The following is a 144,179-nucleotide window of genomic DNA, read 5'->3' as shown; positions in this document are numbered from 1 at the left end:
ATTGGTCCGAGAGCCAAAAGAGATGGAGGAGATATTGAACAATTTCTTTTCTTCGGTATTCACCAAGGAGAAGGATATTGAATTATGTGAGGTAATGGAAACGAGTAGAGTAGCTATGGAAACTATGAGATTCAAAGAAGAGGAAGTACTGACACTTTTGAAAGATATAAAAATGGATAAGTCTCCAGGTCCTGACAGGGTATTCCCTAGGACATTGAGGGAAGTTAGTATAGAAACAGCAGGGGCTATGACAAAAATATTTCAAATGTCATTAGAAACAGGAATAGTGCCGGAGGATTGGCGTACTGCGCATGTTGTTCCATTGTTTAAAAAGGGTTCTAAGAGTAAACCTAGCAATTATAGACCTGTTAGTTTGATGTCAGTGGTGGGAAAATTAATGGAAAGGATACTTAGAGATAATATATATAAGCATCTGGATAAACAGGGCCTGATTAGGAACAGTCAACATGGATTTGTGCTGGGAAGGTCATGTTTGACTAATCTTCTTGAATTTCTTTAAGAGGTTACTAGGGAAATTGATGAGGGTAAAGCAGTGGATGTTGGCTATATGGACTTCAGTAAGGCTTTTGACAAGGTTCCTCATGGAAGGTTGGTTAAGAAGGTTCAATTTTTGGGTATTAATGGTGGAGTAGCAAGATGGATTCAACAGTGGCCGAATGGGAGATGCCAGAAAGTGGTGGTGGATGGCTGTTTGTCAGGTTGGAGGCCGGTGACTAGTGGGGTGCCTCAGGGATCTGTGTTGGGTCCACTGTTGTTTGTCATGTACATCAATGATCTGGATCATGGTGTGGTAAATTGGATTAGTAAGTATGCAGATGATACTAAGATAGGTGGTGTTGTGGATAATGAAGTAGATTTTCAAAGTCTACAGAGAGAATTAAGCCATTTGGAAGAGTGGGCTGAAAGATGGCAGATGGAGTTTAATGCTGATAAGTGTGAGGTGCTACATCTTGGCAGGACAAATCAAAATAGGACGTACATGGTAAATGGTAGCAAATTGAGGAAAACAGTTGAAAAGAGGGAACTAGGAATAACTGTGCATAGTTTCCTGAAGGTGGAATCTCATGTAGATAGGGTGGTAAAGAAAGCTTTTGGTGTGCTGGCCTTTATAAATCAGAGCATTGAGTATAGAAGTTGGGATGTAATGTTAAAATTGTACAAGGCATTGGTGAGGCCAATTCTGGAGAATGGTGTACAATTTTGGTCGCCTAATTATAGGAAGGATGTCAACAAAATAGAGAGAGTACAGAGGAGATTTACTAGAATGTTGCCTGGGTTTCAGCAACTAAGTTACAGAGAAAGGTTGAACAAGTTAGGGCTTTATTCTTTGGAGCGCAGAAGGTTAAGGGGGGACTTGATAGAGGTTTTTAAAATGATGAGAGGGATAGACAGAGTTGACGTGGAAAAGCTTTTCCCACTGAGAGTAGGGAAGATTCAAACAAGGGGACATGACTTGAGAATTAAGGGACTGAAGTTTAGGGGTAACATGAGGGGGAACTTCTTTACTCAGAGAGTGGTAGCTGTGTGGAATGAGCTTCCAGTGAAGGTGGTGGAGGCAGGTTCGTTTTTATCATTTAAAAATAAATTGGATAGTTATATGGATGGGAAAGGAATGGAGGGTTATGGTCTGAGCGCAGGTATATGGGACTAGGGGAGATTATGTGTTCGGCACGGACTAGAAGGGTCGAGATGGCCTGTTTCCGTGCTGTAATTGTTATATGGTTATATGGTTATTCTTAAACTGTGGCCCCTGGTTCTGGACTCCCCCAAAATCGGGAACATGTTTCCTGCCTCTCGCGTATCCAAACCCTTAATAATCTTACGTTTCAATAAATCTTATCATTTAAAATTAAATTGGATAGGTACAGTATATGGACGGGAAAGGAATGGAGGGTTATGGTCTGAGTGCAGGTAGATGGGACTAGGGGTAAAATAAGTGTTCGGCACGGACATGAAGGGCCGAGATGGCCTGTTTTCCGTGCTGTAATTGTTATATGGTTATATGGTTATGTCTCCTACAAACCTTCGCTCCACAGCCCCGGCAGCTCGGAGACCCACCAGCTCGAGCAGCAGAGAGACAATGAGCTCCACCAAGAGTGCTCCGTGCCCCGCTACTGCTGCTAAGCAGCCCAGCCAGATGATCAGTGAGCAGGAGGCAGCAGAAATTGAGAGGGAGACCTGCGAGCAGTGGGATAAGCTCAATTGGTTCAAGTGGCGCAGAACCCGTATCACGGACACCATAGCCCACAAGATCTCCAACTGCATGTTTGTGAACGGAAAGAGCAACGAGGTGCCGCAGTCCTACCTCAAGTTCATCATGGGCCAGGAGCCCAAATTGCTGAACCGAGCCAGGAAATGGGGCATCGAACCCGTCACCCTCCAGCAGTACGAGGAGTGGAAGTCCGAGGAGATGAAGCGAGACATTGAGGTCTGTCCTTGCGGCCTCTTCATCGACCCGGTCAAGAACTGGTTGGCGGCGAGTCCCGACGGGATGGTGCAGGACAAGAAGACCAAGACCAGGGTGGGCCTGCTGGAGGTGGTACGCCCGTACAATCACCAGAACCACACCGTCACCGAGGCCTGCGAAGACCGAAATTTCTGCTTGGAGAACAAGGACCATCTTCAGCTGAAGAAGAACCACACTTATTTCACCCAAATGCAGTGTCAGATGGCTGTGGTGGGCATCCACAAAGCGGATCTAGTGGTTCGCACTAACCGTGATATTGCCATTGTCCCCGTGAAGTTCGACGCCGACTTCTGGCAGGAAACAGTGGAGAAGCTGGAAGACTTCTATACCAGAGCCGTCTTGCCAGAAATAAAGCGGCAAAACCTAGCCTTGGCACAGGAAGAATATCCGGAGAAACCTACTGGGGCCCACACTTAATAGAAACATAGAAAATAGATGCAGGAGTAGGCCATTTAGCCCTTCGAGCCAGCACTGCCATTCAATATGATCATGGCTCATCATCCAAAATCAGATCCCCGTTCCTGCTTTCTCCCTATATCCCTTGATTCCGTTAGCCCTAAGAGCTAAATGTAACTCTCTCTTGAATAGATGTCCTATGAATACATCTCCCAATACTCCTGCCATTAGGACTTTAGGAACGATGCTTCGAGATTCCTCTGGATGTAAAGTGGCTTTTGTGACAAATTGCCGAGAGTTTTATGAACCTTAAACGTTCACTCTGTTTCTCTCTCCACACATGTCACCTGACCTGTTGAGTGTTTCCAAGCTTCCTCAGGTTTATTTTACTATAAAATATTCCCAATGGTGTGCAAGGAATTTACATTCTCTGGATGACAGTAACATTTCTTTTGCTGTGGGAGCTGGTATATTAGCCAAAAATTGCAGCAGCTTCATGCTTGTGTCAAACGCAAGGGCAAGCGGCGTTCATAAGATATAGGAGTAGAATTAGGCCATTAGGCCCATCAAGTCTACTCCGTCATTCAATCATAGCTGATCTATCTTTCCCTCTCAGCCCCATTCTCCCCATAACCATGACACCCTTACCAATCAAGAATCTGTCAATCTGCATCTTAAAAATATCCAATGACGTTTCGCTTCCGGCGGTGCCATGGAATGCTAAGACGCGCGCCATTTAGCTCCGCTCCGAAAAACGCGCAAAAACACCTGAAAAAAAAACGGACTGAAGAAAACCACTTACCGGCAGATGCCTGTTGTTGCGTAAGTGACGTCATCAGAAATCGGCCTGACACCGGTATTTTAAATGAGAAAACGGGTCCACAAAAGGAACCTCCCACCCCACCTCCGAGAAGATCTAGAACTCGTGGGAAAACTCTACAAGAGGAAGGTGAGGAAACTTCTCAAGACTGAGGAAGAAAGCTCTACTTTTACTATGGAACAAGAGCATTAGCAAGCACTAAGACAGGCTATGGTGCAAGAAATTAAAGACTCGTTGGTTGAAAAGTGTAAAGTTAGACACAAAACTGGATGAGCAACTTAATTCTGTGAAAACAGAAATATGTGAAAAAATTGATACGGTACAAGTTCGTATAGAGGAGGTGAATTCCTCCCTGAAAGGAGAAATTATAAGGCTTGAAGCAGACATCAGCAACAAGCTAGAACCCATTATTGTCACTTCAAGAAAACATAGTGATGCCATCAGAGAACTGGAATATGCAACTACTGAGATCACCCAGACAACTCGAAAACTGAAGACAGAACTCAACCGTGTTTCTGGGCAATTGGCCAAAATGACCGAAAAATGCCGAGATCTCGAAGGCCGTTCTAAACGTCAAAATCTAAGGATTGTCGGGTTGAAGGAACGAAAAGAAGATGGTAAAGATACTCGTGACTTTTCTGTCGACTTACTTCAACAGGTACTTAATCTCGATGAGAGACCCAAACTGCCAGGCACATCGAGCCCTGAGAGTCCGACCGGTACCTGGAGCTCCACCAAGACAATTTATTTTGAAGATACATCATGCATCAGTTCTTGAAGACATCATGAAGAAAGTGGCAAACAAAAGAAATCTGATTTTTGAAGGTGACGGCATGAGAATTTTCAGAGATTATCCAGCCGAAGTCGTCAAGAAAAGAGCACTTTTCACCAAGTCAAGAGTTATCCTCGGAGACATACCAGATCTTGGATATGGACTAATGTATCCAGCCAAACTAAGGGTCACATACAGAGAGTCCGAACGCTTCTTCACTGACCCAGAAGATGCATTTAAGAATGCGCAAGACATTGCAAAGGACAAGTAGGATGTAACACTTTGCATAGCTTTGTCACGAAAATACATTGAGCTGACTTTACTAGATTACTTAGGAGGGCTATGTTTTATTTACCTTGAAGTTATACTGCTTGTTATATTGTGTGTTTAAATCACTCCTTCTGTATGCATTTATAACGGGGATATAAAAGTTGTAAGGGTTTATAAAGGGCTTATAAGTTTATAATGGGTTTTAAAATGTTCGTATAAGGTAGCCGACATGCTGCTAAGCCTAGGCTAAGATTGAGATAGAAATGGAATGTATGTGAAAATTGACCGAGGAGAGGGAGGGTATGGGGGAGAGATGGAGAGGGAGAGATTAATCTCTCCTTGTACATTCCAGAAGTTGAAATTCCTAACAACTTATCCAACATACTAACATATTAACAAAAAAAATCCACGTATTAAGCCGATTATTTTAATTTAGGTGAAGGTGGGGAGTAGGGTTAAGGTAATAAAGAACTAGGGGGTAGAGGACAGAAGAGTGAGATGGGGAGGATTACAGAGTGTTATCGGAAGGGAGATTTAGTGAGAATTAGTCAGGAAGTCCGGGAAAGTTAAGGGAGTCAAGTAGGGAAGCAAGAAAGTGGGATGCCCAGGGAGTGAGCAGAGGTCAATAGAGAAAGAGGGGTCAAGCAAGTGTAGACAGATATTGAGTAAGTTCGAGTAAGATGCACGGAAGGTTAGAGATGGTATTAGAATGATTGGGGAAGCTGGTGGGGTGTTGATGGGTGCTTGAGAAGGGAGGAGAGAGAGATCGCGCTCTGTCTGCTGAACTGCTGGAGGTACTAATAAATTCCTTTAAGTCTACCGATTTTAAATCGGCTATGTATTTGACATTTCAATTTCACGAAGATAGTTAATAAGTTTTATATACTAATCTAATTACCAAATATTCACTTAGTATGTATTATATAAAAAGATACTTAATTCTCCCAGAGGAAATTATTTACTGACCTTCCTCTGTTTTTTCTTTGTTATGCTCTATACTGCTCGGTCCCTTTTTTTAGTATTACTCTGCAAGGGGCAGAGCTAATTAAAACTAACATCTACGGAAGTTTACAAGAATTATCCCACCATGGGGTGGGTCACAACCACAGTATGTCTATATGCTGTGATTTTTGACGGGGTTTTTTATTTTTAGCCTATCTGTCACACTCTTTATCTATTCTTTTTAAGGCACTTTTTCTTGGGAGATACCTGCACGGCTTTGGAATTGGGCTTACCCACCCAGCAATCAAAAGTTTTATTTTAAATATTGTGTTACTCCATCTGAAACAAGGGAAACCATGTAAGCTTTAATGCAAGACGATCCTTCTAGAAAAACTGGAGGAATTACCTTTCGTTGTTGGAACGTTGGGAGCGTTAATCAGCCAATTAAAAGGGGTAAGGTCTTAGCCCATCTAAAATCAATAAATGCTGATATAACATTTTTACAGGAGACGCATCTCAAGGATGAAGCTTATTACAGGCTGAAGGCTAACTGGATTGGCCAACTATATCATTCTACTTTTCTTTCTAAAGCTAGAGGTACTGCAATCATAATTTGTAAAGGCATATCATTCAAACACAAAGCCACTATAGCCGATAAGGAGGGTAGGTACATTATAGTATCTGGGGAGTTATATTCAACCCCACTTACTATGGTGAATATCTAAGCCCCCAATTTTGACAACCCACAATTTTTTAATAAATAATTAATATAATCTCAGACTTCACCCAGCAAAATCTGATAATTGGAGGAGACTTCAATTGTGTTCTGGACCAATATCTGGATAAATCCTCACAGCAAAGGATATATAATACAAAATCAAAATCTAGCAAACTCCTAAACACTTGTATAAAAAATACAAATATAACCGATGTATGGAGGATTGTGAATCCACCTGGAAGAGAATATTGTTCAAGAAGGAACTGCAGATGCTGGAAGATCGAAGGTACACAAAATTGCTGGAGAAACTCAGCGGGTGCAGCAGCATCTATGGAGCGAAGGAAATAGGCGAAGTTTCGGGCCGAAACCCTTCTTCAGACTGAGGAAGGGCTTCGGCCCGAAACGTCACCTATTTCCTTCGCTCCATAGATGCTGCTGCTCCCGCTGAGTTTCTCCAGCAATTTTGTATACCTTGGAAGAGAATATTCTTTTTATTCAGCCGTGCACAAAAAGTATACACATATTGATTATTTTCTGGTGGACACAAAACTAATCCCTTTTACAATAAATCCCAAATATCATAATATTATTTCCGATCATTGTCCATTAACATTCACTTTAAAATTAGAAGGAATGAATAATAAAAAAATGTTCTGGAGATTTTATCCTCAAATATTAACCGATCCTGGTTGCTGTGAATATTTGAAGCAACAGATGGAATTATTTTATGAGGCAAATGACACACCAGGTATTTTGGCCTGTTTATTATGGGAATCCTTTAAGGGCTTTATTAGAGGTTCTATTATCTCATATCAAGCGTATACATTTTTTTTTAAAGGCCGGAACAATTGGAATTAGAAGAACAGATTAGACAGCTTGATTTAGAAAATGCTACCGATCCTTCTATTGACAAACACAATAAGATAGCAGTATTAGCATTTAAGTTGAATCAAATTCTTTCTTCAAGAGTTTACAAGTTATTTCAATATACTAAGTAAAAAAACTTTGAATTCGGTGACAAACTGCACAAACTTCTGGCATGTCAGTTGAGAAAAATGGAAAAAGATCATACCATTCAAAAAATTTGATCAGAAAAAGGTGAGCTACTTACAATCCCTAAAGATATCAATGAAAGATTTTTACAATTTATCAAAATTTATAGACATCTAAAACCAGTAGAAACAATAAAGATTAAAAATTTCCTTGACAATTGTAATCTTCCGTCACTTAACGCAGCAGAACGTGAAGAATTAGGAGCGCAGATTACAGTAAAAGATATTGAAGAGACTATTAAATCACTGAATAATGGTAAAACGCCAGGCCCAGATGGATTTAATAACAAAATTTATTGAAAAATGTCATGAATCTCTCCTCGTTTACAAGCTCTTTATATACACGCATTTAAAGAACAGACGTCACCACAAACTTTAACCAAATCAACTATTACACTGATACCCAAAAAAGATAAAGATCTTGATGAGCCAGGATCATATAGAGCAATAGCTCTTTTAAACACGGACCAGAAAATATTAGCCAAAATTCTGGCAAGAAGACTAAGTAAGTACGCTAGTAAACTAATATACCCTGATCAAACTGGGTTTATACCCAAGAGACACTCGTTCAATAACTTGTGACGCTTGTTTAATATAATGTACTCATACAGAACAATAAATGAACTCATCAATTATTTCCTTAGACACAGAAAAAGCATTTGACCAAGTAGAATTGGGAATATCTCGTCACAGTATTGCAAAAATTCCAACTAGGAGAAAACTTTATTTCATGGATAAAGTTGTTATATAACAATCCGACTGCCAGAATACTGACTAATCAAACACTCTCACCTAAATTTCAATTATCCAGGGGCAATAGACAAGGGTGTGCATTATCACCACTGTTATTTGCCCTTGCGATTGAACCCTTAGCTGAAAGTATAAGAGTACATCCGAACATTCATGGCTATAATACTAAATATTCTAATAATAAGATATCGTTGTATGCAGACGATGTACTATTATATATTACCAACTCCCAAGTCAGTATCCCAAATATACTAAATCTTATAGAACAATTTGGCTTCTTTTCAGGGTATAGAATAAACTGGAACAAAAGTGAAATTATGTCGATAAAACCTCAAGACCCGTCACACCTTCTAAAGTTTCCCTTTAGAGTTGCTACGGAAAAATTTAAATATCTTGGAGTTTACGTGACTAGAAAATATTCTTCCTTATTTCAAGCAAATTTTCCACCACCAATCACCAAATTAAATGCCCTTATTCAATTTTGGAAAACACTTCTGATTTCCCTCATAGGTAGAGTAAATGCCATAAAGATGATTTTCCTTCCACAATTCCTGTACTTATTTCAATCAATACCGATTTTTCTCCCTAAAAACTTTAAAAAAAAAACTTGACTCTGTGATTACAAACTTTATCTGAGATTTCAAAACTCACAAAATTCACTAACGAAATTTATACAAACCTAAAGAAACCGGCAGACTGGCTTTCCCTAATTTTCTTTTCTATTACTGGGCAACTAATATTAATAATTTAATTTATTGGATGGAAGATACATGCCAACAAGAAAACTGGTTAAAAATGGAGAGGGAAGATTGTTTGCCTTTCAATATAGGCGCGATTCTTCTCTCTCCAATAAATCTGAAGAAATCACCATATGAGAAAAATTTGATAATCCATATCACCTTACGAATCTGGAAACAGTTGAAATCAACCCTTAAATTGAGAAATGTATCTCTCTTCTTACCAATCGCCAATAATCCCTCCTTTAAATCGTCTACTTCAGACAAGGCGTTTGCACAATGGGAAAGCTTAGGAATTAAAAAGCTGGGAGATCTTTATGAGATGGGGACCCTCCTCTCGTTTCAAGAATTACAGTCGAAATATCATTTGAAAGGTAGTCAATACTTCAGATATCTTCATATACGAGACTATGTGAAAATACACATTCAAGATTGTCACTCTATGGGTCCAGATATACTAGATGAATGCATGCTCTATACCCATGACTGCGTAGCGAACCACAGTGCGAACTCCATCATCAAGTTCGCTGACGACACCACTATTGTGGGGCGTATCACTGATGGGGATGAGTCAGAGTACAGAAGAGAGATCGAGCAACTGTCCATATGGTGCCAGCGCAATAACCTGGCCCTCAACACCAGCAAAACCAAGGAACTGATTGTGGACTTTGGAAGGAGTAGGAGGGGGACCCACAGCCCCATTTATATCAACGGGTCGATGGTTGAAAGGGTCAAGAACTTCAAATTCCTGGGGGTGCACATCTCTGAAGATCTTTCCTGGTCCGAGAACACTAACGCAATTATCAAAAAAGCTCATCAGCGCCTCTACTTCCTGAGAAGATTACGGAGAGTCGGATTGTCCAGGAAGACTCTCTCTAACTTCTACAGGTGCACAGTCGAGAGCATGCTGACCGGTTGCATCGTGGCTTGGTTCGGAAATTTGAGCGCCCTGGAGAGGAAAAGACTACAAAAAGTCGTAAACACTGCCCAGTCCATCATCGGCTCTGACCTTCCTTCCATCGAGGGGATTTATCGCAGTCGCTGCCTCAAAAAGGCTGGCAGTATCATCAAAGACCCTCACCATCCTGGCCACACACTCATCTCCCTGCTACCTTCAGGTAGAAGGTACAGGAGCCTGAAGACTGCAACAACCAGGTTCAGGAATAGCTACTTCCCCTCAGCCGTCAGGCTATTAAACCTGGCTCGGACAAAACTCTGATTATTAGCAACCGCTTTCTGTTATTTGCACTACCAGTTTATTTATTCATGTGTGTATATATTTATATCATGGTATATGGACACATTTATCTGTTTTGTAGTAAATGCCTACTATTTTCTGTGTGCTTAAGCAAAGCAAGAATTTCATTGTCCTATACAGGGACACATGACAATAAACTCACTTGAACTTGAATAGAAAATCAGATTCAAATAAGTTAATATCGTACCTCTATAATGCCCTTTTTTTTTTTTTTTTTTTTTTTTTAAAAGATTAGAATAAGAAAAAGAAGTTAGATAGTAAAGGATAGAAAGATGTGAAATATATAGTGTGTGAAAAAAGAAAACGAGTAAATGAAGAAAGTTGAGAGAGAGAATAGAGAAAAGAAAAGAAAAGAAAAAAAGAGGAGATCATTATTTATAGTCTTGACTAACCCTCGTCCAGTCCTGAAACAGTTATTTTTTACAATTGTGTTGCACCATATGATTCCAAAAAAACGACGAATGGAGACCAACTCGTTATGAATTGGTCTGATTTATCCATTAGGAGGAATCGCATTTCCTCAAGATGAGCGGTGTCCAACATACTTGCAATCCACATTTTAAGCGCCAAAATTTAAGAATTAATTTTTTTGCTATTATTAAACCATAGTTAAGGAATAGATTTTGAGATGTGTTCAATTTATTCCCATCTTCCATTACGCCAAATATAATCATTTCAGTATTAGGTTCCATTCTTGTCTTGAATAATTTTGTAAATATTTCAAAAATATCATTCCAAAATCTATAAAGTTTTATGCAGGAGACTAAGGAGTGTGTTATAGTTGCCTTTTGGGCTAGACATTTATCACAAGTGGCGGATATATTTGGATAAAATTTGTTCAATCTTGTTTTTGAATAATATAATCTATGTACAATTTTAAATTGAATTAAATTATGTCTTACATTAATTGAACATTTGTGAATATATATCAGGTATTTTTCCCATTTAACCTTCGTAATTTTTATCATTAGTTCCCGTTCCCACTCTTCTCTAAGTACCTCTGTCGATGGTAGGTCTATATTTAGAATACTATTATATAAATATGATATTAATTTTTGTGAGTCAGCTTCAATATTCATTGCCTCTTCCAATAAGTCAGGAGTTACTTTTTGATATCCTTGTATATATTTTTTCACGAAATCGCAAATCTGAAGATATTTAAAATATTGGTTGTTTTTCAATTTAAATTTTAATTGTAATTGTTGGAATGATAGTAAGTTTCCCATTTCATACATATCCCCGATCCTTCTAATTCCGAGACTTTCCCATTGGTTATATGTCTTATCAATAAGAGATGGTTTAAATAAAGGGTTATTCGCTATTGGCATTAACAGTGATAGATTTCTTAATTTTAAAGATAATTTTATTTGTTTCCAAATTCTTATTGTACCATATATAATTGGGTTCTTCTTATATATTGTGTTATATAATGCCCTTTTAAATGTACATATCCCACTGTCGGAAATAATTAGGTGAGCTTGGGAAGACGAATTGGGTCTAACAATTTCAAAGGATAGTTGGGAGGAAAGTCTTCTATATATACACTACTGTTCTCTTAATGTTAGGCACTCGCTAATGCAATTTAAAATACTGCATAGACTTTATTATTCATTAAGTCTAAAATGAATATGACCTTCCCAAATGTCTCCCCTATTTGTGATAAATGTCTCCTCCAAGAAGCAACCATAACCCATTCCTTTGCTTCCTGTACAAAATGTTTGTGGATCACAAACATGTCCGAGACAGTACATTTGGAAAACATTAGGCTTGTCTTGGCGGGAAAACCAGATCAATTTCTCAAGACATGGACACCCTTCACCGAATTCTTACAAGAAAAGCATGGTGCAACACAAATTTAAATTTAAATCCAATGCCGGGTTGGGTGAGGTGGGCGGAGGGGGGGGGGGGGGGGGGGGGGGGGGGGGGAGACGAGACGAGGGGCAAGGTATATCTCCACCTTTCTTTTTCATTTTTCTTATTTCTATAACTTTCAGCCACATTACTTTGGTAGATTTAGAAATCTTTCTTTTGTGCTTTTTCGATCTATCTTTTCACTTTTAAACTTTTCCCTTTCTTGTTCTCTTTTTCTTTTCTTTTTTCATTTTCGGGTTATAAGGTTAAAAATGAAGCTGTACAATAATTGTATAATTTTAGATGCCGAATGTTTTATCTTTGTACAATTGCTTCAAATAAAAAAAAAAATAAAAAAATATATCCAATGACTTGGCCTCCACAGCCGTCTGCGGCAATGAATTCCACTGATTCACCACCCTCTGACTTTTTTATTTCGAGGTTATGGCCTCTGATCTTAGACGCTCCCACTAGTGGAAACATCCTCTCCTTATCCACTCTATCCAGGCCTTTCACTATTCCGTAGCGTGTCACGGTGAGATTTTGGCTACTCCAGCCTTGCCTCGGAAGTGGATGATACGTGGTGTGAAACCAGCTCCATTTTAAGAGGTCAGGTGTCAAAGGTGAAAGGTACATTACGTCTCTACCTCCTGATCATGGAGGTATTGGGAATGCTGTGTCTTCAAGGTCTGAACTTTGACAAAAATCAATTTAATGTGGACTGCCTCGTGTATGGAAATATGTACCTGGGAAACAGGAGCTGCCTGTCACTTACCCTGCACCAATAACCAGAGGGAACTTCATTTGAACTCTGGCCACCCTGTTGCGCCAAACAGGGAAAGCTTTCGAATGAGTCTGGTTGGCACTTTGTCATTAAACAATCGTTAACTGGAGGGAGAAAACATTGTAACTGCCTTGCTGCGATTTTTGGTTTGTGATTTATGATGTTGCCTTGAATAAATCCCTGCTTAACCTGCGTGTAACGATCTTGCACTTTGTGTTGAAAACACTTATGTTGAGTTGGGTATGTTTGGGCAAACGTGAGTTGGTGGGACCATCTTGGTCGGCATGCATGAAATAGACTGCAGGACCTGTTCCCGTGCAATATGACACTGACTCGTTGAATTAAGATGAGGGGAAAGATTTAATAGGAATCTTAGAGGCAACTTTTTAACACAAAAGGTGGTGGATATAAGGACCGAGCTGCCAGCGGTGGTAGTTGAGGTAGGTACTGCAACATAATTTAAAAGACACATGGACAGGTACATGGATAGATAAGGATTAGAGGGATGTGGGCAAAACGTAGGCACCTTGGTCGGCACGGATGTATTGGGCTGAACCTTTCTTATCCATGGATCTGTCCAAATGTCTTACAAATGTTGTTATAGTACCTGCTTCACCTACCTCCTCTAACAGCTTGTTCCATACACCCAACACGCAACACTCTGTGTGGAAAACGTTGCCCCTCAGATTCCTCTCACCTTAAAACCATGCCCTCTAGTTTTAGACTCTTGTGCGCTGGGGAAAAGACAATGACTATCAACACGCTCTAGGCTGCTTATTATTTTATTAACTTTATATGGTCATCCCTCAGCTTCCTGCTGTCCACTGATCAATCGCAACTTATCCAATCATCTGAAGCTCACCATTCCAGGTAGCATCCAGGTCTGTACATCAATGTTTCTGTAGATCCCTGCATTTGCTATGTGCGGCCTGCCAATTAGATGACCCATGGTGCATCACCTCACACTGGTCTAAATTAAACTCCATCTGCCCAATTTCCCAGCTCATTTATGTTCTTCATATCCTTTGGCAACCATCCTCGCTATCTATATCTCCACCCAAATTCATGTTATCAGGAAATCTGCTGATCAATCCACCTCCATTCTCATCCATCATTAATATATACATACACACATACTTGCTACGAAGGTCCCAGCACCAATCCCTGAAGCTTACTGCTGCTTACAAAATTCCAGTCAGAAAACAACCCTGCAGTAATCCAGCCTCAAATCTGATTGAGGCTTTTAAGGAGGGCACTGAGAACATTGACGCCGACAAGGCAGTAGATGTGGTTTACGTGGACTTTAGCAAAGCTTTGGACAAGTTTTGCAGGGTAAGCTGGTCCAGAGTGTCTGGGCAGGTGTCACCAAAACAAGGTGTTTTGACAAACGACAGCGAAAATCAGTTCAGTGATAGGAGGCAGGGAGTAAGTGAACATCAAATATAAAACAGTACAGCACAGGAACAGGCCCTTCAGCCCACAATGTCCTTGTCGAACATGATGCCAAGATTAACTAATTTCCTTTGCCTGCACAAGATCCATATACCTCCATTCAAGGCATAGCCACCTGCCTGTCTAAAGACACACTTATTTCTTTTTCCTGGATATTGCCTCAACTTACTTTGTTAAACAAGGTTCCCTAATCTCACCATCGTTACTACCTACCCTTACAGGGACAGGCTGACCAATTCTCTTTCAAACACCTCCCACTTCTGGAAGTGTTGTTTTTCCTCCAATAGCAGATCCACTCTGCCCATCCCATCTTCTACTGTCGGTCAGCCCTCCCCCCAATCTTAAGATGCAAACCCGAGGTCCAACCTTCTCCATTTCCAAACAACCTTAAAGACTCAGCAAATTGTGGTCCCCGTTTGCAGAGAGCTCCTTCACAGACACTTCCTCATTCCACATCTGCATTTCCTGATGAAGAAGGGTTTCGGCCCGAAACGTTGCTTATCCCCTTCGCTCCATAGATGCTGCTGCACCCGCTGAGTTTCTCCAGCATTTTTGTGTACTTTCCTAAAATAAGGTTGAGTACAAATTGCCCCTCAGTAGAATTGCTTCGTCCTGCTTTTAAAAGCCTTCCTGGGCACATGTAACAAATTCCACACCATCTTGGCCCCCGACTCCAACACAATAACACTTCAACATTACATTCTACTCTACCCCTTTTCCTTGTGTATGGCGTCATTGCACAGCCTGATTTAGATGAAGAGAGGCCCTAAGCTATTTTCACTTGTGAGCCCCTCCCCCCTCCTAATCCCCCACCCCCACGACTAGAGGACCATGACTACCCGACAGTGACAGTGTGACACTTTTAGGTCCTACTGTATGTGGTTAATAAACAATTGGTTTTAAAATACATATTGGATTCACCGCGGACCGGGAGATGCCTTACCTGGATCGCCGTTTGAACCTCTGGAGTGTTGGGCCTCCAGCAGGGATGGGAGTTGGGGCTGGTGGAAAGCAGGTGAGTGGACTGAGGCCGGGCCGATGTCTGGTGGAGGGGTGGGGGTGGTCAGGAGGTAGGGGGGTATGAGGACTGTAGTGTGGGTGGGGAAGAGCTGGGGTCACATGGTTTGAGGGGGATGGGGAAGACCGGTGAGGGAGCGAGGTGAGTAGGCCCCCCTAGATCTCGAGGCCCTAAGCTTAAGCTTGTCTAGCTTATACGTAAATCCGGACCTGCTTCATTTTATTCTTATACATTATGATGAGGCTGAAGAAAGGTTCCGACCTGAAATGTCATCTATGTCCTCCAGAGATGATGCCTGACCCAGTTACTCCAGCACTTTGTCTTATTTGTAAGGCAACATCTAGTCCCTTGTGTCCACACTGTGCTTTGAGTGGATAGCACAGTCTTACCCAGTATGTCAAAACATATGACAATAATAAACCAATATCAAGGCAATATATTGAGGTTAAAATCCCCACCGTTTCCCACATCCTACTGCCATTTGTCTACATATTTGTTCTTCTAAATCCCACTGACTATTTGAAGTCCCATCATAATCATCACCCCATCCTTATTTCCAAGTTGTACCCAGTAGTCTCATTTGTTCTGGCTGTGATTAGACCTTGCCATGGTATTCTTCAAGTGAGAGAGGGAAAATGTAAATGAGATGTGAGGGGCAAGTTAGCACTACCAGGGGTGGTGGTGGAGACAGATACAATAGGCCTTTAGATAGCCACATGGAGAGATATGCTTCACAGTTGATCTTGGCATCATGTTGGCACAGATATTTTGTGAGCTGAAGGGCCTGTTCCTCTGTCCCAAAGCACAACTAAAACCTATTGCCTAGCGGGAAAGTGTCCGATTCTGTGTGAAGTTTCTCTTCCTGATATCAAGCCTGTATAGCCAGCTCTGATCACGTCCCAAACTCCCTTCACCCGCAGGCTAAAGCAGTAACGTTCAGTTTAGTTTACTATTGTCACGTGTACTGAGGTCCAGTGAAAAGCTCTTGTTGCATGCTATCCAATCAAAGACTGTATACCAAAGATCTTATAGCAGCTCCTCTATAATCTTTGCTGTATACGATTACAATCAAGCCGTCCACAATGTACAGATAAAGTTATAACATTTAGTGCTGCGAGCTGCCCTCTGGTGGTGGAATGGATAATTACATGCCCCCCTTGGTTAAGATTACAACAGCTCTTGGAGCCAAGGTATTTCAGATGCTGGAATCTTGAGCAAAAAACAAAGTGCTGGAGGAACTCAATGGGATGGACAGGCGATGTTTCAGGTCTGGGCCCTTCTTCGTCATACTGAACATGGAGCCCCATTGAAAAACAGCATGGAAATAGGCCCTTCGACCCACCAAGTCCACACTGACCATCGATCGCCCGTTCACACTTGTTCTATGTTTTCCCACTTTCTCATCCACTCCCTACACACTAGGGTCAATTTACAGAGGGCCAATTAACCTACAAACCCGCACGACTTTGGGATGTGGGAGGAAACCTTCGAGGTCACAGGGAGAACATGCAAACTCCACACAGACAGCGCCAATCTCACCATTGTGCCATCCTGTAATCTTCGTAATCCATGACAAAATTCAGGTGATTAAGCGCAAGGAGCAGATCAGCCACATTCCCACTGGGGTAGAAAATGATCAGGGATGAATAGCATCTTCCTGCATCACAGCTCCTCCCCTTGCAGTGGGAAAGGTCTGATTTAGTTTAGTTAAGAGAGGGAGAGTGTATAAACTACAAAAGACAGCACCCAACGTCAGGATCGAACCCGGGTCTCTGGATCTGAGAGGCAGCGGTCTTACCCACTGCGCCACTAGTGGCAGCACAGTGGTGTAGTGGTAGAGACACTGCCTTACAGCGCCACAGACCCGGGTTCAACCCTGACTGTGTGGAGTTTGTACGTTCTCCCTGTGACTGTGTGAGTTTTCTCAGGGTGGTCCGGTATTCTCCCACATTCCCACAAAGATATGCAGGGTTGTACATTAATTGGCTTCTGTAAAATAAATTGTAAATTGTCCCTAGTGTGTAATATAGTGCTAGAGTACCGGGATCGCTGGTCAGCACAGGCTCGGTGGGTCAAAGGCACTGTTTCTGTGCAGTATCTCTCCAGTTTGAAGTCACTGTGTTGCCCTACCTCAAGACTTTGACACAAAGGGGAGGAAAGATCAGCAAAACCACAGTGGAGGGTGTTACAGGGAGAACGTACAAACTCCAGCAGCATACTGCACAGAAACAGGCCCACGTGAGACCAGAACCAAAGGGTTTCACAGTTCCAAGTGTTCCTGATTGTCCATGAGACCTACCAGAATCGCTCGGCTACTCACTGAATCATTTCTTATGCCCAGTCCGAGCCCGGTTCGAACTCCTGATGTCTTGCTTGGAGTCCTTGCACTTCTGGCAGATGAAGACCTCGGGGACGTTCGATTTCCTGATCTTAGCACAGGATAGGTGGATCCAGGTGCCACACTCGTTACATTCAATCATCGGTCTGCCCGCAAAAGGCTTCATACAGAAACATGTGATCAGATCCCAGGAATCGTCTTCTGAAAGGACACAATCAGCCAATGGAGGAGTTTGCATGTTCTCCCTGTGACCTCGAAGGTTTCCTCCGGTGCTCTGGTTTCCCCCCACATCCCAAAGTCGTGCGGGTTTGTAGGTTAACGTACAATATTCAGTGGGGATAGAGCCAGAGAGTAGGGACACGGGCTCGTTCCCCCAACTCATCCATCCCAACCAAGATACTCCATCTAAACTAACCCCATTTGCATCTGATCACCCATATCCCTCCCATTAATTTTGCTGTATTTAATGTATATATGACTGCCCTCTGGTGGAAATAAATGTTGAGATATTTTGATTGAATCTGGATTGAACATCCACTATATATGCAACGAGCTGCCAGAGTAGGTAGTTGAGGCAGGTACTATCACAACTTTTAAAAAGCATTTGGACAGGTACATAGACAGGATAGGTTAGGAGGGATAGGGGCCAAAGGCAGGGGTTTGGACTGGTGAAGATGGGGCATGTTGGTCAGTGTGGGCAAGTTGAAACAAGGGGCCTGTTTCCACACTATATGACTCTGTTCCACTTTCTGGACATTCCTGTTCCTTCAAACAACCTACTCCAATCAACTTGAGCAAGTCTAGTGCCTCCAAAGTTGACCATGCCCCAATTTAGCCTTTAAACATGTGGGACAGCCCTCTCTATCCATACGTAACTATCTTAAACCAACAGAACAGTGGTCACTGGTCTTAAAAGACTCATCCACAAACACTTCAACCACTTGCCCCTTCTAATTTCCTAAGACTAGATCAAGCGAATGGCATGTTGGGCTTTATAACAAGATGAGTATAGGAGCAAAGGGGTCCTTCTGCAGTTGTCTAGGACCCTAGTGAGACCACACCTGGAGTATTGTGTGCAGTTTTGGTCCCCTAATTTGAGGAAGGACATTCTTGCTCTTGAGGGAGTGCAGCGTAGGTTCACAAGGTTAATTCCCAGGATGGTGGGACTGTCATATGCTGAGAGAATGGAGCGGCTGGGCTTGTATACTCTGGCGTTTAGAAGGATGAGAGGGTTTCTTATTCCAACGTAAGATTATTAAGGGTTTGGATACGCGAGAGGCAGGAAACATGTTCCCGATTTTGGGGGAGTCCAGAACCAGGGGCCACAGTTTAAGAATAAGGGGTAAGCTATTTAGAACTGAAACGAGGAAACACTTTTTCACACAGAGTTGTGTGTCTGTGGAATTCTCTGCCTCAGAGGGCAATGGAGGCCTGGTCTATGGATACTTTCAAGAGAGAGCTAGATACGGCTCTTAAAGATAGCGGAGTCATGGGATATGGGGAGAAGGCTGGAACGGGGTACTGATTGTGGATGATCAGCCATGATCACATTGAATGGTGGTGCTGGCTCGAACTGCCGAATGGCCTACTCCTGCACCTATTGTCTATTAAATTTTGCCCCTCTCACCTTAAATCTATGTCCTCCGGTTCTTGATTCCCCTCCCATGGATAAACGTGTGCATTCACCCTCTGTTCCCGTCATGATTTTATACACCTCTGTATGATCACCCTTCAGCCTCCTGCAATCCAAGGAATGTAGACCCAGGCTGCTCAAACTCCACTTGTAGCTCAGGCTAGTCCTGGCAACATCCAGGTAAACTTCCTGCTGTTATTTCAGACACTCCCCGATATCTGCTGTGAGCACGCTATGGCTCAGAGGTGTCGAGTGGGGTCCACTCCTGACACCTTGCAGTGCCCTTTTAAATGTAGCTAGCTTGGTTTAAATATGAGTGATTGCATCATGAGCGAGGTGGAGCCGTGTGTCTGCGGGGTGGAGGCAAGAGAGAGGTGTCCGATCGAACTCGCCAGAGTTGGGCTCCAGTTTACTTGTTTACAGGTAAGCGGCAGACTCCGGGATCCTGAAGTTTCTCCCAGTAAAGCTTCTGCCCAAAGCGGCGCTTCCAGTGGATCCCAAGGTCATTGCTTCAGGGAGTGAATGGGCTGGGATATCCCTGCTATTCCTCCCACTACACCTTCTCCACCCTCTTCCCCCTAATCTTCCAGCCTTCTCGCCCCATCAACCAAACCCATCTCTCCCTCCCTGGCACACCGGGTTCTGGGGGGTCTTGCAGTAAATCTAAGCTCTCCCCTTTCCCCAGTGGACATGTCGCAGTTGTGTACCTCGCTTATTAAACCTTTCCCCTCTCGCCTTAAACCTATGTTCTCTGGTTCTTGATTCCCCTGCCCTGGTAAAAGACTCTGTGCATTCACCCTATCTATCTATTTCCCCTCATGATTTTATACACCTCTACAAGATCACCCCGCATCCTCCTGCGCTCCAAGGAATAAAGTCCTAGCCTGCACAACCACTCTGCAGCTCAGTCCCTCAAGTCCTGGCAACATCTTAGTTACCAGGACTCGAGCAGCAATGGGCTGCTCGCTCCCCAAATGTTTTGGGTTTATTAGGGGAGGGGAGAGGAGGTGTGACATTTATTGCCCCGTTGGCTCAACAAAATAAAACACAGAAAAATATCTAATAATCAACAATGCAATAAATTAATAACCATAATATTAGGCAACCATAATAGTGCAATAACAAAGTCTATAGTCAACCAAAGACACAGTCCATAGAAGATCATGGTTGCTGAGGTTAGTGGTGTGCAGTGTTCAAAAGCATGATGGTTGCTGGGAAGAAGCTGTTTTTGAATGTGGAGGTCACGGTTTTCAGGCTCCTGTACCTTCCTCTCGATGGTAGCAGCGAGATGAGAATGTAGGTGTCTGATGATGCTGGCTGCCTTAATGAGGCGGTGCCTCCTCTAGATCCCTTCGATGGTGGGGTGGTCAATACCCGTGATGGACCAGACAGTGTCTACCACTCACTGCAGTCTCCTTTGTTCCTGGACGTTTGAGTTGCCGGACCAGTCAGTATGAAGAAGGGTCCCGAACTGAACTGTCACCGATCAATGTTTTCCAAGGATGTTGCCTGACCCGCTGAGTTACTACAGCACTTTCTGTCTGAATTTTCAGTCAGTGTGCTCTCTGGCATTAGTTGAAGTTGCTGAAGTTTAGAAGGATGAGGGGGTACCTCATTGAAACTTAATGAATAATCAAAGGCCTGGATAGAATGGATGTGGAGTAGATGTTTCTAATAGTGGGAGAGTCCGGGACCAGAGGGCACAGCCTCAGAATAATAGGATGTACCCTTAGAATGGGGATGAGGAGGAATTTCTTTAGTCAGAGGGTGGTGAAACTGTGGAATTCATTGTCTCAGGTGGCAGTGAAGGCCAAGTCAATTGATATTTTTAAGGCAGTGATTGATAGATTCTTGATTAGTACTGGTGTCAGGGTTATGGGGAGAAAGCAGGAGAATGGGGTGGAGAAGGAAAGATAGATCAGTCAAGATCGAATGGTGGAGTAGACATGGTGGGCCGAATGGCCTAATTCTGTTCCCACTACTTATGAACTAGTGTAAGGGTGATTGCTGGTTGGCGCAGACTCAAAGGGCTGAAGGGCCTGTTTCCATGCTGTATTTATAAACTAAACCAAAATAAATGTCTGTTCCCATTCTCTACTGTTCAAATGCAAAGTTCTGGAGGGAATGAGCATTGTTAAGTAGGGTTAGGTACGAGTGCAGATGCTCTTGGGTGTGTATGTTTGATGTTGAGAGACTTCTAAAGAAACTCATGGGGTCCCATTAATTTTTTTTATAAGCAGACATTTAATACAGAAACAAGTGACACCTGTTACTGTTTCAAAGGTTTATTAGGCCCTCGCAAGTAGTGTTGTATCCAGAAAAAGACACAAAGTGCTGGAGTAACAGCGGATCAGGCAGCATCTCTGGAGAAGTTGGATAGGGTCGGGGCTTTCTTTAGACTGATGATTGGGGGGGTTGGGGGGGGGGTGAAGAAAGCTGGAGGAGAGGAGTGGCAGGACAAAACCTGGCAGGTAATAGGCTGACACAGGTGAGGAAAGTTATTTGACAGGCAGATGGTTGCGCGAAGGCCAGAGATGAAAAGATAAGTTTGAGTTGAGTATTGGAGAATTGCAAATTGTGAAACTAGAGGGGGAGATGTAGGTGGAAGTGAGGGGGACGGGAGAAATGGATGTGAGTCAAGGTGGGGCATAGGGGAGAGGGCAGGTGGAGCATGTGGGTGGGGGGGGGGGGGGGTTGGAAGCAGGGAGCAAGGTAGAAAGAACAGAGAGGTGGAGGGTGATGTAGTTACCTAAAATTGGAGAGTTCAATCTTCATACCGTTGGGTTGGAAGCCACCGTCGCTGAATACGAGGTGCCTTTCCTTCAGTTTGCGTGTGGCCTCACTCTGGCAATGGAGGAGGCATAGGAAAGAAATGTCAGTATGAGAATGGGAAGTGGAGTTAAAATGGTTAGTAACTCGCAGACCCAGTAGGTCTTGGTGAACCGAGTGGAGTATCGTATGTAGCTCTGGGTCCCTCACTATGGAGTCAGACCCTGGAGGGAGCACATGCATTCATTGATCTACCACAGATGAGAGACTTCAGTTACTGGGCAGCCAAGATGAAGCTGGGACTGCTACCTGAAGAGCAGGAAAAGTGAATGAAGATTTGATGGAGTCTCAATCTTGAAGGGTTTGATAGATTGTAAGGATGTGTTTCCAAGGGTATAAAGGATGGTGGCCAGAGGATGTGGAGTGAAGACAATCAGCAAAGGAACAAGAGACAAGAGGGCAGAGGAATCAAAAATAATGGGGCGCAGGATTAAGGAGAGAGAAATTAACTTTAAAGGGCATCTGTCTGAGAGGATTTTTTTTTAAACACAAAGAGTGGTTGATGTGTGGAACACTCTGCCAGAGGAAGTGGTAAAATCAAAAACCATCTCTATGTTTAAGAGACATTTAAATAGACTAAATAGGCAAATCATAGATCCCAATGTAGGCGAGGGGTATGAGTGTAGATGGGCTGAAGGTCAGCAGAGACATGGTGGGCTGAAGGGCCTGTTTCTCTGCTCCACAGTTATGGGCAGAATCTGTGATCTGGAATGTGCTGCCGGAGAGGGAGAGGCTGCAGGAAGCAGTTTTGATGGTGAATCAGCTGTTTCACAAAACAACTGAACACTTTCACATTCACTTTTACTGACACTGGCCTATTAATTGACACAAATTCACCATGTGGTCTGGTCTGGTCAGGCATCACACTGGGCGGAGTCCAGGGAAGCAAAATTAAAGCAGCAGATGCCAGAACATTGCAATAAAAAGGGAAAATTTTGGAATTTTTCAGTAGGTGAGATCGCACATAATGTTTAAGGTCAATGTCAGTTTGGTAACATTTTCTGATCCTTTGAACATTTTCAGCATTTTTTGTTTTAAATTAGTCCATGGCGCGGGGACTTGCATTGATGGGTGAACACCAGGAGCTGGCCTCAATAACTAATCTCCCGGTTGCCAAAAACATTTACGCTCAGTCCATGGCCTACACGATCTCCCCATTGCTAAACATTCCAACTCCCCTTTCCACACTGACCGTTCTATCCTAGGCCTTCGAAGCACCAGAGTGCCAGGTTCAGTCACGACCTCGGGTGTTGCCTGTGTGGAGTTTTTATGTTCTCTCTGTGACTGTGTGGGTTTCCACTGGGTATTCCGGTTTTCGCCCACATCCAAAAGACGTGGGTTTGTGGGAGGAAACCGGAACACCCAGAGGAAACCCACGAGGTCACGGGAGAACATACAAACTCCACACAGACAGACTTTCCAAGGTCAGGCTCGAACCCGTGTCTCTGGCACTGAGATAGCGGGAGCATCCGCTGTGCCGCACTGTGTTTCATTGTTCTTTCTCTTCACAGAAGCTGGGATCGATTTCCAAATGGCAGCAAAACCTTCTAATCATGGGATGAGGACGGGAGGAGACGTGAATCGGGCTGGTCCTGTGAAGGGGGCAGTGCCCCGTGTGGGTCAGGCAGCCAGCCCTACCTCCTCGGGCTCCAAGACCCGGGGAGTGGGAGCCCGTTCTGGGCCTAGCAGCCCCCACACACCAACCAGCGTGGGAGCTCCTACAAACCCTCGATCCACAGCCCCGGCAGCTCGGAGAGCCACCAGCTCGAGCAGCAGAGAGCCAATGAGCTCCACAAAGAGTGCTCCGTCCCCCGTTGGGAAGTCCAGCCCAGCTCCCAGGGCAGTGGGCAAGGTCACTACTGCTGCTAAGCAGCCCAGCCGGACGATCAGCGAGCAGAAGGCAGCAGAAATTGAGAGGGAGACCTGCGGGCAGCGGGAGAACCCCGAGTGGTTCAAGTGGCGCAGTAACCGTATCACGGCCTCTGTCGCCCACAAGGTCTCCCACTGCAAGTTCGTGAACGGAAAGAGCAACGAGGTGCCGCAGTCTTACCTCAAGTCCATCGTGGGCCAGGGGTCCAACGTGCTGACCCCGGCCATGAAATGGGGCATCGACAATGAGCCCGTCGCCCTCCAGCAGTACGAGAAGCTCAAGTCCAAGGAGATGAAGCGAGAGGTTGAAGTCCGTCCTTGCGGCCTCTTCATCGACCCGGCCAAGAACTGGCTGGCGGCGAGTCCCGACGGGGTGGTGCAGGACAAGAAGACCAAGACCACGGTGGGCCTGGTAGAGGTGAAGTGCCCGTACAAACACCGCAACCACACCGTCACGGAGGCCTGCGAAGACCGATACTTCTGCTTGGAGAACAAGGACCATCTTCAGCTGAAGAAGAACCACCCTTATTTCACCCAAATTCAGTGTCAGATGGCTGTGGCGGGCGTCAACAAAGCGGATCTGGTGGTCTACACTAACCGTGATACTGCCATTGTCCCCGTGGAGTTCGATGCCGACTTCTGGCAGGAAACAGTGGAGAAGCTGGAAAATTTCTATACCAGAGCCGTCTTGCCAGAAATACAGCGGCAAAACCCAGCCTTTGCAAGGGAAGAATAATTCCGGAGAAACCTGCTGGGGTCCACACTTAATAGAAACATAGAAAATAGATGCAGGAGTAGGCCATTCGGCCCTTCGAGCCAGCACTGCCATTCAATATGATCATGGCTGATCATCCAAAACCAGAATCCCGTTCCTGCTTTCTCCCCATATCCCTTGATTCCGTTAGTCCAAAGAGCTAAATGTAACTCTCTCTTGAATAGATGTCCTATGAAGACATCTCCCAATACTCCTGCCATTGGGACTTTAGGAACGATGCTTCGAGATTCCTCTGGATGTAAAGTGGCTTTTGTGACAGATTGCCAAGAGTTTTATGAACCTTAAACTTTCACTGTTTCTCTCTCCACACATGTCACCTGACCTGTTGAGTGTTTTCAAGCTTCCTCAGGTTTATTTTACTGTAAAATATTCCCAATGGTGTTCAAGAAATTTCAATTCTCTGGATGACAGTAATATTTATTTTGCTGTGGGAGCTGGTATATTGAACAGAAATTGCAGCAGCTTGAGGCTTGTGTCAAACGCAAGGGCAAGCGTGGGAAAGCAGCCGGCGTTCATAAGTTATAGGAGTAGAATTAGGCCATTTGACCCTGTTTGGTCCAGGTCATCCCACACACACCATGTGGACACCCAATTGAACTCAACAATGAGGATCATCACAGGAACAATCCGCTCAACACCACTCCCCTGGCTCCCTGTCCTATCCAACATAGCCCCTCCACACATCCGGCGAGTAGTCCTCACTCAAAGGATGCTCCAAAAGACCAAAAACTCCCCTCACCTGCCAATTCACATGGACATCTTCAACCCATCCACTGCTCGACTTCCATCTAGACGACCAGTTTGGAAGAACCCACCACCAGCTGATTTCACCATCCAATCAGCTTGGAAAAATGAATGGGAGTCCAAGGACGTCCCAAATAAACATCTGGTGTCAGACCCCACCCTACCGGTCCCTGTCACCAATCTCCCAAGGAAGCAGTGGACGACGCTGAATAGATTCAGGACTGGGCATGGCCCCTGCTTGGCCAGCCTTCACAAATGGGGCAGAAGTCCAACCCCACGGTGTGCTTGTGGAGAGCAGCAAACAATGCAACACATCATTGAAGCATGCCCTCAACAAAGACTCAAAGGAGGACTTGTCACCCTTCATACAGCAGATCAAGAGACAACTGCTTGGCTAAAGGACTTTGCATTCGCTAAATAAATAAATTTGGCCCATCAAGTCTACTCCGTCATTCAATCATTGCTGATCTATCTTTCCCTCTCAACCCCATTCTCCCCATACCCCTGACACCCTTTCCAATCATGAATCTGTCAATCTGCACCTTAAAAATATCCAATGACTTGGCCTCCACAGCCGTCAGTGGCAATGAATTCCACTGATTCACCACCCTCTGACTAAAGAAATTCCTCCTCATTTTTCTAAAAGTACATATTTTTTTATTTTGAGGTTATGGCCTCTGATCCTAGACTCTCCCACTAGTGGAAACATCCTCTCCATATCCACTCTATCCAGACCTTTCACTATTCCATGGCGTGTCACGGTGAGATTGTGGCTACTCCAGCCTTGCCTCGGAAGTGGATGATATGTGGGGTGAAACCATCTCCATTTTAAGAGGTCATGTGTCAAAGGTGAAAGGAACATTACATCTCTACCTCCTGATCATGGAGGTATTGGGAATGCTGTGTCTTCAAGGTCTGAACGTTGACAAATATCAATTTAATGTGGACTGCCTCGTGTGTATATATATGTACCTGGGAAACAGGAGCTGCCTGTTCATAATTTTGAGAATCATTTTTTACACATAGAGTGGTGAATCTGTGGAATTCTCTGCCACAGGTAGTTGAGGCCAGTTCATTGGCTATATTTAAGAGGGAGTTAGATGTGGCCCTTGTGGCTAAAGGGCCCTTGTGGCTAAAGGGATCAGGGGGTATGGAGGGAAGGCAGGGATGGGATACTGAGTTGGATGATCAGCCATGATCATATTGAATGGCGGTGCAGGCTCGAAGGGCCGAATGGCCTACTCCTGCACCTATTTTCTATGTTTCTATAATAATAATAATAATAATAATAATAATAATAAATACTTTATTGATCCCCTCAGGGAAATTCAGATGTCCAGAAGCTCCCAACCAACAAACCCACAGATTCAAAACGAACGCAGACAGAAAATACATAGAATACAATGTGGACACTACCTGAGAGCAATAAATACTTAAAAAGACCAATAATTAACAGTTAAAAATTAAAAATTGCAAAATGCATCCCCCTACAGCCTAGCGGTCCGAATTATAAGTGAGGGAACTCCTGAACCTTTCCGTTCTACAGGGCAGGGAGAGGAGCCGGTTGTTGTTCCGAGTGCTCTTTTGCCTCTCCAGAATTACATGGAGTGGATGCCTGAGGTTTTTCAGGATGACCTGCACCTTGTGCCTCATACGCCTCTCAAGCACCTCCATCCCAGAGTCTACTCTCCCCTCCAGCACTGAGCTAGCTCGTTTAACCAGTTTGACCAGCTTCTTATTGTTTTTTGCACTAATGCTGTTGCCCCAGCAGACAACAGCGTAGGAAATAACGCTTGCAACCACTGTGTTGTAAAACATGTGCAGCATCTCATTACACACATTGAAGGATTTGAGCCTTCTGAGGAAAAAGAGTCTGCTCTGGCCTTTTTTGTAGAGGGAGTCAGAGTTGACAGACCAGTCCAGTTTGTTGTCAAGGTGCACTCCAAGGTATTTATATGTCTGCACCACCTCAATGTCAGCCCCTGCAGCGTTGACCGGCTGAAGGGGGAGCTTGGACCTGCCAAAGTTAACCACCATCTCTTTAGTCTTAGTTGTGTTCAGGGTGAAACAGTTCTCTTCACTCCAGGCACAAAAGGAACTGGTCAAGTTCCTGTATTCCTCCTCCTGCCCGTTCATTACACATGTCACAATCGCTGTATCATCTGAGTATTTCTGTACGTGGCATGTGTCAGACTTATAGTTAAAGTCTGCTGTATACAGGGTGAAGAGGAACGGGGCCAGAACCGTTCCCTGTGGGGCTCCAACATTGCACACCACTGTGCCAGACACACTGTCCCCCAGCTTGACAAACTGTGGTCGACCCGTCAGGTAGTCATATATCCAGGAGATAAATGTGGAATCCACCCCCATCTTCTTAAGCTTGTCATTCAGAATCAGGGGTTGGATGGTGTTGAACGCACTTGAGAAGTCGAAGAACATAATCCTCACATAGCCACCGGGTTTGTCCAAAAAGGAGTAGATCCGGTGCAGCATGTAGAGGACTGCGTCATCCACCCCAATGTTCTCCTGGTATGCAAACTGTAGTGGGTCGAGTGCGTGCTGGACTTGTGGTCTCAGGAGACGAATGAGTAGCCGCTCCATTGTTTTCATGATATGGGATGTAAGGGCCATAGTCGTTGATCTCGGTCGGCCGCCCTGCTTTGGGAACCAGCACGAGACATGATGTTTTCCACAGACCTGGTACCCTCCCTGACTGGAGGCTCAGGTTGAAAATGGTCTGGAGCGGCTCCGCCAGCTGAGCCGCACAGTCTTTTAGTAGCCTGGGACATACACCATCAGGGCCAGCTGCTTTACCAGGGCGCAACCTCCTCAGCTCAGCTCTCACATCGTCCGCCGTGAAGAACAGTTGAGGAGATGCCGGCATAGGAGGTGCTGCAGCTGTGGTGTTGGGGGGGCTGCCTCGTGGAGGTGATGGTGATGGTGGGGGAGAGGCTGCACCTGTAGAGGTGGGAGGGGATACCAGATCAAACCTGTTATAGAACAGGTTAAACTCATTGGCCTTGTCCACGTCTCCTGACGGCTGGCTTCTCTTCTCCTTGAAGCCAGTGATGGTCTTCATTCCTCTCCTATGTCTCTTACACTGCACTAATAACCAGAGGGAACTTCATTTGAAACTTCATCTGGCCACCCTGTTGCGTCAAACAGGGAAAGATTTGGAATGAGTCTGGTTGGCACTTTGTCATTAAACAATCGTTAACTGGAGGGAGAAAACATTGTAACTGCCTTGCTACGATTTTTGGTTTGTGATTTATGATGTTGCCTTGAATAAATCCCTGCTTAGCCTGCGTGTAACGATCTTGCACTTTGTGTTGAAAACACTTATGTTGAGTTGGGTATGTTTGGGCAAACGTGGGTTGGTGGAACCAGCTTAGGTGGGCACCTTGGTCGGCATGCATGAAATAAGCTGCAGGACCTGTTCCCGTTCAAAATGACACTGTGACTTTGAATTAAGATGAGAGGGGAAAGATTTAATACGTATCCTAGAGGCAACCTTTTAACACAAAGGGTGGTGGATATAAGGACCGAGCTGTCAGCGGAGGTAGTTGAGGCAGGTACTGCAACATAATTTAAAAGACACATGGACAGGTACATGGATAGATAAGGATTAGAGGGATGTGGGCAAAACGTAGGCACCGACAAGGCAGTAGATGTGGTTTACGTGGACTTTAGCAAAGCTTTGGACAAGGTTCTGCAGGGTAAGCTGGTCCAGAGTGTCAGGGCAGATGCCACCAAAACAAGGTGTTTTGACAAACGACATTGAAAATCAGTTCAGTGATAGGAGGCAGAAAATAAGTGAACATCAAATATAAAACAGTACAGCACAGGAACAGGCCCTTCGGCCCACAATGTCCTTGCCGAACATGATGCCAAGATTAACTAATTTCCTCTGCCTGCTCAAGATCCATATCCCTCCATTCCAGGCATAGCCACCTGCCTGTCTAAAGACACACTAATTTTTTTTTCCTGGATATTGCCTCAACTTACTTTGTTAAACAAGGTTCCCTAATCTCACCATCGTTGCTTCCTACCCTTACAGGGACAGGCTGACCAATTCTCTTTCAAACACCTCCCACTTCTGGAAGTGTTGTTTTTCCTCCAATAGCAGCTCCACTCTGCCATCCCATCTTCTACTGTCGGTCAGCCCTCCCCCCCCCCCAATCCTAAGGACGATTGAATGCGTCTAGCGCGACCAAACGTGGTGGCTTGAGGCGTACGGCCTCGCGGGGCCGGTCCCACTTCCAACCGCGGAGGCGTCTGGAGTTGTGCGGGGCTGGTCCCGACATCATACTCACCACAATGGGACATTGGGGAAAGTGTCCGATTCTGTGTGAAGTTTCTCGTCCTGATCTCAAGCCTGTATAGCCAGCTCTGATCACGTCCCAAACTCTTCTTCTTCTTTGGAGTTTTACGGCAGCCGGCATCCACAATGTTGCATTGCTGCCACCTTCTGGCTTCACTCCACAGCCCTCATGTCTTTACATTATATCCTTTTTATAAGGCCAGAGGCCCTCAAGAAATTAAACAACACCTTTACTCCTTTTCCTTCCCCTCCACACTCTAGAATGTTCTTTACTGATATATCTGTCATTCCAATTTTCTTAATTTCACTGATCAAAACTCTTCTTTCCGTTTCATATCTCCTACATGCAACTAGAGCATGCTGAACTGTTTCCGGCTGATGGCATTCCTCACACATCCCAGTAGGGTGTTTTCCCAACATTTTTAATGTGCTGTTCAGGTGAGTGTGTCCTATCCTCAATCTTGTTAATACTACCTGTTCTCTCCTGTTCCCCCCTCTTCTTGCTGTAATGCCCACTCTGTTTTGTAGCGAATAGAGGTGTCTCCCCTTTGTCTCCTGTTCCCAGTATTGTTGCCATTCCTGATTTATTTTCTTCCACACAATGTGCCTTCCTTCAGATTTGGATAATTGCAGGTTTACCTCTATGTTCTCTTTTTTAACGGCCTCTTTTGCTAATTTGTCCACTTTTTCATTCCCTAGAACACCAATGTGTGCTGGGACCCACAACAAAGTCACGTCACTGCCCTTCCTTGTTACTTGGCTTAATAGTAGTAGAATTTCATACACTAGGTCAGGCCGCCTATGGGATGCACCAGACCCAATACTCTGGATTGCAGACAATGAGTCGCTACATATTAATACTTTGCATGGTTGCACCTGTTCTATCCACCGAACTGCCATCAAAATAGCGTACAGTTCCACTGTATATACTGCCAAATAGTTATTTGTTCTTTTGCAAATCTCAACATTCATCCCTTGCACTACCACAGCTGCCCCTGTTGTTTCAGCTACTGGGTCCTTTGATCCATCTGTGAAAATTAAGAGGTGTTCCCTGTATCTATTATCTACATGGTTATGATATTCTGTTTTTAGGTCCGAATTTTTTCCCCTCCTTTTTGCCTCCCATATCTCCAGATCAACTTTTGGGATGTTTAGTAACCATATTGGGACAGATGGCCACAATACTGCAGGGCAGAACTCTTTGTCCTCTACTTCCATGTCCCTTGCCACTCCTCCTCCAACCCAGCCGAAGCTTCCAGACTGAGCCACCCCTCTCTCCCAGCACTCCTGTACTACCTGTTTTGTTGGGTGGTTCTCTCCATGACCCTTAAGGCTTAGCCAGTAATTAGCCATTAGTTGTTAGCGGCGCAGTCTCAACGGCATCTCCCCAGTTTCCACCTGTAGTGCACATACAGGTGACGTCCGCACACCTCCTATACAGATTCTTAGAGCTTCCGCTTGGACTTTGTCCAACTCGGACAACACTGACTTAGATGCTGATCCATAAGCTATACTGCCATACTCTAGTCTGGATCTGATCAGTGATACATAGATATGTTTAAGAGATAATATATCTGCTCCCCACTCTAAACCTGCTAAGCATCTCATTACATTGATGGCTTTTTTGCATTTTCCAATTATTTTTGTAATGTAATGTAATTTTTGTTCACGTGTACTGAGGTCCAGTGAAAAGCTCTTGTTGCATGCTATCCAATCAAAGACTATACGAATACAATCAAGTGTTCAAAAGGGAACTGCAGATGCTGGAATATCGAAGGTACACAAAATTGCTGGGGAAACTCAGCGGGTGCAGCAGCATCTATGGAGCGAAGGAAATCTGAAGAAGGGTTTCGGCCCGAAAAGTCGCCTATTTCCTTCGCTCCATAGATGCTGCTGCACCCGCTGAGTTTCCCCAGCAATTTTGTGTACCTACGATTACAATCAAGCCGTCCATAATGTACAGATAAAGGTATAACGTTTAGTGCTCCGAGCTGCCCTGTGGTGGTAGAATGGATAATTACATGCATAGTAGTTGGTTAAGATTACAACAGCTCTTGGAGCCAAGGTATTTCAGATGCTGGAATCTTGAGCAAAAACAAGGTGCTGGAGGAACTCAGTGGGATGGACAGGCGATGTTTCAGGTCGGGGCCCTTCTTCATCATACTGAACCTGGAGCCCCATTGAAAAACAGCATGGAAATAGGCCCTTCGACCCACCAAGTCCACACTGACCATCGATCGCTCATTCACACTTGTTCTATGTTTTCCCACTTTCTCTTCCACTCCCTACACACTAGGGTCAATTTACAGAGGGCCTATTAACCTACACACCTGCACGTCTTTGGGATGTGGGAGGAAACCAGAGCACCGGAGGAAACCTACGAGGTCACAGGGAGAACATGCAAACTCCACACAGACAGCGCCAATCTCACCAATGTGCCATCCTGTAATCTTCATAATCCATGACAAAATTCAGGTGATTAAGTGCAAGGAGCACAGATCAGCCACATTCCCACTGGGGTAGAAAAGGATCATGGGTGAATAGCATCTTTCTGCATCACAGCTATGGAGAAAAGGAATAGGCGATGTTTCGGGTCGAAACCCTTCCTACCTCCTCCAACAGCTTGTTCCATAATACCCCTTGTGGAGATAAAGTTGCCCCTCAGGTTCCTCTTGCTTATGTCTATGCCGCTAGTTCACAATTCCCCTACTGTTTATACATGACTGTACATTCACCCTATCTATTCCCCTCATGATTTAATACATCTTTGTATGATCACCCCTCAGCTTCCTGCGCTCCAAGAAATAAATTCATCGCCTACCCATCCTCTCCTTACAGCTCGGGCCCCTCGTGTCCTGGCAACATACTCGTATATCTGCAACATTCAATTTCTCTTCCTGTTTATCCACGGCATTGCTAAAGACAACTTCCCCATTAACTCTTTGTGGAAACCCACTCCATATTCCACTGCCACTGGACCCATCCACTGCCTCTTGGGTGCCCGTCAAGGAAGGTCCCCTTTCCCCATCAGTCATCCTTCCCCTGCCTGGTTCTGGTATGCCAGTCCAACCTCGTACCAATTAGTTGGTTGCTAACAACCCTCGGGTGGTCTAACAATTCCAGGAGACTACACCAGGAGTAGTCCCAGAGACGATTCCAGGTGCAGTCCAGGTGACTATCCCAGGCGCAGTCCAGTAGACTACCCCAGGAATACATCAGGTGACTAGAGTCATAGTGATAAAAGTGTGGAAACAGGCATTTCGGCTCAACTTATCCACACCGGCCAATATGTCCCAGCTACACTAGCCCCACGTGCCAGCATTTGGTCCATATCCCTCCAAACCTTTCCTATCCATGTACCCGTCTTACTGTTTCTTAAATGTTGGGATAATCCCTGCCTCAGCTACCTCCTCAGGCAGCTTGTTCAATACACCCATCGCCCTTTGTGTGAAAACGTTACCCCTCAGACTCCTACTAAATCTTTTTCCCTTCACCTTAAACCTATGTCCTCTGATCCTCAATTCCGCTACGCTGGGCGCTCATCTGTTCATCTACCAAATCTATTCCTCTCATAATTTTATACACTTCTATAAGATCATCCCTCATTCTCCTGCACTCCAAAGAAGAGTCCCAGCCTACTCAAGCTCTCCCGATAGCTCAGACCCTCTAGTCCTGGAAACATCCTCGTAAAACTGTACCCTTTTAATGTGGTTAAATGTGAGGTTATCCATTTTGGTAACAAAAACATGAAGGCAGATTACTATCTAAATGGTGTCGTTGGGAAAAGGGGAAGTACAACGGGATCTGGGGGTCCTTGTTCATCAGTCAATGAAAGTCAGTATACAGGTACAGCAAGCAGTGAAGAAAGCGAATGGCATGTTGGCCTTTATAACAAGATGAGTTGAGTATAGGAGCAAAGACGTCCTTCTGTAGTTGTCTAGGGCCCTAGTGAGACCACACCGGGAGTATTGTGTGCAGATTTGGTCCCCTAATTTGAGGAAGGACATTCTTGCTTTTGAGGGAGTGCAGCGTAGGTTCATAAGGTTAATTCCCAGGATGGCGGGACTGTCATATGCTGACAGAATGGAGCAGCTGGGCTTGTATACTCGGGCGTTTAGAAGGATGAGAGGTTTCTTATTTAAACATGTAAGATTATGAAGGGGTTGGACACGCTAGAGGGAGGAAACATGTTCCCGATTTTGGGGGAGTCCAGAACCAGGGGCCACAGTTTTAGAATAAGGGGTAAGCTATTTTGAACGGAGACGAGGAAACACTTTTTCACACAGAGAGTTGTGTGTCTGTGGAATTCTCTGCCTCAGAGGCAGTGGAAACCTGGTCTCTGGATACTTTCAAGAGAGAGCTAGATCCGGCTCTTAAATATAGCGGAGTCAGAGGATATGGGGCGAAGGCAGGAACGGGGTACTGATTGTGGATGATCAGATGTGGAGGTGGTGCTGACTCGAAGGGCCGAATGGCCTACTCCTGCATCTATTGTCTATTAAATGTTGCCCCTCTCACCTTAAATCTATGTCCTCCGATTCTTGATTCCCCTCCCATGGATAAACGTGTGCATTCACCCTCTGTTCCCGTCATGATTTTATCCACCTCGGTAAGATCACCCTTCAGCCTCCTGCAATCCAAGGAATGAAGACCCAGCCTGCTCAAACTCCCCTTGTAGCTCAGGCATCCAGGTAAACTTCCTGCTGTTATTTCAGACACTCCCCGATATCTGCTGTGAGAACGCTGTGGCTCAGAGGTGTCGAGTGGGGTCCACTCCTGACACCTTGCAGTCAGTGCCCTTTTAAATTTAGCTAGCTTGGTTTAAATCAAAGATTATAGAGGATATGAGCGAATGCATCATGAGCGAGGTGGAGCAGTGTGTCCGCGGGGTGGAGGCAAGAGAGAGGTGTCCGATCGAACTCGCCAGAGTTGGGCTCCTATCCCTGGATTACAGGTAAGCGGCAGACTCCGGGATCCTGAAGTTTCTCCCAGAGTAAAGCGTCTGCCCAAAGCGGCGCTTCCAGTAGATCCCCAAGGAGTGAATGGGCTGGGATATCCCTGCTATCCCCCCCGCTACACCTTCTCCACCCACAGCCCACCCCCAAATCTTCCAGCCTCCTCGCCCCAGCACCCAACCCCACCAAGTCTAAGGTCTCCCCTTTCCCCAGTGGACATGTCGCAGATGTTTACATCTGTAGCGGCGCCTGATAGCGCTCGCATGTATCCAACCCGCGGTCACGTGACTCGGGAGGGGCTGCTTGTTTCGCGCGGTTTTTCACTTGCGCGGGTTAGTTCAGCGCTGACCACCAAAGATTATAGAGCAGAGCTCTTTGCTGACCACCGTTGTTGGCAGACGTGTCTGGAGCAGGGCCAGATTTAGATAATTATAATAATAAATAATAAATAGAAGAAGAGAGGCCCTAAGCTATTTCACTTGTGAGCCCCCCCCCCCCCCCCCCCCCCCCCAAATCCCCCACCACTAGAAGACCATGACTACCCGACTGTGACACGTATAGATCCTACTGTATGTTGCCATTAAACAGTTGGTTTTAAAATACATATTGGATTCACCGCGGAGCGGGCGATGCCTTATCTAGATCGCCGCTTGAAGCTCTGGAGTGTTGGGCCAGCTGCTTCAACATCATGGAGCTGTGGTTTGCGGAGCTCCCAGACTTGGGCCGCGTTGATTTTAAAATCGCGGAGTCCTGGGAACCCTTTGCCGAGGGCCGCCAGCGTGAATCTCCACCCAGCTCAGCCTGTGGACTTTGGGAGCCGCGATCTCCGGTAGGAAGTGTCCGATTTGGAAGTCCAAGCCGCTGAGAATGTTCTCCCGTTCCGACATCGGATGGTGACCCCCCAAATTTAATTGTGCCAATGGCCATGAGGGGGGGTTCAAGAGGAGGGGGTCCGTTGGAGACGGGAAAAGGGATCATCAATGGGGGCGAGGACTCCTATGTAAGAACGGTGTAAGGTAGAGGGGACGGAAGAAGAGCTCCAAATCGTGGCGGGCGCGGAACTCGTTGAGGTGGGGACGGAGCGGCACAAAGGTGAGGCCTCTGCTGTGGACAGACCGTTCGGTAGGTCAGGGGGGATGGTGAACACACGGCAGGGATGGGGGTTGGGGCTGGAGGAAGGCAGGTGAGTGGACTGAGGCCAAGGCTGGTGGAGGGGTGGTCGGGGGTAGGGGGGTATGAAGACTGTAGTGTGGGTGGGGAAGAGCTGTGATCACATGGTTTGAGGGGAATGGGGAAGACCCAATGGAACAGCCACTGCGATTACCAGGGTTGGGTTGGGTTGGGGGGGGGGGGGCTAGCACTAGGACCCTGCACAGTCAAACCCAGGGGACTGAGAATCTGCAGCGTGGAAACTTCAGGCCCGGTGCTGAGTCCAGGCTGCAGGTAAGGCGACGGCTGCGGGCTGCTGGAGGGCGGTGGAGTGGCCAGGGTCAGCGGGCAAAGAGTAGGAGGTCTCGGTGGGCGGATGGTCGGTGGGGCGGCGAGGTTCGACGGGTCCGGTGAGGCAGCGAGCTGAGTAGGCCTCCCTAGATCCCGAGGCCCTAAGCTTAAGCTTGTCTAATTTATACGTAAATCCGGCCCTGGTCTGGAGAACCTGTATACTGGATATCGAACTTTTGAATAAAGATCTGTTGAAAACTCCAGTAGTCGTTTCTCACACCACTAAACCTCCATTATTAAACCTTTTCCTTCTCGCCTTAAACCCATGTCCTCTGCTGCTCGCTCCCCAAATGTTTTGAGCTCATTAGGGGAGGGGAGGGGAGAGGAGGGGAGGGAGGGAGGAAGGGATGGGGAGGAGAGGGGAGAGGAGGTGGGTCATTAATTGCACGGTTGTCTCAACAAAGTAAAACACAGAAAAATATCTAATAGTCAACCAAAGACACAGTCCATAGAAGATCATGGTTGCTGAGGTTAGTGGTGTGCAGTGTTCAAAAGCATGATGGTTGCTGGGAAGAAGCTGTTTTTGAATGTGGAGGTCACGGTTTTCAGGCTCCTGTACCTTCCTCTCGATGGTAGCAGCGAGATGAGAATGTAGGTGTCTGATGATACTGGCTGCCTTAATGAGGCGGTGCCTCCTCTAGATCCCTTCGATGGTGGGGTGGTCAATACCCGTGATGGACCTGACAGTGTCCACCATTCACTGCCGTCTCCTTTGTTCCTGGATGTTTGAGTTGCCGACCAGTCAGTATAAGAAGGGTCCCGAACTGAAGCGTCACCGATCCATGTTTTCCAAGGATGTTGCCTGACCCGCAGAGTTACTACAGCACTTTCTGTCTGAATTTTCAGTCAGTGTGCTCTCTGGCATTAGTTGAAGTTGCTGAAGATTAGAAGGATGAGGGGGTACCTCGTTGAAACTTAATGAATAGTCAAAAGCCTGGATAGAGTGGATGTGGAGTAGGTTTCTACTAGTGGGAGAGTCCGAGACCAGAGGGTACAGCCTCAGAATAATAGGAGGTACCCTTAGAATGGAGATGAGGAGGAATTTCTTTAGTCAGACGGTGATGAATCTGTGGAATTCATTGCCACAGGTGGCAGTGAAGGCCAAGTCAATTGATATTTTTAAGGCAGTGATTGATAGTTTCATGATTAGTACTGGTGTCAGGATTATGGGGAGAAAGCAGGAGAATGGGGTGGAGAAGGAAAGATAGATCAGTCAAGATCGAATGGCGGAGTAGACATGATGGGCCGAATGGCCTCATTCTGTTCCCACAACTTATGAACTAGCGTAAGGGTGATTGCTGGATGGTGCAGACTCAATGGGCTGAAGAGCCTGTTTCTATGCTGTATTTTTAAACTAAACCAAACTAAATGTCTGTTCCCATTCTCTACTGTTCGAATGCAAAGTTCTGGGGAGAATGAGCGTTGTTAAGTAGGGTTAGGTACGGGTGCAGATGCTCTTGGGTGTGTATGTTTGATGTTGAGAGACTTCTAAAGAAACTCATGGGGTCCCATTAATTTTTTTATAAGCAGACATTTAATACAGAAACAAGTGACACCTGTTACTGTTTCAAAGGTTTATTAGGCCCACGCAAGGAGTGTTGTATCCAGAAAAAGACACAAAGTGCTGGAGTAACAGCGGGTCAGGCAGCATCTCTGTAGAAGTTGGATAGGGTCGGGACCTTCTTCAGACTGATGATTGGGGGGGGGGGGGGGGTGAAGAAAGCTGGAAGAGAGGAGTGGCAGGACAAAACCTGGCAGGTAATAGGCTGACACAGGTGAGGAAAGTTATTTGACAGGCAGATGGTTGGACGAAGGCCAGAGATGAAAAGATAAGTTTGAGTTGAGTATTGGAGAATTGCAAATTGTGAAACTAGAGGAGGAAATGTAGGTGGAAGTGAGGGGGACGGGAGACATAGATGTGAGTCTAGGTGGGGCATAGGGGAGAGGGTAGGTGGAGCATGTGGGGGGGGGGGGGGGTGGAAAGCAGGGAGCTAGGTGGAAAGAACAGAGAGGTGGAGGGTGATGTAGTTATTTAAAATTGGAGAGTTCAATCTTCATACCGTTGGGTTGGAAGCCACCGTCGCTGAATACGAGGTGCCTTTCCTTCAGTTTGCGTGTGGCCTCACTCTGGCAATGGAGGAGGCATAGGAAAGAAAGGTCAGTATGAGAATGGGAAGTGGAGTTAAAATGGTTAGTAACTCGCAGATCCAGTAGGTCTTGGTGAACCGAGTGGAGTATCGTATGTAGCTCTGGGTCCCTCACTATGGAGTCAGACCCTGGAGGGAGCACATGCATTCATTGATCTACCACAGATGAGAGACTTCAGTTACTGGGCAGCCAAGATGAAGCTGGGGCTGCTACCTGAAGAGTAGGAAAAGTGAGTGAAGATTTGATGGAACCTCAATCTTGAAGGGTTTGATAGATTGTAAGGATGTGTTTCCAAGGGTATAAAGGATGGTGACCAGAGGATGTGGAGTGAAGACAATCAGCAAAGGAGTAAGAGAAAAGAGGGCAGAGGAATCAAAAACAAGGGGGCGCAGGATTAAGGAGAGAGAAATGAAACATCTTGTTTTTGTTTTAAACACAAAAAGTGGTTGATGTGTGGAACACTCTGCCAGAGGAAGTGGTAAAATCAGAAACCATCTCTTTGTTGAGACATTTAAATAGACTAAATAGGCAAATCATAGATCCCAATGTAGGCGAGGGGCACGAGTGTAGATAGGCTGAAGGTCAGCAGGGACATGGTGGGCTGAAGGGCCTGTTTCTCTGCTCCACAGTTATGATTCTGGGCAGAATCTGTGATCTGGAATGTGCTGCCGGAGAGGGAGAGGCTGCAGAAAGCAGTTTCGATGGTGAATCACAAAACAACTGAATACTTTCACATTCACTTTTACTGACACTGGCCTATTAATTGACACAAATTCACCATGTGGTCTGGTCAGGCATCACACTGGGCTGAGTCCAGCAAAGCAAAATTAAAGCAGCAGATGCCAGAACTTTGCAATAAAAAGAGAAAATGCTGGAATTTTTCAGTGGGTGAGATCGCACATAGTGTTTAAGGTCAATGTCTGTTTGGTAACATTTTCTCCACAGACGACGCCTGATCCGTTGACCATTTTCAGCATTTTTTGTTTTAAATGAGTCCATGGTGCGGGGACTTGCATTGATGGGTGATCACCAGGAGCTGGCCTCAATAACTAATCTCCCGGTTGGCAAAAACATTTGCGCTCAGTCCATCTCAGGATCTCCCCATTGCTAAACATTCCAACACCCCTTTCCACACTGACCGTTCTATCCTAGGCCTTCGAAGCACCAGAGTGCCAGGTTCAGTCACGACCTCGTGTGTTGCCTGTGTGGAGTTTTTATGTTCTCTCTGTGACCGTATGGATTTCCACTAAATGTTCCGGTTTCCGCCCACATCCGAAAGACATGGTTTTGTGGGAGGAAACCGGAACACCCAGAGGAAACCCACGAGGTCACAGGAGAGCATACAAACTCCACACAGACAGAGTACCCAAGGTCAGGCTTGAACCCGGGTCTCTGGCACTGAGATAGCGGGAGTACCCGCTGTGCCGCACTGTGTTTCATTGTTCTTTCTCTTCACAGAAGCTGGGATCGATTTCCAAATGGCAGCAAAGCCTTCTAATCATGGGAGGAGGACGGGAGGAGACGTGAATCGGGCTGGGCATGTGAAGGTGGCAGTGCCCCGTGTGAGTCAGGCAGCCAGCCCTACCTCCTCGGGCTCCAAGACCCGGGGAGTGGGAGCCCGGTCTGGGCCTAGCAGCCCCCACACACCATCCAGCGTGGGAGCTCCTACAAACCCTCGTTCCACAGCCCCGGCAGCTCGGAGAGCCACCAGCTCGAGCAGCAGAGAGCCAATGAGCTCCACAAAGAGTGCTCTGTCCCCCGGTGGGAAGGCCAGCCCAGCTCCCAGGGCAGTGGGCAAGGCCACTACTGCTGCTAAGCAGCCTAGCCGGACGATCAGCGAGCAGAAGGCAGCAGAAATTGAGAGGGAGACCTGCGGGCAGCGGGAGAACCCCGAGTGGTCCAAGTGGCGCAGTAACCGTATCACGGCCTCCGTCGCCCACAAGGTCTCCCACAGCAGGTTCGTGAACGGAAAGAGCAACGAGGTGCCGCAGTCTTACCTCAAGTCCATCGTGGGCCAGGGGTCCAACGTGCTGACCCCGGCCATGAAATGGGGCATCGATAACGAGCCCGTCGCCCTCCAGCAGTACGAGAAGCTCAAGTCCAAGGAGATGAAGCGAGAGGTTGAGGTCCGTCCTTGCGGCCTCTTCATCGACCCGACCAAGAACTGGCTGGCGGCGAGTCCCGACGGGGTGGTGCAGGACAAGAAGACCAAGACCACGGTGAGCCTGGTGGAGGTGAAGTGCCCGTACAAACACCGCAACCACACCGTCACAGAGGCCTGCGAAGACCGAAACTTCTGCTTGGAGAACAAGGACCATCTTCAGCTGAAGAAGAACCACCCTTATTTCACCCAAATGCAGTGTCAGATGGCTGTGGCGGGCGTCAACAAAGCGGATCTAGTGGTTCGCACTGACCGTGATACTGCCATTGTCCCCGTGAAGTTCGACGCCGACTTCTGGCAGGAAACAGTGGAGAAGCTGGAAGACTTCCACATCAGAGCCGTCTTGCCAGAAATACAGCGGCAAAACCCAGGCTTGGCACAGGAAGAATAATTCCGGAGAAACCTGCTGGGGTTTACACTTAATAGAAACATGCAGCTGTTTCATAATAGATGCAGGAGTAGGCCATTCGGCCCTTCGAGCCAGCAGTGCCATTCAATATGATCATGGCTGATCATCAAAAATCAGATAACCGTTCCTGCTTTCTCCCCATATCGCTTGATTCCGTTAGCCCTAAGAGCTATATGTAACTCTCTCTTGAATAGATGTCCTATGACTACATCTCCCAATACTCCTGCCATTGGGACTTTAGGAACGATGCTTTGAGATTCCTCTGGATGTAAAGTGGCTTTTGTGACAAATTGCCGAGAGCTTTATGAACCATAAACGTTCACTCTGTTTCTCTCTCCACACATGCTGCCTGACCTGTTGAGTGTTTTCAAACTTCCTCAGGTTAATATTCCCAATGGTGTGCAAGGAATTTCAATTCTCTGGATGACAGTAATATTTCTTTTGCTGTGGGAGCTGGTATATTGAGCAGAAATTGCAGCAGCTTGAGGCTTGTGTCAAACGCAAGGACAAGCGTGGGAAAGCAGCCGGCGTTCATAAGATATAGTAGAATTAGGCCATTAGGCCCATCAAGTCTACTCCGTCATTCAATCATTGCTGATTTATCTTTCCCTCTCAACCCCATTCTCCCCATAACCCTGACACCCTCACCAATCAAGAATCTGTCAATCTGCACCTTAAAAATATCCAATGACTTGGCCTCCACAGCCGACTGTGGCAATGAATTCCACTGATTCACCATCCTCTGACTAAAGAAATTCCTCCTCATTTTTCTAAAAGCACGTTTTTTTTTTAATATTTAGGTTATGGCCTCTGATCCTAGACTCTCCCACTAGTGGAAACATCCTCTACATATCCACTCTATCCAGGCCTTTCACTTTTCCGTGCCGTGTCACGGTGAGATTTTGGCTACTCCAGCCTTGCCTCGGAAGTGGATGATACGTGGGGTGAAACCAGCTCCATTTTATGAGGTCATGTGTCAAAGGTGAAAGGTACATTACGTCTCTACCTCCTGATCACGGAGGTTTTGGGAATGCTGTGTCTTCAAGGTCTGAACTTTGACAAAAATCAATTTAATGTGGACTGCCTCGTGTATGGAAATATGTACCTGAGAAACAGGAGCTGCCTGTCACTTACCCTGCACTAATAACCAGAGGGAACTTCATTTGAACTCTGGCCACCCTGTTGCGTCAAACAGGGAAAGCTTTGGAATGAGTCTGGTTGGCACTTTGTCATTAAACAATCGTTAACTGGAGGGAGAAAATATTGTAACTGCCTTGCTACGATTTTTGGTTTGTGATTTATGATGTTGCCTTGAATAAATCCCTGCTTAGCCTGCGTGTAACGATCTTGCACTTTGTTGAAAACACTTTGTTGAGTTGGGTATGTTTGGGCAAACGTGGGTTGGTGGGTCTCACCTTGGTCGGCAAGCATGAAATAGGCTGCAGGACCTGTTCCCGTGCAATATGACACTGACTCTTTGAATTAAGATGAGAGGGGAAAGATTTAATAGGAATCCTAGAGGCAACTTTTTAAACACAAAGGGTGATGAATATAACGACTGAGCTGCCAACGGAGGTAGTTGAGGCAGGTACTGCAACATAATTGAAAAGACACATGGACAGGTACATGGATAGAAAAGGATTAGAGGGATGTGGGCAAAACGTAGGCACCTTGGTCAGCACAGATGTATTGGGCTGAACCTTTCTTATCCATGGATCTGTCCAAATGTCTTTCAAATTGTGTTATGGTACCTGCTTCACCTACCTCCTCTAACAGCTTGTTCCATATACCCAACATTATTTCTTAACTTTATACGGTCATCCCTCAGCTTCCTGCTGTCCACTGATCAATCCCAATTTATCCAATCTCACCTTGCATCTCAAGCTCACCATTCCAGGTAGCATCCAGGTCTGTACATCAAAGCTTCTGTAGATCTCTGCATTTGCTATGTGCGGCCTGCCAATTAAATGACCCATGGTGCATCACCTCACACTGGTCTAAATTAAACTCCATCTGCCCAATTTCCCGGCTCATTTATGTTCTTCTTTATCCTTTGGCAAACATCCTCGCTATCTATTTCTCCAACTTCATGTTATCAGCAAATCTGCTGATCAATCCACCTGCATTCTCATCCAAGTCATTTATACATACACATACTTGCAACGAAAGTCCCAGCACCAATCCCTGAAGCTTACCGCTGCTTACAAAATTCCAGTCAGAAAACAACCCTGCAGTAATCCAGCCTCAAATCTGATTGAGGCTTTTAAGTAGGGCACTGAGACCATTGACACTGACAAGGCAATAGATGTGGTTTACGTGGACTTTAGCAAAGTTTTGGACAACTTTTACAGGGTAAGCTGGTCCAGAGTGTCAGGGCAGATATCACCAAAACAAGGTGTTTTGACAAACGACATCGAAAATCGGTTCAGTGATAGGAGGCAGAAAGTAAGTGAACATCAAATATAAAACAGTACAGCACAGGAACAGGCCCTTCGGCCCACAATGTCCTTGCCGAATATGATGCCAAGATTAATTAATTTCCTTTGCCTGCACAAGATCCATATCCCTCCATTCCAAGCATAGCCACCTGCCTGTCTAAAGACACACTTATTTATTTTTCCTGGATATTGCCACAACTTACTTTGTTAAACAAGGTTCCCTAATCTCACCATCGTTGCTTCCTACCCTTACAGGGACATGCTGACTAATTCTCTTTCAAACACCTCCCACTTCTGGAAGTGTTGCTTTTCCTCCAATAGCAGCTCCACTCTGCCCATCCCATCTTCTACTGTCGGTCAGCCCTCCCCCCAATCTTAAGATGCAAACCCTAGGTCCACCCTTCTCCATTTCCTAACAATCTTAAAGACTCAGCAAATTGCGGTCCCGTTTGCAGAGAGCTCCTTCACAGACACTTCCTCATTCCACATCTGCATTTCCTAAAATAAGGTCGAGTACAAATTGCTCCTCAGTGGAATTGCTTTGTCCTGCTTTCAAAACCCTTCCTGGGCACATGTAACAAATTCCACACCATCTTGGCTCCCGACTCCAACACTATAACACTTCAACATTACATTCTACTCTACCCCTTTTCCTTGTGTATGGCTTCATTGTATTCCTATATATTATGATGAGGTTGAAGAAAGGTTCCGACCTGAAATGTCACCTATTTCCTCCAGAGATGATGCCCGACCCAGAATTACTCCAGCACTTTGTCTTTTTTGTAAGGCAACATCTAGTCCCTTGTGTCCACAGTGTGCTTTTAGTGGATAGCAGTCTTACCCAGTATGTCAAAACAAGACAATATAAACCAATATCAAGGCAATATAATGAGGTTAAAATCCCCACCGTTGCCCACATTCAACTGCCATTTGTCTACATATTTGTTCTTCTAGATCCCACTGACTATTTGAAGTCCCATCAGTCACCACCCCATCCTTATTTCCAAGTTGTACCCAGTAGTCTCATTTGTTCTGGCTGTGATTAGACCTTGTCATGGTATTCTTCAAGTGAGTGGCAAAATGTAAATGAGATGTGAGGGGCAAGTTAACACTACCAGGGGTGGTGGTGGAGAGATACAATAGGCCTTTAGATAGCCACATGGAGAGATATGCTTCACAGTTGATCTTGGCATCATGTTGGCACAGATATTTTGTGGGCTGAAGGGCCTTTCCCCTGTCCCAAAGCACATCTAAAACCTATTGCCTAGCGGGAAAGATCAAACTGACTTTCACCACAATGGGACATTGGGGAAAGTGTCCGATTCTGTGTGAAGTTTCTCTTCCTGATATCAGGCCTGTTGCATGCTATCCAATCAAAGATTGTATACGATTACAATCAAGCCGTCCACAATGTACAGATAAAGGTATAACATTTAGTAAAAGATAAAGTCCAATTAAAAATTGTTCAAAGGTCTCCAATGAGGTAGATGGGCGGTCAGGTCCTCATGGTAACTGGTGAGAGGAATGTTCAGTTGCTTGATCACAGTAAAGAGCAGCCAGAGATTGCACCCCGAACTTGGTGTGCATTCAGGTTGTGAAGCACCATCTCTTATCTGTAGCAACAAAATAAAACTCCAGCTCTGCCCTTTAACAGGAGTGAACCAGTTGCAGGTCTTGGCTCCGAGCTGCCCTCTTATGGTGGAATGGATAATTACATGCATAGTAGTTGGTTAAGATTACAACAGCTCTTGGAGCCAAGGTATTTCAGATGCTGGAATCTTGAGCAAAAAACAAAGTGCTGGAAGAACTCAATAGGATGGACAGGCGCTTCAGGTTTCAGGTCTGGGCCCTTCTTCATCATACTGAACCTGGAGCCCCATTGAAATACAGCATGGAAATAGGCCCTTCGACCCACCAAGTCCACACTGACCATCGACTTGTTCTATGTTTTCCCACTTTCTCATCCACTCCCTACACACTAGAGCCAATTTACAGAGGGCCAATTAACCTACAAACCCGCACGACTTTGGGATGTGGGAGGAAACCAGAGCACCGGAGGTTACGAGGTCACAGGGAGAACGTACAAACTCCACACAGACAGCGCCAATCTCACCATTGTGCCATCCTGCAATCTTCGTAATCCATGACAAAATTCAGGTGATTAAGTGCAAGGAGCAGATCAGCCACATTCCCACTGGGGTAGAAAATGATCAGGGATGAATAGCATCTTCCTGCATCACAGCTCCTCCCCTTGCAGTGGGAAAGGTCTGATTTAGTGTTCAGTTTAGTTAAGAGAGGGAGAATGTATAATCTACAAAAGACAGCACCCAACGTCAGGATCGAACCCGGGTCCCTGGATCTGAGAGGCAGCGGCCCTACCCGCTGCGCCACTAGTGGCAGCACAGTGGTGTAGCAGTAGAGACGCTGCCTTACAGTGCCAGAGACCCGGGTTCAATCCTGACTGTGAGTGCTGCATGTGTGGAGTTTGTACGTTCTCCCTGTGACTGTGGGTTTTCTCAGGGTGGTCCGGTTTTCTCCCAAAAGTAACTGTGAGGCCCTACCTCAGGACTTTGACACAACGGGGAGGAAAGATCAGCAACACCACAGTGGAGGGTGTTACAGGGAGAACGTACAAACTCCAGCAGCATACTGCACAGAAACAGGCCCTCCAGCCCAACACCTCCATGCCGACCAAGATGCACACGTATGGCCCATATCCCTCTAAACCGTGGATAGACACAAAATGCTAGAGTAACTCAGCAGGTCATGCAGCATCTCTGGAGAAAATGGATAGGTGATGTTTCGGGTCGGGACCCTTCAAGCTTCTCCTGAAGGCAAGTTGAAGGAGCTGGAACATGCAAAGGCTCCCCTTGGACTTGGCAGAAAGTGTAAAGTGGCTGCTCCGAATGAAAGGGAACTCCCCCGGATTCCACCCTTTCCCCCCACATCTGCACCACAGACAGCTGCGGGCTGAAGGTGGCTCCACAAACAAACTCTCTCCCACACGGGAGAGGTGCAAGAGGATGCAGTCTGACTCAAACCTGTAAATCAATCAGTCACAGACACCATATATCAACACCACACACCAAGAGGTTTATTCTGTGTAGATTTATTTTACCTCTCGAGAATAGAAAATCCAGCAACTGTGGTGATGGAAAAGGAGGTTGGGTCTGGGGGGGGGGGGCAGAAGAAGTTGGGGTAGTAGAAGGATGAGAATGGGAAGGAGAAGATTGCAGAGTGAAAGAACGATGGAGCAAGAAAGTGGGTAAGGAGGGCGTAGTAGGTATAGGGAGCTGGGGGGGGGGGGGGGGGGGGGGGGGGGGAAAGAGGTGGGGGAGCTTTAAAAATTATTTTCTCATTTCCATCTCCCTCGTGACCAAACCTTGCAGCACTATAAATCATTTGCACAGAAATAGCCTTACAGAATAAAATAGGAACACGGTGAACACCTGGCACTTTACATCCGGAGGTTTCACATATTTTACATTTGTTCAACATAACCCAGCCGAGCACTGTCCGTCCCCAGGTATCGTGGTTAACGATTTAGTGCAAATTTAAACCACCAATCCCCAAACTTCACGGGCCACTCCATAACACCCACTGTGCCTTTCCAGAACACTATTTACAGAAGAATTTCAAGGCTATTTACAAACGCACCGTTAAATGGCGTTTAGCACTGGGCTAAGTTACAAGACCCAGGTGTGACATTATTAAGACTCTCTGGGCTGTTTACAGGGGCTGGGGTAACCCCCAGCTACAGTGTTGTGAGAACATCACCATCCATCCCGTGACTGCACGCCCCACCACCGCCTCCTCCTGGCTGACTTTAGCTCCTATTGAGGTGCCATAGTCATCGGGCTTGCCTCTTCTCCCTTGCATCAACAGATGGCCACTCACCTGCTCACAAGAGAACCATAAGCTTTCTATGGGCAAAACTCACCAGGAGTGTATCGTGGGGTGATATGGACCAGAGTGGGGACTGTAGACCCACTGCAGACCCATTGACCCCATAATGGAGCCATAACCTGAGTACGGATCACCAACTCATTGGACAGCCTTCTAACAATACCTCTCCTGAAAGCCCAAATTCCTCAAAACAGGAACTTGAAACGAAAGAAACATCCATCATGGTGGTAAATAAAGGAACCCATCAATCTGCCTGAGGAACATTGATTCCAGAGGTGTCAGAGGTCCTGTCACGCTGGAGTGGAAAGTGCACCAAGAACTAAAACCAGAGAGGTTCAGCTTAAGCAAGTGGACTCTAAACAGTGGACTTGTGCTAAGGAACTCATCCAACTAAGCCGATACCCGCCAACAAGGCTGCTTCAGTTAAACAAAGCACTTGGGGATAGAAACCGCCTGGATTGTGGTTACAACTCTCCCAGCTAGATCTGTACATAAACTGTCTGCTGACAATTATACCCGCTCCAAGATGCCGGGAACTCAGAGCGAGAGGGTGGTGCCTGGAGAGTTGGATTGGACCCACACCCTCTGGGCTGCACCAGTTACCCCAGCCTCTATTGTTAAATACACCGCCATTAGTCCCAAGCAGCCAACTCCCCCCCCCCTGCCTTACATCCACCTGGTTAAATGGAAACAGTGTAGGCCAGTCTGCATCTTCGATGGTGGAACATAAAGTGCTGGAGTAAATCAGCGGGTCGGGCAGCATCTCTGGAGAACATGGAAAGGTGATATTTTGGATTGAGGCTCAACATCACCGATTCATGTTCTCCAGATCCGCGGCCTAATCTGCCGAGTTACTCCAGCATTGTGCCCTATTAAACAGAATCTGCAGTTCCCGGTTTCTTCATCCTACAGTGGTGGGGACAGCGAGAAAGGCAGAGAGAGGCGGTCGCAGAGCAATTTGGCTGTGTGGCCAAAGATTGGATTAAGGCAGTGCAGAACGAGACACCTTGGCTAGGCAATCGAGCTGTGACTTGGCCAAACACTGCAGCACCCCCGACCTCTGCCCTTCTCCATCACAGCTGGGCTTTTAGCGTTAGACCCCTCGACACTTGCACACATCAGCCACAGGTAAGGCCAGGGACAGGTGTGCAGAGGCTAAAGGCCCAGCCAGTGTCTTGAGTCCATTGTCTGAAAACAGGACGATCACAAACTATTCATTCCTATCATTCAATGGGTAACAATTCTCAAACTTTAATTGCACTTCTTTTTAGAACAATATACTGGCAGGGGTGCATGGAGGAACCAAGTGGGGCTATTGAACCATAGCCCAACTTCCAACGTTAACCATGGTAGTAGACACATTCATGGAAGCCTAGATCTTCTCAAACCTGGACCTAGGGCTACTCACGTGATCTTTGGTGGACAGTGAACAACATCCCGGACACAGGAGGGGGGCAATATCTTTGTGTTCCCCCTCGACAGGTTTTGTGCACATCACACCGCTCTGAAAAGGATGTTCAGATGCCTCCACTCCCAACCCCCTGCCACCCCCGTACCAGCTCCAGGAGAGTCCGATGCCCCTCACCATAAACCACACCGCAACCCATACCCACCCACCAACTGTTCCATTGACAATGGGCATGGTCCACACTTCCAGTAACAAATAATCTATGGCATTTACATTGAAGTCCTGCTCCAAAGTCAGTGAAACCACAGACCCTTAAATAGGACGGCGCGGAACATCTTGCCGCCTTGGTCCCAGTCTCCAAGTCCCAGATTTTAATAAGAACTCCACCAAAGAAACAAGGTACGACGGATCAGATGGACTGAAGGGTGGGCTTGGATTATGTACACATTCAATGCACGGTGAATCCTGCACCATTGTGCCTCGTCTGAAAGGCATATCTTCCACGTGGGACCAGAACCAAAGGGTTTCCCAGTTCCAAGTGTTCCTGATTGTCCATGAGACCAGCCAGAATCGCCCGGCTACTCACTGAATCGTTTCTTGGGCCCAGTCCGAGCCCGGTTCGACCTCCTGATGTCTTGCTTGGAATCTTTGCACTTCTGGCAGATGAAGACCTCGGGGACGTTCGATTTCCTGATCTTAGCACAGGATAGGTGGATCCAGGTGCCACACTCGTTACATTCAATCATCGGTCTGCCCGCAAAAGGCTTCATACAGAAACATGTGATCAGATCCCAGGAATCGTCTTCTGAAAGGACACAATCAGTGAATGGAGGATACGTACAATATTCAGTGGGGATAGAGCCAGTGAGCAGGGACACAGGCTCGTTCACCCAACTCATCCATCCCAACCAAGATACTCCATCTAAACTAACTCCATTTGCACCTGATCACCCAAAAACCTCCCATTATTTTTGCTGCCATTGAGCAGTTAGTCATTGAGATCATAAAGTTATACGGCTATCACCCCTTGTGTGAAAACGTTACCCCTCAGACTCCTATTAAATCTTTTCCCCTTCGCCTTAAACCTATGTCCTCTGGTCCCCAACTCTGGGCAAGAGACTCTGTGCATCTACTCAATCTATTCCTCTCATAATTTTATACACTTCTATAAGATCATCCCTCATTCTCCTGCACTCCAAGGAATAGTCCCAGCCTACTCAACCTCTCCCGATAGCTCAGACCCTCTAGTCCTGGCAACATCCTCGTAAAACTGTACCCTTTCCAGCTTGACATATTTTCTATAACATGATGCCGAGAACTGAACTCAATACTCTAAATGCAGGCCCCACCAATGTTTTATACAACTGCACCATGGCCTCCCAACTTCTATACGCATTGCTTTGACCGATGAAGACCAATGTGCCAAAAGTCTTTTTGACCACCTGAACTGCCTGCGACTCCACCTTCAAGGAACCATGCACCTGCACTCCTAGATCCCCTGCTCTACAATTGTCACTGTATAAGTCCCGCCCAGGTTAGACTTCCCAAAATGCAACACCTCACATTCCATCACCATTCCCCAGCTGACTACCCCAGGCGTATACCAGGTGACTGCCCTAGGAGTACACCAGCAGACTACCCCAGGAGTAGACCAGGAGTAGTCCAGGAAACCTCCCCGGGGACTCCCGAGACTACACCATCCGACTACCCTGGGAGAGAACACTCCCAGCCTGCAATTAGAAGGCCCTGGATACACACCCACTCCATGGTCTCAAACACAAAAGTATCAGCTGATGATGAGTTGCCGTGTGGAGGGGCCAGAACAGGAGGTGGGTGTGGGAGGTGTAAGATATCGCCCTGCCGTTGTTGCTGGGCTAAGAAAATACTACCAAGCGCACACAAAACATGCACCAGCTGGGTAGCTCACAACTCTCCAATCAGTGTAAGATAATTCTTAAGATAGTCACAAAGTGCTGGAGTAATTCAACAGGTTAGGCAGCATCTCCAAGGATAAAGGATCGGTGACATTTTAGGTCACGGCCCTTCTTCAGAAGGAGGGCCCAGACCCAAAATGTCACTCATCCTTTTTCTTTAAAGATGTTCCTGACCCGCTGAGTTACTCCAGTATTCTGTATCTAGCTTTGGTATAAACCAGCATCTGCGGTTCTTTGTTTCTAAGCTAGTCAGAGGAAGGGTCCCAACCTGAGACATCACCTATTCCATGTTCCCCAGAGATGCTACCTGACCCACTGAGTTACTACAGCACTTTGTGTCTTTTTCTGTAAACCAGCATCTGCCGTTCCTTGTTTCTCTCTAAGATAACACATTTGGAAAGCAGTGACAGGATCGGTCAAAGTCAGCATTGATTTATGAAGGGAAAATCATGCTTGACTAATCCTCTGGAATTTTTGGGGATGGAACAAGTAGAATGGATAAGGGAGAGCCAGTGGATGTGGTGTATCTGGACTTTCAAAAAGCCTTTGCCAAGGTCCCACACAAGAGATTAGTGTGCAAACTTAGAGCACATGGTATTGGGGGTAGGATATTGACATGGATAGAGAACTGGTTGGCAGACAGGAAGCAAAGAGTAGGAATTAACAAAGGTACACAAAATTGCTGGGGAAACTCAGCGGGTGCAGCAGCATCTATGGAGCGAAGGAAATAGGCGACGTTTCGGGCCGAAACCCTTCTTCAGACTGATTTCCGCAATAACCTACCTGACCTCCCGGTGGCTCAGAACTTCAACTCCCCCTCCCATTCCCAATCCGACCTCTCTGTCCTGGGTCTCCTCCATTGCCAGAGTGAGCAACAGCGGAAATTGGAGGAACAGCACCTCATATTCCGTCTGGGGTCCTTGCGTCCTTATGGCATCAACATTGAATTCCCCCAATTTGGCTAGCCTGTGCTGTCTCCTCCCCCCCCTTCCTTCACCCTCTAGCTGTCTCCTCCCACCCTCCCATCCGCCCGCCCTCGGGCTCCTCCTCCTCCCCCCTTTTTCCTTCTTTCTTTCCCCACCCCCCATCAGTCTGAAGAAGGGTTTCGGCCCGAAACGTCGCCTATTTCCTTCGCTCCATAGATGCTGCTGCACCCGCTGAGTTTCCCCAGCAATTTTGTGTACCTTCGATATTCCAGCATCTGCAGTTCCCTTTTGAACACAGTAGGAATTAACAGATCCTTTTCAAAATGGCAAGCAGTGACTAGTGGGGCGCCGCAAGGCTTGGTGCTAGGACCCGTTTTTTACAAAATATATTAATGATTTAGACGAGGGAATTAAATGTAACATCTTTAAATTTGCGGTTGACACAAAGCTGGGTGGCAGTGTGTGCAGCGAGGAGGATGCTATGAGACTGCAGGGTGACCTGGATAGGTTGGGTGAGTAGGCAGAAGCAAGGCAAATGCAGTATGATGTGGATAAATGTGAGGTTATCCACTTTGGTGGCAAGAACAAGGCATATTATTAGCTGAATGGTGTCAGATTAGGAAATGGGGAGGTGCAACAAGGCTTGAGTGTCCTTGTATATCAGTCACTGAAAGCAAGCATGCAGGTACAGCAGGCAGTGTTGGCCTTCATGGCGAGAGGATTTGAGTATAGGAGCAAGGAGGTCCTACTGTGCCTTGTGCCTTCCTCCACGGTGCTACCCACTGTGGGGGGATGATTTTTTTGTCAAATTGTAGTCCTGTAGGTCTGTGTCCAAGATGGCTGCCGTGAAGAGAGAGTGGACGCTGGCGCGCTTTGGCTGCCGCTGCTCTCTTTTCACACTGTGTTTTTGATTTTCTGTTTTTGGATTGAATTCTGTTTTTAATTTGTGTCACTGTGATGTCTTTAATTACTTGTTTAATTCCGATTATATGTTTTTATTCCGATTACTATGTAAGGTGTCCTTGAGATGTATGAAAGGCGCCCATTAAATAAAATTTATTATTATTATTATTATTACTGCAGTTGTACAGAGACCACACCTGGAGTATTGTGTGCAGTTTTGGTCTTCTAATTTGAGAAAGGACATTTTTGCTAGTGAATGAGTGCAGCGTAGGTTCACCAGGTTAATTCCCGGCTTGGTGGGACTGACATGAAAGAATGGATCGACTGGGCTTATATTCACAGGAATTTACAAGGATGAGAGGGTATCTTATAGAAACATATAAAATTCTTCATGGACAGACTAGATGAAGGAAAATTTTCCTGATGGTGGGGGAGTCCAGAACCAGAGGTCACAAAGGGGTAGGCCATTTAGGACTGAGATGTGGAAAAACTTTTACACCCAGAGAGTTGTGAATCTATGGAATTATCTGCCACAGAAGGCAGTGGAGGCCAATTCACTGGATGTTTTCAAGAGGGAGTTAGATATAGCTCTTAAGGGAGTTAGATATAGCTCTAACAGATTCAAGGGATACTGAGGAGAAAGCAGGAACGGGGTACTGATTTTGGATGATCAACCATGATCATATTGAATGGCAGTGCTGGCTCGAAGGGCCTACTCCTGCATCTATTTTGTATTATTCTTTAATTCTTTCTCTCTCTCTCTAAACACCATGTGGTCTTTTAAAATAATTCTGCCACTATTCTATTCCTGCCCTGATTAAACTAGTCCAATTTTCATCTCAAGTACACACACTCAGTTGGACCACCTTCAGACTTACCTTCAATTTTGAGGTTTTCTGTTGGTGTTGGGTCCGGAGGTTCTGTGGGATAAAACCTTAGTTTAGTTTATTGTCACATGCACTGAGGAACAGTGAAAAACTGTTTTTTATTACGTGCTATCCAGTCAGCGAAACAACTATACATGATTACAATCAAGCCATGAACTGAAGGGGCCTTCGCCCCCTTGTACATGTACCTATTCAACACGATCAAAGTCGACTTGTACCCTAACCTGGCCTGGTCTGCAGTCCTGAACACTCTCTCCCAACATAAACCCATCAGTTAGTCTTTACACTGAGTTAACTCCAGGTCCAAGTGGGCAGGACACCAGTTCATTGCTGGTTGATGGTGGGGAATGAAGGGACATGGATCATGTACAGGCAGATAAGAAGGTGCTGGCATCATGTTTGGCACATATATTGGATGCCATAGAGCCTGTTCTTGTGCTGTAATGTTCTATGTTCGATAACAGAAATAGAGATCTAAGATGCTGGTTAATACACAAAAGGACACAATGTTCTGGAGTAACTCAGCAGGTCAGGCAGCATCTCTGAAGAACGTAAATAGGTGACATTTCGGGTTAAGACCCTTCTTTAGACTGCCAGTCTGAAAGTCTTTTTCGCACAGAGGGTGGTGAGTATATCGAACGAGCTGCCAAAGAGGTGAGGCAGGTGCTATAACAATATTTAAATGTTACTTGGACAGGTACATGGATGGGAAAGCTTTGAGGCATATGGGCCATATGCAGGCAAAGGACCTGTTTCTATGCTGCGTGACTCTGGTGATGCCAGGTCCCATGATTGTACACTGTAGCCTGCCATATGCTTTATATTCAGCAAATGCTTACGTTACAAGGTCACTGTCCTTACCTGAATTGGCCGTGGTCCCATCCAACACTCCAGATTCTGGCTCGTTCCTGTCCTCCTCCTCCTCCTCCTCCTCCTTCTGATCTTCCATTGGCTGATCTTCCATTGGCTGATCTTCCATTGGCTGATCTTTCACCGGCTGATCTACCATTGGCTGATTTACCATTGGCTGATCTACCATTGGCTGATCTTCCATTGGCTGATCTTCCATTGGCTGATCTTTCACCGGCTGATCTACCATTGGCTGATTTTCCACTGGCTGATTTTCCACTGGCTGATCTTCCATGTTCTGACCTTCCACCTGCTCCTTTCCATCAGGCTGCTTCACCTTCCCCTGGTCTGTCATCACCTCTTTCTCTGGCTCGCTCACTGGGGTTGTCCCAGGATCTACGGCCTGCTCCTTAACCTCCTCCAGCACTGGGACCGGCTTGCAGATCTCTTCAGCCTGCAGGTCGATCTTCAGCGTTTCCTCGTCGGACTCAGTGTCGCTCTGCGGCATCTTCTCGACAGTTGGCCGGGTCTCCACTGCTTTGGGAAGCTGGACGGGAGGTTGGGACACTTCCAGCACCTTGTTGATGTTTTCCAAGCCCATCCTCTTCCCACCTTCAGGACTCTTCCTCCTCCGTGCACCATCCAGACTAGCTTTCTTTGAGGAGATCTTCTTCTTCGGCTTCTCGGACTTGAACTTCTCGGGGGTGTTGAAGAGCGAGCTGGAGAACCCAGGCCGTTCCAGCCACATGCCGTCCACCTTCCCCCGCTTCGCCCCGTCTTTGGCACCCACGCACTTTAGCTTCCTGCCGCAGTGCAGAATGTGGGAGTCTGACGAGCGCGAGGACTCCCAGCTGTCGCTGTCCAGAGTGCTGCCCGTGCTGTTGCGAGGACTCAGGTTGGCGTGTGCCCAGGGGTCATGCTGAGGACGGAGAGGGACAGAACGTTAATTAAAACACATAGTGCTGGAGGAACTCAGACAATGTAAACAGTTAAACACAGAACAGTACAGCACGTGTTTGTGCCAAACAAGATGCCAAGTTAAACTGATCTCATCTGCCTGCATGTGATCAATTTGCCTCCATTCCCTGCGCCTACCTAAAAGCCTCTTAAATGCCATTATCGTATCTGCCTCCACCACACCTAGCATTGTGTCCCAGATGCCACAACTTTCTATGTAAAAAAAATTCCCCTCATATCTATATACTTAAAACTCTGATCTTCGATGTGTGTGTGTGTGTGTGTGTGTGTGTGTGTGTGTGTGTGTGTGTGTGTGTGTGTGTGTGTGTGAGATCACATCTTGTCGAAAAAACGACGCACTAATGGCAACATTTTTACATATTCCGGTAGAGATTTTTCCCTTGTAGTCCGAAATCGGCTTATCTGAAAATTCCATGCTTTATTACTGAAAATGTTCAAAAACCGGACAAAACGTTGAAATAAAGATGACTGTGTTTCGCTGATGACATCACAGTGGGTCTGCTTGCTGCTGTCACCCCCCACCTCTCCCTCCTTACCTGGGGTGTGTGTGTGTGTGTGTGGGGGGGTGGTTAGTGTGTGTGTGTGACGCCACAGCCCCCCCCCCCCCCCTCCGCAACCGCACGTTGAGGGACCGGGACCCAACGGGTCCCACTTGGTTTCCCCTCACATCTCCACTAAACCTTCCCCCTCTCACCATATAGCTATGCCCTCATGTGTTGGACATTTCCACACTGGGAAAAAGGTTCTGACGATCTCTTCCTTTCATAATTGTATCAAGTCTCCCTGCTTCAGAGGGCGGTGGAGGCAGGTTCTGTGGATGCTTTCAGGAGAGAGCTAGATAGGGCTCTTAAAAATAGCGGAGTCAGGGGATATGGGGAGAAGGCAGGAACGGGGTAATGATTTGGGATGATCAGCCATGATCACATTGAATGGCAGTGCTGGCTCGAAGGGCCAAATGGCCTACTCCTTCACCTATTGTCTATTGTCAATCTACAACATTCCGGAGAAAAAAATCCAGGTCTACCCAACCTCTCCCTGAGCTAATACCCTCTAATCCAGGCTGAGGGAGTAGGCGAGTCAAAACTGGGGGGAAAAAAAGTGGTGGGGGTGGGCGATAACCTGGCAAGTGATAGGTGAATACAGGCGAGGGGGGCAGAGTAAGTGACAATGGGGATAAAAGGATGTCAGATACGGAGAGAAGAGGAGGAGTGAAATCTAAAACTGGAGGGAGAGATATAGGTTGAAGGGGCGTGGCGGGGGGACGGTGCACGGTGGGAAAAATGTGTGCGCTCTATGGGGGAAAACAGGAAAGAGGGAGAGAAAAGAACAGGTGTCAAAGGTGAGATTTGGACGGGGAGAAAGCTGCTGTCACGAAAAGGAGGAAGATTTTCATTTAAATGCACTTCTAGCTATTTGCCAGTGTGTGGTCAGAGTACATAGCAATGCAGAAACAAGGAACTGCAGATGCTATTTTACAAAGTGAAACAGTAAGTCAAAGTCTAATAAATTCAGTGAAGAATTAGCAAAATGAAACATGACAACACATCATGCTGTCTTAGAATAGTATTGATGCATTTAAGAGGAAGTTAGATAAATTCATGAGGGAGAAGGTAGGAGAAAGATGGTAGACACAAGATGCTAGAGTAACTCAGTGGAGAGAAGCAATGGGTGACGTTTCGGGTCGAGGCCCATCTTCAGACTGAAGTAGAAAGATGTGCTGATAGGACGAGATGGAGGGGTGGAGAGAGGGAGGAAACTCCCAAAATGCATAAAGTATCGACTAGAACATATAGACCAAAGAGCTGGAGTAACTCAGCAGTTCAGGCAGTATCCCTGGAGAACAAGGATAGTTATGTGGTGTTTCAGGTTGGGACCCTTCTTAAACCTGCATCTGCAGTTCCGTGTTTCTACTGGTGGACCATGTTCTTTTGCTGCTCTGTAAATACATTTTAAACGCATCCCTTACTTTTCAGATCCATATATTGGACAAGTAACTGGAATCACAGAGGGTCTGAAATCACAGTCTGAAAAAGGGTCCCGACCCGAAACATCACCTCTCCATATTCTCCACAGATACTATTTGATCCACGAAGTTACTCCAGCACTTTGCATATTATTTGGGTGAGTAACTGTTCTCCACGCTGGAATGTACAAAGGAGCCCGATTCAGAATCAATTCTGGCACCATACCTCCAGCAGGTGAGTGTTGTTTGACCAAAGACAGACCAGCCCGCGGTCAATGTCTACAAGAGAATACCAATGGCGAGGCTGATGTAAATACTTGCTACAAGCCAAGATGCAAAGATATATGTGGATACAAGGAACTGCAGATGCTGGTTTACTAAAACAGACACAACATATTGGAGTTACGCAGAGGGTCAGGCAGAATCTCTGGTGAATAAAGATGGGTGACATTTCAGGTCAGGACCCTTATTCAGAAAGATACATAGCAGGTTTGTGTGCAGCAAAAGGTATTACCAATTTTACCAGTCTTAGGCAGAGCTGTTGGTGGAAGGACGTTAGCCAATGTAAAAGGGAAATTATGATTTTCACCAGATGCGTTTTTAAGCCATCCACGGGCAGCATTGACGTAAAACCACATCAAACAGGTACAGCAAGTCTGTGATAAGAGTACAGGTACAGCATCGATTTGTTTCCAGACCCTTGGTTCCAGAACCTTGTCGGATTATCCATTTTGCCAGACCAACAGAGGTCACGTAATAATTCAACAATCCATCTCTGACACACTAATTATACCCCTCCTGCCTCTAAAGCACCATGGACTGCTAGAAACTTAAATAAAGAATTAGCAATTAACAAAGAAGTAAACCATTAACTCTTTTAGGACAGAGGCACACGTCCCAAAAGAACGTGCTCCACACACAATGCTCTCGGAATTTTGTCCGGAATAAAGGAGGCACCGGACCATCAGATGCTGGAAAATCGGTGGTTTACCTGTATATTATCAAAATACTGGACCATGTGAAAGTGGAGTACAGACCTGTGACCACCCTTTTCTGCCACTGGAAACATTTTCTCTTATCTGCTGAAGCCTCTCACATATGCATACAGCGTGGAAACCAGGTTGGAAAATTCGGCCCAACTTAACCCGCTGACCAACATGTCCTATCATTCAGACATCAGCTAAATAAACCATTGACCACTCTTGGAAACAACTAGTCCCTTGAGATGGTTCCAACTGTGATTTGCCTTGGCAAGAATCCAAACCATATGTTTCTCATTTTTATTTAAAACAAAAGAATCACAGAATTTTGAAGCAGGAGGCTATGGCAGTCCATCAGGTCTATGTCAACCCTTGGAAAGAGTCCATCCACCAGTCCCATTTCCATACAGAGGATCCTGCTCCATTTATCTGGTTCCTGTTGAATCTGCTTTCACCGCCTTTTCAGTCACCATGTCTCAAGTCACAACAATTTATGGTGTAAAAAAGATTCTCATTAGCCTGGCCGCTCCTTTGCTGCTCCCTGCAATCCTTATTGTCCAGCTACAAATCTCTTGCCACTGGTAACATTTTCTCTTGATTTACCTGCTGAAGTAACTCGGATTCATACAGCGTGGAAACATACCCTTTCAGCCCAACTTACCCTGCTGACCAACATGGCCAAAGCTGAACACTATACTTTAAATGTGGCCACACTAACGTCTTATATAACTGCTAGATGACTCAACTCCTACTTAATACTGACTGATGATTATGAACCAACCTCCTCTGATCCAGAGAGCAGCCCTTCTCCTCCAGTCACCCCAACCAGGTGAAATCTTCCATTCACCGGACTACTCTGCTAAATCTCATCTGCATTCTTTCCATTGAGGTTAACTTTCATTGAGGTTAAACCAACAGGTACACAAAAAAGCTGGAGAAATTCAGCGGGTGCAGCAGCATCTATGGAGCGAAGGAAATAGGCAACGTTTCGGGCCGAAACACTTTGGCCCAAAACATTGCCTATTTCCTTCGCTCCATGGATGCTGCTGCACCCGCTGAGTTTCTCCAGCTTTTTTGTGTACCTTCGATTTTCCAGCATCTGCAGTTCCTTCTTAAACAGAGGTTAAACCAACACTCTACCCAAGTGAAACCTATTGGAAAAAAGCAAGAGAACTTACAGCTTGTAATGTCTGTGTATAACCCTGTTGTGGCTAGAACAATGAATACACATCCAACATCTTGCAAGAAGAGTTTATTTCCAACAACTAACAGAAACCTCTAGAAAGTCACTTGACCTCAGTCACGAGGCACTGGCCAACTCGCCGGCTTGTACTCCTGGCCTCAAGGGGCGCTGGCATTTACATTACACAGCTGATCTAAGCAGAACAGGCAGGGTAGCCTTACCTCTTTGGGATATGGAATATAGCCAGCATACGCCAACACAAAGGTACAGAATTGGTTGAAGTCCTCCACTGTCCTTTGCTTCTTCTTTGGTGGCTAAAAATATAAAACAACATAATAAAATAACGTAATGTTTTAAAGACTTGACAAATCCATTTAGACAACCGACCCAACTGCTCCGGTAGATCGATGAGCCCGCGATTACCTGGACCCACTAATGACCCGTTTTGATTCCTATCAGATGTCTGACACTGGCCCACATTTCCACACCCATCCACCGGCTCCGTCATTATACATCCACACCTTTGCCCGCTGTATAAACCTCCAGAGTCCTGTTGTTGGGGATGGACTGGAATAGGTGTCTTGGTTGTGGTGTTATTCTACGCATGGAAGATACAAGATCATGGAGAGCACTTGACAAGGTGGATGCCAAGAGGATATTTCACTGATGAGCTGAATCAAAAGCCAGCATAAGAGAGAAGATATAACAGTACCACATTCGTCCCACGATATCCGTGCTTTACAAGGTGCCAAGTTAAACTAGTCTCCTCTACCTGCACGATCCATACCCCTCCTTTCCTGCATATCCATGTGTCTATCTAAATGCTATTATCATGTCTGCTTGCACTATCACCACTGACAGCGTGTTCTAGGCATCCATCACTCCTTAAGTTAAAAAAACCCGCAACGGGTGACTACTCAATATTAAGGAAATTAAAATCTCCCACTAATACTATGCTATTATTCTTATAGCTATCTGCAATCGCTCCAAACATCTGTTCCTCTAATTCCCGCTGGCTTTTTGGGACCTATAATACAGTCCCATCCTTTATGGCCGACCTATAGAGCTCACTGGTTTATTCCTCACGAATATCCTCTCCTAGCACTGTGTTTATGTCCTCCTTGATCAAAAAGACAGCATCCCTCCTCTTTTACTTGTACCTCTATTACACCTGCAGCACCTGTACACTGGAACATTGAGCTGCCTGTTCTGCCCTTCTCTCAGCCTGTTGAGGCTATAATATCCCAGTTTTGTCAGGCCAAGTTGCTTTTGGAAAGTCAAATGCAAGAAGACCCAGAGAATCATTGACATGCAGAAGGATATTGGGGTGCAAGTCCCAGTGCACTGAAACGGGAGAGGATGGTTAAGAACATATACAACATGCTTGTCTCCATCATTTGGGGCATTGAGTATAAACTTCGGGAGATCATGCTGCAGCAGTATAAAACGTCTAACAGCCACATTTTATAGCACTGTGTGCTCTTCTGGTCATCACACTATGGGAAGGATGCGAAGGCTTGGGGCAGGTGCAGAAGTAGTTCACCGGAACTAGGTATAAGGAATAGAAGGACGGAGACCACATGCAGGTAAAAGGGATTAGTTCGATTGGCACAGAGAAGGTGTGCCAAAGGGCCTGACCCCGTGTGCACGAAGTGAAAGCAAGGGAGTAATGATTCAATGGCTGCAGATAAACGTGTAGCTATTGCTATGTGTATGTAACAAGTTGCTAGCCATCAAAATACGAAACACCATTAAACCCTATACGTCGAGAAAGGTTAGATCATCAACTATATGTGATTTATTGGTGTTCTGAAGGCAATGTATATCCTTAATTAACTATTATAAAATTGAAATGTCAGTCAACCAAGTCAAAATGGAAGGTGTACTGGGCCAAGTACAAATGACTCTGGCATTATGCAGGGATGAACAGATGAGATTCCAGTTTGTTATCCCCACACCCACTGTTAAAACTACTTTAACCGCGTCTAGTCACCAACCGAGAGGGGACGCACAATATCTGGAAATGTGTAGGCAGGCAATCAGGGTTCCACTCGTACTCCAAAGACGTACAGTTTGTAACTTTGTAAGTCAATTGGCATCTGTAAATTGCAGGATGTGACAGTGGGGTATCATAGACCTGGTATACGCAGTGATCGATTGTCGGCGTGGATTTGGTGGGCCGAAGGGCCTGCTTCCACACTGTATTTTTAATATTTGAACATATAACAGGAGATCCCTGAAGGCAGCAGGACAAGGAGAGAGATGGTTCAAGCAGATGAACTCCATGTACCTCTTTGGTTGATCAGAAGCCAGCTGAGCCCAGCAAAAGGTTCTGGTCACCACATTACTGAAAAGGTGCTGGAGGGTAGAAATTTAGCAGGATGAAGCCACAGCTGGAGATTTGTGTTACGAATAGTGGCTGCCCATCATCTACAAAGCCATGGTCATACGGAGCACTCAGCCCTGGAGTGAGTGGCCTTGCTTTGCTTATTTCTATGAATGCACGATAACACATTGCTTCTTTCTCCAAGGTGTTCTAAGCATAAACCACAATTCAGCAATTTACTCCACATTTATTTCCCCTCAACCAAGTCTGACCTTCTTGCCACATTATTATACAATGACAGCCCTGTCCCCACTGGTACTGTACTCCAATGTTATACAGACCCATCCCGATTAGTACTGTCTAAGAGCGTCATACAGTAATAGACATGTTCCCACCAGTACTGTATCATAGTATTATAGTGATAGACCAGTCCACACTGGAACTGTACCCCAGTTTTATATAGCGCCAGACCCGTCCCCACCAGTACTGTACCCGTGTTCTACAGTGACAGACCTATCCCCACCGCTACTGTACCCCAGTGTTATAGTGACACTCGTCCACACCAGTTCTGTACCCAAGTGTTATACAGCGACAGACCTGTTCTCACCAGTTATACAGCAACACGTTTCACCTCTAGCCTTCGTCACTTACTTCATCCATCCGCCAATCAGTCCCCATCCACTTCAATCACCTATCTCCACCTTTCATTTGCCAGGCTTAGTCCCTCTCCCATCATCCCCCACCACCTTCACCAATCCGAGGAAGGGTCCAGATCCAGACCCAAAACATCATTAGTCTATTCCCTCACCAGATTCTGCCTGACCCAACCAAGTTCCTCTGGCACTTTGTGTTTTTGCAACATTATCTGTACTGGCGAAGAAGGTGGAGTGGAGTGACCAAAATAAGGTGGGGCCACGGAGGGATTTGAGCACAAGGACAAAGTCAACAAAATGCTGAACCCAAGAACCAACGCAATGCGTTTAAATGTCCAACAGGAACATCTTTAAAACGCATACCATTCCATAGTATTTGTTGTAGCCATAGCGATCGGATGCCCCGTACTCGCCCCAGTCACTGGACATACCCCCCAGTGCCCACATCAACCTTCCCCACACCACAACTCGGCGTTTGGAGTGGAGGGGCGGTCGTGCAGTTTGGAAGCACTCAATGTCCACATGCTTTCTAAAACAAAATCCCCCGCCTGTCCCAACTTAAAATCGGGCACCTCTTGTTTTTTTTTTTTAAACCATCTTGTCAACGCGCGATCCCCTATGGCGAGCACTTTGCAACAAAACAAGCAACAGAGGGAGTGGGAGGCAGGCAAAGGAGGAAGATACAGAGACGGAGGTGGGAGGGGTACGAGTGGGGGAGATCGAGAGGAGAGAGCCCGGGAAAGACAGCAAAAAGGAGGCGGGGAAACAAAAGAGGGAGAGAGGCACGGGAGGGGAGGGGGCAATAACATGAGCAACGCGAGCAATGGCGAAGCGCCGAGGGTTCTCGCTCCAGAGAGGGAAGGGGCGTTGGAGGGAGGGAATAGGCGGTAGAGGGAAGGGGGGGGGGGGGTGGAGGGGGAGGTGGAGGGAGTAAGAATGGGAAGAGGAGAGACGGAAGGGGGTGGAGGGAGGAAGTATTACGGGGGGGGGGGGGGGGGGGGGGGTGGGGGCTTGCCTGTGGTACCACCGAACGAGCCAGCTAGTAGGCAGCGCCCAATGAACTGCAGAAACAGCAACGAAGGCAGCCGCGGGCATGCACACGCACACAGACGGGGCTGGGAGTCGCTGGCAAGCAGCGACCCGCTCTCACTGTTACATTATCGGGTCGTTACAACGCCCGCCAAGAGGAACGAAACATTTTAACCAGTTTCCAGAATCCGCGACCATTTGAAGTCTTAGATTTCCCCGACAGGTCAATTGAAAAAGGAGCCGGGGCCGTTCGTTTAGGATCATCAACTTGATTTGTTTTTTAAACCGAATTATGTTCAGAGCACAGGCTGAAAACATTGGGCGCAGGAGGATTTGCAACATGAGAGCAGCCCGGGGTTGCGAACTCGCCGCCCAGTCCCAGACACCGGACGGAGCCTGCTCCAGATCCACGACGGCGACAGGGAGAGGGGGGGAAGGTGACAGGGAGAGGGGGGGGGGGAGGTGACAGGGAGAGGGGGGGAGATGGCTCCGTCCCTGGTTCTTGGCGAATAACCCGGCAACCACCCCTACCCACAGAACGCGGGAGGGAGTGGGGGTGGGGTAGCAGGCTCATGGCAACACATGCTGTGGAGGGGGGAGGGAAGGGGGAAGGGGAGCGCAGCCCGGTTAAAAAGTACGGAAATCCGGCCTACAGCGAGATTAAAAATAACATAAAACTAATGGCAGCACAATGGGAGCAGGCGGTCTGCAGGGCAGAGTTGGGGGGGGGGGGGGGGGGGGGGAGAGAGGAGGTGTTGGTGCCTCGGGCGGGGGGTCGCGATGGAGTAGAGACCCTCACTTTTCCTGTCCCTCCCCAGCACGGGCTGCGAGCAGCCTGCTCCCTCCTCGCACCTACACTTCAGCCACTCTTTGCAGCCTTTTGTTTGAATCCACACTCACTTTTTTTTTTGACATCCACCGGCAAGATGGCGACGGTGGAGCCGCGCTTGTACCCAAAGTGCTCAGACCGCCCACTTCGGGCTTTATCCCACGCAACAGGACCCGGAGGACAATACTGGAGCCGTGGACAACAACCCCGTCGATCTCTCATACATTTGGCCGACTTCACTTCCCCTACAATGCATCATCGATCCCGACAAACCCCCAAACACAGCCCCCCTCGGCTGCGTTTCCTCCCAGGCTGCCTGGCAGATACCAGGAGCTTCACAAGACTCCACTACACACACAATGCTGAGCTTCCCGCAAGGAAGCAAATCAGAAAAAAACAAATAAATCCTGGACTGTAGAAACTCACCTCAGACATCGCCGCCGCTCCGGTGGCCGGCTCTGCAAGAGATAAACGCCTTAAGATTAATTGTAACAAAATGCACACACACAAACAGCGAGAGACACGGGCAGCCTCATACACAGCCACAGGAGACACACAGGAGAGACACAACCTCACTCACTCATTCACTCACTTACTCACTCACACGTAGCAGAGACGCAGGGAGAGAGACACACACATACGGAGTTGCGAAAGAATACAGCGAGTGCCCAATATAACTTGCGGACCTAAAGATCCACTCACAAGTCAACGTGGGGTCTGAGAGGCAACTCGGCGTGCTATCGTGTGCAGATCTGGATTAAATTGTGTCCTTGTTTACCGAGGATAAAAGTAAAGCAGTGGGAGGCAGAGGGAAAGGGAGAGGCAGACGGAGTGTTAAGCAGAGGGACGGGGAGGGACAGGCAGAGAGACGGGGAGGAGGAGGCAGAGAGACGGGGAGGGACAGGCAGAGAGAGGGGGAGGGACAGGCAGAGAGAGGGGGAGGCAGAGGGACGGGGTCGGGTAGAGGGAGGCAGAGGGACGGGAGGCAGAGGGGGGGGGGGGGGACAGAGGGACGGGGAGGGGTAGGGGGGGGCAGAGGGACGGGGGGGGGGGCAGAGGGACGGGGAGGGGAGGCAGAGGGACGGGGAGGAGGAGGCAGAGGGACGGGGAGGGTCATGCAGAGAGAGGGGGAGGCAGAGGGACGGGGTCGGGTAGCGGGAGGCAGAGGGACGGGGTGGGGGAGGCAGAGAGACGGGGTCGGGTAGAGGGAGGCAGAGGGACGGGGAGGGGCAGAGAGACGGGGTGGGGGAGAGGGAGGCAGAGGGGGGGGGGGAGACAGAGGGACGGGGAGGGGTAGGGGGGGGCATAGGGACGGGGATTCGGGGGGAGGGAGGTGTCCAGCCGCTGCCCCACACTCACTCTCCATTGCCCCAAGCCACAAATGAGTGAGCCCCACGATCACAAACTCGCCGCCAGCCCCCTCACCTGCACACTCTTGGCTGCTGATCGGAGATGTCATGCCGGTGTCCAGCCAGCGACTCGATGACAAAGGGGCGGGCGGGAGGGAGGGAGGGAGGGAGGCGACCCGGGGCGGGGAGGGGGCGGCGGGAGCGCGGCGCTGGCGACAGACCCGGATCCCACCCTCAGCCACGCTCCGCCCGCCCCTCAATGACGTCAGCCGCGGCCGGGCCGCACCACCGCCCGCCGATCAGGGGGCGTCGCGGCAACGTGAGATGCAAACTCCAGTAAAACAGCCTCCACTCACCACGCAGACCAATAACAAACGTCCGAAATCTCGTTTGACTTATGTCGTGGATGAATCACATTGTAACGGAGGGAATTAACGTTAAATCTGCTTCCTCGGTGTTCATTGCGCCCCCCCCATGCAGTGGCGTGGGGGCTGATTGTCAGTTGGTATCGCTCGCTCTGGTCGCCGTCTATAAATAGCACGGCGGAGCGCAGGCGCCTCAGTCCGAGCCGGGCGCTCGGCAGCTGCTGGTGACGGGAGATGTTGCTGGTGGCGGGAGCACCTCACGGAAATCTCGCCCTCCACAGGACGAGGAGCCGCGCGCCTCAGATTTTTCCCGCCGCATTCGTTACCCAGTTACGTCGCGACTTTCACCATGGAGGCGACGGAGCGAGCAGAGGGATTCTGCTGTGCTCCGGGCGGGTGAGGAAGCCTGGGCCTGGCGGCGCTCACGTTACGCTCCTCTCGCTGCCGTTCCCTCCGGAAACACTGAGCGCAACCGGCCGTTCAGCCCTCAGCCGGTGCTGGTTCTTAACAGGTGTCTCAAATTCACTGACTGTGTGTGCATCCTTTAAACGCTTCCCCAACCCGTTCCAACGAGGAGCTCGTCAACTAGAGCACGTCTGTAGGTGACAAACAAGGACTTCCTGTGACATTCGCAACTGCCCTTGTTCTCTATTCACCTCCCACCTGTCTTCCCATATTCTTTTAGCATTCCTACAGATGCTGAGCGTTGTCACTGTTGTTACCCAGCTTTGGTTTTTTTTATTGCAGCGTCCGAAGTCTTGTGTGATCAACGATATATTGATCTAGCCTATTATTCCTCTAAACCTTCCTGACATGTTGGACTTCCAAGGTTGCTACAAATGTCCTCATTGGCCTTGGGCAGGCTTGGCAGGTTGTAAACCTGATGATTTTTTTATGATTTAACTGTTTCACTCTGTGTCTGCTTTTGGGTGATTTGGTTTAGTGGCATTGTTTAATTCTCAAACTAATCTGGTAGTTTGTGGAGATGCATGAGACTGCAGATGCTGGTTTACAAAAAATGAAGGGTCCTGACCCAAAATGTTAACGATCCATATTCTGCAGAGGTGCTGCCTTACCTGAGTTACTCCAACACGGTCTTTTTCTGTTAAATGTTGTTTGTTTTTTAACTCTTTTAAAATCACACCTCGGAATGGACATGTTGTAACTGCACAGTTGTGCTGTTTAACTTTCCCAGGATTGGAATAGAGCCAGTACAATCCCTGCTGCTATGTTCATTGTGATTACTTACTTGAATTCAATTAATTTTGGAAGTGCAAGCAGTATAATGTGCAACACATTGCCGTACAAGGCAAATTTCTACACACCCCCAACCCCACCCTGCTTTACTAAATGGATCTTTGTCCCGTGGCACCATAATTGAGTGAACAGTGTGTCAGTAAGGGTCACAATGGCCCGACTTAGACACACTTGGGGCTACAGTCTTGCTGTAGCCCGTTTGAGATTGTGAATTGCTTGGGAACGTGGCGTGGATGGAGTGTGTTTTATCACTGGATTTATGATTTGGACGATTCTAAGAGGTGGTGTTCAGCTCAGCATATATTCTTGCATTTCAGACAAGGCATCCAGCTGTACTGTGAGATGAGGGCTTGGACATTATATTGAATGGCAGAGATTTCAAGGGTCAAATGGTCTTTCATTATTATAATCTGACCCTTAAATCATTTTTTTGATTCCTCTGCTATCCACAAATCTCTCAATCTATTTTGAATTAATCTGTTACTGAACCTCTTGACTTTCTTGGGGTATAATTTCTCACCCATGACTGTATAATTGCATCCTAAGATTTGAAATTTCAGTCTTTTATTTTGACTTTCTTCCCCAGCCCCCCCCCCCCTCCCCCTCCAAGTTTCAGATGACCTAGCCACTCAAATATTTTCCATGTCTATCCAATTGAGCCCTCAAACATAGTCACCTCTCCTCCTAAACTTGCGATTCTGCCTACTAGTTATAAAGAAAACTGTTAAATATTTCCCGCTCTCTTTCAAGATCAAATTTGTCCCCTTTTAGTAAGAGCCCCAGAGATGTACCCAAAGATGGTTGTACCTAAATCAGATGTGTTCTTGCCCATGTCCTGTATGATTGCATTTTTTATTTGTACTCATTCTCTTGCAATGAAAGCCAACACATCTTCCTAATTATCTGCAGCCTTGCATGTTAGCATTGTTACTTATTACAGAGGATTGAAGGCAGTGGAGGCCAATTCACTGGATGTTTTCATGAGAGAGTCAAGACTTGGGGCTAACAGAATCATGGGATATGGGGAGAAAACAGGAACGGGGTACTGATTTTGGATGATCTGCCATGATCATATTAAATGGCGGTGCTGGCTCGAAGGGCTGAATGGTTTGGATGATCAGCCATGATGGCTCGAAGGGCTGAATAGCCTACTATTTTCTGTTTCAAGGACACTCTTGATCAACATTTCTGAATCCTTTATTTAAAAAAAACCTAATTTCTGAAATCTGCTACAATTACTGTCTCTTCACTAACCCCAAACAATTCCAGACGTTAATGGAGCATTTTTCCTTTCATAAGTTTACTGTCTTTTTTTTAGTAATATAAGGCTTTTGTGACTCGGGTTTTCATAGTGATGCTTGATTCTGAATGGGCAGACCACATAAATCCCCTGTCCATTTACGTTCAGGCCAGGGTGACCTTGAGTCACTTCCAAACATATGTCCTGACTTGAATTAGAACATTTGTGACAAATGTCAGTGTGCTGGGTGGCTCGTCTCCTAATTGAGTTCCAATAGCTTGAATGACATTCTTGCAGATAGGTAAATGTCATGACCAGACTAACTGAATCTGTCAGTTTCAGCCTTGACTTCTCTGGTTGTACAGAACTGTGGGTGGAGAGTCGAAACGCCAGTAAGCATACGCAGACAGGAGACGTGAAGTACACAGGGAAGAGTTTTTTGAAGCGATCATCACGAAGATTGAGGGAAGTGAGAAATATTACCTACATGGACTTTACCATGGCCTTTGACTATGTACACTGGTTTGGAAGGTTAGATCACATGGAATCCAGGTGAGCTAGCCAATTGAATACAAAATTGGCTTGAAGGGAGAAAAGGGTTGTGATAGATGTTCAGACACGACCAAGTGGTGTGCCTTTGGGATTAGTGCTGGGTCCACTGTTTGTTTATATTCATGATTTGTATGTGAATGTAGGATGGCATTGATATTGGTGATAAAGTAAATGATGAATGCTATCTACAATCACAACAGGATCTTGATCAACTGGGCCAATGGGCTGAGGATTGACAGACAGTTTAAATCTGATAAATGTGAGGTATTGCATTTTGGTAGGTTAAACCAGGGTAGAAATGTAGTGCCCATCAGAAGTCGTAGAACAGACCTAGGGATTTGGGTACATAGTTCCTCCGCAGGTGGACAGTGTGGTAATGCTATAATTTCACATACTTTCCTTCATTGTTCAGTATTGTGTACAGGAGAGGGTAAGTTGTTATAGCTGTACATGATGTTGGTAAGGCCACAATTGGTGTACAGTTCTGGTCACCCTGCTAAAAGGATGCTTCTGTAAAGAATGCAAAAATAGTATGAGAATGTTACTAGTTCTGAAGGGTTAGAGAAGCTGGGTCTTTCCCTGGAGTGTAAGAGGCTACAGGGTTACTTTTGAAGTAGATACAATGATGAGGGGCATAGATAAGGTGGACAGTCGTGGACATTTCCCAGGGTAGGAAAAGTTATTTTCAACTTTCCCTTACGGTATTTCTTGACTATCGGTCTCATTCGAGATTTTGGCTTTGGATGGAGTTTGCCACCTGTTTTGGGCTGCATTCACAAGAAACCTAACTCCATATAACCATTCCCCAGTTAAGTGTTATCCAACCCCTCAGTTTCAAGATGCATGAATAGGTTAGTTCCTTCCTTACTAAGGTTTTAGAAGAGACCATATGCATTATAGTGCTGAGGCAAAGATCATTCTGCTGAGTTGGTTTCTGCAATGTAGTGAGAGACGGTTCTACAGAACAGAAGGGTTTTGATGGTGTGGAGGAGAGGACAATGACTATTAAACAAATAAAAAAGCATTAAAGTACATTTTTGAAAACATTTATGGTTGTCAAATGATTTATTCATGTTACTCATTTTGAGAGGTTGTGCAATGTAGCTTGTTGTATTGAACAGTCCACACCCATCCCTAGGCAGCAGGACCTGGAGACCCAATGACATCCTTGTCCAATGCCTGGCTCAACACAGCCTCAGCTGCAGGTTCCAGTGACATTGCTGGGACAATCAGCCTGCACTGAGTAACGGGGAAATAGCAGCAATTGAGGGTGGACCTGAAAGCAGGTTCTGGCATCTCCTCACTCACTGAGAAACAACTGCAGCTGCCATTAACACTTATTCACACCGTCTACTTGGGCCTTTTTCAAAATCAGCACAGATGGATTTGTTAACAACTCACTGACGGTGACTGCATGTTGAGAAAAAGGCAAGGGGACTATTAGTGATTAATTACATTAAATAATAATGGGTTATTGCATTGAACTCCAACCATTGCTGAAAATTATCCACCCATTGGTTTGGCTTTACGTGGAACAGGTGGCAATGGTGCTTGGTTTAATTTACACCCAAGTTCATTGTCCCTGGATCAAACATTAGGGGATGTGGGCAAGGCCAGGTTGTAAAAATGAAAACAAAATGAGAGGTGACTATAGTGGGCCATTGTCACACTTGCCCACTGAAAGCAGCAAGTCCTGGATGTCTGGATTGCAATGGGGGGGGGGATCACATCAAAGAGCAGGGCCTCATAGAAATCCCTCCCTACGGAACTGTTCCTGGAGGATGTCCCTGTACTCGTCGAATCCTCCATCCACTCGCTTCACGGTGCCGCAGCCACACACCCACAGCTCCCTGCACACCATGCGAATCAGCCGCTCGTCATGGGACACCAGTATTACTCCACCCTGTCAGAGCACAGTGTTACTGCAGCAACTACAACTGTGCACTTCCAAAGAACGCACACACACACGGTTGTAGTGAATAAATACAAACATTTACTGGTTAAATATCATTACCAGAACAGTGCTATGAAAAGTGCCTGAGGTGTAGGAGCCAAAGCCAATTTGTGCATGCTCAGTATCACACTAGGGCTTGCAGGATCTTGCTCAGCAATGTTTAATACTAAAGCAGTGATTTACTTTAAATTTGCTTCATTATCTGTGTGAAAGTGGCTGTAGGAATGGTGGTTCTCTCATCCATTTTGCAAATTAATCTATAATGAGTCAGAATTTGTTAACTGCATTTCCAAAATGAGCAACAAACCGATGACCTCCATGTATGCAGTTGAACTTTTACCCTTTATGGCAATTGTCAGTTAAGTGGTGAGAGAAGAGGGAATGTGTACAAATCTCAGTTACTGACTGGTACAACTTCTCAAAAGGGCAAGGACAGTAGGTATATGTGAACACCTCCAGGTTCCCCTCCAATATGCCTGATCCCTATGTATCAATACCATTGTTATGTTTATCATTATTCTTTTTGCTCTGTTTTTTATGTTTTTGTGGGGGGAAAAAACAATAAAAAGATTTTAAGAAAGAAAGAAATTAACAGCTATTCCTTCGCTGGGTCAAAATTCTGGCACTTCTTAACAGCACGGTGGGAACACCTTCAGCGATTAAAGGAAATTTTAGATGGCAATAAACAATCAAGAACAAAATTGAAAGCGTGCAAGATATTTAAATTGTGTTTAAGGTGTTTTCTGCTAATGCAGATATCTGGCTTAGAAAAGTACAGAATCACATCCCCTATTGTTGGTCAGTAATTGTTGGTCTTAAAAATAGCAGAGTCGGGATATGGGGAGAAGGCAGGAACGGGGTACTGATTGGGGATGATCAGCCATGATCACATTGAATGGCGGTGCTGGCTCGAAGGGTCGAATGGCCTACTCCTGCACCTATTGACTATTGTAATGTATGCTTGACAAAGAAATCTGCACACGAGGGGACTCTTCTGGTCCTGATTAGAGCACTCACTTCATACTTCAATCACATTTATGAAAATCCCCCACTCTCCCCCCAAATATTTTACCTTAAACTTCTGTAATGATAGTCCCAATGCCTCAATAGTCTCCATGTCCAGATGGTTGGTCGGTTCATCCAATATATAGAAATTGGGTCTGCAGATTAAAGCACAACACATTACTTATTAAGTGAATGAAAAATAAACATTGTGATAAGCAAGCAGCAAGACAAGACTCAGACATCATATACTGTACAGAAATGTAGCGAGAGATGGAGTAAGCCAGTCATTCTTGTGGAACTTCACGATTGTTTAAAAAAACACAGACCTTGGTCAGCATGGATGAGTTGGTCCAAAGAACCTGTTTCTGTGTTCTTCAACTGATTCAATCCACTACATCTGGTCAGATTTTGCCCAGATGTCAGCAGCTGATGTAGACACCAAACCATTAAAGTGAATACAGGGCGAGAGAGGACCACTTGAGTTGGCAAAATTTGAATATGTACTTAGCCGTACAGCGTGGAAAGAGGCCCTTTGGCCGAATTTGCCCAATACAACCAATATGCACCATCCACACTAGTCCCATTGTCCACAATGGGCAATAATCCTCGAAACCTGTCCTATCCCTGTACCTGTCCAATTGTCTCTTAAATGTTATTATAGTACCCGTCTCAACTACATCCTCTGGCAGCTCGTTCCATACACCCACCACCCTTTGTGTGAAAAAACTCCTCAGCTTTCCCCCCTCACCTTAAACCTATGTCCTCTGGATCTCAATTCCACTGTTCTGGGCAAAATACTACATTTACCCAATCTATTCCTCTCATAATTTTGTATACCTCTATAGGATCAACCCTCATTCTCCTGTGCTCCGCGGAATAAAGTCCTAACCTGCTCAACCTCTCCCTTTAGCTCAGGCCCCTGAGCCCTGGCAACATCCTTGTAAATGTGGCCTCACCAATATAATACTAAAAGTCTTCCTATTGTTTGTGTTTGTGCCCACGGTGTGTCTCTGTGTCACTCTGGTTTTCCTATCATCTTCCAAACCCTAGGCCACAGCCTTCCCATTTTCACACATCCTACTCACATTTTTCCCGCGGTGGAGGTAAACATCTTCCCGTCGCATTCCCACCTATATTTCCGAAGTTATTAATCCTTGAAATTTTTAATATAGCCAAATTTCTTCAAACTCATCCACTTTGGGGGAAAAAAATCCGAGTGACGTCACAATGCACTCGCAAGGCAGGACGAGACATTCCGGGATGGAGGGGCACTCCAGCGTTCGTGGTGAATGAGGAGTGGAGAGGAAAAAGATCCTGGGAAGGTGAGGAGCGTGGGGGGATTAAAGGAGAAGAGGGGGTAGAGAGGGTAATTGCCCCGTCTACACTCCCTCTCGTCCCCTCCCTCTACCCTACGTCCCTCTCTACACCCTCCCTATCTACCCTCACTCACACCCTCTCTACCCCCTCCCTCTCTATCCTCCCTCCCACCCCCCAGGTCTACTCCTCTCCCTCTACACCCCTCTCTCTCTCTCTCTCTCTACCCCCTCCCTCTCTGCCCCCCTCCATCCCTCTCTACCCCCTCCCTCCCTCCCCCTCTACCCCTCTTCCCTCCCTCTCTAGGGATTGAAGAGGGTGAAGAGGAGGAGGGAGTGCTGGGGGATGAGGAGAAATGAGCCACGCCTGCGCAGTTGAGGGCTATGCTTGAGTGGTGCAATATTGCGTTGGGGGAACAGGTAAGTGGTGGAATCTTGCGTTGGGGAGCAGACCCAACCGGTCTGCACTTGGTCTAGTGTCTTATAAAACTGTAACATGACCTCCATCGCAGAGTTGAATAGTTGTGCTCTCTGATGTAGCTTCTGGGCTTGAATCATTCCGGCATGACCAGAGTCAATGCCAGCCAATACTTTAAGATAGCAGTTACAACAGCATGCTGCACACTTTGAACCCGGAATAAAACCTCCTCCTTTTGATCTTTATGTAGTGGAGGTGTGGGAAGTGCTGACATTAAGACCAGGGTAGGATATTACTCAATGATGATGCAGGGAAGTAGAGTGGCTCAGTGAGTGATGCTGCTTCACAGACCCCCCCCCCCCCCCCATCCAGGTCGATCCTGACCAAAGGTGCTGTGTAGAGTTACTAGATTATCTTTCTGATTGTTTAGTTTCTTCTGGATTCTCTGGTTTCCTCACAAATCCTAAAAATGTGTAAGCATGAGAGTTGGCTATTGTAAATTACTCCTAGTGTAAGTGATGGGAGGATAATCACAGGAGTTTGATGATCAGATGAGAAAGTTCAGGTGTTATAGGGAAATAAGGGGGATGGGACTGATCAGATTGCCATGAGAGCTGGCATAAACCTAATGGACCAAATGGCATACATTGGAAGAATATTAAATATGGATGACATTCGTGAAGAAACAAGAACATCACAGCAAAAGACAACTATTGAGTGAAAAAGAAAGGACGTCAGAAGCTATTTTGTTTGCAAACTCCTCTTGGGTGTCACTAGTAGTATAGGAGCTGGACCAAGGAAGGCAGCAGTGGAAAAAAGAGCAAGGAAAAGCATATTGTAGTTTTATGAGCACACTTTGTGGTACCTCCGAGATGCCCATTTAACTTGAACAAAGAAGTGATGCTTATAAGAGCAGAGGCAAAGGCAGAGCTGATTCGGAGCAGCACGGCCAAGTTCTCCGGTTGAAGGCAAAGGCACTGGGAGTTTAGTCTGAAGCGAACTAGACAAGATGTGCAAATCAACAGGAAAGTCAGGATGATTACCGGGGCATCGTCATCTGTGCAAACGCCACCCTGCTCTTCTGTCCTCCCGACAGACTGGCGACAGGTCTCACAGCCAGGTCTCCTGATATACCATAACCACCCAGCTGATGTCGGTATTCCTCTTCCGTCCTCCCTGAAAATCCAGAATGAAAACAAATCTTTTAAAAGCAGCACGATATTATTAATCCATTCAATGGCCACACTAGTGCTGTCTACACTTGCTGTTTATTTCCAGGGTGTGTGTTACCCTAAGCAATCCCTGGACAATGATCCCCAACTCAGTGTAGCCAAGCCCAGGTAAACAACTCATCAGGGATCACAAGGATTAAAATTATTGGAACAAACTAAAATCAGCCAAAAGACTTTCCTAATTATTTTCACTTTGTTCTTTTTAGAACATAAAGATTAAGAGGAAAACAACCAGAATCTGCTCTACCATTTTCAAAGAGGCACAAAGTACTGCAGATGCTGAAATAGACAATAGGTGCAGGAGTAGGCCATTCGGCCCTTCGAGCCAGCACCGCCATTCAATGTGATCATGGCTGATCATCCCCAATCAGTACCCTGTTCCTGCTTTCTCCCCATATCCCCTGACTCAGCTATTTTTAAGAGCCCTATTTAGCTCTCTTGAAAGCATCCGGAGAACCTGCCTCCACCGCCCTCTGAGGCAGAGAATTCCACACTCACCACTCTCTGTGAGAAAAAGTGTTTCCTCGTCTCCGTTCTAAATGGCTTACTCCTTATTCTTAAACTGTGGCCCCTGGTTCTGGACTCCCCCAACATCGGGAACATGTTTCCTGCCTCTAGCGTGTCCAAGCCCTTAACAATCTTATTTTCCAATGAGATTTCCTCTCATCCTTCTAAACTCCAGAGTGTACAAGCTCAGCTGCTACATTCTCTCAACATATGACAGTCCCGCCATCCCGGGAATTAACCTTTAAACCTACGCTGCACTCCCTTAATATCAAGAATGTCCTTCCTCAAATTAGGGGACCAAAACTGCACACAATACTCCAGGTGTGGTCTCACTAGGGCTCTGTACAACTGCAGAAGGACCTCTTTGCTCCTATATTCGATTCCTCTTGTTATAAAGGCCAACATGCCATTCGCTTTCTTCACTGCCTGCTATACCTGCATGCTTACTTTCATAGATTGATGAACAAGGACCCCCAGATCCTGCTGTACTTCCCCTTTTCCCATCTTGACGCCATTTAGATAGTAATCTGCCTTCCTGTTTTTGCTACCAAAGTGGATAACCTAACATTTATCCACATTAAACTTCATCTGCCCACTGTCCCAACCTGTCCAAGTCACCCTGCATTCTCAAAGCATCTTCCTCACAGTTCACACTGCCACCCAGCTTTGTGTCATCTGCAAATTTGCTAATGTTACTTTGAATCCCTTCATCCAAATCATTGATGTATATTGTAAATAGCTGCGGTCCCAGCACCGAGCCTTACGGTACCCCACTAGTCACTGCCTGCCATTCTGAAAGGGACCCGTTAATCCCTACTCTTTGTTTCCTGTCTGCCAACCACTTCTCTATCCATGTCAGCACTCTACCCCCAATACCATGTGCCCTAATTTTGCCCATCTCCTATGTGGACCTTATCAAATGCTTTCTGAAAGTCCAGGTACACTACATCCACTGGCTCTCCCTTGTCCATTTTGCTAGTTACATCTTCAAAAACTTCCAGAAGATTAGTCGAGCATGATTTCCCATTCGCAAATCCATGCTGACTCGGACCGATCCTGTTACTGCTTTCCAAATGTTCGGCTATCTCATCTTTTATAATTGACTCCAACATCTTCCCCACCACCGATGTCAGGCTAACTGGTCTATAATTCCGTTTTCTCTCTCCCGCCTTTATTAAAAAGTGGGATAACATTAGCTACCCTCCAATCCACAGGAATTGATCCTGAGTCTATAGAACATTGGAAAATTATCACCAATGCATCCACGATTTCTAGAGCCACTTCCTTAATTACGCTGGGATGCAGACCATCAGGCCCTGGGGATTTATCAGCCTTCAGTCCCATCAGTCTATCCAACATCATTTCCAGCATAATGTGGATATCCTTCAGTTCCTCTGTCACCCCAGATCCTCTGGCCACTACTATATCAGGAAGATTGTTTGTGTCCTCCTTAGTGAAGACAGATCCAAAGTAGCTGTTCAACTAATCTGCCATTTCCTTGTTCCCCATAATAAATCCACTTTTTTCAGTCTTCAAGGGTCCAACTTTGGTCTTAACTAATTTTTCCCTCTTCACAGACCTAAAGAAATCTGAGCACAATGTAAAGTGCTGGAGGAACTCAGTGGGTCAGATAGCATTGGTGGAGCAAATGGTCAGATGATTATGAGTCTCAAGAAAGGTACTGACCCAAAATGTCATCTATCCATTCCCACCACAGATGTTGCAGGACTGCCGAGTTCCTCAGTTTCATGGGTTAACAACTTTACTATTTGTTTTCTATTTTAGTGATATTATTGAATATCAGCTACAGCTAACCTAACTCTATGGAATAAAGCTTCCAAGTTTCATAGCACTGAGTAAATATCTCATCTTAATCCAAAATTAAGTTGGATAACTTTCTATCTTGACAGTGTCCCTACTTTACTCTGGGGGAAAAGCCTTTGCCATAACCCTGTGAATTCCCTACAAAAAAAGAAAAAAGTATTGGATTAAATCAGTTGGTCAGGCAACATCTCAGAATAGATACCCAATGTGCTGGACCCACTGAGTCATTCCAGTCCTTTTCAGTATACCAGCAGCTGCAGTTCCTTGTGTCTACAATTCCCTTCTGAATTTCAGTTTGGTCGCTCGATCCAACCTCCACTGGGTACAAGCCAAGCCGTATTCTCCCGTTCCTCATAGAGCAGCCTGTTTATTCCAGGGAATAATCCAGTAAATCTAAACCACATAGTTTCCAAGGGAAGTATATCCTTCAAAACGTACCCTTGGGTACAGAGATCAAAACGACAGAGACTCTCTGCATTAGAGAAACTGGATTAAGCGGCTTCTGTGCAAACATCAAGGGTGTACACAAATGATCCCGAGTGCTGATCTTAACTCTCCAGCCATCTCCCACTTTAACTTTGTGTCCTTGACTCAACACAAGGTTAGAATAGCATCTCATCTTCCAAATGTGCACAGAACAGTCCTCAAGATTGGACGTTGAGTTCAACAATTTCTGAGAGCCAGCCATTCAAGTTTTGTGTCAAAGATCATTAATATGTAACAATTTGCATGGGGCTTACAGTGGCGCAGCTGGTAGAGCTGATGCCTCACCGTGCCAGCTTCCCAGGTTTGATCCTGACCTCCGGTACTGTCTGAGGGGTTTGCATGTTTTACTTCGTGGATTTCCTGCAGGTGTTCCAGTTTCATCCCACAACTCCAAAGATGCAATGGTTTGTAAGTTAAGCGACCCTATGTAAATTGTGCCTTGTGTATAGGGAGTGGATGAGAAAGTGGGATACCATAGAACTAGTGTGAACGGGTGATCGATGGTCCGCATAGACTTGGTGGGCCAAAGGGCTGTTTTCCTGCTGTATCCCTAAACTAAAATAATAAGCCAAATTTCCCCTCTCCGCTGATGCTGCCTGACCAGCAATCTCTTCTGATATCCAGTAACTGCTGTGTTTTGTCTCTAGCACATTTTGTTTTCCACCCACCCACTTTCCTTCAGGCAGGTTCACCAGCATTCACCATCCTCTCCCAGCCAGCTCCACCATCTTCTGTGTCAGTCTGTCACACTAGCACAGGCATTACTTTTCTCTCCACCTCTCCCCCTCTACAAATTAATATGTCCCATTTCCAGCTTACCTTGGGCTGAAAGACGTCAACCTGAAATGTTAACCGTGTTTCTCTCTCCACGGATGCTGCCTGATTTACTGAGTATATACAGCAGTTTCTGTTTACACTTGAATTGGACTCTTACTGAAATCTCACGTAACTGCTGCAAGGCTTCCTTTTCAACTCCAATCGTTCATCCATAATATGGAACCAAATTGCCTCAATGCCCTGATCCATTGCTCTCACTAATATTTGTCATTTTTATGTAAGCCGAATTGTAAATAACCAATTCACTATTTTAGTTCAAAGTTTCTAAGTATAACCTAACAGTGTGTACTGTGACAATCATCCTTGGACTTAATCATTTGTGATGTGATTTTGTTCATTTATATTTAGATGAGTATCAGATGCAATTTAATTCCAAGATGGGTGGTCGATTGGACTCGGCGGGCCGAAGAGCTTGTTTCCACGCTGTATTTCTAATCTAAACTAAAAACCCCAACCAAGGACCATGGTGCGAATTACCTGGGAATTTTGTAGCCAAAAGTTCCACCGAGTTGATGTTCATTTCCAGCTGGTCCACATGATGCTGACTGAAGTAGCCAATCTTTAAATTCCTGTTCAGTGAAGAGCAGTGGGGAGAATGTAAGGGCAGACAAGGCCATCATTTCACTTCCTCACACTGAAGGGGTTATTCACATTGGTCAGGATTCCATCACTCCACCCAGTGCCTATCCCTTTGTTCTGCACAACAACTTGGAGGCAGCACCACAGGGGACCCGCAACCGCACAAACCGAAACATACCTTCTTCAGTAAACTGCCAGAAATTATAAACCCTGATCCAGCCACCACAAAAATATAGATCTACATTACAATCAGAAACACAATCATCTTGTGGACCATTGCTTTGTTGTAGCATCCGCTGGCACGTTATATAACATAAACCTTTAATCCAGGACTGTGCTGCCAAACTTTGGGAATGCGAGCAGGTTCCAATCTCCTTATGATTCACTTGTCAACAATGAGAATGAACGGGATCCAGAAGAAACTGGTCTGGAGTATGAATAGGAAATCAGCCAGAAGAGGAATTGTCAAGGGGAAATGGGCCAAGAGAGATGGTGAGGTGAATGAGAGAATGAGTGTTGGCCGAGAGGGAGGGGAGGCAGGAGAGTCGCAGTGGGTAATAAAGAGGCTGAATATACATGAGCCAGGGAAACAGATGTAACTTTGGACAGAGAGTGTAAAAATAATAGGACAGATTTGATGATAGACATGTGGGCAGATCACTCAATAATGTCCCACTTCCATGTTATGTGGTGTACCAGCCCACTCCAGCCAAATGGAAGTGTATTTGCCACTCAGATTGATTCTGGTGAATCTCCCTCTTTGGGACTGCTGCGCAGCAGGTTGAGCCAGAGCCTCACAGTGCCAGAGACTTGACCATCCTGACCATGGGTGCTGTCTGTGTGGTATTTGCATGTTCTCCATATGACTACGTGGGTTTCCTCCGGGTGCTCCGGTTTCTTTCCACGTCCCAAAGGTGTGCGGTTTTGTAGCTTAATTGGACTCTGTAAATTGCCCCTAATGTGTAGGACATAGTGCTAGTGTACGGGTGCTCGATTGTCGACATACTCGGTGGGCCGAAGGGCCTGTTTGCATGTTACATCTCTAAACACTAGACTGTTACTGTAATTTGTAATAAGTTGTCCAAATAGGCAGTCAGAGTTATGGAGTTATATAGCACTGGAACAGGCCCTTTGGCCCAACTTGTCCATGCTGCCCAATATGCCCCATCTAAGCTAGTCCCATGTTTAGCCCATATCCCTCTAAGCCTTAGATACACACACAAAAAACTGGAGTAACTCTGCAGGTCAGGCAGCAGCTCTGGAGAAAAGTAATAGGCAACGTTTCGGGTCGAGATCCTTCTTCAAACTGAGAGTCAGGGGAAAGGGAGACGTGAGATATATACGGTGATAAAGAGAGATATAGAAAAAATGAATAAAAGATATGCAAAAGGTAATGATCAAAGAAAGGTGGAGCCCACAATGGTCTATTGTTGGCTGCAGCGAGGTGATGAGTTATATAAACATTGAAACTCAGCAGGACGACAGTGAAACTAGTACAACAACTAGGGTGGGGATGGACGGGGAGAGAAGAGATGCAAGGGTTACTTGAAGTTAGAGAAATCAATATTCACACAGCTGGGTTGTTCCTTGTCCCTCATAAGCTTTCTGTTCAAGTTTCTTTTAAATGCTGTTATAGTACCTGTCTCAACTACTTCCTCTGGCAGCTCGATCCATATACACACCACCCTCTGCGTGAAAAGTTGCCACTCAGGTTCTATTAAATCTCTCCCCCCTGACCTTAAATCTGTGCCCTCTTGTTCTTGATTCCTCTTCCCCTGACTGTGCATTAACTCACTCTATTCCCCTCATGTTTTTATGCACCTTTATAAGATCACCCCTCAGTCTCCAGCGCTCCAAGAAATAAAATCCTAGCCTGCACAACCTCCGCCTGTAGCTCAGGCCCTCAAGTCCTAGCAACAGCGGAATTAGACTCAACAGAAACTGGCATAGGAATTTAATAAGTAAGGAAAGCCATCGAAGAATAAGTGTAGTTGGAAAAGAAAAGGACAATTAGATATCTGATTAAAAGTCCTCTTCCTATGGTATACAACTATCAGCAGATTTAACCACTGTATCTTTCCAAGGGCACTCTTCCTCAACTGGGCAAAGTTATTTACACGGTATTACAAGATTGTACCTGTGTGCATGTCTAATGCCTTGAACTGGTGCTAGATCCCCGAGCAGTATCTTTAACAGTGTTGTTTTACCAGCGCCATTCTCCCCCACCTGTAGACAGAACAGAAATTATAGATCAACAACAAGTGGCTTCTGCACTACAAAGTGTATGACATTTTGAGACACTGGAAGGACTTTGGAAGGACCTAGATCCCTCAGTAGAGGAGTAAAAAAAAAATGCAGGTGAAGAGATATATTAATTGTTAGAAGAATTATGAGGGGGAGGAGCAACCTGCACGTGTTCTCGAAGAGCCGTGAATGCAAGGAAGGTGGGATTAGACGGCACAAACATATCCTCTGTAAATTTTCAAACGGCGCAAACATATCCTCTGTAAATTTTCTGTTGCCATATTGCAGTGCTCACAACTGAAGCGCACACAGCATGCCCAGAGGGACCTTTCATTTGAGTGCTGCACAGAGGCCGTTGTGACAGCAGCTGTGTATGTGATGTCTACACAGAGCACAGCAACACCCTCAGGCATTCACTGTTCCCATACATCCCATGTCTGCCCTTCCCTATTGATCACCATTGTGCTCTCCTCCTGAAATCATCCCTGTTGATGGGAACACTCAGACCAAAGCCTCTGCATTTTGTCAAAACAGCAATCATGAGACAGCAGTTCTGTTCGACCATGGAAAGACTAAAACCTGATCCAAAGCCACCGCAACTTCCATGGTCTGTTTTACACCGAGAGACATGGGAGACTATAGATGCTGGAACCCAATTCAAAATCCAAACTGTGGTCAGGCAGCCTCTATGGAGGCAAACAGATGGATTAGGATTTCAAACCAAAATGCCAATATCCCCTGCCTCTAATGATGCTGCTTGACCCAGAGTTCCTCCAGCAATTTCTTTTTACAGCTTTACATACAACCCATAAATCCCAACAACCTCACAGGACAACAATCAAGAATAGGGACTCGAGTCAATTGTTTCATTTCTGAATACAAGGGAGCTGAGACCAGTTGTGGTCATATCACCGCTGCAGCTGAACATCAGCTTATGCTGGGGATCAAGTCCTGATGTAACCATGCAAATGCTCTCCTCTGCCTAACTGGGTGAGCAGACAGGAGAACCGCATCGGCCAGCTGTCAACAAAAAGTGCACTTTCAACCACTCTGATCTGGTGCAGACACAGACATTAGGAAGTTTAAGGCATCAGTAACAGAATAAATGTACTTACAATGCAAATTCGTGAGTCCTGATCAGCAGACACTGAGAGATCTTTAAAGATGGGACTCTCGGGATTATAATTGAAGTCTACCTCAGTCATCTGTAAGATTGGAGGGGACAGCTTCTCAAAATTGTCAGGGAACCTGAGGAGGAAGACAGAGTGTCACAGTATGAATTCTCACAGGGGAACATAGAAAGTGTCAGATCACAGGGCCAAACTGATGTCAAATTACAAACACGCGCAAAGCCTTGCAATCAATGGGAAGAACAGTCAAACTAAGGAATATGCCTCCAAATCCTTTGGTCACCGGTTTTGCAAGGTTTGGTAATAACGTGCCTGCATTACACAGGATAATACCTGGCTTAGACTATAGTTCTCAGGCTTTTGCTTGCAGCCCTTCTTAAATAGCGACACATTAGCCACACTCGAGCTATCTGGCACCCTCACCCATGTCTAATGGTCATTTATTTATCAGGGCTCCTGCACTTTCTTCTTTAGCTTCCCAATATCCTTGGATGTATCTGATCAGGCCTGGAAAATGTATCTACCTTCGTACACCTTATGACATCCAGCAGCTCCTTGACCATAACAAGGACTGTCCTCAAGATATTTCCATTATCTGTCCCAAATTCCCTAGACGTCTTTCTCCATGGTAAAATGAGAGGAGAAATACTAATTGAAGACCCTGCTCAAGAGACTCTTAATTCCAGTTGCCTACATCTGAAAATGCTTACTTTAAGCTTGTCATCTTTGCCTTATACCCTCGCCAGAATATGCTGGCCCGAAGCCTTCACCAACTCTCTTTTAGAAGAATCCTACTCGTCAGATATCGATTTATTGATCATCTGCTCCCAATCTGTTTGTCAAGTCCACTTTTGCACTGTTTCCTGCCATCTTAATTTGAGGACCAGCCTTATACCTTTCCAGAACTACCTTGAAACAAGAGAATTGCAATCACCTTTCTCAGAGTTCACTCACAGACACTTCCACCAATTGTCCAGTTTCATTTCCTGATATAGAGTACCTACCTGTCTCTACTACGACCAGAAATTGTCTGCAAAAACACTCTAGGAGCATTTAACAAATTCTGCCCCATCTAAGCCCCTTGCACCAAGTAAATCCCAGTCAATATTGGGGAACTTTAAATCCCCCATTATTGTAATCCTATGCTATAGCACCTTTCTGTGGTTTACTTACAGACCGGCTCCTCTAATTCCCTCTGACTAATTGCAGGCCTGTAATTATAAACCCAGACCAATATTATAAACCCAGGCTCACCCCTCTCTTGTTGCTAGGTTTAACGTGTAAAGCCTCATTAGATACCTCCAGGATATTTTAAGTACTGCCTATTTGGCAGTGTGACTCTCCTTCGTTTCAGATTTCCAACAGCTGTAGTATTTAATGCCTTACAGTTCCACCACGCATACCTCCTCCAGTAGGAGGATTTGATTAAAAACTCTGCACCTTCCTCTCTCAGTGGTCTCCAGATCTTAACCCCCCCCCTTCCCTTTCCATCCCCACCCATCACAACTATTCTCCTTTACTGTCTAATTACAAATTAAGCACAGTTGATTTCCAGCATTTCCTACTCCTGATGAAATGCCATTGGCCTGAAACGTTAACTGTTTCCATCCCTACAACCAGCTGAGAACTCCCAGCATCTGTCATCATCACCGTGGTTGGTCTGAGATTCTCAAGTTTTATTGGACAGCCATTCATCTGCACAAGAATATTCCATTATATTCCTTGTAAGTGGTGGAAGGTCCTGGGGAACTATTCACCATGGACCTCCTAACTTCTCCTGTTCTCCTGAACGCACTTGTCATTGGGTCTCAATCCTGAAAACCCCTACCCAACAACTCTGTTGGAGATCTTCACCAGGACTGCAGCAGTTCAAGGCAGCGCAGCCCAACCTTCTCATGGGCAGTTAGGAATGCTGCCCGATCAGTGATGCCCAGACTCTACAAATTAACTCACTCTCAGCGTCTCTTGTAGCCACAATTTAGATATCCGTGCCCTCAAGATTACAAAGGTCCCTGCCTATTTCTCTTCTCAATCGTCGCTCACTGATCTTTCGGGGCATGTAGAAATGACATTGCATTTGGAAACTACAACAGATTTGAAGCAGTTTCCTCATTTTTGACATTTCAGGGAATGTTCTAATCTGCTGGGATATGTTGGGGACAACATTCTCAGTGCAATTTCACCAGTCTCCTCAATATTGAGCACGTCACCCAGTATTCCACTTGCACAGGAACAAACCAGTAACTCATCATACAGACTGCTGAACCGCTTGGAATTGGCTCTCTCTTTGCCTCTGCCTTTCTCACTGACAGCAGCATTGTTAAGTTTGCAGAGATAGTTCCAGTTCCTCAGCACATACACCAATGGCTTCACTCTGAGCCACGCCATTCCTAGGTCCCCACGCATGCTTCTCACCTGATTGTCACTTCTGGCTCCTTCTCAAGAGGCTTCAGCTCGGGCCTGGGGAATAGAAATGGCTCAAATTCAAAATGTATTGGAAACTAAACAACCAAAGTACAACTTTTTAAATTACACAAAAATACCACAGATTTCGGAGAACAGATCACTTAGTTAGAGTTATCAGAACTTCAATCTAAAATTATAAAATTCTCTCTCTCTGTTCTAACTCCAGAATTTGCAGGTTACAAATTAGATTATGTAGACATATGGCAGTTCGGCACATTCAATTAAAAAATCTCCGCTGCAATATCTGGGGATTTCATTGATATTGTCACTGAATAGATCAGCAACTTATTCCATTATGTATTCAAGCATTACAACCAGAATACACTCATGAGTTAAGTCCTGATGGTAATGAAGCTGGTCCATAAATGGAGAGGCTAGATCCAGTAAATACTTCACTAGTAAGCTTCCAGCACACTCTTAACTCATTCTGGTTTACCAAATTCTGGTTTACCAGAATGATGTCAGGATTAGAGTATGTTAGCTATAAAGCAAGCTTGGGCAAACTTGGATTGTTTTGTCTGGAGTGTTCGAGGTTGAGGAGAAGCCTAATAGAAATATGTATAATTATGCGAGACATAGATATTGTAGACAGTCAGAACCTTTTGCACAGGATGGAAATGTCAAGGATCAGAGAGCATAGTTTTAAGGTCAGAGGAGCAAAATTCAAAGGGAAAGATATGCGGGGGCAAGTATTTAAAAAAAAGGTGAGTGCCTGGAATGCGCTACCAGGAGCGGTGGTAGAGGTAGATATGGTAGAGGTAGATATGATAGAGGTGTTTACAGGGCTTTTAGATAGGCACATGGCTATGCAGGGAATAGAGGGATATAGATCAGAGCAGCCAATGGCGATTAGTCTAACGGCATAATGTTTGACATTTGGGCCGAAGAGCCTGCATCTCTACTGTACTGTTCTATGTTCACTCACTGAATTATGTGCTAACTCAAAATAATAATTATTCGCCTTTACAGACCATCTTTTACATCACTTTCAGGACATCCCAAAATCTTTTTGGATTGTAGCCAAAATCCATAAAGCTGAAGAAAAGGAGCTAGAAATAATTAGTGGAGGCACAAGGAACTGTAGATTCTGGTTTACAAAAAAAGATCCAAAGTGCTGAAGTAGCTCAGTGGGTCAGGCAGCATCTCGGGAAAACATGGATAGGTGACGTTTCGGGTCGGGAACCTTCTTTGGTCTGTAGAAGGGTCTTAACCCTATCAATGTCCTCCAGAAATGCTGCCTGGCCCACTGAGTTATTCCAGCACTTTATATCTCTAGAAATAATCAGTCTCAGACAAATACCCTGTCAGAATGCATCAACAACACACTGGCCATATCTCTTGAAGAAATATTTAACATTTCAGGTAAAACTCTCCATCAACTTTTCACCCGAGCCGTGTTCACTATGTGGCAACCAGCAGCCAAGTGTATGCTGCACTTACCTAATAATAACACACTGCATTACTGCGAGCAACACACTGTAGCATTCAGAAAATATCAGCCTCTATTCTTCTTACATGATAGTCAAGATTCATGATTTATTTTAATAAGTTGGATAACAACTTGTAACCAGTATTACATCTAAATTACCACATAGTGATTAAATGGTGCGAAACTGCCTTTAAATAGGTGGCACAGTGGCACAGCAGTTAGAGCCAGGTGTTGTTTATGTGGAGTTTGCATGTTCTCCCTGTGACCGCATGGGTTTCCTCCAGGTGCTCCGGTTTGCTACCATATCCCAAAGACGTTTGGATTGGTAGGTTAATTAGCTTCTGTAATTGCCCCTGGTGTTAAGGGGGTGGATTAGAAAGTGGGATAACATAAAACTAGTGTGAATGGGTGATCGATGGACGGAGTGGACTTGGCCCAAAGGGCCTGTTTCCATGCTGTATCTCTGAACTAAACCTAACCGGTGATCCATGGATCAGCAATGCCCGCTGTGTTTTGAAAAATCGTCCTTGGGAACAAACTGACAACTCCTCCAGATTTTTCATTTCAACAACAATTCAAAGAGAGCATAGAACAGCAAGTCCAATTTAATTATCCAATTGTTTTGACATTATTAAAGTCCCTGTTGTGTGCCTCCAATACTTACAGTTTTTCCAGAAGTTTCAGCTTGCTCTGTACTTGTGAAGCTCTGTTGGCATTGTATCGGAACCTGTCAATGAACACCTAAAGGGTTTAAATATATTGTTTGTTTAATAAAAAGGATCATCACCAAGGTTCACACGTTTTCATTCTCAGGATCTTGCTGTCTTAAGTGCAGCGGATAAGCACTGGTCCCACACTGCTCCCCCTTTCCAGCAGATCTCAGTTGGTGTATACCTGAACCACAGTTCCTTACAATCTAACAGTCTGAACATTGAGTTCTCCAATTTTAGATAAGCAACTTACAAACAATCCCCCCCCCCCCCTTCTCACTACTCCCCTCCTCCCCCTTCCCTGTGACCCACCTGTATTGCACACATCCCTCCCCCCTCCTGTCCCCTTCCACCTATATTCCTGCCTTTAATTTCACAATTCGTACCTCTATCCTTATCACTCACTGGGCACAGTTCTATGGTCTGGGTCTCACAGGATATAAAGTAAAGCTGCCTACATGTGATCCATCTCTCTCCATTCCCTGCATGTTCACGTGCTGTCTAAAAGCCTCAAACACCACTGTTGTATATGCTTCAACAACCACCCCTGACAGCTCGTTCCAGGCACCCGCCATTCTGTGTAAAAGAAAATTGCACCATACTTTTCCTTTAAACTTTCCCCACTGTCCTTGAAGCTTGTCCTCTATTATTTGACATTTCCACCTGGGGAAAAGAGTTCTGACTGTCCCCCGTCTAATTTTCTGTATTGCTATCTGGTCTCCCCACAGCCTCTGATGTTCCAGGGAAAACAATCCAAGTTTGTCCAACCTCTTCTTATAGTTAATACTGTCCAATCCAGGTAGCATCCTGGTAAACCTCTTCTGCACCCTCTCAAAAGCTACACATACTTCCTATAATGGAGTGCCCACAGCTGCACAAAATACTCAAAAAATGGCCCAACCAAAGTTTTAGAAAGCTGCAACATTAGTTCCTGATTTTTTTTAGAGATACAGTATGGAAAGAGCCCCTTCGGCCCACTGAGTCCAAGCCAAACATTAATCTCACACTAGTTCCATGTTCATGCACTCCTTGCACACCATGGGCAATTAACACAGGCCAATTAACCTACAAACCTGCATATCTTTGGGATTTGGGAGGAAACCCCACAGGTCACAGGGAGAAAGTGCAAGCTCTGTACAGACAGCACCCGAGGTTTGGATCTAACCCGGGTCTCTGGCGCTGTGTGACAGCAGCTTTACCAGCTGTGCCACTATGACGCCCACACGGTGTCGCTGTTCCACGCAATGCCGTGCCCAACTCACCACACGCCCCATGCACCTTAATCTTACGGATCAGCCTACCACGAGGGACCTTGTCAAATGCCTCAATGACATCCACTGTAAGCAATATCTATGCCCTATTCTCATCAATTACATTCATCAACCCCCTTCAAAAAGCACAAGGCATGCTGACTTTTCCTAACATGCCCATTCTCTTTCAAATGGGAGTAATTCCTATCCCTAAGAATCCTCTCCAACAACTTCCATACCAATGACCTGTTTTCCTTCCTAAACAAAAGACAGCTACTTTCCAGTCCCGGCCTGTGGCTGGAGAGGATACAAAGATCATCAAAAGCCCTCAACAATCTTCTCTCATTGCAACCTTCCAGGGTTCACCTGCACTGCTGAACATTTACCTGTATGTGCTCTCTGTACTGATGCTGAGCCTCATATTCCCGCTGCTGGTTTTTCAGTCTTTCCTCTTTAGTCTTTATGAAGTTTTCATAATCGCCTCGATACGTCTCCAAACGCTGCGAATGCAGGTGAACAATGTCGGTGGCCACGGCGTTCAGGAAATTGCGGTCATGCGACACAACCAGGATAGTGGACTGCCAGGTCTGAGAGTAGAGAGAATGTTTCAGCACACGATAGAACCGCAACAGCTGGATATGAAAAGCCCTCTCAACAGCAAGGGTCATTCCAATTGTTTGTTTGCTCCAATTAGCAGTATATTTTGCATTAAAATGCATTTAAAAGAATAAACAAAACTTTCCACATTTGAAAGCAGGGCCAGGAACAAATTAGCAATAGGATAGGTGTTGGGAGATGAACACAAATCATCAAAGTAAATCCAAAGGGAATGCTGTACATACTCAGAATTTCAGGCAGCATCTGGAGGGGGTGCATTTTCAGGCTAAGGTCTTTGGTCAGAACATTAAGCAAGGTGACAATTTGGTGAGATGACCATAATTGCTGTTTCTGCCCTTTGCACTACAAACTCCCCAGGAATAAGCAGGACCATAATTTTAAAGCAGCAAACGGCAGAAAGGTCAGTGGAAACTTGAAACCCTCGCCTTCAAAAAGCTGATGGAAATGCAGGTAAGAAGGAAAAAAAAATTAATAGGAACTTGAAGGGCAACCTTTTCACATAGAGGATGGTACAGGTCCACCACCGGTTTTTCGGCACACTTGGTTCCAGAGCACTTTCTAGATTATTTGTTTTGCCGGAACAACAGAGGTCACGGCTTCGGAGAGGAGTCCAAAGGTATCGGAGATATCAGGCTGAAAGTCGGCTACGGGAATGGAACTGCCGGTTCTGGCAGGGCTTGGGGTTCCAGTGCCCCGGTCACATGGGGCAAATTCAACCTGCCAATCGGCGCGGAAGTCCCGATGAGGTTGAGACCAACTGTCTCACCCATCCGAGGCACCACATTTTCAGAGGGACTTCGGGGTCTGGATTTCAAGTGTGCTCTCGTAATTTTGACCAGATTAAAGGAGGTGCCGTCTCCAAGCGCTGGGAAAATCAGTGGTAATAATAATAATAATAAATTTTATTTAATGGGCGCCTTTCATACATCTCAAGGACACCTTACATAGTAATCGGAATAAAAACATATAATCGGAATAAAACAAGTAATTAAAGACATCACAGTGACACAAATTAAAAACAGAATTCAATCCAAAAACAGAAAATCAAAAACACAGTGTGAAGACGGTACTTACAATCTATCATTGGAAGTGGTTGAGACAGGCACAATAAGAACATTTAAAAGACACTTGGACGGGATAGGTTTAGATGAATATTGGTTAAAACAGGCAAATGGCTCACTTGCACGGGGGCCGAATGGCCTGTTTCCATGCTGTACGACTCTCTGAACGAAGATCAATGGGAATATGAAGCTGAATTAACAGAAGCGAGTTCCTGCTAATTTTATGAAAATATGGTAAGTAAATAAAATCTCACTCAGCACCGATCAAGGCACGACAGAGGCAGTGGAGAGGGGGGGGGGGGGGATGTGAGAGCAGGTATGAAGAGATTTATCTGGGTATGTTCAGTGAATAAGATTAAGGCAATTCAACTCTTCTGATGTTGACCGGATGAGGAGATGAGCATGAATGAGATGATCTTCAGCCAAATTTATACTTTGTTTCTATGGGTGAAGTTTCTGAGCGAGGTAGTGAACAGCACATACCTTCCCCGTGGGTATTCTGCTGTATTAAATGCCCTATTAACAGCCATAGCGTTGATTCCTCTGCCTGAATCTACACGATTCACCACCAAGTATTCAAGCCAAATCTCCCAGCAAATGGAAATCCCATTCAGCTCCGCAAACCCGTCCACAAAGCAATCTGCCAAAGTCCGTCTCTCTCTCTACTGAAGGGCATGCAATGATATAGCAGAGATGGCGTCAGTGCTAACGCAGAGTAAGGGCTCACCTGCAAGTAATTTTCCAGCCACAGGATGGCCCGCACATCCAACATGTTTGTAGGTTCTGAGAAAAACAGAAGTTAGTTTTAGTTTAGAGATATAGCGTGGAAACAGGCCGTTTGGCCCACCAAATCCATGCCAACCAGCAATCACCCGTACATTAGCACTATCCTACCCACCAGAGACAATTTACAGAAGCTAATTAACCTACAAACCCGCACGTCTTTGGAATGTGGGAAAAAACTGGGCACCCAGAGAAAAACCACGTGGTCACGGAGAGAACGTACAAACTCCGTACTGAGAACCCCCGTAGTCAGGATCGAACCTGGATCTCTGGTGCTGTGAGGCAGCAACTCTATCACTGCTACACTGTGCCACCCGGTAAAGTTTATTCATGTCACATGACCGAGAACATGAGAATCACCAGGGTTGAAGACAATGCTCTATCTGTACTTCTCTATAGATAGGAAGTCAGCCATTTCATTGTGTTCAACCTTAAATATTTCCATTGGAGATTGTATGGTTATACACAAGATTTATGAAAAATTGTACTTCAGAACGGTTCTAAGACTATGCTGATACCCATGGCTGAATACCATCGCAGGGATAGGAGCCCACCATTTACAGCGGCACTACAGTTAGGACTAGGTCCCATTCCCACAGCAGATTCCTGAACAATGTTTGGAGAAGAAAGCCTGTCGATCTAGACAGGCTGGCCCAACATTTGCATTCAGTTCCACACTGATGTGGGTAACTTTTAATTGTTCTCCGACATAACCGAGGAAACACTTTACATCATACTATTAGGAGAAATACCAAAATAACCAGGGAGGGGCAATAAATACAAATGCAGCCACGTACACCCACAGGCAGAGAAGGAAGGAACAGATTCTCTTTGTGCTGCGGACAGTTTGAAAGGACAGAGTTTGAGAAACGGATGATTTGCATCTCTCCTGCTCAATGACTATGGTCCACACAGCAGGCATGAGCTGCAGTGCTTATTACTTAGCCTGGCCCCATCACCTGCCTCATTTACTGAGGTGACCCTGTCCTGTTACTCAGCTCTCATTGTCTACAACAGCTCATCTTAGCCACAGTGCTGCTCCGATGAAGCATGCGCATGTGGTCATTGTGGACAATTTGTGACCAACAATCAGAGCTGATGCTTCTTTCGTCCAGGAGTAGCAACTGGCAGGGATCAGAATTCACCCTTCGATAGCTTAAACCAGGAGTGTCGGAATGTGAGAGGTATCGACAGGGGCATGCAACTTCCTACTGGCATGGTGTCACTTTAAGGCACATGACACTCAAGTGAAGGTGATAGAGAATTCTTGTTAAGCACAATCATTGATATTGTAACACAACACTGATTAAACAAGAGCTCTGGCACCAACTCGTTGCTTTAGAGATTGCTGAGAACTGCAACAAGGTGAAGCACAAATCACTTTTCAAAAAGAGTGAACTTACCATCTAATAACAGAAGATCAGGCCTGCGATTGAAGGAGAGAAAGATTAATGCAGCCAATTGCCAAATATCACACAGCTTGCTTCAGGTTTGAACCCTATCAGTAAGGGAACATGTCAACCTCGAATTTCTGGCTGACTAAACCCCAAGGTTGAGCACTGAGAATCAGCGAAGGGCAATTTGTGAGCAAACATTCAAAAAAGGTGGTAGAGTGAAACTACTATGGTATATAGTTTATCAAATTACAACAATGGCTTATAATCTGCTAGGTTAGTATTTCGCACATGCTGTAGTGGAGATCACGTTATATTTTCTGTTGTTGTGGGCTGTGTTCTGTCCTGCAGAACAACTTATTTGCCACCCTCAGCATATCTGCTATTGAAATTAAGACATAAACTTGCTTTTTGCTTAGTAAACTGGCAGTGCAGGACCTTTACACCTGAAGGTCACTGTTTTCAGACTCCTGTACCTTCTTCCCCATGGTAGGTAAGAAATGAGAGTGTGGCCAATGAGCTGTGCGTCTTCAATGATGCTGTATGCCTTTTTGAGGCAGTGCCCCCCGTAGATCCCTTCAGAGTCACACAAAGGGTTACGGGTATATGCAACAAGCTGCCAGAGGAGGTAGTTGAGGCAGGTACAATAACAGTACAAAGACATTTGAACAAGTACATGGATATGAACGGTTTAGAGGGATATGGGCCACACATTGGCAAGCGAAACTACCTTAGATGGGGCATCTTGGTCAACATGAACAGGTTGGACCAAAGGGCCTGTGGCCAGGCTGTATGATTCTGTGCAAACAAGAATCCTGCTGGAGTTCAACTGGAATTTTGCACAGTACACGGGATGGGATTTTTGCAACCAGTTTAATGATGCAAGAAGATTTGTAAGGGCAGTGCCAATGTATCAGACTGTCCTTTCCGAACCTTCATGTGCGGAGATGCTCACTTAAGGTAGAGAGAGAACATGGGGCTCCATTTCAGTACAGTTATCCAAGAATTATTTTAATTAACAGATGGGAGGGACAGAAGCAATCTGGTCTCTACACAAGGATAAGGATAGGGTGTATGCACTCAAGTCTAGCATAAACAAAGCTTACAACAGGGGCGAACCTGGAAGGTTTACCAACTGTTGTCCCAGCAAAACATTCAAAGCCAAGCACAAAAATTATAGCACAAAAATAGCAGTGCCCATTAACATCAGAGAATTCAGGAGTCGACGGCAATGCAGCTGTGTGGAAGGCGTGGTACATGGGAGCTGGTCACCAGCACATGTTCTACTCTGGCATAGACTATTCTGCAAGGTAGTCCAGCATGGAAACTCGGTTTTTTTTTAAAAACATATTTTTGTGATGGAGCATTTCTGACATATGCAGAAATAATTTTCAATTCTTATTTACTATTGAGAAGGTGTTGGCGAAGTGTCTTGCTGAAATGCTGCAGACCTGGTGAAGGTGCTCTCACAGTGAGTTTCCAGTTGAAATGACACCCAGCAATAATGAAGGATTGCTGATATATTTTCAAGCCGAGATGGTGGGAACTGGAGAGGGGTAGTGGGGATGGGGGTGATTCTAGATTTGGGTGATTCTGGAGGACCTTGGTAAGTAACTGCAATGTATTTGTTGTTACATGATACAGACAACAGCCACTGGGCACTGGTGTGGAGGAAGTTAGTGTTTACGGGTGGAAGGATAGGGTGTCAATCATGAGGACTGCTTCATCGCATATGTTGATAAGCTTCTTACGTTTTCAAGCTGCACTCACCCAGACAAATGGAGTGTTCCTGACTTGTCCCTTGTAAATTTTGGGTGTCAGGAAGCATGTCACTCTCTGCAGGATATTCAGCCAACTTGTTCTTGCACCATGGTATTTATCATAAGGTCATATGTGATAGGATCAGAATTAGGCCATTCGGCCCATCAAGTCTACTCTGCCATTCAATCATGGCTGATCGATCTCTTTCTCCTAACCCCATTCTCCTGCCTGCTCCCCATAACCATTGACACCTGTACTAATCAATAATCTATCTATCTCTGCCTTAAAATATCCATTGACCTGGCCTCCACAGCCTTATGTAGTAAATAATTCCACAGATTCAGCACCCTCTGACTAAATAAATTCCTCCACATCTCCTTCCTAAAGGAACATCCTTTAATTCTGAGGCAATGACCTCTGGTCCTACTCTCCCACTAGTGGAAACATCCTCTTCACATCCACTCTATCCAAGCATTTCACTATTCGATGTGCCTGGTCCAGCTGACTTTCTGCTCCATGGTGACTCCAGGATGTTGGTGGTGGCGACGTGGTGACAGTAATGTCACTGAACATCATGGGTGGATAGACTCTATCTTGTTGGAGATGATTATTGCCCGACTCATCAGCCTACATCTTAATGTTAGCTGGGGCTTGCTTCACCTTCTTGCCAGGAAAGTGCAAATGGAATGCATATTACTTTTTGCTGATGAATTCACAGAAATGCAAAACAGAAGTTTGCAATTTGAAATTATACAGAAAAGGCTAGTAAAACTGTTGAAGGAGAAAGTTAATGTTTCAGATCATTGAGCCTCAATATTGAAAGGACATTGACCTAAAAGGTTACCCATACATGTATTTCACAGATATTGTCTGCATTGAGCATTTTCAGCATTTTGTGCTGTAATTGGTTGTCAACTAAAATAAATGGGGAGACCAAGATATAGTAATAAATATTATTAACATAAATACAGGTAAATCTTTTGGCCACCAAATAAACATTGTGTCAAATGCGACTGCTATGAATTCAACTCCCCAAGGCTTGACATCAATTGGTACTGTTGTACTCAACAGTTTACTGAATGCTATTTCAATTATTGCAAGAATACTTTATCAATCTTCTACCGAGCACACTGACTTGTTGGCCTGGATTGTTGATTCCAACACCAACAATTTAGGAGGCTATAACAGTGGTAGACTTTGCCTGGCTCATCACAAGTACTGACTTCCCCACCATCAAAGGGAGCGACAGGAGGCGTTGCCTCTAAAAGGCAGCCAATACCATCAAAGGCCCACGGAACCTTGGCCACATTCTCATCTTGCTACAATCATCGGGGAGGTGGTACAGGAGCTTGAGATCCTTGTTCAAGAACAGCTTATTCCTATCAATCATCAGGCTCTTGAACCACACTGCACAACCCCAACTACAACCCTACCTCTGCAACTAACTACAATGGACTGTGTACAAGTACAAGACTTCAATTTGCAGTATTCTGGTCTGACTACTATTACTGATAATTCATTGTATAATCATTTGTTGTGGTGTTGCGATAACGTGCCTGTAAAGTTGCAGAAAGCAAAAATGTTACCATTCCATTCCCAGTGGATGTGACAATTAAACATTCTTCACTCTTGACATGGAAAACCACTTACTTGGCAAACAGTGCCCTGGCTAGAGCCAGCCTCATTCTCCAGCCTCCAGAGAACTCCCTGAAACAAGCACAAAATCACCATTAGGCTCTCGAACAGAAACATCTCATCAATCTCAAATCAATGAAGGAGTAACGCAGGATGAAAGGCGGAAGAGAATAGAAAGCAAGGAATAGTGGATGGAAAGGATGTACTCTTCCAATATGCTCCCTCACGCAATAAAATCAGGGAATTAAACACGTGGTCCCCAATACATTCAGTCTGAACCCTATATACTTCCCCCGCAGTTCAAAATCTATCAATCTCAACATTGAGTGCACAATATATCGCCATCCACTATTCTCTGTGGCACAGAATTTAAAAAATGTATGACCTTTTAAGAAACATTATCTATCTTAAATCGTAATCCTCTTATCTCAAGTCTATCTATGCCCCAGGTCCATGATTCCTCCATAGCAGAAACATCCCTAAATCACCCTCACCATCCAAATATTATGTTTGAATTAAGATCACCTCACACTTCTAAACTTAATTGTAGAATTGCAGAAGAAGTAAAGTAGGAAAGAGGAAACCAAGTACATTTGAGGTTACCAAAGGAAATGGGTAACATGGATCACCATTTCATGATGTCATCCAATGTTCTACGATTGACCAATTACCATCAGTGATAATTGACTATCTGATATTCCCATGATTCATTTAACAATTATTTTTTGCAACTTCTTACCTAGTCATTTGTTTCTGCATTTTGGAGCTGAATCCCAAACCTGCTAGAACAACCGAAGCCCTAAAAATAGAAAAATGAATTATCAGACCAGACATAGCTGCAGGTTTCTGTGCAGCATTATTCATATGAACTAGGGAGAGAGAGAGCAAATGTGCATCAGATACACAGCACTGCATGCTCTCTCTCCCTCTCTTACAAAACATTAGCAGACAGACATTCCCCTGATGATGGTACCAAAGGCTCAAGATCACGGCCTGAGGGGCAGAGACAGTCAGACATCACAGCCGTGGCTCCAGTTCCGTTTAATGAATGGACTTTGAAAGACCCACTGACACAACAGGTCTTCTGGTGCTTTAGCCCAACATTTATGCTTAAGTCAACATTACCATATTGATTACCATGTTTGTGGAATCTTACTCTCCACAAACTGCAATTGTTCCTTCATTATAACACGTGTCACATCAAACTGTTACATCACAGGTTTAGTGCATTGGGGTATTGCCAGGTTGCAAAGGGCAGTGGACAGGTACATGGAGAGGAAAGGCTTAGAGGGTTGCGCAGGCAGGACTATCGTAGATGGGGCATCTTGATTGGCATGGGACGTTGGGCTGAAGGGCCTGTTACTATGCTGTATAACTCTATAAATGCTTCTTTGTATGAGAAGTTACAAATAATGCGGAACATTGTGCAGAAGAACATCCCTACTTCCGACCTTAGAATTGAAGGGGGGTCATTACTGAAGCATCTGACTGAAGATGGTCAGGCTTTAGAAAGTGAAAAATATTCTCCCTGAGAACAATGGGATCTTGATTAACCTGGGCCAATGGTCTAAGGAATGGCAGATGGAGGAGCTTGATTCAGATCAATGCAAGATGTTACATTTCGGTAGGACAAACCAGAGCAGGACTTTCATAGTAAATAGTTTGATCTTGGGAGTGTTGTAGAACAAAAAGACCCAAGCATGTAGGTGCACAGTTCCAGAAAATGGCAGACAGGTGGACAGAGTGGTGAAAGCATTGGCAGGTTTGCTTTCATCAGTCTAGTATGGGATGACAAGACATTGGTAAGGCCACACTTGGAGTTCTGGAGTTCAGGTTACAGAATGGTGTTAAATGGGGAAAGGTGTAAAAAAATATAACAATGTTACCAGGTCTGGAGGGCTTCAGTTCGGAGGCTGGGTTATTTTTGCCTGGAATGTGGGAGGTTGAGAGGTGACCTTGTAAAGGTTTACAAAATAATGAGGAGCCGAGATTAGGTAAATGGTCGCAGTATTTTTCCGAGCGTCTGGGAGTTTAAAATTAGAGAGCATAGATGCGAGTGAGAGGAGAAAGATATTAAAGGGGGCCCAAGGGGAAAGGTTTTCACCCCGAGGGTGGTGCGTACTTGGAACAAGTAGACAGAAGAAGTGTTGCAGGCGGATCAATTACGACATTTAAAAGACACAGATAGATACATGGATAGGAAAGGTTTGATGGGACATTGGCCAAGATAGGCAAGTCGGACTGGTTCAGTTAGGCGGCTTGATTGGCATGGATGGGTTGAGGTGAAAGGCCCATTTCCCTGATGCATTAGCTCTAGGGTATGACTCTGAGGGACTCCTGCACAGATGTTCTGTGGCTGAGATGGTTGACCTCAAACCACTCCCGCAACCTTCGTTTGTGCTAGGCAGGAATCCAACCAGGAACCCCAGATTCTCTTAAATTTCAGTTTAGCCAGGGCTCCATGATGCCAAAGCAATGCTGCCTCAGTTCCACTCACTTCACCTCTGGAGTTCAGCTCTTTTGACCGTTTAGACTAAGGCTGTAACGAGGTGAGGAGCTGAGCAGCTTCAACGGATCCCTAACTGTGCTTCTGTGAGCAGTTGTTTCCTCGTAAGCGCTGCTTGATACCAAGATGGCTTATCCCTTCTAACACTTTACTGTTGATTGTGAGTAAACTAAATGGGATAGCAATTGGCCAGGTTATATTGCTTTGTCAGATAAAAGGTTGGTTATATAGGAAGGTAGCTGAGGTGTGCCCACCATTGAAAACATACCTGGCTGGAGCCTTGTCTGCATCGATCTCCTCCAACTTGGCATAGATTTCCGTCAGCCGACCACTCTCTGTACCATTGCCTCTGGAAGGGAAATTCATAAAACAGGTTTGTTTTGCACGATCGCTGAACTCCATTGTTAACTTACATCTTGTCCTTCATCCATCTTCTCTTCTCATTGCTTGACTTTCACAGGATGCACAAACGGATGAACAGGCATTTCCAGCTCGGCCCAATCCATCCTCATTCACCAACACAGTCACACTATCCCAGCAGGGAGCCACCTTGAGTAAGCTGGCCAATTTGTCCTCTCCTCAAGCGGACTCCAAGGACAATATCGGCACCAACGTCACACACAGAGATCAAATGTGGGTATTTCTACTGTGTCTCACTCAGCAGAATTACCTAATAGTATTACCCAACTCATAATTGGTCCCTTCGATTAATAAGTTGGAAAGAAATTGACAAAGGTCGATTGTGGAAGATCCATGGAATGAATTCAGGTCAGTTTCCTGAAGCGATATGTTGTGAATCAAACCAGTGGAACATAGGTACAAGCACAGACACTTTGGCCCACCGTGCTGAACATGATGCCAAACACGATGGTCGGCACGGACTCGGTGAGCCAAAGGCACTTGCTCCCATGTTGTATATCTAAACCAAACGAAGCGACTAGTGAGCTTTTGCAAACACGGCGCGCCCGCTGCTGCACTTTACTTACAGGCCGATGTTCATTTTTACCGTCAGCTCCCTCTCCTCGCACACCAGGCTTTCACGCACCGTGTCGCACTCCAGCACACTCTGCAGAGCCAGCGTGTCATCGCCAACCACCTCTTGCTCCACGTGCAAGATGCTGATGTGCGATGGAATGCGGAGACCCCGTGCCGACATCATCTTCAACAGCGTCGTTTTCCCCAAGCCGTTCCGACCAATTAAACCATAACGCCTACCGTAAGCAAGGTGCAAATCTGCACCATTAAGTAAGGCCCTGCAAAGCAGAATGGTCAGGTAGTGAAATAGATAAACTTTGCCGAATAATTTAATATTCCACCATATTCTTTTAGAACCTCACCTATACCTTCAGGCTCCCACGTACAGATCACTATGGTCCCTAACGGGCCCCATCTCTTTGGCCCATAATGAACTTATAGAATGCCTTTGAATTTGCCCAAATCCTACCTGCCAGTGATTTCTCATGAACACTCTCAGCCTTCCAAATTTCCCTTTTAAGGACCTCTCTGCACTTAGTCTCTACATCACAGGCCTCTGCCCCTCTTAGATCTCCACACCTGTCATAAGCTTCCTTTTATCTCTTTACCCATCCCCCAATATCCCACGACATTCAGGAGATATTAATTGTAATATATCAAAATCTCCTGCATTTTGGATGGATCCCTGAGATTTGAAGACAAATATTATGTCAATATAAATATAAAATCAAGAACAGGGAAAGAAAGAAAGCACAAAACCAGTAATTAGCTTAGCCCAAAATCTCCACTTGGGGAAAATGCTCAACACATTGAGGTAAGAGCAGAACATTAAGAAAATAATTTGACAAATTCATTGGAGTTCTTTAAGGATGTAACAAACAGGGTGCATAGCAGTGTATTCAGATTTCCAGATGGCATTTGACAAGGTGCCACATAGAGGTTAAAAATGCACAGATTGGAGGCTTTTCCTGTTTAAGTTCTTGCATTTTCTCCTGAACCGATGATTCCTACACAGTCACTCCTGGCATCCTGAGGAGTATCCATTTGCTGTAGTCTGTTACGTTCAGAATCAGAAGCTCTTAAAAGTAGAGTACCCCCTCCACAACCAATTTATGAGACAATAGCAATAAAAGTATTTGCTTGTTAATTTATACGTTTCTATGCGAGATAAGTGAATACCTGTGGTATGCTTTACAAATGTACGCTATTAAGAACACTGCAGGACATTTGAAGTAGATCTGCTATCAAGCTTGTTTTTCAAAAACTAATTAAAATCATGGTGAAATCTCAAAATAAAAAAGTTCCCTCTACATCTCAATAAAGACTGCCTGTGTGAGTGGACTAATTGGGACATGTAGGTTTGATTATGGGATTTGACCCTCACTATCACAAACCATTATTCAGCAGGGAGACCACTTTCCTGACATTAAGCTTGCTGACATTTAAATGACCCGGCAATTATGGAGGCCTCAGGAGAGCTACTTCTATATTAACCATAACACTGATCTACATTGTAATGCATGCAGTTATTTCTTCGATCTGCTCTCTGTAATGTATGGAGACCATCAGAAGCTGCCACTTTCCCCAAGTCGAACATACAAGGAAAAGATACCAGGAATTCTGAACATGCATAAACACAGAGCAACACGGGAGGACGAGTGTAAAACAAAACAAGATCCACGCAGTTAGCATTTTGGCAGAATGGAGATTACATGGCAAAAACATGAAGTGTTGCCTGGTCATGGCAACTGATGTCTATCAGTTTGCAAGAGGTCCAAACAAGAGTCAATATCAAATGATACTCACCTGTCTCCATAGGAGACATCAAAATTTTCAATTTTAATGTCATACGACTTGTTCTTTCCAGAGGCTTCCAAGCGAGTTTCTTTCTTATTGGAAGCTTGGCTGGCCGATGCTTCCTCCAGGACCCTGTTATAAATAACAGACAATTATAAAGCAAAGACGAAAAATGATTGCAGAGCAATCAATATTTTTATTCAGGAGACGATCACAAATAAGCATCAACTGCTGTTCTAAACTGTAACATTTGAACTGTGGAAATATTAGATTAGTGCCAGCACTAGCCTGGACAATATTGCAAGGCTTTTTCTATTGTCAGATACAAATAATAGTTTTGGCATTCCACCTCACTTGTCAAACTATTTTACACTGATAGATTTAGTCATAGAATCATACAGCACGGAAACAGGCCCTTTAGCCCAACTTCCCCATGCCGATCAAGATGTCCCAACTAAGCTGGTCCCATTGCCCACTTTTGGCCCATTTTATTCTAAACCTTTCCTATCCATGTACCTGTCCTTTTAAATGCTGTTATAATATCCAACTCAACCTCTCCCTGTAGCTCAGACCCTCAACTCCTGGCAACATCCTCATAAATCTGTTCCACACTCTTTCCAGCTTAACATTCTTCCTATAGCAGGGTCCTGAGATTCAAAACTGAACACAATAATCCAAGTGCATTCTCCCCAATGTCTTGTACAACTGTAACATAGCATCCCAACTTCTATATTCAAGAATTAAGCATATGCCAAAAGCCACGTGGTGGATCCTCCTATTATTGACTGCAAGAAATTGCAGAGATGTGGATGTAGGCCGGCCATCACACAGACTAACCTCTCCACCCACGACTCCATCTACAACTAACACTGCCTTGGGAAAGCAGCCACCATAATCATGGACCACTCACACCGCAGACATTCCCTCTTCCCATTCTCCCTTTAGGCAGAAGATACAAAAGCTTGAAATATACCACCAGATTCAGGAACACCTTCCTCCTCGCTGTCATCAGACTGTGAATGGCCCTCCATTCACTGAGATGGGCAGCTGCCGCCACCTTGTTTAAACTGCACTTTCTCTGTTTCTGTAATGCTATAATACCATACTCTGCACTCTGGTATGTTTCTCTATGCTCTACCTGTTGTATGGCTTAATAGTATTCATGTATTGTATGATTTGACTGAACAGCAGGCAAACAAAGCTTTTCACTGTATCGCAATACACGTGACAATAATAAATGATACAATACCATTCCACTGACTGCTAAATCTACCTTTTAAGTTAGTATGGGTTAAACGAAAAAGGAAAGACTTTGCCTTGTCTTACTGTACCTCGTCACTGCTAGCTCTCCTCACCAAAGCATCTGGTTAAAGCCTCTTCACTTTGACCTCAAGCACGGCACTTCCAACTCAAACCAGCTGCTCTGAAAATAGTTGCTCCATTGTAGCTTGCAGCCTTTTTGAACTGCTCCTTCCCAGGCTGACATGCTGCTGGCTTGCTTACACTGCATCTGGAATTCTATGATATTATGGTCACTAACACGTGGAGATATGTAACCACAAGATCTCTTATTAAACCTTCCTCATTACTCGTGACTAAATCTAAAGTAGCTTGTTCCTGGGTAGGTTCTGTAACATACTTCTCTAAGAAATAATCTCTGACGCACTCCACACATTCTTCTGCTGCACCCCCTTGTCACTTTAGTTCATCTAATCAATATATAGATTAAAAGCACCCAGTACAATTGCAGTTCCCTTCAAACATCCCAATTTAAGATTCACCTTTTCTCGAGCACACGTTCTGGAACCACAGTACTATCCACTACCTCTATATTGTAACTCAACATAGCCTGACGTCTACTTTGCTGAATACTATTCTGCTTCCTTTTCCTTTTGGTCTGTTTTATTGGAAAGTGGTATAACCTGCAATTTCAACACCCAGTGCTGGTCACGCTGTAACTATAGCTATTAGACCACACTTGGATGTTGCCATCTGCACTGTCGACTCATCTATCTTACTGCACGTGGTACATGCATTCAAATAAAGACCATTATGGTTTGATCTTTAAGTTTAGTGTATTATTGTCATGTGTACCGAGGTACTGTGAAAAGCATTTTGTCGTGTACTGTCAAGTCAAAGAAAAGACTACACATCATCACAATCAAGCTGTTAACAGTGTGTAGATACAGGATATGGGATATAATATTAAGTGCAAGATAAAGTCTGATTTAAGATAGTTCAAAGGTCTCCAATGAAGTAGTTGGCAGTTAGATAGTTGATACCAAAGATCCTAAATTGGAGCAAGATAGACCACTCCTGCTAAATGCAATGGGCTGACGTGTAGTACGCAACGGAACGGAACGGGGGCCTTTTTTTCATCCATTTCCGTAACCGGACCCAACCCAACCCGACTCGCAGTGTAATCAACATTGCGGCGGAACAGTTTGTGTTAATAAATTAAAATACTGAAAATAATATATACTGATTTTTACCAAATAACTTTTATTTTTACGAGGATGTTTCCGTAACCGGCTTCCGTCTCCACACTAGTATCTTTGCTCCGCTATGGGATCTTTGGTGCGGAGACGGAAGCCGGTTAACGAAATGGGGACGAAAATTACCCATGAATCTGCCCATGACCGTACTATGTCTTTTTCGTCGAGTGGACTATCTTGCTCGCTATAGGATCTTTGGTTTATACTAACTCAGAATTTGTTCTGTCCAGCGAACGTGTGCTTACATTTTACTGCACACTTTGCTTGTCAAGTTCTCCTTCACTATCCTGTGTTACCACGCACTAATTTCCTCGATTTATTATCAACCCGTCCTTGGAAACCTCTGACCTCCTATTTAGTTTATTGCCCAGTGACAAACCTTCAGAGTCATATATAAATTAGCAAGGTACAGGCACATAGTTCCTCCAAAAGACATGTGGGACTGATGATAAACTAGCAGTTTCAGAGGCACCGTCTTAACTGTTTTGGTCCAGAGTTAGTGAAGTGACTTTACAAGACCATCCTGCCATGGTGAGTCTCCAGTTCAGGATGTGCATCGTATCGGAGGATCAAACTATGTTTCACTCATGATTGCACTGAGTGTGGAATAGATTCAAAGATATGAATGATCAAATTCCGCTCATTCTAAAACATGACAGTAAAAAAAATTGGAATTTTAGTTACAAGCTCTTCAACAGAGCCAACAGATGATCGATATTTAAGGAAACCAGTGGTTACCAATTTCAGGTTTACAAACAAGAGCATTAAAGATATCTTCCTAGACTTTGAGATTGATATGCAAGATCGGCAACACTCAAATAGCTGTAGTGCTTGTGAATGTATCGAATTCCTTCTATCTAGGGATGTTGCCTGTCCCGCTGCGTTACCCCAACATTTTGTGTCTCTCTTTGGTGTAAACCAGTATCAGCAGTTCCTTCCTACTCAATACTTACAAGGGACTTGCTGGCTTCAGGGAGGTCTTCTCCGTCCTCTTTTCTTGCTTTGCTTTTAGCTTGGCTTCAGCTTTCTCCAGTTTCTTTGCATCTACCGTCTTAAATCACAATTAGTGAAAGCAGGAGAAAACGTTAACCAATTTATCTATAGTATATATTGCAGTGAACACACACACACACACACATATATTTTTTGTTGTTTATTATGGTGTTTACAGCGTACCATGTTTGTATATCTATTGTGCCGCTGCAAGTAAGAATTTTATTGTTCCGTTTTGGGACATATGACAATAAAACACTCTTACACACTATGACTTAATAGATTGGTTACATTAAGATTTTTCTATTTCAGAACTTAGACTTTCACTAGATCAGATCTCAAATCAGAGTCAATCATGTCAGTAACACAATAGTTAGAGGAAGTTGCCTTTAACAAAGGAATCGCTTACCGTCCCCAAATCCCGTCTCATCATCCAGATTCCTTTGACCTCTTCAGTCTTGTAGTCTGTATCCAATAAATAATAAAAATGTCAGACCATCCCCTATAACTGATATTCTTTAACCAATGTAGTTCTCATATTGGCGAATTTAGCTTCAGTTCTCATAGCGCACTTAGAGGTGAAATAAACTTCCCGATGTAGTTGATCTCTATATTGGTCAAATTGTCAAACATTGTTCCATTTACTTTTCTGCTTAACAACAAAACTGTTTAACAATAAAAAGCCAGAAACCTTTACAAGAGCAAAATAAAAATGTACTTCACTGCTTGTAGTTCACTCAGACAAGTGCAGGGAAAAGCAGGAAGAAAATTAGACTACTCAACCCTAAATTAGCTCTACCGTTCACTGAAGTCACAGCTGATCAATGTCCATATTCCCTCTCCAAACACTTGTTCAGCAAATGTTTATCAACTTGAGGTCATTCAGCATCAGATCTATATGGTGACAACCAACCAACCAGGGAATTTAAAGTAAAACATAAGTAGAAAATTGCAGAAATACTTAGGAGGTCAGACGACATCCACAGAGAGAGAAATAGTTAATATTTCAGAGGTCAAGCAGGTAAAGTTAGCTGCTGCCTTACTCAGGTCTTTCCTGGTTGAATGATTTTATATTTCAGATTTCTAGCATCTGCAGTATTTTTCTTCTGTAGTAGATCACCAATCATTGACCACATTAAGACCTCTAGTTTTATAGTCCAGCTCCTTTGGCATAAAACCAGACTTACTTTGTTTTTTCATGAACCCCAATCGTACCTGTACACTTGCTTAGTGTTGCATTTTTAAGAATTCCAAATTTGCTGGTCCAACAGCCAGTTATTTAAATAATCTATTTCACGAGTATTCCAAACTGAACAACTTTATGATTTATCACAGAATACTCCATTTACTAACTTCTATCACACTTAATTGTCAATTTCTCTTCAAACTGTTTGCATCATCTTCGCAAGATGATAGGGCGAGAAAGTGGCGCAGCAGTAGAGTTGCTGCCTTACAGCGCCAGAGACCCAGGTTCAATCCTGACGATGGGTGCTGTCTGTATGGAGTTTGTACGCTCTCCCTGTGACTTTCTCCAGTTTCCTCCCACACTCTAAAGATGTGTAGGTTTGCAGGTTAATTGGCTTCGATAAAAATTGTAAATTGTTCCTAGTGTGTAGGATATTGCTACGCGGGCGATCGTTGGTCGGCACAGACTCGGTGGACAGAAGGTAGACAAAAATGCTGGAGAAACTAAGCAGGTGAGGCAGCATCTATGGAGCGAAGGAATGGGTGACGTTTCTGATCGAGACCCTTCTTCAGACTGATGAGGGGATAGGGGGGACGGGAAGAAGAAAGGAAGAGGCGTAGACAGTGGCGTGTGGGAGAGCTGGGAAGGGGAGGGGAAAGAGGGAGAAAGCAAGGACTACCTGAAATTGGAGAAGTCAATGTTCATACTGCTGGGGTGTAAACTACCCAAGCGAAATTGGAGGTGCTGCACCTCCAATTTACGGTGGGACTCACTCTGGCCATGGAGGAGGAGGCCAGGGACAGAAAGGTCGGATTCGGAATGGTAAGGGGAGTTGAAGTGCTGAGCCACCGGGAGATCAGGTTGGTTATTGTGAACTGAGTGGAGGTGTTGGGCGAAACAATCACCAAGCCCACGCTTGGTCTCATCCATGTAGAGCAGCTGACACCTAGAGCTCTAGGTGAGGTTGGAGGAGGTGCAGGTGAATTTGAGTGCTGGATGGAAGTTCGTGGTGAAATGGATGAAGTCAGTGAGTTCTGCATGGGTTCGGGAGGTAGCACCAATGCAGTTGTCAATGTAGCAGAGGTAGAGTTCGGGGATAGGGCCATAGTACGTCTCGAACAAGGATTGTTCGATGTAATAATAATAATAAATTTTATATTTAATGGGCGCCTTTCATACAAAATCTCAAGGACACCTTACATAGTAAAACATATAATCAGAATAAAATAAGTAATAAAGACATCACAGAGACACAAATTAAAAACAGAATTCATTCCAAAAACAGACAATCAAAAACACAGTGTGAAGAGAGAGCAGCGGCAACCAATTCGTGCCAGCGTCCACTCTCTCTTCACGGCAGCCATCTTGGACACAGACTTACAGGATTACATTAGACAAAAAAATCATCCCCCCACAATGGATAGCACTGTGGAGGAAGGCACAATGTCCAGTCCCCATCCCCAGTTCACCCCAAAGTCAGGCCTATTGAGGCCACCGCAATTGCCTCTACGGAGGCCCGATGTTCCTGGCCGTTCTCACCGGGTGGTCTTGCCCCGGCGTCGGGAGAGTCCTCTCGGCGGCTGGGCCACCTGGAACGGCCGCTTCCTAGCTTGAGACCGCGGCTTCCGGAGCCGACAAGGACGCACCGAGTTGGAGCTCCTAGGCTCCCGATGTTAAAGCCGGCGCCGCCCTCTCCGCTCCGCAGACCCGCAGCCCGGAGATGTTGCTCTCGCCGGTCCAGCTCACCAGAGCTCCAGCGCGTCGCTCCAGCGCGGCGACCCAGGCAAGGCATTGCCCGCTCCACTCCGCTCCGCGATAGCGCTCCAACACTGTGCCGCCACCGAGGCCAAGCTGCTGGGCGGTGCCCGCCAGGAAACGGCGCTCCAAGCCCGCTGGTAGGCCACGAGGACGGGTCAGCGGGCAGCCCGGAGAAAAAGCTGCCACACCGACCAGGTAGGGACCTAGAAATAAAGTTGAGACCTACCCCCCACATTAAAAAGTCCATATCCCCTACAAACGAAAAACAGGACTCACTAAAAACTATAAAAAAAACGAATTAAAACGGACGGCTGCTGGCTAGCAGCCGTTCACCAAGATGGCTCCTCCTCCTCTGTACCCTACAAAGAGGCAGGCATTTGCACGTTCTCCCTGTAACCTCATGGGTTTCCTCCTGGTGCTCTGGTTTTTTCCCACATCCTAAGGACGCATGGGTTTGTAGGTTAATTGGCAATATAAATTGCCCCTAGTGTGTCGCGAGAAGATGAGAAAGTGGGATAACATAGAACTAGTGTAAACTGGTGATCAATGGTCAGTGTAGGTGGCGGGCCGAAGGGCCTGTTTCCTCTCGCTGTGCCTCTAGCTTAAACGTAAGAGATCAGACAGCTTCTCTGGAAGACATAGATAGGCAATTTTTCAGTTTAAGACCCTTCTTCAGACTCAACATGGATAGGCTGAATAATGGTCCTGACCTGCGTCACCTATCCATGTCCTCCAAAGATGCGGCTTGACCTGCAAAGTTACAACCTTTGTTTTTACAACCTCTTTTTGCCTTCCATCCTTTTGGGAGGTCATCACATTAACAGTTTTCCAATATTTCGATACCCTCGAGAATCTAAAGGCTTTTGCAAGATTATAAATATAATATCTATTATCTATAAGCAATCATAAAATACGTCAAAATGGAGAGTTCCAGTCAGCAGCATAAAGGAGCTTGGCTAATGCTTGTAAAAGCAACACAGGCCCATCTAATTGTTAATTGAGCTTTTATGAAATTCATCAGAATGCTGGAATTATTAAGACATTTGTGGTCAGCGAGTACCTTCTATTTCAAGCGACCAGTATTAAAAAAACATTATACCTGAAACAATACAGGCAATTTAACGAATGGAACTCTTCTTGCCAGTATCCTGTCTTTGGACATGCCATTTTAAATGTTCATTTCAATTTCCTGGTATATTAATCAACTAATTTATTAAAATAATGAGTTATGTTCAACCCATAGTGAACATACTCCTCTCACTCATTTGGCAATATTTTCCAGGATGCTAATACTGCAACAAATGACATTCTGGATAGAGGGGTTTGCATCTGAGCAGTGGAGGTTTCAAGTTTAGCCATTACTGCCACTAAAATCTGATTGCTTACCACAGAATTTACACCTTGTAGCAATGGTGCATCAATGGTGGATAACATTTTGGTACCCTGCAGAAAAAGTTACACTTGGACAGATACATGGATAGGAAAGTTTTAAAAGGCATGGGCCAAGTGAGGCAAGCAGGATTAACTTAGACGGGGCATCTTAGTCAGCATGGACGATTTGGCCGAAGGGCCTGTTTCCATGCTGTATGAATCTTAACTGTAAGTAGATATTTAAGCAGGTGGATGGGGTGTTGATTAAGGAGTTTAGTTCAACTTGTTCAACACAGACATGTCATAGTGTCTGTTCCTGTACTATATATGCTCTAGAGCTATGAAATGTGTGGTTAGAGAGTGAGAACACAAATCAAGAAGGTTAGAGTGGGGGTGGAATGAAGTATTGAATTGGCACTTTAAATCTGTCCAGAAAGGCCCCAGGTTTGAGGTGCACTGCTAATCATTTCACAAGCAGCAGCAAATTATCCAAAAATTGTTCCAAGCCTCAGATAGAAATGGCGAACATCTGCTGTGGACTGTGTTCTCATCCTTGTCCATCAACCGTCACAAAATTAATGCAATATGAAGTCAAGATCATTGAAGCCACCATATCAGAATGGCCTGTGAATCCTCAGTTGGTTTCGTTGCCACAGAAAGAACATCAACTGTGCGAGATATCACCCAAAACATGCAAGCATTTTAGCAAACTCTTTCAAAAAAGGGAAGAAAATGGATAAGCAACTAGCAAGTAAGAAAATTAAAACTCCGTAGCATTGCAGAAATGAAAGTGTTACTCACCAGTGCTACCAGTTACTTGCGAGAGCTGTATTGGTGCTTTCAGCAGTACGTTTGACTTTGAGGAGTTGGATGTATTGCTGGCAAGAGAAACAAAAGGGTTAGGCTAGCTTTTAGCCTCTCACCGTTGGAGGCAATATGGCATTGACGTAACACACAATGATCATTTTGTAAGTTATGAAGAATTTCATGTAGATTAAAAGTCCCGATCTGGAGCTAGAAGGTTGTAAAAAATGTAATTAATCTTCTGTGGCATCAAAAGTAAAAGGAGTCACCTGCTAAAATATGTGTCAATGTTTAAAGAAGCCAAATATATGGACCAACGGATGAATTAGTCAAAGGTTCTACAGTATAACAGAAATAGTGAGGACCTTTAGTCATTCACCCGTCAAAGGAGCCATGAGCCTTTCTTATGATCTTCAATGATGATTTCCCTGTTGATCAAGCTGGGATTCACTCAACAGTTTTTATCTTGCTCTTGAGATCACCACACCATAGGTTATTTTGTCACCACACTTCAGGACAGTTGTGGAGGCTTTGGAGTGGGTGCAGAAGAGGTTTACCAGGATGCTACCTGGATTGGTATATATAAGCTACAAGGAGAGGTTGGATAAGTTAGAATCGGAGCATCAGTGGTCAAGGGGCAGTCTGATGGAAGTTTATAAAAATATGACAGGCATAGATAGGGAAGATAGTCAGTCTTTATTCCAGGACATAAATGTCAACTACTAAGAAGGCATAAATTTAAGGTAAGAGAGGCAGGTTTCCTGGAATGTGCTGCCAGGGAAGGTGGTAGAATCAAATATGATACCATTTAAGAAGCATTTAGCAGACACTTGAACAAGCAGGGAATACATGGATTTGGACCATGTGCAGACAGATCGTATTAATTTAGATTGTCATCACGGTGAGTGCAGACATGGTGGGCCACAGGGCCTGTTGCTGTACTGTTCTATTTTGTTACTATAAACTATAAATTGAACGTTTGAGAAATAAGAAGGAAGCATATGGCAGGTCTAGGCATTTACTTTTGAGTGAATCATAGAGGTTGATAAGGGATGCAGGAGCGAGCTTGAGACAGAAATTAGGAGGTCTATAAGGGGACAGTTCTGTTTGCTCTTCTATAGGAAGGATGCTGTGAGGTGTATAAAATCACGTGGTTTAGATACGATGGATTGTCACAGTGTTTTTCAGTTGAATGGAGCAGTGGCAGATAGAATTTAATACATAAGTGTAAAGTAATGCACTTTAGGACTTCAGTAAAGTAAAACTGTAACAGGACATATACCGTAAATGCAGCTACCTCAGGCATGTTGATGTATAGCTTGACTTTAGGGTGCAAGTTCCAATCCCTACCAAAACGAAGTTCAGAAACTTAATTTTGATAGGGCTTAATAGATGTAATGAAACAGTTTCCACATGTAGATGAGTGGAGTCAAATACTTGACGGTATAGTTTTAAGTTAGGTGGGGCAAAGTTTAAAGGACATTTTGGGGCAACTGTTTTTTACAGTTGAGTGACTGAAACATGCTGCCAAGAATAGTGGTTGTGGCAGATACAATAGTGGCATTTTGGATATGCACATGGATATGCTAGGAATGGAGGGATATGGATTATGCGCAGGTAGATAAGAGAGAGTCTTGACATCATGTTTGGCATGGACATTATGGGCCGAAGGGCCTGTTCTTGTGCTGTACAATTCTATGTATGTACACCTAAGGTCAGCTTCCCGGACCTCACAAGATTGCCTTTCCTCATCACTAAAATCGACCCTATTCTATAAGTTTACCATTCAGTGGCTAAACATTCAGTAACTAACAATGGCAACAAATGCAGATTTTGCCAGCAACAGCAACATCCCATTGGACAATTAAAATCCAGCTGTTTAAATTCACACACCTCATCCTTCCTCCAACTAATATTTTACATTTCCTTTCATGATGTAGCAATTTGGTTCTCCTTTTATGTGGTGACTAAATGGCCTTACAAGACTTTCTTGGATTTTCTGCAGAGATAGCCAAGAGTTTATTGGTCATTTCTCAATACTGCAGTTACAAGTTTGTTTGGGGGGGCGGGGGCAGTAATGAACTGTCCCTTGAGACAGTAATGAACTGTGCCTACATACAGGCCTCATGTTCCTGACGCAGATATCTAATTATAATATCTTGGTAGAGTTTAATTTCCAATCATTAATAACTCACAACTTAGTAAACAAAACATCGGACAAAACCAAATGTCAGAATAAAAACATTTACTCACAGTTTAAGCGTATTAAACATTTTTTCACAGATCTCGCGGACGTCATCTTCGTTTTTTGAGACTGACACTTCCTGAAGAACATCGCCAATTGCTTCAAAAATCTCATCAACAGATTCAAAATCAGCGGCACTGCTGTCCAGCACACCTGAGGGAAACAAGACCTAATGGTCACTGCGAGGTTCAATGATATAAGCAAAGTAAATGCCAATAGAAAGACAGCAGATATTACCTTATAAAACAAGCCAGAATATACTGGCACAAAATACATCACAAAACCACTACACTGGTTTAGAACCTTCCCCTTTGAATTTGTTCAGGTTGTCATAATTTTGGGCATTAATAATTGGATTTCAGTAGTGTAATGTTAGATATATGAAAAATGTACTCACTGTTAACAAAATGAAAAACATACTCATAGCAATAAAAAGCTTTTCACTGTACTTCGGTACATGTGACAATAAACTAAACTGAACTGAGCTCCACACAGATACCACTCTGCTAAACTTTCACTGTGCCCTTTACAGACCATACTGAGCTAGTGGCTTAAGAATTGTACTGTTATAATTCAGCTCCGTCACTGTGTAACATCAAAACAATGCTGGTGGCGACAGTGCTGTCACTTTCTCAGAGTGGGTCACAGAACTGTTGGGTACAGGTCCATCACTATAGAAAACCTGATAACATAAAACAGATATGCGAGCAGAAATGGTTTAAGGCTAATAAATCTACAAAAATAACTGCGTGACAGTTATTTAAGAACAGTCCACTGGGCAATTTTTTAAAGATGTTTGGATACGTGCTGCAGCTTAATAAAACTTCAAAGCCGTCCTTGGATGGCAGCAAAAAATCTTCCCAATAGCTGGAGGAACTGGCTTTGTGAAAGCATCATTTGCCACAGCAAGTGACTTGTTAACAGGGTACAGTCAGTCCTGGCAGAACAGGAACATATATTTCCAAAATTATGCTGATTAGAACAGAATCAAATGGGAAGGCTCTGAAGGAGTGTAGTGGTTTCATGGTGTATCCTTCATCAGCTTTGAATTACAGCATGATCTACAGTCCCTTCATACAACTATCTCCTGACAATTAATCGCAAATGCTCTGATTTGAACGTGACTGCTGCATCACATTTTTTCATCAATACAATCTGTATATTATTTGCACTAGTTGCTAAACTAACAATTACTCATCACAGCAAACTGTGGGAACACGTTTCCACTCTTTTCTTGCTCCAGTGCCAGTATAAATATGCTCAATGTACCTCAGTGTCAAAGATAGCCGAGCAGTCAGTGGATCACTAGCATTCAACTATTCCATTGAGTCATGAAAAATAGTTGGACATAGTTTAGCCAATAAATGGGGGATTTCCATTGCAGATGAGTGAGGCCCGGAGCTAGGAGGTAATCAGCATGAGGGCCTGCTGGTGCCGACGCATGGTGGAATGGAAGGAGGTTTCCATTGCAGGTCTGGATATATTCGGCATACTCTGAAACTGAGCTTAAACAATCTAGGACATGGGCTCAGCTTTGAAAAAATGTATATCCTAAAAATTCTGCATGAAAGTAGTGAAAATTCAAATTTAAAGTCACGGTTGTACAGCACGGAAACAGATCCTTCAGACCAGGCACGTGCCGTGAGTAATTACAAAGGGTAGGCAGCCAGTCGGCTTTTTAAAAAAAAAATCTTAAACCGCGCATGCGCAGTACTGGACCAACAAATGAGATATCAGACAGACGAAATGGCACAAAGAGATGTTTCTTCCACTTAATGGGATGAGGTGTAATTTCAGCATCGGAAGGAAATACCAGTGAATTATGGGTTCAACAGAAGCAAGCAGGGGATTTGTTAGAGTGAAGATAAATGTCAAATAATATAAATTGAGTAGTCTTCCTTGGCTGTTTCTCAGTTTCCATGTCTCTATTGCATTTTATTTTTGTGATGCCTTGAATTCTAGAAAATGGAAATGCCATAGAAGCTGAGATAGGTGGGTTAACATGAAATGTTTGAAGTACCTTTCACCAACACCTAAAGTCACAAATAGTTGGTTGACCTTAAAAACAATCTTAAAGGAAACCTCATAGCGATTGGAAAAATGTCAAGCTCTGACAAACATATGAAGGGGTCATTTATAAATAGCTTACTTGTCATCCTGGCATAAACACTTTCCGAGGAGCTTTCCTATTTCTAGGTCTCTAGAACTGATGCACTACAAGGCTGAGAACTACATCCTGCATCTTCCTCTTTGCTCTATCTATTATACTCGAGTTTGACTTGATTGTATGTATGTATCGTATATATGTGTAGGGAGAAACTGGTATAAACCGAAGACAGACACAAAAGGCTGGAGTATCAGTGGGTCAGGCAGCATCTCTGGAGAAAAGGAATAGGTGACGTTTTGGGTCGAGACCCTTTTTCTGAAGAAGTGCAAAAAAAAATCTAAATTGCAATAACAGTGGGTGCATTAAATTTGTCTTTAGGAGTATATGGTGCACATAAGTTAGTGAAGTGATAGAACTGATTTACTGAGAAAAATAAAACTTTTCTCCAAATAATAATTACAAGCACGGCAGTAATACCATGCACAGCAAGTTCAATAATACATGTTCAAGAAGGAACTGCAGATGCTGGAAAATCGAAGGTACACAAAAATGCTGGAGAAACTCAGCGGAAACCCAGCCCGCTGAGTTTCTCCAGCATTTTTGTGTAAGTTCAATAATACCTTCTTTTATGACTTTTGGGGAACTTGAAACCTGTTTTCAACACCTTAAGGGCCTGTCCCACTTACGCGACTTTTTCGGCGATTGCCAGCACCCATCATAGGTTGTTACAGGTCGCCGAAAAATTTCAACATGAAACCAGAACAAGGTACGACTCTTTGGGCGACTACTCACAACCATACATGCTTCACCCCACGACATGTCAGTCGCCCAGAGAGTCGTAGCGTCTTTCTGGTCGCCACTGAATTTTCAACATGTTGAAAATATCGGCGACCAGCAACGACCTATGATGGGTGCCGGTAGACGCCGAAAACGTCGCATAAGTGGGACAGGCCCTTTATTATGACAGGACAGTGAATGTTGAAGTTCGACTGCATACATATTAGCATTATTTTTCAGAACATTAATCACTTTCTGGATTGTGGTCACTGTAGTTTTCATACCCTGGACAAAGTACCAGTGAAGCATTTGGTACGCTTACCTTCTTACGTCATAATTCAAACTTCACACAAACTATATTCAAAAACACTGCTGAACGACTAACACCATGGTGCAATAGACCCATGGAAGTTAACTGAACTTCAGAAGTCATTAAGATGTTACGTTGGGAATGAAGATAGTTCCAGTAAGATAGGTCGTGGTCAGATGATTCTGTGACCCTTAAGAATTAATGAAGGACAGTTGAGGATCTCAAGAATTTGAAAACTTTTTTGACATGTTTCACTGTAGTGAAAATAATGTGTGTAGTAAGATCCTGCAACTTGAGAATAAATCGGATTACAAATTAAAAATGCAAACAATAAAGTGCTGGAGGAACTACGCAGATCAAGCAGTACCTGCAAAGGGAAATGGACAATGTTTTGTCAGAACCCTTCTTCTGACTGATGGAGTAGGTTTTCCAGCTTTCTTTCCCCTTCTCCATGAGTCTGAAAAAGAGTGCCGACCCAAAACATCGTCTGTCCATTCCCTCCCCAGATGCTCCCAGCACTGCAATGTCCTGTTTCTCCAATAACCAGCACACACCACTGTCAGCGCTGACTGGCCAAAAATGCAATGCAGCAGCAAAACTAGCCATCTGACTGGCGGTGGAGGGCGCAGCATATCACTACTTGGTGATATCCTGTGGTTAATGGTATTGCTTTGCACCGAACATAGAACATAAAAGAGTACAATACTGGAACAGGTCATTCGGCCGCGATATCTGTGCCGAACGTGACACCCGGCTAGACCAATCTCCTCTACCTACCTGTGATCCGCACCACCCCGATCCCTGGATATACGATACAATACGATAGAACTTTATTTATCCCAGCAGGGAATTGGTCTGCCAGCAGTCATAAAAGATAACAAGATACTTGAAACATGAAATTAAAGTGATGTGGAAAGTGCAGGATTGAGGATGTGCAAAGATTAAGGAGGGGGGAGTGGGGGGTGAAGGGAAGCAAGTCAACCCCATGACGGAAGGGGGATTAGTTGTACAGTTTGATAGCCACAGGGAAAAGGGATCTCCTGTTGCATTCTGTGCTGCATTTTGGTGGAACCAGTCTGTTGCTGAAGGTGCTCCTCAGTTTCACCAGTATGTCCTGGAGGGGGTAAGCTGCAGCTTGAAGCCCTCCAAGACTATCTCCAGTGAATCCAACCCCACCCCTTGGATGGAACCAGCCTTCCCGATGAGCTTGGTAATTATGTTGCCATTCGTGGCCTTCGCCCTGCTACCCCAGCACACAACAGCAAAGAAGATGGCAATGGCCACTTCCGATTGATAGAACATCGGCAGCATCTTACTGCAGAGGTTGAATGAGCGGAACCTCCTCAGAATGTACAGATGGCTCTGTCCCTTCTTATATAGCGCCTCAGCTTTCCTGTAGCAGTCCACTTTACTGTCCAGGTAAACTCCAAGGTACTTTACTCCCTGGTAAACTGCACATCCTCGCCCTTGAGGGAAACAGGGGGACATAGCCACGTGCCTGTCTAAAAGCCTCTTAGATGCCACCACCCTTTCTGCCATCACATCATACAGAAATCCATGCAGATAACATTCACAGCCTACCCTCCGTGATCACTTTTGTTCACCTCCCCCAAAAACATGATAAAATTAGTAAGACTGAATTCTCTGGTGGGAGAGTTCATTTGATATTGCTTGGAGTTTCTTCTTTCATTATTGATTCAAGTCTTTGAAACAAGCTCATATATCGTTACATCGGATCCGCTGGGGGCGACATGTTGGAGTAGTCGCGCTTTTCCACGCTCCCGACCTGTTCACCTCCAACTTTTATTATAGCTCAGCCTAAGTTTTATAATTACCCATAAATATTGAAACACCATTGACAGCACCTTTCCACGCCGCAAAGATGCCAGGCAGAGGAAAGAAAGAGGAGCAAAAGACGGAAGACCCGACCCATGGCCACGCTAGCAGCCATGTTAACAGAGCACAAGGTATCGCTACTGGCAGAATTCAACGCAGCGTTCACCAAACTGGAAACGAAGCTGGACAATATCCAGACCACAATTTTAGATCACCAACACCGTCTTTCGTCATTAGAGTCTTTTGCCGATACCACCAGCCAAGACATACGAGCTATAGCGACAATGCTAACTACGGTGACCGAAGAGAACGCCAAGCTAAAGTCTAAGCTTATCGGCCTGGAAGGCAGGAGTCGCCGAAATAACATAAGGATAGTCGGTCTCCCCGAGAACATCGAAGGCTCCCAAACAACAGCTTTTTTCTCTCAACTCCTGCTCGAGACTCTTGGCGAACACACACTGGAATCAGCCCCGGAGCTAGACCGAGCCCACCGTACGCTAACAGCCAAGCCAAGCCCTGGTGAGAAACCCAGAGCAGTTGTGATCTGCTTCCATAGATACCAGACCCGCGAGTTGGTGGTGCGTGAGGCTCGGAGGCAGAGGGGTAAGCTGAAGTACAAGGATATCCCGATCCACATTTTCGAAGACTACTGTCCCGAGATAGTTGAACAACGCTCCGCGTACCGAGACATTATGAAGGAGCTGCACAACCTGGGTCTCAAACCCTCCCTTCATTATCCAGCCAAGCTGTTCATCATGGCCGGGGAAGGAAAGAGGCGACGACTAACATCTCCTGAGGACGCTCAGGATTTCATCTCATCTTACCGTCGACGCAGACCGGGACCCACAGACGACTGACTTCGCTCGGTACGTCTATATCCGAGTGGCACAGGGGTCCGGTTAATCTACGGTTACACTATGGACTAACTTTCGCTTGACTGCTCTTAGCAACTAGCCATTGCTAGCGCTCGGCCTTGCTGATTATACTAGACCCCCGTCTTGAAATGTATGAAGCTGGTAAGAATTCACCACGATTCGTGACTATCTTATACCAACTTTTCCTTATAATGTTTATGTGTAATCATACTTGAAAGGTTCTTCACCTGCACATGCTATAAAATTGGGCTTAAGGGACCCACTTTGTGGTTCGTCATCTGGTCTCTGCCTTCTTGTTTTTAGCAGCTGGCTGCTAACGCTGCCAGCATTCGGCTAGTTTGTTTACACTAGTCTTCCTAGCGGACTGTCTGGGGTTGATAAGAGCTCATTACAGCCAAAGCTGTGTTATACCAATCTGCTCCTACAGCGTTTTTGTTTAACAATACTTAATTGATGTTCTTTTGCCCTGCGCTTTAATCCAAAAGCCCAGTTTGAAACTCGCTAACTTCTCTAACGCTAACTCTTTCTTTATACCTTGTCGATTTTAAGATATACTATGTAATACCAAAGGAAGCTATTCTTGCTCCACTTATACGTTGGCTTGCTTATTCAGTATCACCATTTTGATCATTTGCTTTGTCTTATTATTATTATCATCATTACTACCATTACCATTAGTGTTAGCAATGACATTGACAGTGCAACTATTATGGCAATTATTTCAACTTTGTATTTATTTATTTATTTATGTTTATTTTACTTTACTTCTACTTTCTATTTTTCAAATTATTATTTTCATTGTTATTATTATTATTATTACTACACTCATTTCATTTTATGTTACTTTACTGACATTGAGCGATTTTGTTGCTTTGGGAGGTGGAAATATTGGGAGTTAAGATCGGATATCTCCATGCGGATGCGAGGACAACGCACCTTGGTGCAATGGGCACTCAAGGTTCAGTTGGGACATGGGGGATCTCAGGTCCGGGGACTCAGGTTTGAAAGATGGTTAAGTGATATGTGTCCCACTTGTTTGTTGTGTGTATACGTGTGTATGTATCTTTTTTTTTTTTAATCACTCCTTCTCCCCCTCCCCTCCCCCCCACATCCCCACTCTCGGCAGCTGGTTTCGATGCGCTCTTCTGTTATGGCCAACACAAACGACACTCTTAGATTTGTCTCGTGGAACATGAGGGGGGTGGGAAGTCCTACCAAGACTGACAGGATCTTGGCCCACTTGCAACAGCTCAAAGGTGATATATTTTTTATTCAAGAGACCCACCTTCGTAACAGAGAGGTAACACGGCTTAAGAGAGGCTGGATTAGCCACTCATTTCACTCGAAATTTAATGATAGGGCTAGGGGTACTGCTATCCTGATTCGTAAGAACGTTATGTTCGAACCACAGAAAACTGTGGAGGATCCTGCTGGCCGCTTTGTCAAGGTGTCTGGCAAACTGCAAGACACACCTGTCATATTGGCCAGTATTTACGGTCCCAACTGGGATGACAGCTCATTTGTAACCAAATTTTTTACATCTCTCCCAAATATTGAAAATCACCACGTCATTGTGGGTGGAGATTTTAATCTGGTTCAAGACCCTATACTGGACAGATCTTCGAACAAAGCCTCTACTTTAACTAAATCAGGTAAGACTCTGCATGCTTTCGCCAAACAACTTGGGCTCACAGACCCTTGGAGATTTACATTCCCCACGACTAAATTATTTTCATTTTTTTCCCACGTGCACCGTACCTATACCCATATAGACTTCTTTCTCTTAGATAACAGACTGCTCTCCAAAATCAAATCCAGCGAGTATCATAGCATCGTAATATCAGATCACGCTGCAACCTCCCTCGATCTCCACTTTCGCAAACGAACTAACCCCTTTAAACAGTGGAGGTTCAACTCCTCATTATTAGCAGAGGCTCACTACATGCAATTCTTGCACTCCCAAATCACCTTATATTTTGAGCTGAATGACTCGCCGGACATAGAAAGAGGTATACTCTGGGAAGCTTCAAAAGCCTATATTAGGGGCCAACTTAACTCTTTTGCCTCCAACCTGAAAAGAACCGAGACGTCCTAAACGGCAGACCTGTTACAAAAAATAAAGGACATTGATGACAAATATGCATCTGACCCAGACCCTAACCTTTATAGAGAACACCTTAGGTTACAAACAGACTTTGACCTCACGTCTACTAATAAAACCACTGCTTAAATCTAGGCAACACTTTTTTGAATCTGGGGATAAAGCTGGGAAGCTTTTGGCCCATCAGGCCAGAACCGAGGCGACTTCATTTTGTAACGAAATTTCGTTCAAGGTGCACTGTGTCTAGGTGTATATCTGAATGACAATAAAGTTTTCATTCATTCATTCATTCATTCATTCATTCATTCATTCATTCATTCATTCATTCATTATTCACGGCTAATTCCAGCCATTAGATCTAGCTTAGGGGAGATTCATACTGATCCTCTTAGAATTAATGAAGCATTTGCTAAATTTTACGCTGAACTATACGTTTCCGATTGTCCTCCCACTGCAGGTGACATGCTCAGTAGTATGACGTTTCCCCGAATTGACGATGAAGCCACGAGAGACTTGGGTGGTCCCATAACTGTTGCTGAGGTCCAAGCAGCCATCACATCGCTGCAAAGCAGAAAGTCACCCGGCCCTGACGGCTTCACTGTAGAATATTACAAAGCTTTCTTTGCTCTCCTCGCACCAGTCCTGAGAGATATGTACAATGAGGCGTTTTTACATCGTCGCCTACCGCCCACCTTGTCGTGGGCTACTATCTCCCTAATTCTTAAAAAGGAGAAAGATCCCCTGCTTTGTAGTAGCTATAGACCAATTTCACTCCTGAATGTGGACCTCAAAATCCTCTCTAAAGCCCTTGCGCTCCGTCTTCAACGAGTGATGCCCTCTATTATCTCGTTAGACCAAACAGGGTTCATACCAGGCCGACAGTCTTCCCACAATACTAGGCGTCTCCTTAACATCATCCATTCACCGAGTAGTGAGACCCCGGAGATAGTGGTCTCCCTCGACGCCGAAAAAGCTTTCGACAGGGTCGAGTGGAGGTACCTATATGAGGCGATGGACAGGTTTGGCCTCGGTAACAGTTTTATTCTTTGGGTCAGTCTATTATAGAAACATAGAAACATAGAAATTAGGTGCAGGAGTAGGCCTTCCCCAACATCGGGAGCAATCTTCCTGCATCTAGCCTGTCCAACCCCTTAAGAATTTTGTAAGTTTCTATAAGATCCCCTCTCAATCTCCTAAATTCTAGAGAGTATAAACCAAGTCTATCCAGTCTTTCTTCATAAGACAGTCCTGACATCCCAGGAATCAGTCTGGTGAACCTTCTCTGCACTCCCTCTATGGCAATAACGTCCTTCCTCAGATTTGGAGACCAAAACTGTACGCAATACTCCAGGTGTGGTCTCACCAAGACCCTGTACAACTGCAGTAGAACCTCCCTGCTCCTATACTCAAATCCTTTTGCTATGAAAGCTAACATACCATTCGCTTTCTTCACTGCCTGCTGCACCTGCATGCCTACTTTCAATGACTGGTGTACCATGACACCCAGGTCTCGCTGCATCTCCCCTTTTCCTAGTCGGCCACCATTTAGATAATAGTCTGCTTTCCTGTTTTGCCACCAAAATGGATAACCTCACATTTATCCACATTATACTGCATCTGCCAAACATTTGCCCACTCACCCAGCCTATCCAAGTCACCTTGCAGTCTCCTAGCATCCTCCTCACAGCTAACACTGCCCCCCAGCTTAGTGTCATCCGCAAACTTGGAGATATTGCCTTCAATTCCCTCATCCAGATCATTAATATATATTGTAAATAGCTGGGGTCCCAGCACTGAGCCTTGCGGTACCCCACTAGTCACTGCCTGCCATTGTGAAAAGGACCCGTTTACTCCTACTCTTTGCTTCCTGTTTGCCAGCCAGTTCTCTATCCACATCAATACTGAACCCCCAATGCCGTGTGCTTTAAGTTTGTATACTAATCTCTTATGTGGGACCTTGTCGAAAGCCTTCTGGAAGTCCAGATACACCACATCCACATCCACTGGTTCTCCCCTATCCACGCTACTAGTTACATCCTCGAAAAATTCTATAAGATTCGTCAGACATGATTTACCTTTTGTAAATCCATGCTGACTTTGTCCAATGATTTCACCACTTTCCAAATGTGCTGCTATCCCATCTTTAATAACTGACTCTAGCAGTTTCCCCACCACTGATGTTAGACTAACTGGTCTGTAATTCCCCGTTTTCTCTCTCCCTCCCTTCTTAAAAAGTGGGGTTACGTTTGCTACCCGCCAATCCTCAGGAACTACTCCAGAATCTAAAGAGTTTTGAAAGATTATTACTAATGCATCCACTATTTCTGGAGCTACTTCCTTAAGTACTCTGGGATGCAGCCTATCTGGCCCTGGGGATTTATCGGCCTTTAATCCATTCAATTTACCCAACACCACTTCCCGGCTAACCTGGATTTCACTCAATTCCTCCAACTCCTTTGACCCGCGGTCCCCTGCTATTTCCGGCAGATTATTTATGTCTTCCTTAGTGAAGACGGAACCAAAGTAGTTATTCAATTGGTCCGCCATATCCTTGTTCCCCATGATCAACTCGCCTGTTTCTGACTGCAAGGGACCTACATTTGTTTTAACTAATCTCTTTCTTTTCACATATCTATAAAAACTTTTGCAGTCAGTTTTTATGTTCCCTGCCAGTTTTCTTTCATAATCTATTTTTCCTTTCCTAATTAAGCCCTTTGTCCTCCTCTGCTGGTCTCTGAATTTCTCCCAGTCCTCTGGTATGCTGCTTTTTCTGGCTAATTTGTACGCATCATCCTTCGCTTTGATACTATCCCTGATTTCCCTTGTTATCCACGGATGCACTACCTTCCCTGATTTATTCTTTTGCCAAACTGGGATGAACAATTTTTGTAGTTCATCCATGCAGTCTTTAAATGTCTTCCATTGCATATCCACCGTCAACCCTTTTAGAATTAATTGCCAGTCAATCTTGGCCAATTCATTATATTATTATACTCGTCCCCGGTGGCCTCAGTACAAACAAACGGCACACTGTCGCCCCACTTCCCCCTTCAGAGAGGTACCAGACAGGGTTGCCCGTTATCACCACTTTTGTTTGCTGTCGCGATAGAACCCTTGGCGGTCTGGTTACGCTCAGAGAAGGGCTTTAAAGGTATTACACGGCTCGACACAACTCATAAAGTCTCATTGTATGCGGATGACCTGCTCCTGTACATCTCAAACCCATTCAGCTCTCTCCCTGTGATTACGAATATTTTAGAACGGTTTGGCGCGTATTCTGGTTATAAACTTAACTACCAAAAGAGTGAGCTATTTCCGATTAACTCATTGGCTAAGCAGCTCCCTCGCTCTTTAACCTCATTCAAATGGGCAGAGGACGGGTTTCGCTACCTCGGCGTCTTTATCACAACACCCTTATCTGATATGTTCCGCACAAACTTTCTGCCTCTGGTTGAGAAAGCTGAGAGATTTTGACCGCTGGTCAGTTTTACCGCTATCCCTCGTGGGCCGGATAAATCTGGACAAGATGGTCGTCCTACCCAAATTCCTGTATCTTTTCCAGCACGTCCCTATACTTATCACTAAATCTTTTTTTGATAAATTAGAAAGGACAATATCTAAATTTTTATGGGGTAGCAAACCGGCTAGAATCCGAAAGGCGATACTGCAGTCTCCTAAGAGTGACGGCGGTTTGGCACTTCCTGACTTTAGGCGATACTATTGGGCAGCTAACTTGCAAAAACTCCTGTATTGGATGAATGATGATTGCGACCACCTACCGACCTGGGTACACATGGAAAAGGCGAGTTCACATCTCCCATTGCGGTCTGTCCTATGCTCCCAACTCCCCCTTCCTATAACATCTGTGGGTGCAGGCCCAATAGCGTCCCTCGCGCTCAAGATATGGAGTCAACTCAGGAAAAACTTCGGTTTACAAGGCCCTTCCATCTTGACCCCACTGCTTAAAAACCACACCTTTAAACCTTCAAGTACAGACCACGCATTCAAAACCTGGCATAGCAACGGTATCAGTAGTATCAAAAACCTATACAAGGATGGCATCTTTTCGTCTTTTGCGGAGCTCTCGTCCAACTATAGCCTCCCAAACTCCCACCTTTTTCATTTTTTCCAGATTAGGGATTTTGTGAAGAAGACATTCCCCCATTTCCCAAATCGCCCCCCTGAAACCCTGACCGATACCATCTTGGCTCTAGATCCCAACCGGAAGAAATGCATCTCTGTTTTGTATAACTTGTTAGGGTCGGTTATATTGAAACCTCATACCTCATTAAAAGCTGCGTGGGAGGGTGAGCTGAATACGAAACTAACAGACCAGCAATGGGACTCTGCCTTGGATTTGATCCATTCTTCCTCCATATGTGCCCGTCATGGCCTAATCCAATGCAAAGTCCTTCACAAAGTCCACTACATAAATGCAAGATTATCTAGAATTTACCCCACTGTTAGGGACACCTGCAACAGATGTATCAATCTCCTGCCAACCATAGCCATATGTTTTGGTCTTGCCCTACGCTAGCAGCCTTTTGGAGGAGTGCTTTCGACTTGATAAGCAGAGCCTACGGCCAGACTATTCCTCCAAACCCAATGTCAGCCATTTTCGGTACCCCTCCCAACACCAACCTTTCTGTTGCGGTGAAACGGGTTCTAGCTTTTACAACCTTGTTAACCCAGAGACTGATCTTGCTTAACTGGAGGCTCACCTGTCCCCCGCCACACGCCCGCTGGATTAAGGAGATGCTTTACAATTTAAAGCTTGAAAAACTTCTCTCTCAAAGGCTCTACCAAGACATTCCTAGATACATGGAACCCTTTCTTGGAACTTGTTAACTCTCTCAACTTGTCCCCGGACTCAGAAGAGGACTGAGTGCTCTCCACCATTGATCTGCTCTACTGCAGCTGCTCTCCCCTTAACCCCCCCCCCCCCTCCCCACACGTATTTATTTAATTACTTACTTATTTACTGTTATTAGTGACCCCTTTTTTTCTAGTACTTTTTGTTTCGTTTATCTTACCATATTTGTGTGGATGTGTTTGTATGTGAGTGTTGTTTGTCCCCGTTTGGTTCCGACCTGATTCGGGTGGGTTGAAGGTGGGTAAGGGCTTTGAGAGTCGCTTACATACTGTTGCACAATTATGCCTTGACTGTCACTGTCTGTTATCATTGTATGTATGCAAATTGCTGTAAAATTCAAATAAAAAGATTTAAATCATATATCGTTACATCAGGGTGGAAATGTCAAAGACTAGAGGTTGAAACGTAAAGCTAAAAAGGCCACAGTTTAAAGATGTGCGGAGCCTATTTCGTTTGTAAAGATTTGAATGCCTGGAACATATTGTAAGTGGTGGTGGAGGCAAATGTGAGTGTGGCGTTGGAGGAGTGTGTATTATTTGCTGGGAGATGAGATTAGGTTAATTTGGCATGACGTTGAGCATAGACATTGTGGGCCGAAGGGCCTGTCCCGGTGCTGTACATGTTGTAACACGGCTGGAATCACTGAGAACCGCTGCGTATGGGGTTTGGTGCCAACAACCCACCCAGACGCGTGGCTCGGTGCCGACACGCCCGGTGTCCCGGGGTCAATTAGACGCCGGTCGGCCGGCGTGTCCTTTCGGAGTCCCCGGGACAGTGGGGATTCCACAATCTGGGTCGCGGCTTTGTGGGAAGGGGAACGCACGGCTGCAGTAGCCCGGCCACCTCACCTGTCACGTATTGGAAGAGTTCTAAGTCAATGTCCGGGAACTCGTGCCTGATGATCTCCACATAAGTCGCCATGTTCCTCCGCCCAGAGCCACGGCCGGCCGGCCCGTGGCCACCGCGACTGCGCGGCTCTGCCACACCGCACGGCATGCCGGGACCAGTAGTCCGGAGCATGAAAATAAAACAGGATTTACAGTGAATTTCACTACAATTCCCAGAGAGCAGTGCGGCCCGGCTTCTAGATCGCGCGAGGGTTTGCGTGGGGCGTGGTATTCGCGTGTGATTGACAGCAGCGGTTGCCAACTCGGACAAGCGGCCTGAGTGGGCCAGGCTGTCTCTATGGTGAGGATGTACGCGGACGGTCGAGAGTTCGAGTCCGGTTTGGGACCCTTCTTAAACTAGCCTGTTCCTTCAGTTTGACCGATGGCTGTTGTCTACTTCCAACTGTAGTGAGAATGGCCCAGGTTATCAGCAGTTACCCTATCATACAGTGTTCCTCACTATTTCTCCTCCTGGACAAGACAAGGCCGTGTTAGCCAATCCCACTCACACCTATTGGTGCAGCCTGGTGGTAAGGGAGGTAATGCCTCACATTCATACAGTCGTACAGTACAAAATAGGTCAAAATCGTCCATGCAAACCCAGATGCCCTCTAAACCTTTCCTGTCATATCTTTTAAATGTTGATACTGTGCCCGCCTCAACTACCTCTGGCAGCTTGTACTGTACACCCACCATCCTCTGTGTGAAAAAGTTACCCCTCAGGTTCTTACCCTCACCTTAAACTATCCTTTGGTTCTTGACTTCCCTCCACTGGGTAAAAGACTGTACATTAACCCTATCCATTCCCCACATGGGCTTGTACGCTTCTCAAGGACACTCCTCAGTCTCCTGCGCTCCAAGGAATAAAGCCCCAATTTCTCCCAATTAGAAACATAGAAAAATAGGTGCCATTCGGCCCTTCGAGCCTGCACCGCCATTCAATATGATCATGGCTGATCATCCAACTCAGTATCCTGTACCTGCCTTCTCTCCATACCCCCTGATCCCTTTAGCCATAAGGGCCACATCTAACTCCCTCTTAAATATAGCCAATGAACTGGCCTCAACTACCTTCTGTGGCAGAGAATTCCAGAGATTCACCACTCTCTGTGTGAAAAATGTTTTTCTCATCTAGGTCCTAAAAGATTTCCCCCTTATCCTTAAACTGTGACCCCTTGTTCTGGACTTCCCCAACACCGGGAACAATCTTCCTGCATCTAGCCTGTCCAACCCCTTAAGAATTTTGTATGTTTCTATAAGAAACATCTATCCTTCGATTCCTAGCAACCTCCTCATATATCTTCTCTGTACTCATGAGATCTGGAATGGTCATGGTCCTTGCATGTCCATTGGTTGTGGCTGGGGATTCAGAACAATTTTCTGCAATGTTTCATGGAGTCATAGAACTATGGAAATTATATAGTCATAGCATAGAGCGATACAGCCCTTCAGCCCAATTTGCCCACACCGGCCAACATGTCCCTGCTATAGCAGTCCCACCTGCCTGCGCTTGTTCCATTTCCTCAAAACGTCCTATCCATGTACCTGTCTAACTGTTTCTTAAACGTTGGGATAATTCCAGCCTCAACTACCTCCTCTGGCAGCTTGTTCCATACAACCTCCACCCTTTGTGTGAAAAAGTTACCCCTCAGATTCCTATTAAATCTTTTCCTCTTCACCTTGATCCTATGTCCCCTGGTCCTTGATTCCCTACTCTGGATGGCACAGGGTAACCAGCAGTTAATGCTCACCTCCATCTCCCCTGAGAAGGTCTTGGTGAGGCCTTGCAGTTTAAATTGTTTTTTAAGCATCCTTCAGTTGTGTGGCTCTGAAGGTTCAGTTCTGAAGGTGAGCAGCAGAGGGCATCATCACCCTCCATTTACTGAAAGAGCATGACAGGTGTGCTGAAGAAAGATATTACAGTGCCCAAGTAATATCCATTTCTGTTGATTTTTAAAAATAATTTCTACCTTCATCTATGAGGTCAGTTTTGATGTAATAGGGATGCTGCTTTATGCTAAATTTAGACACAGGGTAAACAAAATGCTGGGGTAACTCAGCGGGACAAGCAGCATTTCTGGAGAGAAGGAATGGGCGACGTTTCAGTGTTGAGATCATTCTTTAGTCTGAAGAGCCCCCATTCACCATGATGGAATTTCGGTCACAGTCACAGAGGTCGACGTCAGAAAATCCTTCAGAGGGGTGAACCGTCGGAAAGTGCCTGGACCTAATGGTATACCTGGTCGTGTTCTGAATACCTGTGCGGACCAACTGGCTGGAGTTTTTACGGACATTTTCAACCTCTCACTTCTGAGGTCTGAGGTTCCCACCTGCTTTAAAAGGGCATCAATAATACCGGTGCCCAAGAAGAGCAAGGTGACGTGACTCAATGACTCGACCAGTGGCACTAACGTCTGTGGTGATGAAGTGCTTTGAGAGGCTGATCATGGCGCAAATCAACTCGTACCTCGACAAAAACCTGGACCCACTGCAGTTCGCTTACTGCCACAACAGATCAATGGTGGATGCGATCTCGCTGGGTCTCCACTCCGCTCTGGACCACTTGGACAACAAAAACTCATATGTCAGGCTGTTATTCATTGACTACAGCTCGGCATTTAATACAGTCATCCCCTCCAAGCTGGTTACCAAGCTCTCAGAACAGGGTCTCTGCGCATCCCTCTGTAATTGGATCCTCGACTTCCTCATTCACAGACCACAGTCTGTTTGTATCGGTGGAAATGTGTAAGCCTCGATAACAATCAGCACGGGAGCTCCTCAAGGCTGCGTACTCAGCCCCTGCTGTACTCACTCTATACTAACGACTGCGTAGCCGGTCATAGTGCAAACTCCATTATCAAGTACGCCGTCGACACCACTGTTGTGGGACATATCACTGATGGAGATGAGTCAGAGTATAGAATGGAGACCGACCGACTGACCAAATGGTGCCAGCACAATAACCTGGCTCTCAACACCAGAAAAACCAAGGAACTGATTGCAGACTTTGAAAGGGGTAGGATGGGGATCCACAGTCCCATTTATATCAACGGGTCGATGGTGGAAAGGGTCAAGAGCTTCAAATTCCTGGGCATGCATATCTCCGAAGATTTCTCCTGGTCCCAGAACACGGATGCAATTGAAGAAAGCACATCAGCGACTCTACCTCCTGAGAAGATTACGGAGATTCGGTATGTCGAGGAGGACTCTCGAACTTCTAAAGGTGCACAGCAGAGAGCATGCTGACCGGTTGCAACGTGGCTTGGTTTGGCAACTTATGCACCCAGGAGCGAAAAAGACTGCAAAAAGTTGTAAACACTGCCCAGTCCATCATTGGCTCTGACCTTCCTACCATCGAGGGGATCTACCACAGTCGCTGCCTCAAAAAGGCTTGCAGCATCATCAAGGACCCACACCATCCTGGTCACACACTCATCTCTCCGCTGCCTTCAGGTAGAAGATACAGGAGCCTGAAATCTGCAACATCCAGGTTCAGGAACAGCTGCTTCCCCACAGCCATCAGACGTAAACTCAACGCAAACAAAAATCTGAACTTTAATAGCCTATTGCACTTTATATGCTTATTTATGTGTGTATATAGATATTCAATGGTATATGGATACACTGATCTGTTCTGTATTTATTTATGCCTACGATATTCTGTTGTGCTAAAGCAAAGCAAGAATTTCATTGTCCTCTCTGAACACATGACAATAAACTCTCTTGAATCTTGAAGCTAGTGGTGAAGTCAATGAAATTAATGATTTTTGCATGGGACCCTTTTATGCATGCAAAATCTTTATTTTGCATGCTATTCAATCAGATCAAATAATACTATAAATAAATACAATCAAATTAAACTCAAGTACAATCGGTAGAGCAAAGGGGAAGAAACAGAGACATTTACATATTAGGCTATACAGAATATAATTCTCATCACTGCAGCGTATCAGTTCCATAGACAAAGTAAAATGTTCGCAATGAAGTAGAGGTGAATTGGACAGTACCCCATCTTATGGAAGAATCATTCAGAAGCCTGATAATAGAGGGGAAGAATGTCTAACGTCTGTGTATCTGCCCCAGGATTGTGTGACAGCATGGTGCAGAGGGAGTGTAATGCTGTGTCTAACCCCTGCTGACTCCATTTTGGAACTGCGTGACAGTTTATGGTTGTCTAATCTGTACTGTATCTATTGGGAGATTGTGTGACAGGATGCACAGAGGGACTATAATTATGCTGTCCCTGGACGGTGTAGAGGGTGATTTGTCCTGTCTTACACTTGCTAGAATTGCCCTGAAATGTTTGTTGAGTTCCAAATACCTACAGTATATTGAAAGCCCGCTCTAATATTCCTGCAATAAATAGAACTCGTGTGAACATTCAGCTGAAGCAGTGGTCCGTTGATTTGTGGTTGTCGGCCAGTTAGTGAGGCTGTCCCAGTGAATTAGTAACGTGTTTCAGATGTTAAAGGGCCTGCTGTGTTCTTCCATTTGTGGTTTTCCTTTCTGCTCACTAACGTACTTCAGAACAAGTCCCAAAAGAAACAACAGAACTTGGTGAAATTAAAGCAAGAACTAAAGAGGTTGAGCAAGCTAGGACTTTATTCCTAGGGATGCAGAAGGCTGAAGGGTGATCTTATAGAAGTTTATAAAATTATGAGGCGAATAGATAAGGTGAGTGCACAGTCGGGAAGAGGAATCAAGAACCAGAGGGCACAGGCTTAAGGTGAGAGTGGAGAGATTTAATAGGAATCTGAGAGCAGCTTTTTCACAGAGAGGGTGGTGGGTACATGTAACATGCTGCCACAGGCAGGTACTATAACAATATTTAAAAGGCACTTGGACAGTTGCATGGATAGGAATGGTTTAGAGGGATATGGACCAAATGCAGGCAGGAACAGTGTAGGTGGGACAAGTTGAGCTAAAGGATCTGTTTCCATGCCGTATGACTCCGTAAGAGTTATAATGACTCTATAACTACAAATATGGTGATTGTGCAGGTTACAATGAAATGAAACTTTACAAGAACCCTCTATATTAGTATGCAGACCCTGAAGCCCTATTGGATAAATTAAGTACAATTAACGGATATTAAATGAAAGACAATCTAGAGTGAAGATGATCACTGGATTTGCACGAGGCATTTTCCTATCTATTATGTGGGATGTGGACTCTGCAGACTGAGCCTGCATTTAAATGCCCCTCACTAGTTGCCCTTGGAAAGGTGGAGGTGAGCCGCCTTTTTGAACCGCCACAGTCATTGAGGTGTGGGTATCCGCAGTTAGAGTGTGAGTTCCGAAATTTGACCGAGAGACGGTGAAGGAACGGTGATGTATTTCCAAGTCACAACTTGGTGTGTGGCCAGGAGGACAACTTCCAGGTGGTGGTGTTCCCTGTGCTTTTGCTGTCACTGACCTTCTAGGTGGCAGAGGAGGTGGGTTGCAAGGTGCTGTGTGAGGACCTCCAGTTGCGGAGTTACTCCAGTGCAACAGGTAGATTAATAAACGTTGCTACTGTGCTTCGATCTTGGTTGGTGGTACAACATTTCATGCCCCATACGTATTTTCCTAATGATGCTTCTGCTTTGCGATGTACCCAAAGTGATTGTGTAGTGGGGGTAGACAAAAATGCTGGAGAAGCTGAGCGGGTGAGGCAGCATCTATGGAGCGAAGGAATAGGCGACTTTTCGGGTCGAGACCCTTCTTCTGAGGGTAATTGCCACGTCAGTAGTGCCTGAAGAGATGGAGGTAGAAACTTGGATGCATTTCACCAACTCTGTCCCAACATCACTGTGCGAGCACCTTCATCAAAAAGACTGCTCAAATAGTTCAACAAAGCTGCTCACCCCCACATTCTCAAGGGCAAATAGGGATGGGCAGGAAAAGCTGACTTTATTAAAAAGATCCATATCCAGCAAGGATACAGCAAAATCAGGTGGCAGCTCAATTGTCAGCGAAGCATCACTCCCTGACGAACTCAATGCGTTTTACGCACGCTTTGATAGGGAGAACACTGATGTACCTTCTCTCCGCTGCCATCAGGTAGAAGGTACAGGAGCCTGAAATCTGGTACATCCAGGTTCAGGAACAGCTACTTCCCCACAGCCATCAGGCTATTAAACTCGCCATCAAACAAACTGAACTATAACAGCCTATTGCACTTCATTTGTTTATTTATGTGTATATATATATATATATATATATATATATATGGTCTATGCTATATAGACACACTGAACTGATCTGTATTTATGCTTACAATACTCTGTCGTGCTGCAGCAAACAATAATTTCATTGTCCTATCTGGGACAATAAACTCACTTGACTTGACTTGGTCAGTCTGATCACCTCTCATTGTTCCTGCTCCCTAAGTACTCCCCACTCATCAGACGGGTTAAACCAACTGTGAGGACAGTTAAAGTCTGGTCAGAGGAAGCGGACTCCACACTTCAGCAGTGTTTTGGAAACACTGACTGGAAGGCGTTTGCAGCCCAGGCCACCCTTGACTCCCACACGGACATTGATTCCTACAGGTACACAAAATTGCTGGGGAAACTCAGCGGGTGCAGCAGCATCTATGGAGCGAAGGAAATAGGCGACGTTTCGGGCCGAAACCCTTCTTCAGACTGATGATACACAAAAACCTTTTGAACACAAGAGTGTTTGCAATGTTGGACGGCCTTATGTAAAGGAGGCACTTTAAAAAACAAAACAGTGTCTAATTGGTGACTCATTATTCAACCCATGAGTCACTTTAGTTTAGTTTATTTATTGATACATGTAAAAGATACACAAAAACCTTGTCCTGCATGCTATCCAGTCAAATCAGCCAATACACGAGTACAATAGATCCTCTTCAGGAACAGCATGTAGAGAGTAGCAACGTTCCAGCGCATCTTGCAACTTCCAAGTCTCTGAAAAGTCTGATCATGGCCCAAGGATTTTCTCACTTTAAAGCCCAGTGTCCTAGCGGCACTGGATGGATGGAGTAGGGGTCAGCCTGGCCCAGTTCGATGCCGCCTTCTCCTTCCACTGCCGCTCCGTACAGCCGCCGCAGGCTGCGCTTGATCAGCTTGCTCACCCGGCTGCGCACCTCTGCCAACAACACCACCCACGGTCACTGCAAATGCTCCATCCATCGCCTCTAGCAGGAGCCCCTCCGCTTCCGTGCACCGAGGTCGTCGTGTCCTGCTTTCTGAGCCGGCCACGGAACTTTAGGGCATACTCCTAGGGCGCGGAAGGTAGGTTTGTAAACTGTTCACAGAAGCCAACTTTCCCCTTCACCGTCCATCACCACCATATCTCCATGGCTTCTTTAGTCTCAATTCACCATTCTGTTGTAAAGGATTGTAAAGACTAAAGTTGGACTCTTGAAGACTGAAAAAGGAGAATTTATTATGAGGAAGAAGGAAATGGCAGATGAGTTGAACAGGTACTTTGGATCCATCTTCACTAAGGAGGACACAAACAATCTTCCTGATGGACTAGTGACCAGAGGATCTGGGGTGACGGAGGAACTGAAGGAAATCCACATTAGGCAGGAAATGGTGTTGGGTAGACTGATGGGACTGAAGCCTGATAAATCCCTAGGGCCTGATGGTCTGCATCCTAGGGTACTTAAGGAAGTGGCTCTAGAAATCGTGGATGCATTGGTGATCATTTTCCAATATTCTGTAGATTCAGGATCAGTTCCTGTGGATTGGAGGGTAGCTAATGTTATCCTACTTTTTAAGAAAGGCGGGAGAGAGAAAACAGGGAATTATAGACCAGTTAGCCTGACGTCGGTGGTGGGGAAGATGCTGGTCAATCATAAAAGATGAAATAGCAGCACATTTGGATAGCAGTAACAGTATCGGTCAGAGTCGGCATGGATTTGCGAATGGGAAATCATGCTTGACTCAATTTCTGGAATGTTTTGAGGATGTAACTAGGAAAATGGACAAGGGAGAGCCAGCCTGTGGATGTAGTATACCTGGACTTTCAGAAAGCATTTGATAAGGTCCCATATAGGAGATTAGTGGGCAAAATTAGGGCACATGGTATTGGGGTTAGAGTGCTGACATGGATAGAAAATTGGTTGGTAGGCAGGAAACAAAGAGTAGGGATTAACGGGTCCCTTTCAGAATGGCAGGCAGTGACAAGTAGGGTACCGCAAAGCTCAGTGCTGGGACCACAGCTATTTACAATATACATAATGATTTTGATGAAGGGATTCAAAGTAACATTAGCAAATTTGCAGGTGACAAAAAAGCTGGGTGGCAGTGTGCACTGTGAGGAGGATGCTATGAGAATGCAGGGTGACCTGGACAGGTTGGGTGAGTGGGCAGATGCATGGCAGATGCAGTTTAATGTGGATAAATGTTAGGTTATCCATTTTGGTAGCAAAAGCAGGAAGGCAGATTATTATCTAAATGGTGTCAAGTTGGGAAAAGGGGAAGTACAACGGGATCTGGGGGTCCTTGTTCATCAGACAATGAAAGTATGCATGCAGGTACAGCAGGCAGTGAAGAAAGCGAATGGCATGTTTGTCTTCATAACAAGAGGAGTTGAGTAAAGGAGCAAAGAGGTCCTTCTGCAGTTGTACAGGGCCCTAGTGAGACCACACCTGGGGTATTGTGTGAAGTTTTGGTCTCCAAATTTGAGGAAGGACATTCTTGCTATTGAGGGAGTGCAGCGTAGGTTCACAAGGTTAATACTCGGGATGACGGGACTGTCATATGCTGAGAGAATGGAGCGGCTGTGCTTGTATACTCTGGAATTTAGAAGGATGAGAGGTATTCTTATTGAAACACATAAGATTATTAAGTGTTTGGACATGTTAGAGGCAGGAAACATGTTTCCGATGTTGGGGGTGCCCAGAACCAGGAGCCACAGATTAAGAATAAGCAATAAACCAATTAGAACGGAGATGAGGAAACACTTTTTCACATAGAGAGTTGTGAGTCTGTGGAATTCTCTGCCTCAGAGGGCGGAAGCTGGTTCTCTGGATACTTTCAAGAGAGAGCTAGATAAGGCTATTAAAGTTAGTGGAGTCAGGGGATATCGGGAGAAGGCAGGGATGGGGTACTGATTGTGGATGATCATCCGTGTTCATATTGAATGGCAGTGCTGGCTCGATGGGCCAAATGGCCTACTCCTGCACCTATTGTCTATTGTCTATTATGGGACATACTTCAAGGTTTGTTCCACAGTTTTATTTAAAGAAAAGTCTGACAGACTCCAACATCTTGATACTTTTCCACTATAAGGAGACCTGGAGCAACTTTGTGCTTATATTCTTTCCAGATGTTGATACTTCCTACACCTCTATGGAGCTATTACATTAAAGCTCGCATATTGTATAAATATGGCAAAAAAATCTGGCTGGATGCTTCATCCAAAAAAAATTATTTCACAATTCTCTGCCAGATCCGCAGACTTCACAACTGCTCCTTCCCCTCAGTTTTTCTGTTCTGAAGGTGTCGACCTGTGATCAGTTCCATTCCACCCACACAGGTGTTGCCTTCAATTGCCGTTTGCTGCATTTGAACCCTATTCATGGTCAATGTCAGCTCACAAATTTGCTCCGGCATAGACTGCAAAAGAATAATCTGGGGGGCATGGATGGTTTCATAAATTCATAAGGGAAAGGAGCAGAATTAGGCCATTCAGCCCATCAAGTCTACTCCGCCATTCAATCATTCCTAATCTATTTTTCCCTCCTGCTTTCTCCCCATAATCCCTGACACCCATACTAATAAAGAATCTATCAATATGCACTTTAGCAATATCCATTGACAAGGCCTCCATCGCTGTCCGTGGCAATGAATTAATCAGATTCACCACCTTCTGTCTAAATACATTTTTCTTCATCTCCTTCCTTTTATTCTGAGGCTATGACCTCTGGTCCTACACTCTCCAACTAGTTGGAACATCCTTTTCGCATCCACTCCATCCAGGCCTTTCACTATTCGGTAAATTTCAATGATACTTCTAAACTCCAGCGAGAACAGGCCAAGTGCCTTCAAATGCTCATCATTTATTAACCCAATCATTCCTGGAATCATTCTCATAAACGTCTTCTGGACCCTCTTCAATACCAGCACATTCTTCCAAAGGGGCCCATAATTGCACACAATACTCCAAATATTTATATTCTTCTGTTTTCTCTTAAACCTAATTTGTGATGCTGGTAAGATATCCATGTTAGCAAAGGATCAGAGAAACTCGAGAACAAGCCTGGGATATTCAGCCACTTAGACCTGTCCACCAGTCAGTGAGACCGTGGCTCATCCACACTCGCCCACCTTGATCATGAACCTGTAATACCCCCACCAACAGGCAGTTCAAGTGTACCTCCCATATCCATGGTCTTCTTGTGGAAAGAGTCCCATATTTACACCAGCCTTAGTGTAGACATCCTTTCTGATATTACCCTCGTCCCTTAATTTAATGTAAACCTTTTGCTCTATTTGAATCATACAGCACGGAAAGTGGCCGTTTGGTCCAACTCGTCTATGTTGACTAAAATTTCCCATCTAAGCTTGACCCATTTCCCTGCGTTTCTTCAGCCTGAAGAAGGGTCTCGACTCAAAACATCACCTAGCCATGTTCTCCAGAGATGCTGCCTGACCTACTGATATACTCTAGCACTTTGTGTCCTATAACCTTGTGTGTAGGATAGCATAGTTGATAGGATATACTGAGAGATGAACGCTGAGAGATATATAAACATTGATAACAAATTCAATTATCAACATTGCCAACAACCATCTTCAAGACTGACCTAGCCTGCACTAACAAGACACAGCGTAGCCATTTATGTTTGACACTCAATGTTGAGTTCTTCAGCATCAGCATTCTGCTGCTCATTATTGCCCTCAAATGGACCAGACATATAAATGCTTTCAGTGCAGCAACAGGTTAGAAGATGGGTATCCTGTAGCGAGTGACACCTCCTGCCCCTCAAAACATGTATACCATGTCAGGAGTGTGATGGAATACTCTCTGCTTGCCTGAAGATTGGAACCTCAAATATAGTTGAGAAACACCACCATCCAGGACAAGACATCCAGTTCAATATGCACCCCGTACACTAACCTCAGCCACTGGCACACACTGACCACCAATAGAGCACATGTGTAAGAAGGAACTGCAGATGCTGGAAAATCAAAGGTAGACAAAAACTCAGCGGGTGAGGCAGCATCTATGGAGCGAAGGAAATAGGCAACGTTTCGGGTCGAGAGTTTTTTAAGATACACAAAAATGCTGGAGAAACTCAGCGGGTGCAGCAGCATCTATAGAGCAAAGGAAATAGGCAACGTTTCGGGCCGAAACCGAAACTCAGCGGGTGCAGCAGCATCTATGGAGCGAAGGAAATAGGCAACGTTTCGGGTCGAGACCCTTCTTCAGTCTGACCCGAAACGTTGCCTATTTCCTTCGCTCCATAGATGCTGCCTCACCAATAGACCAATAGAGTACAGTTCATCGGCCAAACTACACCAGCAGCATCTTCCAAACCACAACCACTTCCATCAAGACACACACCATCTCTACCTCGAAGTAAACTCACCGTTCTTTCATCATCACTAGATCTCAGTTTTGGAACTCCCTAATAGCATCATTGTCAGAAGGACTGCAGTGGCCCAAGAAGGTGGTTCACTTCCATCTACTCAAGGATAATTAAGCATGGACAATACCCACAGATTCCTGTGGGTATATGGAACGAGCTGCCAGAAGAAGTAGTTTAAGCGGGTAATATAACAACATTAAAAAAACACTTGGACAGCTACATGAATACTCCAGCCACTGGCACACTAACCCTGACCCTAACCCTCACACACTCCTACCTCTCTCACTTTGCAGAATTCAATACTTGCTGCATATTCCCTGACTTTGTTTTGCAGGACTTCAAAACTGAGGACAACTCATCCACAGGCGTTGAGAATCCAGACTTGATGTGGCCCTGATTCTTCCCTGTTATCCTTCTATCAGTCTGAATTTTATATGGAAAGAACTTCATTTATGTTGCACCTTTCAGAACCACAGTACATTACAAAGTATTTTATTGCTCCTGAAGTATTATTGTTTCAATGAAGAGAAACAGTCTTGATAATTTCCACTCATAAAGTTGTCAAGAACAGGCGTCACATTGGCTCAACAGTGGAGTAACTGCCTTACAGAGCCAGTGACCCGGGTTCGATCCTGAATATGGGCGCTGTCTGTACAGAGTTTGTACGTTCTCCCTGTGACCTGCATGGATTTTCTCAGAGTTCTCCGGTTTCCTCCCTCACGCCAAAGACGTACAGGTTTGTAGGCTAATTGGCTTGGTAAAATTTAAAAAATATGTTCCTAGTGTGTGTAGGATAATGTTAATGTCAGGGAATCGCTGGTCGGCACGGGCTTGATGGGCCGAAGGGCCTGATTCCGTGCTGTCTCTATATTGTCTCTAAACTAAACTAACAGCAAAAACGGAACTGTTGACACAGCTAGCTGAGACACATTTGTTGGTAGTACATCAGTATAAGTTTTTCTGAAAGGCCAGAGGAGGAAATAAGAAGAATCTGTCAGCAATCGGAAGTTTTTTGATAAAAACGGTTCACAAGGTTATTGTAGGAACAACCACTGAAGACTATTTAATCCCTCAAGATGTTACACCACTCAATGCCTGAAGAAGGATCCTGACCCGAAACGTCACCCGTCCATGTCCTCCTGAGATGGTACCTGACACTTTGATTTACTCCAACACTTTGAGTTACTCCAGTTCTACACCAGATTCCAGCAAAAGTAGTTCCTTGTGTCTCCACCATTCAATTAAGTCAGTGTTGACCTGTTGGTCAGGTTGGGAGGAGTTTCCCCCCGCCACGGGTAGCATGTAATCCCGTGCTACCTGCTCCATGGTCAGATCGTCAGCGACTAAACTGTCTCCCCCACCTGGTTTGCCAGGTGAGGAGGGGGCTGTGGACGCCCAGCAGGACCAAAAACAAAACCTGTCAAAGACGGATGAGCTTCTAGCGAGCCAACGCCCATCCACACTTCAGTAGAAATTGCGATCACTGTGGTACATCTCATTGTAAGGGATAATGATAAAGCACACACACCAAAATCCTATACTTCCAGCGGCGGAAGTCTGCAGGAACTGGAGGACAGAGATGTGTGGTGCGTCCATCACCGTTCCCATTGGAAACCAGCACCACTGTGTTGCTAATGTTTGCAACAATGATGATGATGATCTGTGATCTATTTAACTGTGGGCTTCCTGAGAAGGTCATTTGCCTTTGGATAAGACTGTCCACATATGTATTTAATATGGACGTACAGAGTGCATCTCATAAGGTTCTGCACAAGGGATTCTGAGAACAGAACCTTTGAATGTAAGAAAATGTTTGTTGTATGTTCAAACTTTGACTTCCCCTCCAGGGAATGTGAGCTAGATGTAGTCTTGATGGGTTGGATTCGGAGGTCAACAAGGCCATGCACCTATCATAATGTATTAGACGGCAACTCTAGCTGGTGTGCTAATGCAATGAAAGATTACTGGAGATTGTAAGTAAAATGGAGACACAAGAGACTTCAGATGCTGCAATCCTGAGCGAAACACAGTGCTGGAGGAACTCAGTGGGACAGGCAGCATCCAGTGCTTATTCACACTCAGTACTACTCTGACTGTATTATTTGTGTTGTATTGTGAGGGCTTTTTATTCATCATTACACAGTTAGATTATGTTGTTGGAAGCTTTTTAACAAAACTCAGAAAGGAATGAAAATGTAAAGCTCTCTGAAACCAGGTGCGTATAATAGCTAAAACAGTAGAAAGTTAGAAATTTACCGTGCATTATCTTATTATTGCTGTATCATGAACATAAAGTTGACTTGGTGGAAGTACATAAATCTTACATGAACTGCTGTTCTTTGTTTTGTCTGAAGTGCTAGATAATAGCTGACTGATTCCATCTGGACTTTGGTCTCACACCTTCAGAGGCACTGATGAAGGTTAACAGTTTGAGACTCAAGAGATTGCTTGTTACATTCCCAAGAAGGCTATTGTCCAACCGTCAACAACAGTTATTTCATGGCACAAATACAAGGGAGTGGGTGAACTTGCTCGCAACCTCAGACAGTAATGAGAACATGTATAGATCATCTTGAGCTAAAGAACAAATGCTTCTAACATTCCTAAACACAGTGCTTTTTTATAGACAATAAGGTGCTAGTATACATACCCATTCCTTGCTGTTAGTATCTATGATGGATCATCGTTCTACAAGCTATTTAAGCTGTTAGGGGCTGGACCACCTACTTTTATTAATTCATGTTATTTTTTAATTGTTAATAATGTTTTTGTCATATTCAAAGAAATAACAAATTGAAAACCTCTGGTTGGTTCTGTATAGTCACCATGGCCTTCCCATTAGTCCTGTAGTTCCATGGGAAGCTTGGGTTCCATGTGCCATGCAAGACTGAAATTGGAAAGGTAGAGAAAGGACACAGACTTGTAGGTGTCTAAGATTCTATGGCTCGCCTAACACCAGCCACCACTGAGATTGGCTCTGATGTGGACCTGTTGGTTAGGATCATGGCTTGCATGCTATCATGAAGCAAGGTAAGGTCGAGGTGAATTTCGAAATTCAACTTTTGCCGATCAGTCCTTGGTGTGAGCTGTATATAAATAGGACTTCCAGCTGCACTTTTATACTTTTAATACAACAGGTATGTGAGGGAACAATCAACTAGAATATTTCCGTGATTGAACAAATTCTTGGCTCAGTCTTCCAGCTGAGGAGGGTAAGTGGAATGTTTTGGTTTGTTTTTCACAGGGTAACACATTATCTTGCGATAAAATGTTCCATGCCTGGTATCTAATTTAATGTGCTGCAAAGAAAATGACACATTTTTGATTTTTCTACTCTAATTAACATTGGGAGTGATTTTCTTTTGGCTGCATCTGAAGGGAGTTGGATGTAAAGATAGACACAAAGTGCTGGAGTAACTCAAGAGATCAGGCAGCATGTCTGGAGAACATGGATAGAATGTAAATTTAGCTTTAGTGATAGGACGCTGATGGTAAGGTGACGGATGCTTTTCTGAATGGAAGTCTGTGACCAGTGGTGTACCACAGGGATTGGTGCAGGGACCTTTGCTATTTATGACGTTTATTAACAAACTGGATCTGACCACAAGAAATTGCAGAGAATTGTGGACGCAGCCCAGACCATCACACAAACCATTTTCTCCATCTACACTTCACGCTGCCTCTGCAAGGCCACCAGCACAATGAAGGACGAGTCTCACCACAGTCACTCCCTCTTCTCCCCTCTCCCATCAAGCAAGAGGTACAGAAGTGTGAAAACGCACACCTCCAGATTCAGGGACAGTTTCTTCCCAGTTGTTATCAGTCAACTGAATCGTCCTATCACCAACCAGAGAGTGGTCCTGAGCTACTGTCTACCTCATTGGAGACCGTCAAACTATCTTTAATTGGACTTTACTGGACTTTATTTCGCATTGAACATTATTGCCTTCATCCTAAGGTACCTTGGTACGTGACAATAAACTAAAATAAACTAAAACTAAATTCAACTGAATGTAGGAGATATGTTTAAGTTTGAAGTTGATGCAAAAATTAGTGAGGAAACTTTTCTCAGACAATTGTCTAAGCCGTCAATAGATGTGATGAGAAGTTGAGCAGACCATTCGCAGATAGGATTCAATCCTGACTAGTACGAGGTGGTGCCTTTAGGGAAGTCGAATAACGATACGACTTACGTATATGTAAATGATACGGTGAAAAGGAATGTTGACAAACAACGGAATTTTAGGATTCAAGTCCTTAGTTCCCTGAAAGTGGCAACACAGGTGAACAGGATGATAGAGGCGTGATACAAAGTGCTGGACTGTCTCAGCGGGTTAGGCAGCATCTCTTGAGAAAAAGAATAGGTGAAGTTTGAGGTCGGAACCCTTCCTCAAACTGAAATATAGAGAAGGCCAGAACAAAACAGAACTGCCAACAGATGACCTCAGGAAGGGTGGAGTCCATAATAGTAAAACTGGTCATAGTGCCAGAAAGCAGAAGGAATCACAGAGGGGGAGCAGTGAGAGAGGGTGTTGCAGAACTCCCTTCGGAGATAGAACTTCTTCAAAGTAGGCATATGTTAAGGAGCTTTTGCAATGGAGCCGACAAAATGTGAGGGAAGGAACTGCAAATGCCTGTTTATACCAAAGATGGACGCTAAATTCTGGATTAACTCAGTGGGTTAGGGAGTATCTCTGGAGAAAATAAATAGGCTATATTTTGGGACAACATGTATAGGAAAGAACTGCAGGGGCAGGTTTATAACAAAGATAGACACTGAATTTTGCCAATTTTTTTTTCAATCTTAACCAATCTATAATCAGTTTGAGATCTTCACAATGGAGCGAGATCCATTGATTCCTCTGTTAATACCCCACCAATTGCTCCTTTAACCAGTTCCTCACCATTCACAGCCTCGAGTGTACCCTAAATTAGTTCTTGAAATATTTGTTCCATTTTCCTCAATCACCTAATAATTCTTTCCTTCCATGTCACAGTGTTGAATTGAAGCCCCTTGTAACTCAGACCGGGTATTGAACCTATGACCCTGTGTGCTGGGTAGGATCAAGTAAGCATTCCAAATTATTTGGAGGAGGGTAGTGAAGTCTTTATCCAATTACACAGATCCTGATGTAAAGTGGGTGAAGTTCCCTAGGAGCCACAGTCCTTACTGGAAGCGGACATATGTTGATCACAGTCCAGTTGGCAGGGAAACTGTGTCTACAATTCACATGGTCTGAGGAAACCTGAATTCATTTTTCCTGAGTTGGATCCCATTAATTTTTATGAGACAAGCTCATTATCGAGAACCATATGCAGATTTCCCCTCGCAAATCAATCACCGCAGCATGCAATACGATGTTTAGCCGGATTGGCAACGCTCACTGTGATCCCACTATCACGCAAGAACATACTGTCAGATTCTAAGGAGCTGAAGGCATGTTAGTAGATGTACAGGTAGTTTAACAACAAAGAACTGCAGATGCTGGTTAATACACAAAAGGTCACAAAATGCTGGAGTAACGCAGCAGGTAGGCTCTCTGGAGAACATGGATGGGTGGCGTATCTGGTCAAGACCTTTCTTCTCCCATTACAGAGTTCTATGTTTACACATCTGTTGTGCTGCTGCAAGTATGGATTTCATTGTTCTGTTTCAGGACATAACTTCATAAACTGTTGGAGCAGAATTAGGCCATTTGGCCCATCGTCTACTCTGGATTTCAATCATCTTTCCCTCTTAACCCCATTTTCCTGCCCTATCCCTTAAACCCATGACACCTGTACTAATCAAGAATCTACAGTTTCAGTCTCCACCTTAAAAATATCCATTGACTTGGCCTCCACAGCCTTCTGTGGCAATGAATTCATTAGATTCATCACCATCTGACTAAAGAAATTCCTCCTCATCTTCTTTCTAAAGGTATGTCCTTTATTCTGAGGCCATGGCCTCTGATCCTAGACTCTCACACTAGTGGAAACATCCTCTCCACCTCCACTCTGTCTAGGCTTTTCACTATTCACTATTGACACATGACAATAATATACTCCACTTGACTTGCCTTCTCCAGAGATGCTGCCTGATCTCCAGCACGTTGTATTCTCTTCAGTAGATATAGTTAGTCAACAATAAAATCTCAATAAAGCTAAAGAAAGAATGACTTCGGAATGACAAAACCCTCTTCAGAGACAAGTTATACGTTATTATGCAATTCCTTTCATAACTTGGAAACGTAATTTCCGATTTTCATAAGGTTTATTAGGTTTAAGTTTATTATTTTCACATGGATTGAGGTACAGTGAAAACCTTTGTTTTGCATGCTATCCACACAGATGAGATTAGATATTCTGTACCTTCTGAGGGTGGGAGCAGGGAGAAGAAGGAACGACCGGGTTGGACAAGTCTTTGATTGTATTGGCTGCTTTTCTGAGGCGGCATGGTGTGGATGGAGTTAATGTGGGGAGCCTGGTCTGTGTGATCACTGAGAGATAATCTTGTTTTGGTGTTGATTATCAAGCATTGGCCATGGACCTCAGTCAATAATGTGGTGTAATAGTAAATGCTGGAAACACTCAGTAGACCATGCAGCATCTGTGGCGAGAGAAACAGTTAACAATTCAGGAGACGCAAGTGACTACAGATGCTGGAACCTGGAGCAACAAACAATCTGTTTAGTTTCATTTAGTCTACTTTACTTTACTTATGCAGAATGGATACAGGTCCTTCGACCATCCGAGTCCATGCCAACTATCAATCACCCGTTCTCTGTTGGAGGAACTCAGCGGGTCGATCTGTTGGGGAGGGGAGAGAAATTGCCAACATTTTGAATTAAAACCCCTGCGTCAGGATTGAGAGTGGGGAGAGGAGTGGGGAGAGGAGTGGGGAGCCAGGGGCCAGTAGGTGGATCGAGGAGGAGCGCAGGATGATGGACAGCTAAAACCGGACAGGATAGGGAGAGTGGGGAGTTAGGAGATAGAGGCAGGTGGATGATGGGTGGAGGGATACTAAAATGAATGTTTTAGTTGTTGGACTCTTTGTCAGAACTGGGAAAGAGAAAGAAAACAAGCAAGATTTCTAGTGGAGAGAACATGGGATAGAACAAAAGGATAGGGTGAGTCCAAACGGGTTAACGAGGGCAGTTACTAGCACATAAC

The 144,179-nt window shown here is 45.1% G+C and overlaps 4 protein-coding genes and 1 long non-coding RNA gene across 10 annotated transcripts; 2 read left to right on the top strand and 3 right to left on the bottom strand.

Annotated features, from left to right (window-relative positions):
• Positions 1 to 19,560: 19,560 nt before the first annotated feature.
• LOC116979835 lies at positions 19,561 to 24,865 on the top strand. The gene is made up of 2 exons (XM_033031717.1): positions 19,561 to 19,702; positions 23,620 to 24,865. Exon 2 carries the CDS (start codon positions 23,640 to 23,642, stop codon positions 24,711 to 24,713), a length of 1,074 nt encoding a protein of 357 aa, XP_032887608.1. The 5' UTR covers positions 19,561 to 19,702; positions 23,620 to 23,639; the 3' UTR covers positions 24,714 to 24,865.
• A 9,794-nt stretch (positions 24,866 to 34,659) lies between these two features.
• Positions 34,660 to 42,335, top strand: LOC116979836. The gene is made up of 2 exons (XM_033031718.1): positions 34,660 to 34,771; positions 39,879 to 42,335. The coding sequence occupies exon 2, from the start codon at positions 39,899 to 39,901 to the stop codon at positions 40,970 to 40,972; it is 1,074 nt and encodes a 357-aa protein (XP_032887609.1). The 5' UTR covers positions 34,660 to 34,771; positions 39,879 to 39,898; the 3' UTR covers positions 40,973 to 42,335.
• Positions 42,336 to 46,521: 4,186 nt separating this feature from the next.
• LOC116979826 (PHD finger protein 13-like) lies at positions 46,522 to 65,800 on the bottom strand. Of its 6 annotated transcripts, none has more exons than XM_033031706.1 (6): positions 65,608 to 65,800; positions 64,609 to 64,640; positions 59,567 to 59,659; positions 54,254 to 55,160; positions 53,384 to 53,425; positions 46,522 to 49,547 (listed from the first exon to the last, which is right to left on the bottom strand). In XM_033031706.1, exons 1-6 carry the CDS (start codon positions 65,639 to 65,641, stop codon positions 49,321 to 49,323), a joined length of 1,335 nt encoding a protein of 444 aa, XP_032887597.1. In that variant the 5' UTR covers positions 65,642 to 65,800; the 3' UTR covers positions 46,522 to 49,320. The 6 variants fall into 6 exon arrangements, with proteins under 6 accessions (XP_032887597.1, XP_032887599.1, XP_032887598.1 ...); XM_033031708.1 differs by lacking the exon at positions 65,608 to 65,800 and adding an exon at positions 64,961 to 65,069 and having other exon boundaries at positions 49,017 to 49,547; XM_033031707.1 differs by lacking the exon at positions 65,608 to 65,800 and adding an exon at positions 64,885 to 65,062 and having other exon boundaries at positions 49,017 to 49,547.
• A 4,179-nt stretch (positions 65,801 to 69,979) lies between these two features.
• Positions 69,980 to 125,563, bottom strand: abcf3 (ATP binding cassette subfamily F member 3). The gene is made up of 21 exons (XM_033031684.1): positions 125,439 to 125,563; positions 111,720 to 111,864; positions 109,464 to 109,540; positions 104,757 to 104,812; positions 104,308 to 104,405; positions 100,869 to 100,991; positions 99,074 to 99,340; positions 98,356 to 98,436; positions 96,321 to 96,380; positions 95,597 to 95,653; positions 92,195 to 92,217; positions 90,736 to 90,791; positions 88,716 to 88,916; positions 87,034 to 87,110; positions 84,890 to 84,934; positions 82,460 to 82,592; positions 81,238 to 81,326; positions 78,999 to 79,090; positions 74,679 to 74,811; positions 71,972 to 72,059; positions 69,980 to 70,848 (listed from the first exon to the last, which is right to left on the bottom strand). Exons 1-21 carry the CDS (start codon positions 125,509 to 125,511, stop codon positions 70,690 to 70,692), a joined length of 2,133 nt encoding a protein of 710 aa, XP_032887575.1. The 5' UTR covers positions 125,512 to 125,563; the 3' UTR covers positions 69,980 to 70,689.
• LOC116979832 lies at positions 93,533 to 94,148 on the bottom strand. The gene is made up of 2 exons (XR_004413781.1): positions 93,656 to 94,148; positions 93,533 to 93,582 (listed from the first exon to the last, which is right to left on the bottom strand). It is a non-coding gene; the product is annotated as an uncharacterized LOC116979832 (long non-coding RNA).
• Positions 125,564 to 144,179: the final 18,616 nt, after the last annotated feature.

This window comes from Amblyraja radiata, chromosome 13, assembly GCF_010909765.2.
Source record: "Amblyraja radiata isolate CabotCenter1 chromosome 13, sAmbRad1.1.pri, whole genome shotgun sequence".
NCBI classification, from domain to species: Eukaryota; Metazoa; Chordata; class Chondrichthyes; order Rajiformes; family Rajidae; genus Amblyraja; species Amblyraja radiata.
This window is presented reverse-complemented; position numbering and strand designations above follow the sequence as displayed.

What these genes read in the sequence shown, in the direction of transcription:
- LOC116979835 (XM_033031717.1), top strand. Translation starts at nt 23,640, where the DNA reads ATGGCAGCAAAACCTTCTAATCATGGGATGAGGACGGGAGGAGACGTG.
- LOC116979836 (XM_033031718.1), top strand. Translation starts at nt 39,899, where the DNA reads ATGGCAGCAAAGCCTTCTAATCATGGGAGGAGGACGGGAGGAGACGTG.
- LOC116979826 (XM_033031703.1), bottom strand. Translation starts at nt 64,404, where the DNA reads ATGAGAGATCGACGGGGTTGTTGTCCACGGCTCCAGTATTGTCCTCCG. An exon ending in CGGTGGATGTCAAAAAAAAA is followed by an intron (nt 59,660 to 64,254) that starts AGTGAGTGTGGA and finishes TTATATTTTTAG; the next exon opens with CCACCAAAGAAGAAGCAAAG. An exon ending in TGGGACCACGGCCAATTCAG is followed by an intron (nt 53,426 to 54,253) that starts GTAAGGACAGTG and finishes TTTATCCCACAG; the next exon opens with AACCTCCGGACCCAACACCA.
- abcf3 (XM_033031684.1), bottom strand. Translation starts at nt 125,511, where the DNA reads ATGGCGACTTATGTGGAGATCATCAGGCACGAGTTCCCGGACATTGAC. An exon ending in ATGCAGAAACAAATGACTAG is followed by an intron (nt 95,654 to 96,320) that starts GTAAGAAGTTGC and finishes TGCTTGTTTCAG; the next exon opens with GGAGTTCTCTGGAGGCTGGA. An exon ending in GCACAGATGACGATGCCCCG is followed by an intron (nt 72,060 to 74,678) that starts GTAATCATCCTG and finishes TTTAATCTGCAG; the next exon opens with ACCCAATTTCTATATATTGG.